Source organism: Crinia signifera, chromosome 4 (assembly GCF_055691185.1).
Source record: "Crinia signifera chromosome 4, ASM5569118v1, whole genome shotgun sequence".
Lineage (NCBI taxonomy): Eukaryota > Metazoa > Chordata > Amphibia > Anura > Myobatrachidae > Crinia > Crinia signifera.
The window spans coordinates 184,858,016-185,002,194 of record NC_139220.1 but is presented as its reverse complement, the minus strand read 5'-3'; the positions used below and the strand labels follow the sequence as shown (position 1 = coordinate 185,002,194).

The 144,179-nt window shown below is 43.5% G+C and overlaps 4 protein-coding genes across 8 annotated transcripts; 2 read left to right on the top strand and 2 right to left on the bottom strand.

The window, feature by feature from the left end:
- Positions 1-24,341: 24,341 nt before the first annotated feature.
- LOC146072474 (TRPM8 channel-associated factor homolog) lies at positions 24,342-55,807 on the top strand. The gene is made up of 7 exons (XM_083179701.1): positions 24,342-24,958; positions 28,821-29,776; positions 41,349-41,443; positions 47,091-47,304; positions 49,807-50,046; positions 53,358-53,695; positions 54,326-55,807. The coding sequence occupies exons 1-7, from the start codon at positions 24,342-24,344 to the stop codon at positions 54,581-54,583; spliced, it is 2,718 nt and encodes a 905-aa protein (XP_083035827.1). The 3' UTR covers positions 54,584-55,807.
- An 11,074-nt stretch (positions 55,808-66,881) lies between these two features.
- Positions 66,882-83,219, bottom strand: LOC146074734 (uncharacterized). 4 transcript variants are annotated; one of them, XM_083183172.1, is made up of 7 exons: positions 82,911-83,219; positions 80,598-81,287; positions 79,332-79,916; positions 75,038-75,640; positions 72,956-73,429; positions 71,982-72,242; positions 66,882-67,732 (listed from the first exon to the last, which is right to left on the bottom strand). In XM_083183172.1, exons 2-7 carry the CDS (start codon positions 81,205-81,207, stop codon positions 67,206-67,208), a joined length of 3,060 nt encoding a protein of 1,019 aa, XP_083039298.1. In that variant the 5' UTR covers positions 81,208-81,287; positions 82,911-83,219; the 3' UTR covers positions 66,882-67,205. The 4 variants fall into 4 exon arrangements, with proteins under 4 accessions (XP_083039298.1, XP_083039297.1, XP_083039299.1 ...); XM_083183171.1 differs by having other exon boundaries at positions 82,949-83,219; XM_083183173.1 differs by having other exon boundaries at positions 80,598-81,284; positions 82,949-83,219.
- HMGCL (3-hydroxy-3-methylglutaryl-CoA lyase) lies at positions 83,036-101,007 on the top strand. Of its 2 annotated transcripts, none has more exons than XM_083183176.1 (9): positions 83,036-83,186; positions 87,425-87,508; positions 89,994-90,101; positions 91,339-91,434; positions 92,431-92,579; positions 94,277-94,340; positions 95,372-95,560; positions 98,969-99,094; positions 99,887-101,007. In XM_083183176.1, the coding sequence occupies exons 1-9, from the start codon at positions 83,184-83,186 to the stop codon at positions 99,986-99,988; spliced, it is 921 nt and encodes a 306-aa protein (XP_083039302.1). In that variant the 5' UTR covers positions 83,036-83,183; the 3' UTR covers positions 99,989-101,007. The 2 variants fall into 2 exon arrangements, with proteins under 2 accessions (XP_083039302.1, XP_083039301.1); XM_083183175.1 differs by lacking the exon at positions 83,036-83,186 and adding an exon at positions 83,242-83,397.
- Positions 101,008-102,452: 1,445 nt separating this feature from the next.
- Positions 102,453-127,276, bottom strand: LOC146074736 (very-long-chain 3-oxoacyl-CoA reductase-like). Its single transcript, XM_083183177.1, has 11 exons — positions 126,991-127,276; positions 124,862-124,908; positions 124,552-124,627; positions 123,020-123,130; positions 117,063-117,130; positions 115,596-115,640; positions 113,190-113,224; positions 112,815-112,896; positions 108,382-108,447; positions 104,444-104,593; positions 102,453-102,647 (listed from the first exon to the last, which is right to left on the bottom strand). Exons 1-11 carry the CDS (start codon positions 127,157-127,159, stop codon positions 102,528-102,530), a joined length of 969 nt encoding a protein of 322 aa, XP_083039303.1. The 5' UTR covers positions 127,160-127,276; the 3' UTR covers positions 102,453-102,527.
- Between the last annotated feature and the right edge of the window lie 16,903 nt (positions 127,277-144,179).

The following is a 144,179-nucleotide window of genomic DNA, read 5'->3' as shown; positions in this document are numbered from 1 at the left end:
TCAGTGTAGATTTTGGATCTGAAAAATTGCACGGCTTAGTGCCAATAGAAAATGAAAAACACTGGTGACCTGAAAACTGTCTCACTTTATATTCTTTATATATTTAGCAAACCTTTGTCAAAGTCCCCAACTTTTGTTTTGCTACATTACGCAGTGTGTTTATATTATACACCATCTTGCATGTATGTTGCTTAGATTTTATCTATCTAAAGGGATGTACACACGCTTCGATTTTGACAGGTTTTCGATTCGATTTCGAATCGAAATCGAATGGTTTTTAAGATGCTTTCGATCTGCTTTCGATTCGATGCATGCTCCTGTTTTCTCTATATCGAAAAAAAATATATCTGTGCAGGCAAGGAAATATCGAATTCAATCCAGTAAATGGAATTTTTACACTGTGCCTTGAATGTAAATCAAATTCGATATCGAAATTGATATCGAATGCAAAAGGGCAGATAAAATGTGAAATCGAATGGAAAGCAAAGGCCAAATCGAAAGGGGGTGGAATTGGTGAAATCGAAAGCAAATCGAATCGAAAGTAAAATCGATGCGTGTGTACACACCTTATCATCTGTGTCTCTATCTATCTTAATATATATATAGAGAGAGAGAGACAGAGAGAGAGAGAGAGACAGACAGAGAGAGAGAGGGAGACATACAGCATGTAATAAATGTTTTATATTTAAAAAAAGTCTAGGTTGATAATTTTACAACAAGCGGAAAGACTGAATTTACTATATTGATAAATTGTACATGGGCGCTGTATAATGCTATTGGGTTGTGTATTGGATTGTGGATCCCTCTAGTAGGGGATCTAGTGTTATTAGCAACCACCCTTACCAAGCGCAAATACCTAGTGATATTGCATTGTTGTGATATATATATATATATATATATATATATATATATATTCCCTTTTCCCTTTAGGAGAAAAATGTACTGTATTGAACACATAGCAGCAGTACGGTCAATACGGTTATTAAGGTCGACATGCATTTGGTTGACCACTGAAAGTCAACACCTGAAATAGGTCAAAATAGTGAAGGTCGACAGGGTTGGAAGGTCAGCGCAAACATTAGGTTGACAATGGCAAGGTGAACAGTCAAAACGTCGACATGAGTTTTTCACCTTTATTTTTTTTGGTACTTGTTTCCTAGCACGGCCACAACGATCATGATCGTGGTCATCGGGTGTAAAATCGGGGGCATCGCGGCCATCGCATGCACTAAAAAATCGGGTGCGATGGGCCAGACGCGATGGCCGCGATTTCCCCATAGAGACCAATGTTAAATGCCTCAATTTACCCGCGATGACCACGATTTCCCATAGGAAACAATGTGAAATGGCTCAATTTAACCAAATTATCATAGGAACAATGGTAAATGGCCCAAAAACACCCCTGAACATTGAAATGTCCCCCCAAAAGTAGTTTACGCCACCCCGCGATAAACGTGAACCCGAAGCGTGGCGAGCGCAGCGGTACGCGTCCTCCGACCTTTTCATACCCCCACTATCCACGTCGGCGTGGAGTTGAGAATAGAATAGTGTGGCGAGCGCAGCGAGCCACCGAGCCCGAAGCGTGGCGAGCGCAGCGAGCCCCGCGAGGGGACGCGGATACCTGTGAAGCCCGCAAAGGGACGCGTTTACCTGTGAAGGTATCCGCGTCCCCTCGCTGCGCTCGCCACGCTTCGGGATCAGTGGCTCGCTGCGCTCGCCACACTATTCTATTCTCAACTCCACGCCGACGTGGATAGTGGGGGTATGAAAAGGTCGGAGGACGCGTACCGCCGCCCCTCGCGGGCTCGCTGCGCTCGCCACGCTTCGGGTTCACGTTGATCGCGGGGTGGCGTGAAATACTTTTGGGGGGACATGTCAATGTTCAGGGGTGTTTTTTGGGGTTTCTGCCCCATTTACCATTGTTCCCTATGATGATTTGGGTAAATTGACCCATTTAACATTGTTTCCTATGGGAAATCGCGGTCATCGGGGGTAAAGTTAGCCATTTCACATTGTTCCCTATGGGGAAATCGCGTGTGGACCATTTAAGCATTTTTGGCCGCATACGACCCGACTGACGCGATTTTCACTGTTTTCAATGCATTTCAATGGAAAAATCGTGGGCATCGTGCTGGTGGCCACTAAAAATTACACCCGATGGCCGCGATTGTGGCCGTGCTAGGAAACAAGTACCTTTTTTTTTTTTTTTACACCAACATATGCCGGTGGTATTTGCCCTACCGTCCACTAGGGCATAGAGGGAGAATAGAATATTGCCCAAAGTATGGTGATTGCAGTGAGCATGGTGTTCATGTTGACTATGTCAACATTCTGCGAAATACCATGAAAAACTCACGTCTCCCTTTTGACTGTCGACCTTGCCATTTTCAACCTAATGCTTGTGTCGAACTTCCAGCCATGTCGACCTATTTCAGGTGTCAACCAAAGACCAGTGTACAAACCAATGCATGTCGACCAAATTGGGTATACCCAATGACCCATACCCCCTACAGACTGCACACAGCTCTCCATTCTTCCTGTCCAGATTGCATTCATGAACTGCATACAGTACCTCTATATTGTACAGACAAACAAAATTGAGTTTCTTCCTTGCATTCACTTTCTTCTCTATGTCCACATAGTTTTCCTTCTTGCCCATGTCCCTGAAATGTCATCCCACTGCCTCCAGGCACTCCCATATATTTACACTGGAAGCTCCTCCTTGGAGTCATGTAGATTGACATAAACGCTTCTAAATATATAAAACCTGCGTTTGTTGGCATAGTAAGGGTAACCTCGCCTTCATCCTCTTGGCACGTCTCCTGCAGTGACTTGTATGTATCTGACAGCTCAGCATACTGTAACCTATTAACTCTGTTTTACTAGATATATATATATATATATATATATATATATATATATATATATATATATATATATTACATTTGTTAGTTTTTTTGTGAAATATGTAGGATCAGCATTGGATACTACAGTATGTAATAATGATTCTGTAATGCAGAATCACAGCTATACTACAATATGTGAATCTGATTTATATAGTGCAGTTTACTAATTACAGATGTCAGTGAAAAAATCCAGCAAGAGTGAAAGAACTTTTTCCTATAACTTATTAGTCTATGCTTGCCTACAGTAAACTATAAGCATATCGTAAGGTGCCCATACACTGTGCGATGAACTCTATGCTTTTACTACTACTGTAGATTGCATTGTATCTAGTACAAAACGCATACAATGTGCTACAGCACCGTGCTTTTTGTACTCGATACGATGCAATCTAGTACTAAAAGCACAGGCTGCTGTGCTGTGCAATGTGATGTGCGCAGGTGCACATATCGCACCCGAAAAATGCACCGTGTATGGGCACTTTTAGGTACAGTACTTTATTTATTAATTAACAGTTGATTATATAGCGCAGCAAGTTCCCTTGAAGTTTACAAGTGAAAACAGTGATAATACGGGTGTGGAATAGCTGTCCGACAATCGGGATAGCGCCGGTCTGTATCCCGACATCGGAATCCCAACTGCAGTGCTCTGACAGGGGGCGAGTGCAAAGAAGCCCCTTTCATGGACCCCCACAAGGGAGAATAGCCCCTGTCAGTCGGTATCCCGATTGTCGGGCTTTTAAACAGTCGGGATTCCGATGTCGGAGTACTGACCGTTGGAATCCCGACTGTCGGGCATTCATCCAGCACCCGATAAAACACCCTGGGTAGCTACAGACAGTGTAAATGGTAGGAAGGCCCTGCTCGCAAGCTTACAATCTACTTTGAAGCAAATGCCAGACCACATAACTATTATTAGGGGATGCAGTCAAAATACAGACGGTCAAAATCCTGAATGGGTCATAATACCGACAAGGATAAAATCCCGACATTTAAAATACTGACAAGGACATAATCCCAACTTTTAAAATCCCGACAAGGTCAAAATACCGACATATAGAATGTACTGTGAAACTGTCAACATGATTTTGGGTCCACAGGTCGCGAGGTCGACATGGCTTTTTTCACTGTTTTTTGACCCGACATGTGCCGACAGGCGGTATTTCATGCCCTACCACTAGGGCGTGGTGGGAGAATAAAATAGTGTGCCGAGCGCAGCGAGGCACCATGCCCGAAGCATTGCGAGCGAAGCGAGCAATGCGAGGGGCTGCTGTTCACCTCCAACTGTGTCCATGTCGACTGTGTTGAAAAAACCCATGTCGACCTCGCGACCTGTCGACCCAAAGTCATGTTGACAGTTTCACCTGCACATTTTATATGTCGGTATTTTGACCATGTCGGGATTTTAAATGTCGGGATTTTGTCCTTGTCGGCATTTTAAATGTCAGGATTTTGTCCTTATCGGGATTTTGTCCTTGTAGGTATTATGGCCCATTCAGGATTTTGACCCTGTCGGAATTTTGACCGTCGGGATTTCATACCGAGTCCATTATTAGTATTGTTCTTACTATATTCTTATTCTATATTCTTACTATATTGTGATCTAATATAGAATAAACAGAGGTGCGTCGTTATGGAGCCATGGAGATCAGGTAGATTTTCTATCGCTGCTTATTTCAGGTATAGATTTCGCAGCCTAGCAAACAAGTAAACGCTGCCCAGCCGCCACGCGAAAGCCCTGTATTTGCATGTAAGTGGATGTGTACGATTACGTTCCACTTGAATGCGGCCACACAGGCAAAAAAAAAAATTTCCCCTTCACTCATAAAAGTCAGTCTAAGGCGACTTTTATCCTGGCCGGCGATGGCCGACTTCGGGTAGGCGCTGATGTCATGTGATGTCAGCTGCCCGCCCCAAGCAGGCATAGACACGCCCAGCATTTTTATGGGCCGAAGCCGTTTGCTTCTGGGATTTGCACATGCGCATATTTGTGCATGCGCAAGCCCCGACCATCAGGGGCCAAATTGGGCCCGTTACGAATGGGTCTGAATCAGCCCCTTCATTTGTTATGATGAACCCAAATCTATTAATGGACTGGCCTTTTTAGAGTGGTCCATGTGTCTTTTAACAAACTCAGTAAAAGTGTCTATCCATTCCTCATAGTGGTGTTCCTTATGAAAATTAGAAAAACAATATACAGTAGCACACACTGTTGTAATGGTTACTAGTGCCAATGCGATTTTAACTTTTTGTATGTGATTTTCATGTGATTTTGACTATTCGATTTTGATTATGCTATAAATTTGAATAAAAGATTGTTCATACAAGGGAGAAGGGGCATAGGAGTTGCTTGATGATGCAGATCGCATCGGGGTCTAACGTAGCCGCTCATTAGATATTCATATAATCACTGCACCCGACCATTACATATGCATGATCGGGAGCAGTGAATATACCCAGTCCCCTGCTGGCTCTGGTGGCGGGGGGCAGCCTGTGCTGCCTGGGTCACGGGGAGCCCTCCTCCCCTCCACATACGTTCTGGGGCAGGCAGGGAGACTTCCATCTCCCTGCCTGCCACCGTCCCACGGCTCCCTGCAGCGGACACTCGTCCGCTGCAGGGGTTAAGATTCGCCGCGAGGGGCAACGAGCCCCTGCGACATTGAATAGTGTATAAAGACCCGTGACGGAGAATCTCCAAACATGGAGAATCTCCGTAAAAACACGGCGAGTGCATGGCGAGAGAAAAAAACCTCTCGCCATGCACAGAGAAAAATCTCATTGAATACTGCCCTATGTGATACCGATTTGATTTTGACTACATACAGTATTCAAAATCTAAGGGTAAATCTCACAGTGTGTACACACCATTAGGCATTTTCCAGGTAGTACCTGGTTCCCCTATCACATGTACAGTGCATTAATGTGGTATTCTGGTATTAATCTGCTGAATGCTCTCACTCGCTCTCTCGCTCTCTTTCTCTCTCTCTTTTTCTGTTTTATATATAAAACAGAAAAAATAAACAAGTGCAATAAGTCCAACTCCAATTGCAAAGCAAACAGAACAATTTGATAGCTTATATTTGAAATCTTTGAATGATCCACACAAAGGGAAGTATTCAATTAGGCCAATTCGCCATGTTTCATGGAGAATTTGTGCTATTTTCACTTTGGAAGGTGATTTTTTGTGTCAGAAAGTGAATCATCCTATTCAACGTGCACTTTTCGCCGTCTGCGAACAGACGGACAATTCACCGTCTCATAGTCTCCACAATTCGCTGTGGTTTTTCAATGGGTTTTTCAATGTGATTCGGCGTGAGTGTATTAAATGAGAAGATGGCGAATTGCTTTCTAAGTGATTTTCGCCGTGTGTCATCGTGTAGCAATCGCCATCTTTTCATGGTGAAGTGGAATGTGACCTTTTAAAATAATGGGGGTTTTTTGTTTGTTTTTTGGTGTAAAAAAATCAGGAATTTTATTATCTGAAGGGGCATGCTTTTTTATTCATGTGCTTACAGCACATGAATATATATTTAATTAATTTTATTATTATTTTTTTTTACACATAACAGCCAGCAGGGGGCCGGGAGCCGAGAGACGCTCATTACATATTCATATATTCATTGCTCCCGATCATTACATATGCACGAGCGGGAGCAGTTAACGGATCCTACCCGGTCCCCTGCTAGCTCTCCCGGGGAGCCCACCTCCCCCCCACATACATTCTGGGGCAGGCAGGGAGACTTCCATTTCCCTGCCTTCCGCCACCCCCGAGGTCCCTGCAGTTTCCGCCGCAGGGGTTAAGATTTGCCGTCAGTGGCAGCAAGCCCCTGCGGCATTGAATATGGGGACAGGGAGGGCTCCAGTCCTCCGGAACAGAGCCGGTCTTAGGCATAGGCAAACTAGGCAATTGCCTAGGGCATTTGGAATGCCTAGGGACATCAGCAGCTTCTGCTGATTAAAATGATATGCAGCATGCCTATATTCTGTGTGTGAGTGAGGCTGTATCTGCATATGAAATAGTGTATTCATGGAAATCACTGTAACATAGCATTCCGTATGCAGGTACAGCCACAGTCGCACACAGAATATAGGCATGCCACATATCATTTTAATCATTGGAAGCTCCTTGTGTGTGCTGGTCATAACAATGCAAATAAGACAAATTTTCAGCAAAAAAGGCACCCAACGTTAGCAGAACTAGCCAGGAGCTGCATGGCCTATTGAGACAAGATGTATGAGGAAACATCTGTATCCAAGCAGAGGCAGAGGTCACAGTGTTAGCGGCTGTGCGAGTGCTGTCTGCGGGTGGCTTGGTTGTGCAATAGTGTTCGGCATATGTGTAAGGGGCATTATGTGTGTCATGTATAAATGCATTAATAATGTGCGACATGTATAACAGGCATTATGTGTGTCATATGTATAAGGGCATTAATAATGTGCAACATATGTGTAAGGGGCATTATGTGTGTCATGTATAAATGCATTAATAATGTGCGACATATGTGTAACATGCATTATGTGTGTCATGTGTATAAGGGCATTAATAATTTGCAACATATGTGTATGGGGCATTATGTGTGTCATTGTGTGTATGAAGAGCATTAATAAAGGTTGGCATAATATGTAAGGGGCATTATGGTTATAAGGACATTAATAATGTGTGTCATGTGTAATGGGCATTACTGTGTGGTATTATCAGGGGTGCCGAGAGAAAGGGGTAGGTGGTATAAATTACCCAGGCCAAAGTCTGATGGAAGGGCCCAGTGGGGGCCCCGGGCCTCCTCCCCTTAAGTGACAGCAGCAGCTGCAGCTCTTCTCCTCTGCCCAGCACACACTGCTTTGTGCTGGGTTGCAGTGTGGCCATGGAGGTGCTTAAAATACAATATTTTCTCAGGATTTTTTTCTAAGGGTATAATGTGAATAATGTAAGGAGTAATGTACATAAGGTAAAGTGGTACTACTGTGTGATGTAACCTTAATAAGGGACACCATCACATGATATAATGTAAATAAAGTTGCATTACTGTGTGGCATAATTTGAATTGGGGGTACTATTGTGTGGCCATGCCCCTTCCCTTCAAGAACACACCCCTGTTTGGGCTGCGCCCCGAATGTGTGCACTGTTTCTATTTAAAATATTGCGGGTAGGAGCACCAAAATGATGACTGCTATGATGAGGGTTGATGGTGCTGGGAACGGGGAGAAGGGTCAGAGGCGGAACTAGTTATGGTGCTAGGGGGCACCAGCCGAAATCTTGCCTAGGGCATTATTTAGGCTAGGGCCGGCTCTGCTCCGGAACACGGCGACAGTGCAGCGAATCCTAAACAGGATTGGCTGCACATGCCGAATATGCTCATTGAATACTGCCCGAAGTCTACAAATACATGGAATTTTTCAAATGTTTTTAATATGCTTCCATTAATATATAAAATACATCAAAACTAACATAGTGTTACCCATGAGGAAGTCAGATGATTGAGACATGGGTCCTTATTCTGATTGACAAATTATTCGCCGGGCACTCGCACACAATGGTGCAGGCGGGGGCAGCAGGGCGGGGGATTGGTCCATGGGAATGCCCAGCATTTCATGGCATTCCAATGAAAATGCTGGGTGTTCTCATGGTAATTCCCAGATGACGTGGGTGTGAGGGGCAGGCAGCTGAAGTCAGCGGATGTCAGCTGCCTGTCCATTTCCCGCACAGGGTGCCCAAAGATCTGAGACACAACAGAGGTGTCTCAGATCTGCAAGCGCTGGAGAAATCATTCGATGGTCACCAACCATCAAATGATTTCTCCCCCGCACCCAAGGCTGCAAATGGATGTTTATGCTAAACATAATTTGCAGGCTGCGAGGGGGGATGGCCATGCGGGTAGCGTCTGGTGGACTCGCAAGGCTGCGAAATTTGAAGCCTTGCCAGTCATCCAGAATAACCTCCATGGTCCTCCCTAGATGAAATGCATTGAGTACTTTGGCTGCATGCTGATATTCTGTTAAGTTTTCTTCTTTTTGAAAAAAATGTATGGCCATATGTCCCTTTGTGGTATGTTTTAACTGTATTACACTGTTTTATTTTATGCATTTTATATATTAATTACCTGTAAGTGGTTGTATAGTGTAAAAGTTTTTGTTTTTTTTTTTTGAGAAATTAATAGCCACTGGGCCAGATGTATCAAGATTCAAAAAGTGATAAAGTGGAGACAGCCAGACAATCAGCTCCTATCTTTCATTTTTCAAACCCAGCCTGTAACATAGCAGTTAGGAGTTAATTGGCTGGTTTTTTTTATCACTCTCCATTTCAGCACTTTTTTGAAGCTTGACACTTCTGGCTCACTATTTCTAAAGCTCTTGCTCTGTTTCTGCTGTATTTCTGTAAATATAGTTAAGGGCTAAAGGTGCAGACACCCATGGCCTCTGATGATCCTCCTGGCAAAGATTCCAATATATGTAATGGGCATTATTGTTTGTGGCATAATATGTATTGGGCATTACAGTGTGTGATATAATGTATAATGGGAATTGCGGTGTGTGTGTGTGTGTGTGGCATAATTTGTAATGGCATTGTGGCGTGTGGCATAATGTGTAAGGGGCATTGCGGTGTGTCGCATAATGTGTAAAGGGCATTACTATAAGGTGGAATTATGACAGATAATATGAGGATATGAATCAGAAATTAAAATATAGTGCTATGTATTGTTTGAGGGAGGGGGGGCCCCAAACCAGTTTCTTGCCTAGGGTACCATGAGTTCTGGCTCTGGTGGGGTGTGCACAATGTGCTGCTGCCTGACTGTATAGAGGGCTGCCAGCCACTAAGAAAACACAGAAGTCTAGACAAAAACAGTAGCACTGCTAGTGCAGAAGGATCCACATAAAGGTAAAAATACAACCATTTAAAAAGTAAGTAGCATTATACAGTGTTGCTCTTACTTTGTATCACAAAAGACATACTGTACATAAAACTTATATAGAAGTTTTATGGTTATAATATAAAACGCTATATAATTAAGTGTGAATAAGAACTGCTATAGCATAACAGCTCTTATCAAACAAGAGCAAGAATTTTTGACCATTGTCGCTTTTATTTAATCTAGTATTATGTATTATACACCTTTAATATAGGGTCTGATTCAGGATCGCTCATAGCGATCCAAATTCGTCCCCGTCTCTGAAGGACAGGGTTGCCCAAGCACATTTCTGCACATGTGCAAATCCCAGCAGCGAAGGGCTTCGGCGAGTTACACACTCACCGGGCTGTTCGCTGTGGGGAGGGAGGGCCAGGGGCGGACACTGAACCAGACCAAGGGAACACCCAGTGTTTTATGGGCAGCCAAGTGCCAGAGAGCCTGCCCCTAATAGTCCAGATAACCCTTTTTAGTATGCTGGACGGTACTTGTGTATTTTGGCGGCGCCCGTCGTGGGCATCGTGTGCCTTAACTTTAAGGCACAGGACGCGACGCGATGGACGCGATTTCTCCATAGGCTTCAATGTTAAAATATTTTTAACATTGAACCCGATGGAGAAATCGGGTCCATCGCGTTGCGTCGTGTGCCTTAAAGTTAAGGCACACGACGCGACCGACGCGACCGACACGATTTCTCCATAGGCTTCAATGTTAAAATATTTTTAACATTGAAATACTGTCGGTCGCGTCGGACTTGTGCCATTATAATGGCACAAGATCAAATGTAGTTGATAAAGTCCATCTAACATAGAAAACAATGGGAAATGGGCCAATATGGCCCATTTCTCATTGTATATGGTCCCGTCATGTCCAAATAAAAATGCCCCCCATTGTTAGCGGCACCCCAGTATTGACGCCAACCCGAAGCGTGGCGAGCGTAGCGAGCCCGCGAGGGGCGGCGGTACGCGTCCTACGACCTTTTCATACCCCTACTATCCACGTCGGCGTGGAGTTGAGAATAGAATAGTGTGGTGAGCGCAGCGAGCCACCGAGCCCAAAGCGTGGCGAGCGCAGCGAGCCCCGCGAGGGGACGCGGATACCTTCACAGGTATCCGCGTCCCCACGCGGGCTTCACAGGTGTCCGCGTCCCCTCGCGGGGCACGCTGCGCTCGCCACGCTTCGGGCTCGGTGGCTCGCTGCGCTCGCCACACTATTCTATTCTCAACTCCACGCCGACGTGGATAGTAGGGGTATGAAAAGGACGGAGGACGCGCACCGCCGCCCCTCGCAGGCTCGCTGCGCTCGCCACGCTTCGGGTTGACGTCAATACTGGGGTGCCGCTCACAATGGGGGGTCAGTTATATTTGGACATGACGGGGACATATACAATGAAAAATGGGCCATATTGGCCCATTTCCCATTTTATTACATGTAAAATGGACTTTATCAAGTCCATCTTATCTTGTGCCATTATAATGGCACAAGACCGACGCGACCGACACGATTTCAATGTTAAAATATTTTAACATTGAAGCCTATGGAGAAATCGGGTCCATCGCGTCGGTCGCGTCGTGTGCCATGTTAATGCACACGACGCGACGCGATGGACGCGATGGACCCGATTTTTCACACACGATGGACGCGATCCTCATCGTGGGCGCCGCCAAAATACACAAGTACCTGCTGGACAATAATTATAGTTACCGTCCACTGTGTAGGGAACAATGTCTGACTCGGCTCTGTCTTGTGCACTCCGTTTGGGAATGTTTTTGAGAAGTAGATGTGAATTTACCCCAGGAGACTGCTGGGGAACGTCCCAGTGTATATAGCGGATGATGGTGCCAGTGTCCTCAGAATGACAAGTGTCCAGCTGAACAAGCCACGGACATTATTTGGGGGAAATTTACTAAGATGTGTATTCTACTTCACATGTGACATTGCTATGGGCAACCAATCAGATCCTATTTACTATCTTCTAGAGGGTGATAGATAAATAAGAAGTAGATTCTGATTGGTTGCCCATAGCAACATCACATGTGAAGTAGAATACACATCTTAGTAAATTTCCCCCTTTTGTCTTCTTCAGCTGGACTCTTGTCATTCCGAGGACACCGATACCATCATCTGCTATATACACTGACCAAGTTGGTCTCAACAACAAAAAACACGAAAAACTTGTGTTGACCATGTCAATGTCTACCTTAAGCTTGTGTCGACCTTCTGTCATTGTCGACCTAAGGCAGTGATAGCCAACCCTTGCCCTCGAGAGCTACCAACAGTTCACATTTTCCAGACAACCTAGCTGCTGCACAGCTGCACTCATTAATCACTGACACGTTTTAAAAGATACACAGATGGAGCTAATTAGCTCACTTGTGATTCTGTGAGGAGACCTGCAAAACATGCACTGTTGGTAGCTCTCGAAGACTAGGGTTGGCTACCCCAGACCTAAGGTATGTTGACCATTACTAGGTGTCTACCTAGTCACTGTCGACTAAGTTGGGGAAATTTACTAATGAAAACACGCATAAAATAGTCGTATTCGTATTTACGCCATTTACTATGACGAAAATACTGCAATTCGTATTTATAGCACATTCTTATTCTTATTTACGAATACAAATGTATACACCATCGAAAGAATACAAATAGGAATCACCATTCAAAAAAATGGTGATTCCTAATTTACTAAGCGGAAGCTAATTGCCGGTAAAATACGCCTGGAAAATACACTTCATTTTCCAGGCAAATTTGTCAGAAGACTGCATGGATCAGTCAGATCTGTGCAGGCTTCAGTGTTAAAAAAATTAAAAAGAAAATAAATGATTTAAAAAAACGGTGTGGGGTCCCCCCCCTCAAAGAGCCGGTCCTGGTTTTAAAACAGGAACATAACAAATAGGGGTTCCCCGTATTTCTTAAAACAGCACCAGGCCCAAGGGCCTGTCCTGGTTCAAAAATACAGGGGACGAAACGATCAGGGGTCCCCTGTATTTTGTGAACTAGTACCAGGCCCAACCAGCCAGCAGGGTAATGCCACCCACAGCCAGGGGGGAGACTTTTTATACAAGTCCCCCGGCCAAAGCATTAACCCCCTGACCGATCAGCCTGGGCAGGGGCCCTGGGGACTCCCCAATGAAGGGATCCAGCCCGCTCCAGAATTTACCTGCCAAGACCGTGGATGCCTACATGGAAAGAAGAGGACGCGATCTATGCCAGAGGACTACCGTAAAGGGCCCCATACATCAGCAATTAATTGTGACAATTTTCAGATATGGAGATGATTGCCACAATTAATTTTAGATGTGTGGGCTCCCCTTTTGGCAATCCCAATCACAATCGCCAATCGATTGCTTAATCAGGTTTTTAAACATGTTTAATAATCTGGTATTATCTGCAGATCTTTTTTAGATGTGTGGGCATTCCCAATTAGTTTTCTTCATCTATTTACATTATGAACAGCTGAAATGACAATCGATTGGGGCAATTTCCAGATATGAAGATGCAATCTTTAGATGGAAAAATCTGCCGATCACTGAAAAAAACTGTAATGTGTGGGCAAAGTCAGATAGATCTGAAAATCCATTTATCTGGCCAAAATATCCCAATATCTGAAAATCCATAAATTGTGATTGCTGATGTATGGGGCCCATAAGTTTGGTTTCTACCCCTATTTCAATTGTTCCCTGATTTTTTTTAAACCAGGACCACCTCTTTGAGCCTGGGGCTGGTTATGCCCATGGGGGGGGTCCCCGTGCCATTTTTTACAATTATTTATTTTCCCAATTTTGTTACACTGCAGTCTTCACGGATCTGACTGACCCATGCAGGCTGCCGACTCGTATTTATATTTAGCGGCTGTATTGACGGTTGCTAAATATGAATTTGTATCGGCCAGAATACCACTGGCTATGCCATCGGCCAAATACAAATTCAGAATTAGGGCAGCTCAGTAAATCTGTCCTATTTTCGAATCGTATTTCATTAAAAATACAGTCATAGCCAGTCATATTCATTCGTATTAAGAATACGAATATGACTCAGTCGTATTTGTATTCTTAGTAAATTTCCCCCACTGAATCATTAGTTTCACCTCCCTCTGCTTGCCATGCTACAGTTACATTGTATCTCCTATCCATGGCAGAATCGATGTTGCATACTGTAGACTGACTGAAAGCTCAGCTTTCAGTTTCACAAATAATTTTTCATACCAGGATGGTATAAGTAGATTTGTAAGGAGAGAAGAGCAGTAGAGACTTAAGTAATTCTGCATCTTCTCTGTTGCCCCATACTGTTCACCAATCAGGTGTAGTGTTAGCATAGTATAGTATAAAAGTCCCCCAATAGCGCCTACAGTCTGATTAGATGTCATGAAGTCTTTTTACTCACTGCAGACTGGTACTCCCTAGCATTATGATCATTGGTTGTACCTCTGGTTTCTCCAACCTAACATAAGATTGTACAATCATTTATTGGTTAAAAATATCAAGGGGTACAACCAACAATCATAACTGGTCCAAAATTAAATCAAAATACACAATTCATATATAGGGATATAACAATAAACCATCTAACCCAGTGGTTCCCAAACTGTGTGCCGCGGCTCCCTGGGGTGCCTCGGGACACTTGCAGGGGTGCCTCGGGTTGGTCGTCCAGGACCATTCAAATTATTTATGATCAATTATTTATGGACAAAACCAGTGCTGGTGGCTGCCAATCATATGTGTACAATCAGAAGCAAATCCTACCCTTTACCTCATAATTGAACCTAAGATTCACATATAAACACAATCTACTTCATTTTATATATATATATATTTTTGGGCCTAGGGGTGCCCTGGAAAAATTCTGGTACTCTAGGGTGCCGTGATTCTAAAAAGATTGGGAACCCCTGATCTAACCAAAGGTTGAACTTGATGGATGTATGTCTTTTTTCAGCCTAAACTACTATGTAACTATGTAATTGGCCAGACATTTAATGCTGACACAGTAAAGTCCCTTATGCACATTATGCCAGTAGTAATGCCTTCAAATGCTTTTTCAGTGTTCGCTTCTTTGTTTCCACCTCCTCTTCACTACCTTTGTGGGTTGGAGTTCTGCAAGGCTCAGTTTTAGGTCCTCTGCTTTTCTCAATCCATACCTCATCTCTTGGTAAATTGATCAACTCTTTCAGATTTCAGGATCACTTGTATGTGAACGATACTCAAATCTGTCTATCCACCCCAGAGATGTCAACAGTGGTTTTGGGCCATGTATCTTAATGCCTCACTGCTATGTCAACTTGGATGTCTTCTCGTCACCTCAAACTCAACATTCCCACACCTTACTGGTCTTCCCAAGTACAGACTATCGTCACTGCAATATATGGTACTTGTGTACTAGCACGGCACCCATCGCATACCATAAGGCATGCGATGGTATGCGATGTTATACAATTTTAAATTGTATACCATCGAATTGTATGGCATTGTATGCAATTCTATCGCATATACAATGGTGTGCGATTTAAAATTGTATAAGCACCCTAATGGGGCTTACAATGTTAAATGCACCCCCACGCCACCCCCACTATGAACCCGGAGCGTGGCGAGCGGCAGCGGTACGCGTCCTACGACCTTTTCATACCCCCACTATTCACGTCGGCGTGGAGTTGATTTTATATAGTGTGGCCAGCGCAAGTGATACGTGTCCCCTCGCGGGGCTCGCTGCGCTTGGCACGCTACGCTCGCCACACTATATAAAATCAACTCCACGCCAACGTGGATAGTGGGGGGTATGAAAAGGTCGTAGGACGCATACCGCCAGCGCTCGCCACGCTTCGGGTTCACGTTCATAGTGGGGGTGCCGTGGGGGTGCATTTAACATTGTAAGCCCCCATTAGGGTGCTTATACAATTAAACATCGTATAGGGAGCTTATACAATTTTAAATCACATAGCAGTGCATCGGGTGTATGCCATGTGATGCGATTATATGTTGTGCGAACAAATATCGTGGGCGCTGTGCTATTACACAAGTACCCAATATATTTTGAGTGCTGCTGTTAGCCTGATCTTCCTAGCAAGACATTTATCATCTTCTGATCCACTCGGCTAGACCCTCCATTTTTTGCCAATATTTTACCATATTTAATATAAAATACTTCTACTCACATATAAAGCTATTAACCATACTACACCAACATATATCTCTTTACTTATCTCAAAACCACCAAACGTTCAATTGTTCCCTGAAAACTCATCTCTTCAGGCAAGCTCTATCATATTTAGGTACCACACACACATAACCATTAGAGGAACTTATACATTATATAGCTTTCCTTCTGGACTTGAAACTTGGTGGAACAGCTATATTATGCTACTACTGCTGCCTGTCCTGTTTCCCTCCTATTTCCCTATAGACTGTAAGCTTGCAGCAGGGCCCTCCTACCTCCATGTCTGTCTGTTTCCCAGTTTGTTCTATCACTGTCTACTATTGTAAAGCGCTATGGAATTTGCTGTGCTATATAAGAAACTGTAAATAAATAAGTAATACAGTAGTAATAATTCCAATGTAAAATTGCAGATGGTCTAAGGAACACTCTGGGCGGTATTCAATGAGAATACTTGTGAGGTGCAGCGAATCCTTTTTAGGATTCGCTGCACATTCGCCACGTTCCGGAGCCTCGCCGGCTCTGGTATTCAACGTGTCAGGGGCTTGCTGCCCCTGACTGGTGAATATGAGCTCCTGCGGCGAATGCCGCAGGGAGCCTGAGGACGGTGGCAGGCAGAGAGATGGAAGTCTCTCTGCCTGCCCCAGAACGTTTGTGGGGGGGAGGTGGGCTCCCCGGGTGCCAGGCAGCACAGGCTGCCCCCCGGGGGTGCCAGCAGGGGACCGTATATTCACTATACCCTATCCTATTGCCATACATACAGTATAAGAGAATGAAATTTTCACCCCACTTATTCACGGAATTCGGCATGGCTTTAATAAAGATTTTCTACTTTTATAGCCTGATATAATATGGGCAGGTAGAGATACTTCCCAGTGCACTCCATATTATTATTCTCACTATTCCCTTCATTCAAAATCATATACACGTAATTATTGCTTTATATTTATATTTATATATTCATAATTTAGTCACATTTTAGGCAGTATGTAATGTTGCCTATCACGCATGCACCTCCACACATTTTGATTGTTTATTTTGGCTTTATTCACGGGTTTTTTTGTTTGTTCGATTCACTTCTTTTTATATAATTATTATACAATGTAAGCCCTATAGATCAGTATTGGTGACTATAGGTCTCTTATCACTAATAGACACACAATAAGGGGAGGACTCTTAAATTCGGCATTCCTCTATGAAATATATTCTAAAGAAACCTACAAAAAAAGTATAAACTAATGGGATACAAAAGCCAAAATATTAAAAAATTAATAAAATAAAAAAATAAAAAATTAAAAGATTAACCCCTTCCCGACATTTGACGTACATTTACGTCATGGTCGGGAAGTACTTCCCGACACATGGTGTAAATGTACGTCATGACTTCAAACTGTCACTGCGTCTAGAGACGCAGTGACAGAGGGACGATGTCTGCTGTCCCTGACAGCAGACATGTCCCTGCATGCCCAGGGGGGGCTGCGATGCCGCCCCCCCGTCGGCGATCGCTGTGATTGGCTGTTCAGTGTGAACAGCCATTCACAGCGTTTTCTGTGTCACCGGCGAATAACGTTCGCCGGTGACACGGGATCGGAGGTGATTGGTGCTGTAAAGTACAGCACCAATCACCGCGGGGTGTAAGGGTGACACTGGTGTCACCCCACCTCACCCCGCCCGCCCCCAAAGGCCGTGATTGGTTCGTCGGACCGACGGACCAATCACAGCCATGGAGGGGGGTTTAAACTAACGGTGACTGCACTGCAGACGCCATTCCGGTCTGGAATTGCGTGCAGTGCGGTCACCGTGCCCAGCTGCCGCCATATACTGACCAGAACCTTGCTAAATACTTACCTGATCACTGCCTGGATCTTGCTTCTTCTTGTGACATCCTGTGCTGTGTTGTGCTGTGTTGTGCTGCTGCGAGTTATTAGATAGAGAGATAGAGAGAGAGAGATAGAGAGAGATAGAGAGGCCTAGTGACAGAGAGTGCTATATTTTGTGCTGCTGCAGTGTAATAGAGTTATAGATAGAGAGATAGAGAGAGATAGAGAGAGATAGAGAGAGATAGAGAGATAGTGACAGATTGTGCTATATATTTTTTATATAACTGACTGCTGCCCCCCCTTTTGTGCTGATCAGTATAAATTAACTGATCAGCAACTTTTTGGGGGCGCAGGTTTTTTTTTATATATATATATACCTGTCAGTGCTGCTGCTGCAGTGTCATAGAGTGATAGATAGTGAGAGATAGAGAGATAGAGAGATAGAGAGAGATAGTGACAGAGAGTGATAGAGACTGCTATATTTTGTGTCTGCTGCCCCCCTTTTGTGCACCCCCAGCAACTTTTTGGGGGTGCAGGGGTTATTTTTCATATATATAACTGTCAGTGCTGCTGCTGCAGTGTCATAGAGTGATAGATAGTGAGAGATAGAGAGATAGAGAGAGATAGTGACAGAGAGTGATAGAGAGTGCTAAATTTTGTGTCTGCTGCCCCCGCCTTTTGTGCTGATCACTATATCTGAGGTGATCAGCAACTTTTTGGGGGTGCAGAGGTTTTTTTTTTTATATATACCTGTCAGTTGCTGCCAGTTGCACTGTCAGTTGCACCAAAGGTTGTGCACCTGCTGCCCCTCACTGGTAATCAGTGTCGCATCACTGATCACCTTTTTTTTTTTTGTGGGTGCTGTGGGGTCTTTTTTTAATTTTTTTTTTACACACACTGTGATTTTGTGGGTGTCCTGTGGCCACTGTGCGCTGATATTTTTCAAGAAAAATTAAAAAAATCTTTAAAAATAATAAAAACTGTATTTGTGTATATCCTTAATACATAATTAAAAAATTTAAAAAATTCATATAATAATAAAAAATATATTAAAAATTCTTCTTTCTCTTTTTTATTAAAAATATGAGTATATAAATATAGAAATTTTTTTTTTTGGTAAAATAGCATAATGGGAAAACCGGACATTCCAGGATCAAATCATGTACTATAGGTACTTAAACATAATATAAAATATATGTAAATATCTAAAAAGGGTAAGATTATGCATATAAATTTAACACCTAAATTTGATATAAACAGGGCAATAACATACAGCGTAACGAATAGTCACGCTGGAGTTACATTCAGCAAGAGAGCTAAATAGGGTTTTATTTCTGTATTCCAATTCTAGGACCATAAAAGAATTAATAATTCCCTTTTACTTTATAGGTTGTTTTGCATTATTATTCTACTTATACTCATTGTTTTATGAGTACTTAAGTGGTGATACACCTTTAAGAGGTAAAAGAAGTGCACTATAATGTGATAAACAAACTTGATGCACAATGCTGCTGGAGTGGTAGTAATTAGTCACAAATAGTTTCCATTGGCTGGACGCTAGCACAAATAGTCACAGCCAGACAGCCTAGGTACGCTGCCGGGTGAACAAGCACTTGCGAAACGTACGTCCCCCAGACTGACAGAGACGCGATCACGTGTGCACACGTGACCGCAGGAGCGGCTTCCAGGCGGGAGCTTCAAGACTAGACAAGCGCTCCTGGCGTCCCTGCATCGTAGAGATCCAGGGCTGGTAATAGAGACCTCTCCCTGCAAGGCAGCCATGCGCTGTCTGTGCCGGCATAGCCTCAGCTACGGGACTCTGGTCTCCCCCCCTTCTTACTTCTTTTTCCCTTCACTTATTTAAAATTGTAAATTGGGTAATTGACTGCTTTTATACTGTGATAGAGTTCTTGGTCGTTTCACGACACAATTGTATCCAATTTGTAGCATGTTCGTGCTGTAATATTTACTTGCCCAATCAGCCGCACTCAGATTGGTCCTGGTTACAATCTGGTACAGAGAGTTGTTTCACATTCATAATAGTGTAAACCTGTGTGGATATTTACAGGGTCTGGCTGCTCCACTGAGAGGCAGACACAGCCGGCATTTGTGTATATATAAAATCAATTAATTACACCCGTTCATTACAACAGAGTGCCTGGTATGGTGCCTTAGCAAAAATCAGGGAGGCATAATAAACTCACAGCTTTCCTAGGGCAATTTGCTTTTGTGGCTATGATTCTGGTCCAGCAATGATTGTTATGTGTGTGGATGCGCATGAACATATAAGCAACAACATTTGAGATATACTAATTGGTCTATTTATCTCTGAGTGAGGTTTTTTGCTGCAAAACTGTGACATTGGAGTCCTATTTTTTGCTACAACTGTGTCTGTGAATACTATCAGGCTAATTGGCTAAATCTATATGTGAATACCATCAGGCTATTTGATTAACCTATTCACAGTAATCAGTCAATTATGAAGGGAATTAATGCATAAATGTAAATAATGTGTATATACTTCATTTGAATTATTTTTTATTTTGCTGACTTATGATTATAATCCTTGTCTCATTCCAATTGAGAACAAAAATATAATGCCAAATGATATAGGCATTAAGGGTTTATGAAGGTCAGCCTTATACAGTATTGGTGCTTATGTGGATCACATATAGTGGTACACATGTGAGGATTATTGCACCAATTTCCTGATACCAGTCACATTATTATCATAGTGTTGGTGCTGATGTGAATCACATGTAGTGATACACATATGAGAATTCATTGCACCAATTTTTGATACCAGCCCCATTATTATTGTCTAAAAAATTGTTCGCAAATAAAGGCATATATTCTGTATACATATAAATTATTTACAGGAAAATAGTTTAAAAAATATTTACTAAATAACCACTCGGATACAAAATTCTTGTGCAGCATTAGATTTTATTAATACAATTTAAGAACATTAAAACGTAAATACATTTTTGAAAAAAACTTTTTCTAAAAAAACCTATTTTTTTATTCATTTTTTTCACTTGGCATTAAAAAATATAAAAAACATGTAAAACTTTTTTCGAGCAGCTTAGCCACTTAGATTGGGGATTAAGAGTGCACCCCACCCGAGTTTCTTTTCTCTTCTTGTTTACAATCATACATACTGTACAGTATGTAATACCTTTCTTTTTTTCTTTTCTTGTACATTGAATTCTGAATTGTTATTCATTGTCTTGCTTTACACAGTAAAATAAAAAAAACATTTACATTATGTCATTTTTGCAAGAGCCGTCACTAGGGTGGTGCGGACTGTACCACTGCTCAGGGCCCCAAAAGGTAGGGACACTGTTCAGCAGCACCTGCAAATTTTCTATTTCAATCAATCTTACTTGCAACTTTCTCCTCTTTTATCACTGGCATCACCTGGCAGCCTCATCTCCCCCTCTCATTCCTGAACTCCTTAGGCAGGGTTGCCTACCCTCCCAGAATGGCTGGGAGTCTTGCGAAAAGTCCCTCCCAAAAAGGTGGGCAACAATCCCGGATACCGGTGCCAAGCCACCCCCCGCGCGCATCTCCCCCGCGGCAGTGTTAATTTCCTGCTATTTGAGGCTTTTCTGGGGAGGGGATGGGGCTAAAGATGCAAAGTGCTTTATTTAGCCACACCCCCTCATATAAGATCCAGGAAGTGCTGTACTGGGGTGTGAGGCTTGATGATGTCTACATCAAGCCCTGCCCCTCGAAGTGCTGCTGACAGTCTCCTCTCCTAGCTTCTCCTGGAGAGGAGACTTTAAAAGTAGGCAACCTTGTCCTTATGGTTACATACTCCTTTATTTATGACAGCCAGGGTAAAATACTTTCTTAAGGCCCATACACACTATGCAGTTTTGATCTGACAGTAGCTCACATTTGGTGTTTTGAGCTACTTTCACCTCAAAATCTGCTAGTGTACAGTATATGGCCAGGCGATGAGCGGTGATCACTGGTGCATGCTCCTGCATTATAGAAGGCCACCGCCATCCGTCATGCTGAGTGAACCACTTTCACGGTCTACAACTATGGAAAGTGGTTCTACATTCCCTAGAAATAATACTTCCTCGTTTGTCTCATTCTTAGTATAATTTTATTGTGGAAAATGTTGTTCTCTGTTCCGAGCTCCAAGCATAAATTCTGGTAGTATAATCCAGAGAAGTAAAGGATAGTTTGACATTGGCATAATTTGTATACGAGTCAATACCCTGTGGGTAGGGTTGCCACCTCACTCATCATTGACTCCTGGAGATAATGCACGCGCCAAAGGGCGTGGCCTTGTAATATGGATGTGTCCTATTCAGAAAAGTGGGCATGGCCCCTGTTATACAGACAAGGCTAAGTGATCACAAATCCATATATATCCAAAGATATACTGTAAAGCTGGGGTAGCCAACTCCAGTCCTCAAGAGCTACCAACAGTTAACGTTTTCCAGGTCTCCTCACAGAATCACAAGTGAAGTATTTAGCTCCACCTGTGGATCTTTTAAAATGTGTTAGTCAGCAATGAGTTCACCTGCGTACATGTGAGGTGAGCTGGAAAACATGAACTTTTGGTAGCTCTCAAGGACTGGAGTTGCCTTGAGTTGGCTACCCCTTCTGTAAAGTGTTGTACAATCGGATATTTCTGAAAATACATAGTCTAATTTTTAACATTTACATAATATTGCCAAAAAATAGGAATTGACGTGATCAAGTGGCGCAAAATGAAATAACAGTGTACAGTGCACAAATTAATACAGTGAAATGTTGTTATGGCCGCTTATAATGGTATCTTTAGCCTTCCGTATAAGCTCACATGTGTGGGAACAAGGGGGTGCAAAGTGACTTAAATTGTGTACCCAACTCACAATGGAAGGATATCGCTTTACACATATAGCGGTTTCTTTAAAAGGGAGAATTTTTATTTCAAAGACCTAACATTTCACCTGAAGACAGTCAACAATACAGCTGATAAATGGTGCATACCATAACTTATTTGTGTGAGAGAAAAGTGGATACTTGTTTCCTAGCACGGCTCCCACGATTTCCATCCTATACCATCGCATCGCATGCAATATAGCGGCATGCGATGTAATGCGACCCGATTTTTAATTGTACAAGTACCCTGATGGGTGCTTACAATGTGAAATGCACCCCCATTCTCAACGCCACCCCCACTATGAATCGCAACCCGAAGCATGGCGAGCGCAGCGAGCCTGCGAGGGGCGGCGGCACGTGTCCTCTGACCTTTTCATACCCCCACTATCCACGTCGGCGTGGAGTTGATTTTAGATAGCCGAGCCCGAAGCGTGGCGCAAATTTCTTAACATGTATTCCATTCTTAACATGTATTCCACCTCGCTGCGCTCGCCACACTATCTAAAATCAACTCCATGCCAACGTGGATAGTGGGGGTATGAAAAGGTCGGAGGACGCATACCGCCGCAGCTCGCCACACTTCGGGTTGACGTTGATAGTGGGGGTGGCGTGGACAATGGGGGGTACATTTACCATTGTAAACACCCATCAGGGTTGTACAATTAAAAATCGCATCGCATGCCATTTGCTGGCATGCGATGCTATGCGATATTTAACTGTACAATCAGGGTCATTTTCCCAAATATTGCATCCCATACCTTCGCATACCTTATGGCATGGTATGCGATGGGCGCTGTGCTAGGAAACAAGTACCGGAAAGTGAATCACAATACATTTTTTTTAAAACATTTAAAATAAACTTTTTTTCCATTACATATACAGTATGTGTGTGTATATATATATATATATATATATATATGTCCTGGCCGGCAAGCGGGGTGGGGTGAGCGGCACTCGTAGGTCTTCAAACAGTAACAGAAAAAAACACCAATGGCAGGAAAATATGAAGGATCGTTTCGGTTTTAATAAAACTTTGTCAAGATCCCACACAGTATATATATATAAATAAATACATATATACATATATATGGGCTGGCTGTTTAAGTTGTTTTACCTAATGGCTGGCTGAGTGGCTGGGCAGGGCAGGTGCATGAGGACCAGAGAGTGTCAGATCGAGCCGCCGGGAGCAACACAGGACAGGAGGAGGCTGCGGAACCGCCATATACTCAGGGACAGTCATGTGGGCCGGCACCGGAAGCCTACAAGACCGCAGGCCGCGACCACAGCAACGGTGGGCAGGCGGCAGGCCTGCAGACAGAGACTCCAAGATGATGACATCATCATCTCGCAAGCGCATTTGTCCTACAAGGCAGCTCTGCAGCGGCGGCGTACTGTCGCACAGCACTGGGAGAGGCTATGTGGAGGGCTGGAGGCTTTTTTAGACACCTGGATTCTGGGAGAATCCCGGGAGACTGGAAAAGCCTCCTGGAGGGTTGCCAGTGCCACCAAAACCAGGAGAATCCCAGAAATCCAGGAGAGGTGGCAACCCTAGCTGTGGGCCTCTACCCCTGTATAACTTTTAATATTACAGTATATTAAATGTATCTGGCTCCAAAATATATTTTGACAAATGTATTTCTTCTGTTCACCGCCCATTTTATTTTGTTTTACAGTTCACAAAAAGTATGACAACAAGTGATGACTTCAACTCCCTGGTCCAGGGTCTCTCTAGTCTGGATTTCTCTGGGGATGATGCACCCTGCAAACTTCTCCTGTGCGGTGACACTGCATTCCCAGTGCTTGTGGGTTCGTCAAAAGAGGTCCTTATTGGTGCTGGTTACTATGGCACGGGAAGGATTGTTGCGCTGGGCCATGATTCATATTTCAAAAACCCACAATTCAAGGATTTCCTGAAAAATGCAATATCCTGGCTAAAACCATCCTCAAGAACTGTCATTGGTGTCAATAGCAGTGTCAGTTCCCTGGAAGAGACTATCTCTTCCTTTGGATACCAGGTTCAGAAGGATGCTGGCCCTAAAGAAGATCTGGCAGTGTTCTGCACATCAGGATATGATGACAGTGAAGCAAGAAAGATTGTTTCATTTGTGAAAAGTGGTGGGGGGTTGCTTATTGGAGCACAAGCTTACCATTGGGCTGTTGACCACAAAGAAGACAACATTTGGTGCAATTTTCCTGGAAACAAAATTACATCTGTAGCTGGGATCTATTTCACAGACATGTGTGGAGAGAAAGGAAATGTCAGCGTGAGCCAAAAGATGCAATGGTGCCCATTTTACAAAGAGTAAGTAAGCTGATATAGATACTTATGGCTGCATTATTCCGTTATCATAATAATATATAGGCATTACTGCCTATCAGCTAGATCAGGGGTCCTCAAACTATTTGGTACTTGTGTATTATCTGGGCGCCCGATGCATCGCATCGCATACCACTAATTAAGGTATGCGATGGCATGCGATGGGACCCGATTTCAGCCTTTCCCGAGCAGAGTATGCAATTTTAATATTGCGTCGCATCGCATGCCATTATAATGGCATGCGATGCGACGCAATTTCACATTGTACAGGCACCCTGATGCCTGATTCCTATGTTAAATGCCCCCCCAGACCCCATTTTTAATTGTACATGCACCCTGATGGGTGATTACTATGTGAAATGCCCCCACCCCCCCATTTTTAACGCCACCCCAGTATCAACGCCAACCCGAAGCGTGGCGAGCGCAGCGAGCCCGCGAGGGGCGGCAGTACGCGTCCTCCGACCTTTTCATACACCCACTATCCACGTCGGCGTGGAGTTGATCTTAGTTAGTGTGGCGAACACAGCGAGCCACCGATCCTGATGCGTGGCGAGTGCAGCGAGTCGAGCGAGGGGACGCGGAATAGAAGTAATCCACGTCCCCTCGCCACACTTCGGGCTCGGTGGCTTGCTGCGCTCGCCACACTATCTAAAATCAACTCCACGCCAATGTGGATAGTGGGGGTATGAAAAGGTCGGTCTACCACTACCTGGCCAGCAGCAGTTGCATGCGATGCAACCGATTTTTGGTTGTACAATGCCCTACGATGAAAATATCGGGCATCCAGATAATACACAAGTACCAACTATTTTGCTCTGGGACCCCATCAGACAATTAAAATAATTAAGGGACCCCAGCAAGTTATGTGGGGTACACACGAGGACTATATGGCCCAAAACGAGCCAATTTAGATACAATCTCAACCGATTGTATGTAAATCGGCAGTGTTTTGAGCCATTTCACTGCCCTTTTGATGCAATCCCGATCCAATGCGCTGCCCTGCGGGTCGGTCGGTCTTTTCTGAGATCCTACCTGCTGCAGGTAGCATCTCAGAAATGCCCATTGTAGTGGGTGGGGGTCACGATCGGATCGTGATCACATTAGGGGCATTTTCGCGGCGGATTAGCAGCGCCGTCAGCTCATGAGCAGGTCGTACGTTCCTCTGATGACCCACTCAAGAGCACCACCATCCTGGTGTGTACCGGGCATTACATCACATGTGTAGGCAGCAGACAGCACATACATGGCAGCATTGTGGAGGCACAATATGATGGGAGGAGTCTGAAGTAACAGATACTTCAACAGATTTTTCAGACTCCTTGAATCACTGACTGAGATTAAAAAAAGTCATCAGCCTGATGGTCAGCAACATGGAGTTGCGACCCTATACTGAGAAGGTCGGGACCCACTTTGGGGTCAGGACCCACAGTTTGAGAACCGTTGATCTAGACTCTATGAGGGAGATTTATAAAAGCTTGGAGAGAGATAAAGTGGACAGACATAAAGAACCAATCAATCCGGTTCTTCTATTTTTCAAACACAGCCTGTAAAATGGCAGCTAGATGTTGATTGGCTGGTATTTTGTCTCTCTTATTACATCTCCCCATGAATGTTGTAATAGTACAAAGTTCTTTTATAGATTTCTCTCAAACTCATACTAAAATGGTAATAAGAGAAGGGGTGCTGAACAAAACATGAACCAGTATGTTTTGCGCCGATGTCCTTTGGGTTTAGTGCTGGCTATATAGAGGATTCAGCATATTGCTCTAGTTTGGCTGCAGAACAACTAATATTTTCCTTTACTTTTTACCATAAACCTGCACCCCCTTTGAAAATCACCAATATTATCCAAAGATAGAATTACATTTTTACTAAGCCCGATGGATGTGAAATTCCATTTCTAGGAGAGTTTTTGTATAAGACCTACATTCCACTCCTGGCATTCTGTTCCTATGCCACAAGATATTCTTATATATGAGGGGACGTTCAAGTCAAAATTACGGCTCCCTGAATACGATGTATGACGAGCTGGATATGATGTATGACAAGATGGATATGACTTACGATGAGCTGAATATGGCTTATGATAAACTCCTCCTCCTTCTCAGGAGCACAGATAAATAGGAGAGCTGTGATTGGATAATACAGTCATGTGCTTTTCAGTATATGTTATAGTCATAAAAATCTAAGATATTCATAACCAGCTCTTCATACGTCATATCCAGCTCATCATACAATACATCATATCCAGCTCATCATACGTTATATCAAACTCGTACATTATATCCAGCTCGTCATATGTTATATCTCTCTTGCCAGCTGTCATATCCAGCTCACCAAACCTCATATCTAGCTCTTTATACATCATATCCAGCTTGTCATACGTCATATCTAGCTCATCATACATCATATTCAGGGAACCGTAATTTTATCTTATTAGTCCCCTCATACTCATACACAGTTATATAATTATATGCATATACTGACCATCATACAAATACTACTGTACAAGTATAAGATTAAATAGGTTAAAATACAATACACTGCAATAACTAAACAAGTAAACTTTCCTTTGAACGTTTTACAATCTTTTCTCATCTTTTGCCCAATAAATTGGTGAATGATATTGTGTCATCGTGGTCATATCCCCCGCTATACTGTATTATGCTCAGAGTAATGTCATTATGAAACAGGGGCATGGCTTAGATGATAAAGTTAAGTGCAAAACTTAGGCGGCTGGACGGTTGTGTCAGTAATCAGCTGGCACTAGTAGGAAAGTCTCCTTTACCAGGCGGACAGAGGATCTTATTCTAGTCCACACGCAGTGCTGCAAATTTTGCAGCGTTGCGTGTAGATTTAATGCCGCTCGCACATCTGCTCCCCCTCCCCACTAGAATGGATGTTTTGCATAATTTGCAGCCTTGGTTGCGGGGACAAATCATTCGATGGTCACCGACCACCAAATGATTTGGAAGGAGCGTGCTCCCAGTACAGGAAGAGGGCAGGCAACTGACAGCCGAATTCCTGGGGACGCCCAGAGATTTTATGTGAACACCCATGGAACGCTGGGAGTTCCCACAGGCGCAGCCTGTCACAATTCCCTACCCGACCACCGCCTGGACTGGAAGGTGTGAACAGGGCAGCGAACTAGCAGTTTATTGTGTCCGCTCTCACCATAAATGTGCATGCGCTGTAGTAAAACATTGGTCCCCTGTGCGATTGCGCATCGAATTAACTGGAATAAGGTCCAGAGTTGAACATGATTTTTGGAAGCCTCACTGCCGTTCCGGAGCTGTGTAAGCGAGAATGAGTCGATTTTAAACACATTATGGGTGAGATTTAATAGGATGAGAGATTCAGAAAGTGAGAGATTTGGGAAGAAATCTCCAGTTTTTTTAAAGCGGCAATCATTTACACTGCAAAATCAAACTGGTCTTGCAGTGTAAATGATTGCCGCTTTAAAAAAACTGGAGATTTCTTCCCAAATCTCTCACTTTCTGAATATCTCATCCTATTAAATCTCACCCTTGATGTTTTCTATTAGTACATGAAAAAAATATCATTAAGATAAAGTACAACATACTTCATTAATTATTATAACTATCATGCCATCTTATTATATTTTTAACTCGTGCTTGTTATGTTGGTTTTTGCTTGAGAATAGTCATTTCCTTAAATTGGATCAATGCTCACTCAGGTTTATTTGGCATATCTGTCCTCTTTTAATGTTGCTTCATGTTATGATGTAATGCTCCTGTCCTGATTGAAAGGTCACTATTTCTGTATCTGACATACTGTATGTTACACTGCTGATGGCTGCATGTGTATTTCATTGTGTTTTACACAGGTTGAACTTTTCAGCAGATTTAAAGCAACTTATGGAAGGTGTTAATAATGTGGATATCAGTGGGAGTGGTCTTTCCTCTGAACTTCTGCTTCATGGACCTCTAACATTCCCAGTAGGTCTGACCAATGATAATCAATGTATTTTTGGTGCTGGATACTATGGCAAAGGCCGAATTTTTGTGGGAACACATGAAGGTAATATTCTAAGTTCACAGCTCAGGACCATCGTTCTAAACTCCATGAAATGGCTGTTAAAGGGAGGAAAGGGAAGAGTTGGTGTTAGCTCAAGTTATAGAGGTCTTCTTCCTATATTACAGAATGGTGGCTTTACTTGTGAACTATCAAAACTGATTCCTGAAATGCACAGTGTATACTGCTGTACGTCTTACAGCGATAAAGATGCAAGCCAAATCCATCAGTTTGTGGCAGAAGGAGGAGGCCTGTTCATTGCTGGCCATTCCTGGTACTGGTCCTATTCTAATCCAAATGTGTGTTCTGAATACCCAGGAAACAAAATCCTTAATAAGTTTGGATTTACCATTCTGGAGAAGACAGTTAGATCTGCAGTATATCATCCTTTGGATCCTCAGCAAACTGCTACCACGTATCACTTCCCCAGAGCAATCAGCCAGTTTTTGTGTGACCTACAGTGTGGAGCAGAGCAGAAGCCTCCTCTGGATTGTTGGATGTCACAGCTCACACGGGATACCTCAAGTTTTATGAAGCTGCCAGAAAGCCCTCTAACCTCATTGCTGCAGCAGGAGCTGGTCCGCCTAGTGCTTGGCAAAAAACTACCTGATGTTAGCCAAGGTTTTAAAGTGAAAAAAGGCTCCACGAAGGCTTTCATGCTGTCTCTGGCCCAAGATCTCAGCTCCTTTATTAAACTAGATGACCAAGAATTGAAAAATTTGCTGGACACACCTCCCATCACTGTGCAGATTGATGCTACAAACACCGGTACAGTATCATTGTCTTAATGAAAAAAAAAAAAAAAATATATATATATATATATATATATATATGGTACTTGTTTCCTAGCACGGCCACAACGATTTAGATCGTTGTGGTCGTAAGATAAAAAATCGGATCGATCGCATCGCATGCGATTTGGTCGCATACGATGCGACCGATCCGACCGACCGATTTTTCACCCGATTTTTTTTTTTTTTTCACCAGATTTGTTTCAATTGCCCCCCCAAATGTTACTAAGTGGGCTAGACCCCACGATAGACGTCAACCCGAAGCGTGGCGAGCGCAGCGAGCCCGCGAGGGGCGGCGGTGCACGTCCTCCGACCTTTTCATTCCCCTACTATCCACTAGGGCGTGGAGTGAGAATAGAATAGTGTGGCGAGCGCAGCGAGCCACCGAGCCCGAAGCGTGGCGAGCGCAGCGAGCCCCGCGAGGGGACGCGTCTAACTTCACAGGTATACGCGTCCCCTCGCGGGGCTCGCTGCGCTCGCCACGCTTCGGGCTCGGTGGCTCGCTGCGCTCGCCACACTATTCTATTCTCACTCCACGCCCTAGTGGATAGTAGGGGAATGAAAAGGTCGGAGGACGCGCACCGCCGCCCCTCGCGGCCTCGCTGCGCTCGCCACGCTTCGGGTTGACGTCTATCGTGGGGTCATGGCGGGCACATAAAAAATGTGAAATGGGTCATATTGGGCCATTTCACCTTTTTTATCATTTTACCCTATGTGAGATGGACTTAATCAAGTCCATCTCATCTTGTGCCATTATAATGGCACAAGACCGACGCGATCCTCCCGATTTCAATGTTAAAAGTTTTTTTAACATTGAAGTCTATGGAAAAATCGGGTCAATCGGTCGGTCGCATCGCGGCCGATTTTAATTGGTCGCGACCGACCGATTGACCCGATTTCTGTCAATCAAAGTGAAAAAATTGTAAAAAATCGGCCACATCGTGAGGATCGTGTCCCTTAATTAAGAGCCACGATCACTCACGATTGTGGCCGTTCTAGGAAACAAGTACCATATATATATATATATACATATGGATTCAGTATTAAATCCCGGCGGTCAGGATCCCGGCGTTCAGAATCCCGACGCTGGAATCCCGATTGCCAAAATCCCAACAAGGGGGGGACGTGGATCGCCCCCCCTTGCGGGCTCGCTGCGCTCGCCACGCAGCGGGCCCGGTGCCTAATTTATTCTCCCTCCGGGGGTGTCGTGGACACCCCCGGAGGAAGAAAGTGTCGGGATTTCGGCGATCGGGATTCCAGCGTCGGGATTCTGAACGCCGGGATCCCGACCGCCGGGATTTACACTGTTTCCCTTATAATATATATATATATATATATATATATATATATATATATATATATATATATATATATATATATATATATATATATATATATATATATATATATATATATATATATATATATATATATATATATATATATGGTTGATCACGGCTGCTGGCGGCACTCCGATGAGGGACTTGGCAACATGCAGAAATGAAAACTGGAGCCGTGTACAGTTAGGTCTAACAGTTTCGGAAGATTTATTTCCTTCGTCAGAGAACAATTAAGTGAATGAAAAGCACTTACCTAAATAAGCTCCCACCACACACCCCGTGCTGCAAGCTCCGGCGGCCCGGCTCCGGTGACAGAGGCAGACGTCATCGTGGCTGCGCCCTGCATCAGCCAGAGCGGGTTGCCATGGAGACCTGCGTAAACAATAAAGTGAAAAGAAAAACGGGTAAATAGAGGAATACACATGAGGAAACAACAAGTTACTATATAGCAGTAAATGGTAACTGGACATGATAAGAGATCATGAAAAGGCAAAACTGTGCCGGTTCAAGGCAACCAAAATCAATAACTAAGCTAAACGAGGGGACATGAGCAAATGAGTAAAGAGGAGAGAGATAAGCGGGGAGAGATAAATGCAAAAACATGATTTTACAAAAAGCAATTCAGTGATAGGTATTCATTAAGTCCCATTGGCGATAGAGTGTTCAATTTGTAAATCCACGCTGATTCTCTTTGAAGCAACAGTTTATTGCGGTCACCTCCTCTTCTAAGCGGAGGAACTTGTTCAAGCATCCAGTATTTTAGTGACGGTAATGTGTGCCGATGTTCCTTGAAATGGCGTGCGACTGGTTGATCAGAAACAGCACCTTCAAGGGCCAGTTTGATGGACGAGCGGTGGGCGGCCATCCGCTCTTTAAATGTACGGGTGGTCTTTCCCACGTACAATAAGCCACAAGGGCACTGGATGGCATACACAACGAACCTACTGCTACAGGAGAAGGTCTGTCTGAGCATGATGGTAGCTCCTGTAGTCGGATGTTTGAATGCGTTCCCAGTGGTTAAGAAACGGCATGTAGTGCAGCTGGCACATCTGTAGTTGCCCGTTTTTTTTGTAAGAAAGTGTGCGCTGGGTTTGCGCATCCCAGTAACATCACTTTTGACAAGATAGTCCCGTAGGTTACGACCTCTTTTGTAGCAGGGAAGCAGTCTGGAAGACCGGAGTTGGGGAAGATCAGGATCCTGTGACACCAGGGGCCAGAAGGTTTTGGCTGTGTTGACAATCTCTGAACTGTAAGTCGTGAAGGTATTAATGAAGGGAATGCGTCCCTCAGGGATAGTTTTCTTGGCTCTAGGGAGCAATGTCTCGTTCCTAGAAGTGTTCAGTGCCCGCTCTTTAGCCAAACGTAGCTGTGCAAGGTCATATCCCCTGAGTATGAATTTTTTCATCATAGTTTCCATTTTGGCAGCCGCATCTGTGTCCGAGCTGCAAATGCGTCTGACGCGCAAGAATTGGGAGAAAGGAAGCCCTCTCTTGAGGGATGGAGGGTGATGACTCGATGCCTGGAGGAGATTGTTGCGGTCAGTGGGTTTCTGATACAGAGAGGTGGTAATCCCAGTGGGGGAAATGTTAATGCAAACGTCCAGATAGTGCACAGAAGTAGTGCTGCATTCAGTAGTAAATTTGATGTTATTATCAAGGTTATTGAGCTCAGTCAGGGTACTGGTAAGAAGTTCAGGGGGTCCTGTCCATACGAGTAGGACATCATCAATGTACCTTAGGTACAACGCTATATGTTCAGCAATCAATGGTTGGGACAGGATGAGGTCCCTCTCCACCTCGAACATGAATGCGTTGGCATAAGTAGGGGCCACACAACTGCCCATCGCGCAGCCCTTCAGCTGCAGGTAGAATGCCCCGTTAAAGATAAAATAATTGCGGGTCAGCGTGGTTTCTAGTAGTTCAAGGTAGAATTGGATGTCCGGTCCCTTGTATTTGCTGCTTCCAGTGATTAGTCGTCGGGTGGCCTGTATACCTCTATGATGGGGGATGTTGGTATACAAGCTCACCACATCCATTGTGCAGAGAGTGCTCTGCGGTGGTAAAGTCGGTAATGCTTGTAATTTTAAGATCAGGTTGGTGGTATCTTTAAGGTATGCTGTCTGCTCCTGGACCACTGGTTGGAGGAAGGCGTCCAAGTACTGGGAGATCGAATAATACATAGAGCCACGGGCGGATATGATCGGACGCCCGGGGGATGAGTAGGGTTTTTATGAAGTTTGGGAATGGTGTACAACAAAGGATCTGCCTTTGACCCCCCATCTACCAGCGCTTCTTTGAAAAGCAATAACAAAATCCTGGACAAAAAGGCTTGCTCTAAGGTTACTGACAGCACCATTGCACAGAAAAACATGACAAACGTTGAACTTAAAGCCCTTAACAGCCTCAGCAAATATGATGATATCATTATCAGACCTGCTGATAAGGGGGGAGCAGTAGTGGTCATGGACCTGGACTTCTATGTCGATGACATATATAAACAGCTGGCAGATGACACAGTGTACCGCAGACTTGAAAAAGACCCGACTACAGACTTCAAAAAAGAGCTTGATGGTATACTCACCTCGGCCGTTGAAAACAACATCATTTCCAAATACTGCAAAGAGGCCCTCAGTGTTGCCAACCCCACCATTCCTTTGTTGTACACCATTCCCAAACTTCATAAAAACCCTACTCATCCCCCCGGGCGTCCGATCATATCCGCCCGTGGCTCTATGTATTATTCGATCTCCCAGTACTTGGACGCCTTCCTCCAACCAGTGGTCCAGGAGCAGACAGCATACCTTAAAGATACCACCAACCTGATCTTAAAATTACAAGCATTACCGACTTTACCACCGCAGAGCACTCTCTGCACAATGGATGTGGTGAGCTTGTATACCAACATCCCCAATCATAGAGGTATACAGGCCACCCGACGACTAATCACTGGAAGCAGCAAATACAAGGGACCGGACATCCAATTCTACCTTGAACTACTAGAACTCACGCTGACCCGCAATTATTTTATCTTTAACGGGGCATTCTACCTGCAGCTGAAGGGCTGCGCGATGGGCAGTTGTGTGGCCCCTACTTATGCCAACGCATTCATGTTCGAGGTGGAGAGGGACCTCATCCTGTCCCAACCATTAATTGCTGAACATATAGCGTTGTACCTAAGGTACATTGATGATGTCCTACTCGTATGGACAGGACCCCCTGAACTTCTTACCAGTACCCTGACTGAGCTCAATAACCTTGATAATAACATCAAATTTACTACTGAATGCAGCACTACGTCTGTGCACTATCTGGACGTTTGCATTAACATTTCCCCCACTGGGATTACCACCTCTCTGTATCAGAAACCCACTGACCGCAACAATCTCCTCCAGGCATCGAGTCATCACCCTCCATCCCTCAAGAGAGGGCTTCCTTTCTCCCAATTCTTGCGCGTCAGACGCATTTGCAGCTCGGACACAGATGCGGCTGCCAAAATGGAAACTATGATGAAAAAATTCATACTCAGGGGATATGACCTTGCACAGCTACGTTTGGCTAAAGAGCGGGCACTGAACACTTATAGGAACGAGACATTGCTCCCTAGAGCCAAGAAAACTATCCCTGAGGGACACATTCCCTTCATTAATACCTTCACGACTTACAGTTCAGAGATTGTCAACACAGCCAAAACCTTCTGGCCCCTGGTGTCACAGGATCCTGATCTTCCCCAACTCCGGTCTTCCAGACTGCTTCCCTGCTACAAAAGAGGTCGTAACCTACGGGACTATCTTGTCAAAAGTGATGTTACTGGGATGCGCAAACCCAGCGCACACTTTCTTACAAAAAAAACGGGCAACTACAGATGTGCCAGCTGCACTACATGCCGTTTCTTAACCACTGGGAACGCATTCAAACATCCGACTACAGGAGCTACCATCATGCTCAGACAGACCTATTTCTGTAGCAGTAGGTTCGTTGTGTATGCCATCCAGTGCCCTTGTGGCTTATTGTACGTGGGAAAGACCACCCGTACATTTAAAGAGCGGATGGCCGCCCACCGCTCGTCCATCAAACTGGCCCTTGAAGGTGCTGTTTCTGATCAACCAGTCGCACGCCATTTCAAGGAACATCGGCACACATTACCGTCACTAAAATACTGGATGCTTGAACAAGTTCCTCCGCTTAGAAGAGGAGGTGACCGCAATAAACAGTTGCTTCAAAGAGAATCAGCGTGGATTTACAAATTGAACACTCTATCGCCAATGGGACTTAATGAATACCTATCACTGAATTGCTTTTTGTAAAATCATGTTTTTGCATTTATCTCTCCCCGCTTATCTCTCTCCTCTTTACTCATTTGCTCATGTCCCCTCGTTTAGCTTAGTTATTGATTTTGGTTACCTTGAACCGGCACAGTTTTGCCTTTTCATGATCTCTTATCATGTCCAGTTACCATTTACTGCTATATAGTAACTTGTTGTTTCCTCATGTGTATTCCTCTATTTACCCGTTTTTCTTTTCACTTTATTGTTTACGCAGGTCTCCATGGCAACCCGCTCTGGCTGATGCAGGGCGCAGCCACGATGACGTCTGCCTCTGTCACCAGAGCCGGGCCGCCGGAGCTTGCAGCACGGGGTGTGTGGTGGGAGCTTATTTAGGTAAGTGCTTTTCATTCACTTAATTGTTCTCTGACGAAGGAAATAAATCTTCCGAAACGGTTAGACCTAACTGTACACGGCTCCAGTTTTCATTTCTGCATGTTACCAAGTCCCTCATCGGAGTGCCGCCAGCAGCCGTGATCAACCCTATATACCCTGCTTTGGAAGGCACCGGGGGCAACTGTTGTTTGCTGTTTGGAGTGCCGGATACCAACATTTGCTATATATATATATATATATATATATATATATATATATATATATATATATATATATATATATATATATATATATATATAAAATTGTAGATGAAATGGGCACTCACCAAGGTCTTATTCAACAGCAAAATTTATTGTCGATACAAGGGTACATCCGACGTGACGTAACGTTTCGATCTAGATCGAAACGTTACGTCACGTCGGATATACCCTTGTATCGACAATAAATTTTGCTGTTGAATAAGACCTTGGTGAGTGCCCATTTCATCTACAATTGTACCCTTTGATGTTCATTCATCTGTTGGAGCACCCCACTTTGAAAGCATGAACAATTGAGTGCGGACTCTGTCAATTTATATATATATATATATTTTGCGGGAACTCGGCACTCCAAGTACTGAGGTGTAATTCTAGTATATAGCCGGGTGCCTTCCCCTGGTTTGGTAAGGATATTTGGGGTTGTGCGGATGACACTCTTGGACTTAATGCGGCGTAGGCTTTGATAAACTGAGCCAACTGCCAGATGGTGATACAACGTTTCGAATTTACCTGAAGACGATATTAAAATCGAAACGTTGTATCACCGTCTGGCAGTTGGCTCAGTTTATCAAAGCCTACGCCGCATTAAGTCCGAGAGTGCTACCCGCACAACCCCAAATATATGGCACACACAATCCTCAAATCCATCCACTGGGGTGCATTTCTTAGGCTATAGTCCCAGGGGTACAGCCAAAAATAGCAACTGTCCAAGCAAGAGCACTCACCAGATTTCCAAAAGTTTATGCAGTAAAAAGTTTAATACATCACCACTTGTTTATAGTACAGAGTCGACGTTTCGAGCCACACCGGGCCCTTTGTCAAGACCAAAACATAGATGATTCACACCATCAGATGATCTATCACAGTAATCAGCTGTACACCTTAAATACCATGGTGCCAGGAAGTGCCTCCAAATAACCAGTTAATACCAGAAATGTACATAAAACATGTTTTCTATCAAATAATTTTATACATTACATATCACCCCAGTTGGTAAGGATGGCATTTGAAGCATACCCACATTTTTAGCACCATCACTACTCCCCTGGTATAACAAAGTCAGTTCACATCAGCGTGTGTTCCACCCTGTTGGAACGCAGCACCGGAAGTCTGCAATCGCGTTTCCGGAAACAGACCTCAGTAGTGCATGCGCTCATAGCGCCTGGTTGGTTAACCGGAACATGTGACCTGGAAGACAAGTTATCAAGGCTACATGCGTTCCATTAATGCCTATTGGAACGCATCCCCATCAACTAAAGCCGGCTGTATGCTTTCCACTACTGCTCTGTGGAATGCACCACTCTAAGTATATACATATAATGCATGGCTATATGGGGCATTCATATTTATACACCACCTACAAATAGTGATATTTCATCACACTCAAAATTATTCCTCAATCAATATTCCTACGTCATTTATGGGGAAAAGTATAATTATTAAGATATGCAACCACAATTCTATTAATAGAATTGCAGTGGACATGTCAGATTTTTAAAGTGGCACTTACTGGTCATCATACTATCCAAGTTTCACAATAGGTAATACATATTAAACATAGACAAACAACATAAAGCACACTATTAAAAAAATTGACCGTCGGTATAAGGGGAGACATCGATCAGTAAAATCACTTTCTCGAAGGACCCCATTAGCCGAACTGGTCATATACTCAAGTCCTGGGTAGCTCGTCTAGAACTAGTCTGTTAGCGGGTCACAAAGTTAGTCAACTCGTTTATACTAGATCATAAGAAAATATTCATATGGGTTTTTTCATTTAAGCCTCTTGGGCACACAGTATCCAGTCGGCGGATCCACAAAGCTTCTCTTTTGAGGAGCATCAGCCCCCTATCACCACCTCTAGGGGGAGATGGGATCTAATCAATTGCCATGTAGCGCAGTGTAGCTAGCTGGTGTCCCTCTTTGACAAAATGATCTGCTACTGGTTTATGCGTATCACCAGTTGAATATGCCAGTCGAATTGACGACCTATGCTGGTTTATATGGTCTCTCAATGTCCTTATAGTCTTCCCCATGTACATTAAGCCACAGGGACATATAAGGTAATATATTATGTGGTCAAGCTGGCAATAGAGTCAATCATCGACTCTATTGCCAGCTTGACCATGTAATATACGACCTGCCAACAGACTAGTTATAGACGAGCTACCCAGGACTTGAGTATATGACCAGTACGGCTAATGGGACCCTTCGAGACAGTGATTTTACTGATCGATGTCTCCCCTTATACGACGGACATTTTTTTTTAATAGTTTGCTTTATGTTGTTTGTCCTACGTTTAATATGTATTACCTATTATGAACCTTGGATAGTATGATGACCAGTAAGTGCCACTTTAAAAATCTAATTGTTAATACAATTAGGGTTGCATATCTTAATAATTATACTTTTCCCCATAAATGACGTAGAAATATTGATTGAGGAATAATTTTGAGTGTGATGAAATATCACTATTTGTAGGTGGTGTATAAATATGAATGCCCCATATAGCCATGCATTATATGTATATACTTAGAGTGTAGTGGAACGCATACAGCCTGCTTTAGTTGATGACAAGTGGTGATGCGTTCCAATAGGCATTAATGGAACGCTTGTAGCCTTGATAACTTGCCTCCCGGGTCACATGTCCCGGCTAACCATCTATGTTTTGGTCTTGACAAAGGGCCCAGAGTGGCTCGAAACGTCGACTCTACTATAATCAAGTGGTGATGTATTAAACTTTTTACTGCATAACCTTTTGGAAATCTGGTGAGTGCTCTTGCATGGACAGTTGCTATATATATGCACATAGAAATATATTTACTTTTGCATATAACAGGGTCATTCATAAATATGTAAGGGGTATCCTCTTAATATAACAAGAACACTTTAAGAATTGTTCATTTTCAAATAAAGCCATTAATGTTTGATCACCTCAATGGTAACATACCAACATTTCCAGGGCCCTTTTAAAGGTTCCAAACAGCATCAGAAGATAAACCAAATGAGCATTGTCTTCTGATTTCATTGTCTTTGAAAAAGGTCTTGGGTGTGGACAAAAGTGTTGGAATGGCAACTCAGGGCCAGATTAATACATACATTGCTTGAGCTGAAAATGATCAAGGGCCTATTGTAAGAAGCTGAAGAGCTGTTGCCGGTACAGTGTGGTCATGGCCAGCGCCAAGTGTGTTTGGACACCCTCTACACAAGAAAAACACCAGAAGCATATTTTGTTTAATAACACTATGGTACAATTAAGCTGGTATTCAGCAATACTTACCTCTCTGGCAAGATCTGATGCTGCCCCCCCCCCCCTCTAGTTGCATCACCCACTCACCTGCTAACAGTCTAAAGGTGCATAAATTAGGTGCAATATGTATTTCTGAGTTTGACTATATAGTCCACATCAGAAGAAAATTTAGTACATATCACACATTGTCTAAACAGTTTGAGATGGCTATGCCTGTCCCCTGGTCAGTACTGCAAGTAAAAATAGACTTTGCAGATAGGTCAAATTTGATTATATGGTACTTGTTTCCTAGCACGGCCACAATCGTGAGTAATCGTGTCCCTTACTTAAGGGACACGATTACCCACGATGGACCCGATTTCTTTTGAAATCAGGTCCATTTTGCCGGCTAGGATAAAATATCGGGGGCATCGCGTCGGTCGGGACCATTAACATTGGTCCCGACGCGACCGACGCGATGCCCCCGATATTTCCATAGACTTCAATGTTAAAAAATATTTTAACATTGAAATCTTGTCGGGAAAGGTAAAATATCGGGGGCATCGCGTCGGTCGGGACCATTAACATTGGTCCCGACGCGATGCGACGCGATGCCCCCGATTTTTGCATAGGATTCAATGTTAAAAAAATTTTTAACATTGAAATGGTGTAAAAATGTAAAAAAATGTGAAATGGGTCCATATGACCCATTTCACATTATAGATGTCCCCGTCGTCGCCCCACGATAGACGCCAACCCGAAGCGTGGCGAGCGCAGCGAGCCCGCGAGGGGCGGCGGTACGCGTCCTCCGACCTTTTCATGCCCTACTATCCACTAGGGCGTGAAGTGAGAATAGAATAGTGTGGCGAGCGCAGCGAGCCACCGAGCCCGAAGCGTGGGGACGCGGATACCTTCACAGTTATACGCGTCCCCTTGCGGGCTTCACAGGTGTCCGTGGCGACGCGGACACCTGTGAAGCCCGCGAAGGGACGCGTTTACCTGTGAAGGTATCCGCGTCCGCTCGCCACGCTTCGGGCTCGGTGGCTCGCTGCGCTCGCCACACTATTCTATTCTCTATTCTCACTCCACGCCCTAGTGGATAGTAGGGCATGAAAAGGTCGGAGGACGCGTACCGCCGCCCCTCGCGGGCTCGCTGCGCTCGCCACGCTTCGGGTATGCGTCTATCGTGGGCTGCTGTTTACGCGCTTCAATTTGGGGGGGTTGGGAATTTTTTTCATTGAATACAATGTAAAATTGGGTCCCAGGGACCCAATTTACATTGGATTCAATGAAAAAAATCGGGTCAAAAATCGGTCGGTCGCGTCGATCGCATCGCATGCGACCAAATCGCATGCGATGCGATCGACCCGATTTTTTTCAGCACGACCACCCCGATCTTAATCGGTGTGGCCGTGCTAGGAAACAAGTACCGATTATATTGTATACAATCCAGAGTTCTGGTATAGTCAAAATTGTCCATTGTCAAATTTGCACAGAAATATAGTCAAAGTAGGAGTTTCTGTGCTTTGGGGAGTTCAAGGGAAATCGCATAGTCCAAATTAGCAATAGCCAAAATCACACTGTGTGTGTGCACCTTATCTCTGCCAGTGACCGGTTGCTGAGTCATGTGCATGCTCAATATACAGTCTGTGCATTTGCATGACTGCTTCATTGAGCAGGGACTCAGCGATGCCTGTAAGGCATTGCTGAAGCCAGAAAAGGCAGTGCTGGGTCCTCGTTGCGGGTAATGTGGGCTTTATCACTCTCATTGTTTATATTTAAAATATTTAATCTATGCATACGTCCAACTCTGGGTAACACGTAATTGCGTCAACGCGGCCTCATTGAACTGTGCCTACATGAGCACTTCCTGTTACAGCCCATTTCCACCTACTTAGCTGCAAATTTCGATGAAGGTAAAAGTGCACATGTCCGTGCATCAGTTACAGAAAATAGGTAATGAAGCAACACGCAAGATTTCCTCAAGGTAAATTCTGAATCATTGCCATTATGTGTGACAACGATTACTGAGATACATGTGTAGTGACACTGATACTGTGCCCCAGGTGGAGATGCGTGGAGAAGCACTGGACTCTACCTCCCTCCCAAGAAAGCAGCAGCACTTCTGTTTCCAGACTCAGTCTTGGGGAAAGGTCTCCAGGTAATCATGGGAATTGCTGAATTTTTACTTCATATTGATTAAGATAATTTGTTTTACAGTATTATTCATTTTTTTCATTTAAGATTTAGACCATGGACTGTGTTTTGCTGTTAGTTATATTGGGTACCCACTGAATGTCCCTTTAGTGGGACAGCTCTGAGTTACGGGCCTTAGTGGTTGTGTTTGTCATATTTAGAGACAGTATTAGGCTGGATCAGGGGTGGGATTTATTTTGACCAGATTGTGTATGTTTCAGTGTTTGGAGATATGGTAGTGTAAGCTAGCAGAATGTAAGATGATGGTGATGATGTGGTTCTATTTGATAGTTTCACATTGTGCCATAATTCAGTCCAAATAAACTACTTCTGCTCATCTGGGAAATATCATTTACATGACAGTCCATTAAATTAAATGTTTACCTGATGGAATATAGGGGGTTATTCTGGTTCACTTGTAAATGCACAATCACTCTCTAATGGACAAAACCATGTGTACTGCAGGTGGGGCTAATGTAACATGTGCAGAGAGAGTTACATTTGGGTGGACTTTGTACTTCAAACTGATATCTATATTGCAGTGTAAAAATAAAGCAGCCAGTATTTGCCCTGCACAGAAACATTAAAACACCCAAATCTAACTCTCTTTGCACATGTTATATCAGCCCCACCTGCAGTGCATATGGTTTTGTCCATTAGAGAGTGATTGTGCCTTTGCAAGTGAACCAGAAAAACCCACATAGGGTAAAGGCAGACATAAAATAACAAGACATAAGGGGAAGTTTACTAAGATGGGAGTTTTATTTCACATCAGCTGTTGCTATGGGCAACTAATGATAATCAAAATGTATTTATCACTTTCTAGAAGATAATAGTATCTTAATGGTTGCCAATGGCAACATCCCATCGGAAACAGAAGTCCCATTTTAGTAAATTTCATCCATAGTGTCACAATTGGATGGCTGATTCCACAGATTTGTCAATCTGAAAATCTACATCTGTTACTACTGGGTTATGCATGACATGGTCACTGCCACCAGCAACAGGAATCCAGACTCTAATTTTATGTAGCGTCTACCTGCACACAATTATTAATATTTTGCAAAGTATATAACATGGGCCACACAGGTCTTGGGTCTAAGAACACAGTAAGAACAACAAGACATTAGGGGCCTAATTCTGATTCATTCAAAACAGGGTGAATTCGGCCCTATTCCGATGTTTAGGGGTTTGCACATAAACTCGCCAGGCCATTCATTGTGGTAAAGGAGGGCTGGGGCAGCCGGAGGCAAGAATGGGGTACGTCCATGGGAACGCCCCCACCGTTTTATGAGCAGTTCCATGGGTATGCAACAGGCCAATGCCTGGCAGGGGCGGGTGGCTAACTTCACAGGACAGCATCCAGGCACACGCAAATAAGTTTTCACTGACTTCTTATTTTTGTGAAGGCAGGAGAGATCATTCAATTGATTTCTCCTGCAGAGGAGACATGCGAGGGAATGTGTTTTCTTTACACAATGGTGGCGGGGGAAAGGGGGGGGGGGGCGGCATTCGGAGAGATGGCATCTCAAGCGCTTGGTAATTTGTGATTTTTGCAGTTTACCAAGCCAACCTGAGTCGGGCCCTAAGTCTTCATTTTCAAAAACAGTTACAACAATTTTAATAGGAATACTTTAAAAGATACACACAGATTATGGTGCAATCTTTGAGAAAATAAACAGGATAAAAACATAGTTTGGGCATCACCTTTGAGTGAACAATGGTGGAGCCAGACTGCTCTGGAAATAGTCGCATCATTCAAGCTGTGTGGCTACCTTGTGCGAATGACCATTGAGTCTCTAGAGCAGGCATTCCCAGCCCTGGTCCTCAAGTACGCCCTAAACATACATCGCCAAGCCTGCATTCGCAGGGGAATGACCAGCGTTTTTATGGGGACGCCCCACTGGGGATGGGGCTGAATTCAGATCGCTACGAGTGATCCTGAATCGGCCCATTTTTAAAACCTAACTGAGAGGAGACAGCTTAATTAATGATCAGGATGTTAAAAGCAAAAAAAAAAACATTATTAGTAGTTTATCTTTTGTACAATTGAAAGTAATTATGCATATTTGCCATAGAAGCTGGAAATCCTTGTACCACAGCGGCAATATTCATTTCTCAGTTCTGAAACAGCTTATTATGTAACAGAGTGGTAGATGTATTATAGTGGCGCTGCTATACCACTTCCTGCTTCGCCTCATTAATGAGGCAAAACATAAAGAGACATCAGCAAGATGTATTAACATCTTGTCTGCCGAAGCATAAACTCCTGCCTCTGTCGATGTCCCCTAGAGCAGACAGAACATAAGCTCATGCTGACTCGCTGTCTCCTTCATCCTTGGCCGTCTGTACTTGGCATGCACGAGATCTCGATACTCATATGAGATCTCCAGAGCAGAACAGAGCTTGTAAAGATGTCAAGTCAAAGAATACATAATGAATAATCTTTAAACATTGTGCAAAGGTAATACATAAATATAACATTACTCAAAAGAGATTGGCGGGTCATTGAGCAAGATACGTTCTTCATATGTTCTACAAAAGCAATGGTATATGGCTAGTCTGGTGGACAGGGATCTCCATATAGCTGCTCCAGGTTTCAAAAAGGTTTTTGGTGCAAGTTTCTTTTTGAAGAGAGGCTTCAAGTCAGTCCATATGAAAGATAAAAAATAACTTATCTTTAAAGATTTTCAAGGTTGGAGGGGTCTCTTGAATCCACACCTGAAATATAGCTTTGCAAGCCAATAACAATTTTTAACTGCTCTAGGGATTCTGTTTCCCTCAGGTAGGAGGCCAAATATAGTCCATTCAGGGGAATATGGAGTATAATTGACTAAATGTTCCGTAGAAAAACATCTACTCTGCATCCAAAACTTTTTAATAACAGGACAAGACCAAAAACAATGGTATAGGTCTGCTTGTTTAGATTTACATTTAGGACACATTGGAGTATCTAGGATACCCATATGAAATCCCCTCAACGGAGAAATATAAGAGCGGTGAAAAATATTATTATACATTGCGCCATTGGAAAAGTAGTTAAAGAGTATTGTAGCAATTTGAGTAGGTCATTCACAGTTAAAGAAGGAAAATGTGGAATGATGTAGAGGTGATCTAAGAAATTTATAATAAAGCGATATCGCTCCTTTAGATAAATGAGGTGCTATCAATACATTATCAAGATCATTGTCCCAGTCGTCCATTGGAATTAGGTTAGATATTTTATTGGCATAATGTTGAGTTTACAAAAAATGAAGGTTTAACAAAGAAAAAGAAAACTCCTTTGTGGAGGCACGCTAAAGACGTATATACGTATTATTCAAAGAGTGTGGTGAAAAAGTGTCATGTCCTTAATAAAACTTAACTTTTAATAAGTATATTATAAATGTTAACAAATACACACAACAACAACAACACAAAAGATTAAAAAGCTAAAAAAGCACCCCTTTGTAAAAGGCAAAGGTATATTTAAATCCTGAATATGCCTGAAAATAAATATTTAATTTAATAACTGGTACAACAAATAAATACTCCGCTCAGCAATTATCAGACTGCAACTGGTAATTAATTAATAGCAGGCGCATGTAGGATACAACTTCAAATTGGCTTATTAGTTAATAAACCGACTGAGTAACAAAGTCTAAGTGCTAAAGTTGCACTACTAATTGGTTGAGGAACTGGGGACATGAACATGATATTTAGTAACATTGCATAGAAATCTCAATGATCATGTATTCCCCAATGAATTGCGCAAACACAGTAGAGATGTGACAGTATATTTTTTTAATACAGTTAGTATCAAGCGGCTGTAAATGAATCTATCTGAATGATAAATGTTAATTCATTAAAGTCATGAAGAAATGCAAAAGAGAAGGTAAGGGCTGCAAATGTCTTGGGTCTCAAGGGTGTTTCATTTAGCAACATAGGAGATAATTAGGCCACACATCATGGATTTTGAAGCCTCCCAGAACAAGACAGGTGTTACCCAATGCACTATATTGTTGTCGACATATTCAAGCCAATGATGTTTGAGATTTTGTCGAAAATTGTCGGATTGAAATAGATATGAGGGGAACCTCCAGGAGTGATGCGAGGACCCGGTAGACGATAGTTGAAAGGAGAATTCAACTGATATTGGAGACATTTTAATCTGGGGCCATGCACCTATTGAACGTATAGGGATTAGGTGATCCGCCACAAAAATATAATCTATGAGTGAGAATGAGTGATGAACTCCTGAATTAAACGTGTAAGTTTTATCGGTGGGGTGAAAGAGTCTCCAGACATCAGGTGTGTTTGTGATAAAAAGACATTTAGTGCAGTCCATAATCTAGAAGTATGTAAGCTTGGGGGAGGGACTTTATCTAAAACGGGATTCCTGACAATAATAAAATATCCACCCACAATTAAAGAGGTGATATAACGTTGGGCCAATAATTGCGAGATTTAAAGAAGGAAATATAGTACTTGAATATTTTGGGCATAAATATTTAAGATAGTATATGAGGAATCTCTTATTTTAACATCCAGTAACAGATATCTGCCTTCTGGATCAGGGACCGAAGGATAGGCCACTCCTCTGGCCTGTTTAACATAAGGTGCAGAAATACAGTCAGCCAACCAAGGCACCCTAAGGGATGAGTCATCTCCAGCCACATCCCTGTAATTTAAACAGCATCTCCATCTTACATGGGGGGGGGGGGGGGGGGGGGTAGCAATATCAGTGCACAAAACGTGTGCTGATAATCCCTTCTCCCCCATAACGCATCTTCCCTGGTGTTTCTCAACCCAGCAAATGTTTAACTCACATATGGGCACCAACATTTACTTGCCAGCTATTAGTGCATTTTAGCCTAATCTGTAATTACATCTGTAGTTACTGTATGTCTGTTTTTCTGGTGCTGCTTGCCCCAACAAGCTTAATGCATTTCTCCACCTGTATGTATCATCAGAGGCTTCCTCAGACGTAATGGTGCATGCTTATTTCACCTCAGTTAGTGTTGTGCTCCTTGCACATCCAAGCCTTGCTCTGGAATAGAGTGCCCGCGTCTGCGCAGATATGCCCAATACATCAAGATATTACTCTACTGTATGCGTTCCATTCATCCGGGGGTTCTAGTGAATAGTCATTATGCGGCAATATACAACAATTAACATTATTTTTACATAGCAGCAATTACATCTTTAACCATTTCACATGTTCACAAATTAAAACCAATGAAATCATATAAACATTTTATCACTTACATATAAGCATTTATGTCATCACTAAAATGCACTCTTTACAGTATATAACAGACCTTAATTAATAAATGGTTCAATAAAATAATACATAAACTGCTAGGATTATAAACCTTTAAAAACATCATATCAAATTATTGGTGTGACGGCACACTACAGACCGAATCAAACACAGACAAAACCCACATGACAATCTAATCACTATACAGAACCTAAACTCCACCAATATCAAATACTGTTCCACTACTCTGAGGGAGACTCAACTCAACTGCAATCATGTGTAAAGTGAATGACTGTAAGTTTCTTTGCATAAAGAAATGACCCCTTCGGTGTAGTTTCCATTTACCATATCCTTTTGGTATGTATTACAGGTTCAGGTTGGCTGTCATACAGATGACCTGAGTGATCAAACTGAGCTGAGCCGTGCTCCTGTGGTGGTCTACAAGAAGAGTGTTACTGATCAGAGGGTTGTGATTTCCTGTGTCTGGGGAGGCTTGCTGTATATTATTGTGAAGGGAAACAGCAATCTGGGGATGATTTCCGTATCAGTGCATGGAGCAGATCTGGCTCCAACCTATATAAAAGGTAAGCATGGACAGCAGTAAAACCTTATTAATATTTTCGGACATAATGCTGCAAACCAATGCTAACACATACAAGGAGTGTACAATTTTCGAAGTATTCGCCAGAGGAGTCTATGCAAAGTTGCATGTCTTCAAATCACTTGAAGAAGCAGGACCAGTACGCATGTAGGTCATCTACATGCTAGATGAAGGTCTTTCATGCAGCTCCCAGTGACTCAAAATGCATCCCATGCATCTTGCTCTTGATTAGTGGGAGCACAAAGAAGTCACAGTGGGCCAGGTCTGGACTGTATAGTGCATGACCAAAATAATGGGTTCATGGGCCAGAAAATAGCACTTTTCTTGACTGAGTAGGTAATGAAGAAGGGTGCCATAGTGGTGATTTCTTGGATGGCGCTTGGAAATGGCTTCCAGCAGGCTTAGGTTGGTGTACCAGTCCCCAGTGACTGTGCGCTGCTGCTTAAATGGTATAGTAGCAACATTAACAGTTTTTGCCACAAAAGCAGTCACCATATGCTTGGCCATGCTGCCATGTTTGTTTTTGAGGGTTTAAAATGTAGATGCAGGATTCATCCCCACTAATGTTTTTGAATGACCACCATCAAACCTGGCCAGCATGTTGCGGCACCAAGTCACCTGAGCTTCCTTCTGCTCTCAAGTCAGCTGATCGGACACACAGCAGACCTTTTTCAGGCCAACCTATTTGTGGAGTATCAAGCTAATGTATCCAAATGAGATACCTATCTCCTTCTCTAACTGGGTCATGGCAACCCTTAAGTCCACCTCAAGTGTGGCCTGCATAGCAGCAACATTATTCTCAATGATGGCAGACACAGGTCAGCTGCAGTGCTCCTCTTGTAGTCATAGAAGATCGGTATACGGTCCTTTTATCGACACCGTTGGGTCGACAGGGTTCTAGGTCAACAGGTGTCTAGGTCGACATGGGTTTAGGTCAACATATGTGTTAGGTTGACATGGGTTAGGTCGACAGGTCGTTAGGTCGACATGGGTTTTTTCACTGGTTTTTTTGAGCCAACATGTGCCGACAGGTGGTATTTCATGCCCTACCATCCACTAGGGCGTGGTGGGAGAATAAAATAGCGTGCCGAGCACAGCGAGGCTTGACTTCCAACTGTGGCCACGTCGACTGTGTCGACATTCGGTCCAAAAAGTGAAGAATCCATGTCGACCGAATGACCTGTTGCCCAAACCTATGTCGACCTATACCTGTGTCGACCTAGACACCTGTCGACCTTGACACATATCAACCTAGACCCCTGTCGACACAACGGTGTCGACCTAACTGTGGTCGATAAAATGATCCACACCCAGAAGATCATGGGAGACATGTAATAGGGTGCGATTTTTAGAAATGTAATTCTGTCAAAGACAGCCAAATTCACAGTTTCCAAAAATCACACGTGTAGTAGCATGGGGTTAGCTGTAAAAATTGCCCATTTTGCCGCCCCCCCCCCCCCCCCAAAAAAAAAAAATCACAGTTTAAAAATTACAACCAGATGTTTTTTCAAAACATTTCAGCTCAAAAACCACCCAGTGTGCACGGGGCAGTGATGAGCAGTGGCCGCTGATGTGCGCTCCTGCATCATCGTTGGACTGGCAGCTCATCTGCTGGTATTACCAGCAGATGAGCTTATTACCAGCAGATGAGCGATGGGGTGCACTAAGCGTTTTACAGCCCATCGATTATCCCCATAATCGGTCAGCATACAATATGCGAAAAATTTGCATAGTGTGTATTGACATTTATGATAATGAAAGACTTTCAAATTGCTAATGATGCAGCATGGACCTCAATATTTATGTGGTTTTAAAAAGATGCAAATGTTAATTGATATATAAAGAAACAAAAATATAGCTCATTTTGCAGCAAGTGATAACATCTGTTGGGTGATAAAACGTGTTGTTAAATCGGATTCAGTATTGAATCCCGGCGGTCGGGATCCCGGCGTTCAGAATCCCGACGCCGGAATCCCGACAGCCGAAATGCCGACAAGGGGGGGACGTGGATCGCCCCCCCTTGCGGGCTCGCTGCGCTCGCCACACAGCGGGCCCGGTGCCTCGCTACGCTCGGCACACTAATTTATTCTCCCTCCAGGGGTGTCGTGGACACCCCAGGAGGGAGAATATGTCAGCATTTCGGCGGTCAGCATTTCGGCGGTCAGGATTCCGGCGTCGGGATTCTGAACGCCGGGATCCCGACCGCCGGGATTTTAACTGCATCCCGTTAAATCAGCTTATCATGTGCTTGACAGTTAGGCAATTTATCATATAGAATGAGTTGTATTAGTCATTGATAAATGGGGCTCATAATTTGTTTGTGACCAGAATGAGGCTGGTTAGGCAAATTCCAACTGTAATTTATATACATCTTTATTTACTGGATTGTTATGGACCAGTATAACAATGTTCTAACATTGATGTGCAAAATGTGCAGCTTATTTGTTATTCTGGAATCAATAATTTCTTCTGACTTTTCCCCCAGGCCAAACTAACAACTCATCCTGGGTGCAAACCATTCGCAACTATCCAGCTCCTTGGGCTGAGATCATTACAGAGAACATAATCCTTACTGTCCCCTCTGAGGTTATCCGCTCACTAGATGATCCTGAAGAATTAACTTCTGTGTGGGAAAATGTCATGGTGGCAGTAGCCGATCTTGCTGCAATTCCAAGGAAATTTGCACGTCCTGAAAGAATCGTGGCAGATGTGCAGCTCTCACTAGGTTGGTAAACCGCAAAGTCACATTATTTAAGGTTTTTATTTTAATTATTATCGGGTAGAAAATCTATTTATAAAAAAATGACCCATTCATTTAATTTCACTGTATAAAATAATTCCTCATATAAGTAAAACACATATAAAATTACGTTACACACTGCTTCCCAGTTTTTGTAACCCCACATCACGAGTTACATAAGGAGCAGAGACATGCACTGTACAATTCCCACATGACACAGACATCATTTTGCAATTACGTTGTACAAGGTGAGGCAAAAACAACTGCCAGATCTTAAAGGTTTCCAAAAAGGTTATAAGGGGGGAGGTATTCAAGCTGTGTAGGTATTTCATATGGGAAATATCGGCACTCGCCTATTCAATGCTGCCCTTAATGCTAGCATTGAAGGGTGTCCGATCTGACTTTTCTAAAATCTCAGATCTGTTTTGTCAGAAATGGCCATGGATTGTCAAAGTCACCGTTATGTTTCAACAATCTGCAGCCATTTTCACCGATCCGCGCACTTTTTGATGGTAGACAGCCGGAACATTAAATTCCAGCTGTCGGGTTGCAGTCGGAAGAAATTAAAACGGCCCGGGATTCCGACTGTTGGGATGTTCCAACGGTCATAATCCCAGATTGAATACCCCCTTGGACTACAAGCTAGGAACATTAATGAACGGAGGGCTGCTATATGCCAAAAAAACTAAGATAATATAGTCAACACTGTTAGATTATGTACTAAAATCTCAGAACCTCAGATTCTCCTGCAGCAAAGCAAGGTATTCACACAGACACAGACTGCCTATAGGCTATGCCCCCTGAGTGAATCAGGATCCTACTGGGTATTATTCCAGGACCTTTACAAATACATACAGCCTTGATTGATAAGGGACTAAAATCATCTCCCTGCTTCAATTCTGGTAACTATAACATTTTGGTGCAGTGAACTGTTGCTCATTCCCATCTAATGGAGTTAATACGCTAGCAAGATCTAGAATCCAAATTGGATTGATTACCAGCATATTTGTGATTACCATTTGCACTATTTAAATAGTTTTTTTCTTATCATGAGAGTTCTCTAATATACAATTTTTATGCTTATCCTGTATGTATGTTTATTAATTAATAAATGTGTATTATTTTTTTCATGTGGTAGTGTACAACATTCACTCAAACCCAAGCGCTGTATATACTTTCTTTTTGTCTATTTATATTTTGGGAGACTCACACACCCCCCATACTGCAGCTATAGCTACACTTGTGGTTCTTTGCTGGTCTTGTATCCTTCCTTTTTTTGACTCAAGGGCCCCATACATCAGCAATTAATTGTGACAATTTTCAGATATGGAGATGATTGCCACAATTAATTTTAGATGTGTGGGCTCCCCCTTTTGGCAATCCCAATCACAATCGCCAATCGATTGCTTAATCAGGTTTTTAAACATGTTTAATAATCTGGTATTATCTGCAGATCTTTTTTAGATGTGTGGGCATTCCCAATTCGTTTTCTTCATCTATTTACATTATGAACAGCTGAAATGACAATCGATTGGGGCAATTTCCAGATATGAAGATGCAATCTTTAGATGGAAAAATCTGCCGATCACTGAAAAAAACTGTAATGTGTGGGCAAAGTCGGATAGATCTGAAAATCCATTTATCTGGCCAAAATATCCCAATATCTGAAAATCCATAAATTGTGATTGCTGATGTATGGGGCCCATTACCCTGTATATCCAAAAAGAAACACAGCTAAATTAAAATGTAATCATAGATCAGTCTCAAGATACCATTGCTTAATCCTTCGCTATGGTGCACTGGTGAGGTGACCAAAATATACTCTGACTATACAAAAAGCAGGACTTGGATTTATGACCATCATCTGGATAACAGGGGAACAGACTTAAATATACATTCTGGTAGCATAAATATATGGCTATAAAACACTACTACCATCCTTGAAAAACAATACACATTGAAAGTGCAGTAGTTACAAATATTAATTTACTGTATGAGAATAAAGCCTTCGAAGTGTGCATATAAGCAGCAAACATTGTTTTGTAATTAGGGGCAAGTGTATGAAGCTTGGAAAAGTGGTATCAATCCCCATAAATAATGTTATGTGCAAGGTTATAATGCTCTAGCCAATCAGCTCCTAACTGTCAATTTACATATTGGAGCTGATTGGCTGGTGCATTATCACCTTGCACATAACGTTCTTCATGGGGATAGATAACACTTCTCCAAGCTGCACATATTTACCTCTTAGTGATGTTTCTGTTTTCTTATAGCAACTGCTTGGTAGCATGCATGTGCATATCTCCAGTGCATGTTATCATTATCACTACTACATATATTTACTGTGATAAAGAGATGTGTCCAGTTCAATAACATTTAACTTATCTGCTATTCTGCTACTGCTATTGTAAAGCGCAACGGAATATGCTGCGCTATATAAGAAACTGTTAATAAATAAATAAATAAATAAATAAATAAATATAAAAGATCTTCAAAATGAAGCTATCCAGGCTAGTTCCCCATCTAAGTCCACATTAAAAAGCATTGACAATGAACTTGTTTTTTTAATTATTTTAGGGTTAATACTTTCAAACACCAGCCCAGAACAGGATATTTTGTTCCCAAAAACAATCACCGAACCGGTTCCCTTTCTTTCAGAACAGGATCTTCCTTCCCATACACCAACCCAGAACAGGATCTCCACTTTCCAAACACCATCCCAGAACAGGAACTTTTCTTGCCAAACACCAAGCCCAGAACAGTACCTTCCCTTCCCAAACACTGGCCCAGAACAGGACCTACCCTTACCAAACACTAGGTCAAAACAGGGCCTTCCCTTCCCAGACAACAGCCCAGAACAGGACCTTTCCTTCCCAAACAGTAGATGTAAACAGGATCTATCCTTCCCAAACAACAGCCCACGGGATATTTCCTCCCAAACACCAGCCCAGAACAGGACCTATCCTTCCCAACCACTAGTCCAGAACAGGAATATTTTTCCCAGTATATATCATTCTCAAACACTGAATTTGAAGAGGACTTCATTTGGAAGGAACCTATTTCTTCTCAAACATCAAACATAAGAGATCAGGGTTGATGTTTGGGAAGGATACATCCTTCCAAAGCACCAATTAAAAGCAGGACAGGAAATCTTCCCCAGGATTTATGCTTCCCAAACACCAGCCCGGTTTATGTATTCACTCTCGTTGCTAATTGCATTAATTACAAGATTATAATAGTGTCAAGATACATTAGTCAATTACTTATATGGCTTTTTACATATTACTATTTTGTAGGTTGGATGCATTCTGGATACCCAATAATGTGTCATCTGCCAGTAGCAAACCTTATGGTAGACCTTACGAAAATAAGGAAAAGTGGAATGTGGGGATTTGCCCATGAACTTGGTCATAATCAACAACAATCTCACTGGGAATTTCCCCCTCATACCACAGAAGCCACAAATAACCTCTGGTCTGTATATGTACATGAGACAGTGCTGAATATTACTCGGGATTTAGCACATCCGGATCTAAAGCCAGAAGACAGGACTGCTCGAATTACAAACTACATAAAGGATGGCACCAAACTGAAAGATTGGAATGTGTGGACTTGTCTTGAGACATATCTTCTGGTTTGTACAAATACAGTAAATCTATGTATAGTTTTAATTCACAATGAGCACAAAAAAAAAAAGAGCATACAGTACGTGCACCTTGGTGGAACTACATTATGTTGCACAGCAGTTCATATTTGCCAACTTTAATTCTTCTTCTCAAAACTTCTCAAAGAAGAGCTGGAGGAGGTCACTATAGCTAGGCATTTTTACCTACTGGGCACATGAGTGCATTGTAGCTCGCAAATTAATTACTGCAATCTTGTTAAGCGGTTTCATGATACTGCATTGCAATTAAGATGCACATCCGCATGAGAAAGAAATGTCTGGTGTGACTTCAACAATAGTGTATGGGATGCAGCTGAATAGTAAATATCCAAAGGAGGCTTCTGGACACACAATATTTGGTCAAACTCATTTGACTTATTAATGTGTATCCAGAGAGCCACCATTGGAAATGTATATTGCTGGCCCTTCCCATATCCTTCTGCCATGTGCTATATTTTGTCATGCCGTATAAAAAGTGCGCTAATCATGTTGTAAAGAATGCAAACCATATTGTGAAGTACCTATTTATTATTTATAGATAACAATTCACAAATGTATTTATAGATCACTAATTCACCTTATGTATTGTATATCCTTCAGTTACAAGAGGCCTTTGGCTGGGATCCCTTCAAACGCCTGTTCTCTGATTATCAAAGATTATCAAATGTCAGCAATGAGAAAAAGGTTAAGATGAATCTTTGGGCAGAGAAGTTCTCTCAAGCTGTCCATAAGAACCTGGCCCCATTCTTCAAGGCCTGGGGGTGGCCCATTGATGAGAAAACCGAAACCAATATATCTACTTTACCTGAATGGGAGGAAGATCCTATGAAGAAATACGTCACTTCCCCATCAACCTAATGCTGAAAACAACATGAGCAGAATTCGGTACTTATGTATTATCTGGGCTCCCATGTTAAATGCACCCCATTTTTTCATACCCCTACTATCCAACTACGCATGGAGTTGATTTTATATAGTGTGGCGAGCGCAGCGAGCCACCGTGCCCGAAGCGTGGCGAGCGGACGCGGTCTCATAAGAAAAACGGGAGCCCAGATATTACATAAGTACCCAGAATTCTACTGTTACGCACAATGTGGCCTATTCAGACCAATACATTAAAGTCCGAATTCGCCCCTGTCCCTGATGTTTATCCCCGTCCTCCAGTCCCCACATGTCCAAAACCCGGGAGTGAACGGCTTTGGCAAATTCCACACTCGCTGGGCCGTTCGCTCCAGGAAGGGAGGGCCAGGAGCGGGCAGTAGGGGTTACGCCAAGGATTTCATGAGCATGCCCACAAAAACGGTGGGTGTGCCCATGAAGATGCTGGGCATACCCCAAGCCTGTTTGGGGCAGGCTGCTGACGTCGCATGACGTCAACGCTCGCCCCCAATTCGGTATTCTTTGGCCAAAATAAAAGTCAGTCTTGACCGACTTTTATTATTGAACGGAAGAGAAAATAATTCGATGAGTGACCATCGATTAATTTCTATTCCTTTCGGCCACATGCAGAACTACAGGCAGCGGGGGGACGGGGGACATTTACCCATTTGCTAGGCTGCAAGTATACACAGACTAGCGAACAAATCTGAATCAGGCCCATTGTGGTAAAAGAGATTTCTTTTTTGCAGCTTAGTATACTCCCATTTTTTTCCAATCTCAGTAATCAAATGTGTTATCTCATGCCAAGCCTATCTGTGCACTACCGGCTATGCAATTGTATCTGATTTATATATGTGGCTGATTAATGCTTTGGGAATAGCAAAGTTTTCACCTGGTAGCATCTGCACATTTACAGACTCATTATGGTCCTCATTTACATAGCTAAAAACTGTAATCCGCAGTGCAGTTCATTTTGTGAGTGCAATTACTTCTGTGCCTCATCCGCACACACGTATACCAGAACATGCCAACGTTCTGTGATTCAGAAAGGCCCCAGTAAGGCAATGATAATGCTGCCGGCTTGACTCAAAATATAGAGAATGGAAAAATAAAGAATTTAGCTTCAAAGTAGATTGCCTTTAACTCCAATTTTTTTTTTTTTATTGATTGATGTCTTAAATTAATAAAGCGTTTGGGAGGACATGTGGTTTGTCGTAATTAGAATTTACTTTGCCTTATAAAGTGCTCCTTGTTGACAAATGCATATCACCAAAGGTATAGATCAAGATCTCATCTTCACCACCTTCAAGGATTTTTGATACTATAGATTAATTCATGTTATATACATGTGAGTAAGGTATGCCTGAACGACAACTTAGAAGATCTGTAAAAAACAAAACCCAGATAACCTTATCCTTACTACATTGATATGTACATGAGGTATGAAAATAATCACCTCTGGGACAGAATCCTTTTTAAATAGTTCCTAACTAACGACCCGGGACTAGTGCTGTTGTAAAAGGGCCCCAGGCCGAAATCCTGGGATCAATTGCCCAGGATTTCAACCCTGCTAGCCAGCAGGGTTGCTCCCAGGACTTTCCCATGATACGGGCCAGTGTGAAAGCTACTCACTTGACTTCTCTGGGCTGGAAGAGAGTGCCGCCGCTGGGGAAGCCGTCAGGGTGAAGCTGTTGCCTAGGGACCCCCTCCCACCACAGCCCGCCACTGGGGGAAGCTGTAGAGTCACTGCCCGGGCACAGAGCTGCTGTGTGCAGTATGCCCACCTCCTCCTGCCACTGGGGTAAGCTGCCGGGTCACCGCCTGGGGAAGGAACTGCCATGTGCCTCCCCTTCCCGCATCTGCCTTAAGGTAATGTGACATGGAGTGGAGTGGATTGTCCCCCCCTCCTCCCCCCAGAAAATGCAGGGACTAGGCTGAGAAGGCCAACCCAGGAATGTCTCTGCATGATCTTAATCAGGATAAGTATTCTAAGATTGACACCAACAGCCTAGCACCCTTTTGTCTGTGTATGTTGAACTTTTGCCTGAGCCAACCTATTGTGTGTCAACCTTTTCGTCTCGACCTATTGACTGTCTACCATACACTGTAGTCCATTTAACCAACACCCATTCAGAGACCAGTCCTTTGTGATATTTTTCAAGCATACTGAGTTAATAAATGCCATTATCAGTGGCAGCTGAGCACCATCTGCCTATAGCTGGTGGTGCACCTCTAAACACATATAAACATATGTGAAGATGTATGTAATATACGTGCTGGCACCGTGCACAACCCGAGACTCGGCCTTAGGCTTTGCTCTCTTAAACCTGACATCACTCTGTTAAACTAGCCAATGAGAGCCTGTGGTTGTCTTAAAAGAAGAGTAAATTCTATTGCTCCCAGGACCTTAGCGTGTTGCTACCGAACCTGGACACACTGCTAGCATATATATATTACATACATTTTAAAATGTTTATATGTACTAGGTAGTCCCTGCAAAATACCCTTCGAATAAGATGTATGCTATTCATGTGTATATCCCACTAATTTTTGGGGGAGAGGAAGACTACCAGCCAATCAGCTACTACAGGCTGCTGTTTGAAAAATGACAGGAGCTGATAAATTGGTACGTCAAGATAGCGTTATCTCTCTCCATGCCTTAGTACAGTGGGGTTTATTTAATAATGGGACCTACACACATAGCGATTCGCTGGTCTTTTCTAAGCGATCTCACAAATTAGAAAATGCCCCTACATTGCTCCATGAGTAGGGGCCATTGCCTCTGCAATTAATATCCATCACGCTGGATAAATCTATAATCCCCAGTGTCAGGGCCAGTGTTCTCTACAAGAACACTGGCTGTGGCAGATCATTCAACGGTACATCACTGTGTAGCCCTGTGTGCTCAGCTCCCCATGTGAAGGCCCCTTAAACCTTGCAGAGAGTCAAAGTGGAGATAAAGAACCAGCTAATCAGCTCCTAACTGACAAAATGCCCAGCAGTCCTTTAGCCTCCTACAGCCAAAGACTTTGCCTATAGCAGCCGCCTTTCCAGGGCAGATTAGGGCCGCCGCCCATACTCAGATCCCCCCAGGTCTTGCTATAGACAAAGTGGATATTGGAGGCTGTGCAGAAGAAATTGTACACAGTGAGCTAAGGTACGGCAATGCAACCAGGCACAGGATGGTACTGTATATGCAATAATACCAAAGAATGTATTTGGGAATAAATGCAACAATGCATAAGATGTTATAAGCAATAAGCATGTTTGACCAGCCTGAATGAAATCTCTACACCGAGATCCGGGCAACGGCAGACTGAGTCAAATCAGGAACAATGGCAAGGTCTCCGATATACAGACACTCCACAACTGACACGTTCAGAACAAAGCGGGAACTATCACTAGCAGTTTGGGGAGTGCCCAGCCAGAGACTAAAAAGGGGCTGTAGCCAATGAGTGACTAATTCTAAATAGAGTGCAGCTGCGCATACTGTTTTCTCTCTGGCCAACGGGGAGCGCCGCCTGATTCTAGCATCCCCGTTGCCAGGCAACCGGCGGCACCCAGACGGGGAGCAAGAAAGCATTACACCTGTTGTTCAAATGTTACTAGGTGCCGGGTGGTGGGAAGGAGGCGCTACGCCTGGTGTCCGCCTGTTGCTAGGCAAAGGGTGGGGAGAAGAAGGCGCAACATCCTAGCTCCGGGAAGTGCGCCTAACAGGTACTTTATCTCTCTCCAAGGCTTAGTAAATAGGGAAAAATATTAAAAGGGAATGATTTAGGGTAAAAAAAGTACAAAAGCAGATGCTTTGAACAGTTATTTTGTACAGGATAAGTGGCAATACTAATGATGGCAAATAAAAAAAGCAGTAGGAAGTGCGATGTATATGTATGAAGACTGTCAAATGTTTGCACCAACATTCATATTAGTATAAGTTAGTAAATCTGGAAGCCTGGGAGGTCCACATATTGGCCCTTATTCTGATCGGTGCGGATATTCCCGCATTCTTACGGAGCGGTCCGCACGCCACGGTGTTCTGCCGCGTGCGGCCATCGTCCGTAGAAACGCCCACGTGTCCTCCGCATTCGGACGGACTCACTCTTTAAGAACAGGGCGTGTTTACGGACGACATACAAACCATGCGTGTGCGGGAGAAACACTCAGATTCTGCACGGTATTACAGAGTATTACAGAGTATGCTCGGGAATACCGCATCCGAACGGGAGCCAAGCGGTGCTACCGCCCGTAAGCGGAGTATTTATGCCAAACAACCCACTATTATGTATCTTCTGCAATACATCACATGACCCACTTATTCAATTACCTATCCTCATAAAAAACTGCATACACATGTGTATTGCTAGTATTAATATTCAGTCATGTCCATTGTTAGCAGGTTTAAAGTGTGTCAGAAGTACAGCATATGTGGGTGATTATTAAGGTTTCCTTGAAGCAGCAATGGTTTCAATTAAAGCACTGACAAGCGTCCTATTAGTGAGTAATGAGTAAAGGAGTCGATTCTATTGGGTTCAGGTGTTAATGCTTGTAGTCATTAGGCGGTCCGTTCGCCTCCCGCAGGAACGAGTGGTGTCCGCAAAGCAATAGTGGCCTTTTGGACACCGCACATTTCTTCCCTTTTTGTTCGCGTGCATTCGGAGTGCTATCCGAATGTACGCCCCCCAACATAAGTGTACTCCCCCGTGTCCGCCCATGTTTCCGCCCCGTTTTGCCCACTTTGAAACTACGCCCATGTGTCATTCCGCATGACGCCCATAATACGCCCATATTTCCCGACTGATTGCGGTGAACAGTTTTGTACGGGATTTGGCCGAACAGGTACGGAGTCAATGCGTGGCACATGCGCGTGGCGTTCGCCACGCATGCGCAGACGCCGTAAAGACGCGATCCGAAAGTATGCGGTAAAGTACGCGTCAATCAGAATAAGGGCCATTGTATTAATAAGACTCTTAGCCAATCAATGTCCGGCCAGTCATTTCAAAATATTCAGCAGCTGCATCCTGCCACCTGGCAGAATGCCGCTACAAGCTCCAGCTGCTGCTTGGATGGACTCCACTACGCGTCACCCCCACCAGCTGCTAATACCCCGCTGCACGGCAGCAGGTCCGATCAATGGCTTGGGTCCGATGCACACAGGACCACGCATCAGACCCGAGGGGACATCAAACTGAGTTGATTTGGCATGATATTACAGCCCAAATCGGTAGAATCGGACAAAATCTTATCAAATCGGCTCAGTGTATGGGCACCTTTAGCCCTGGTCTGAAACAGGAAGCGGTGAATTGGGTGGCACAGTACCAAGATGTGTTTCTGCCATTCTGGGAAAGACACAGATCATCCAGCATGATGCTGTGACTCCACGCAGGGTGGTCATTAAACAAAGACCGTATCCCGAGGCAAAGCGGGCAGCGGTAAAGTAAGAGGTGGAAGAGATGCTACACCTAGTGGGGATGGTGGGAGATAACAAGTTATCACAGAGTGGGGGGCGCAGGGAATGAGCCGCTTTATCAAGAGCTGCTGTGTACTAAGTATAGTAACATATACTTACCAGAGCCTACGAAGAAGTTATTACTCTTAATAGAGATCAATTGTTACTCCCTGTATCCAAGAAAACTACACAAAAAGCAAAATGGGATACACAATCCACATATATCTCTAAATACAACAGCCACTCCTCTTCTATTAAGAAGATAATTACTAAGAATTATAACATCTTGAAATCGGACTATCTACTGAAAGATACCATCCCTCCCAAACCCTCTTTTGTCTTTAAAAAGAATAGGACCCTAAAAAGCCAATTAGCTCCCAGTATGCTCAGAGAAATTGAGAGCACTAAAGAACCCCTAACTCCCATATGGCTAGGCCCTAAACCAAAGGTTTTTTTCTGTTGCGGTATGAGCAGATGTATTACTTGCAGCCACATCCAAACCCGATCTATAAACAGCATTATGGACAGAGAAGGGAAAAGGATACCTTTTAATGAATTTATGAATTGCAATATGGAATGCATAATCTATCTGTTGGTGTGCCCGTGCAACCTAAAATATGTTGGGCGGACAAGAAAAATCAAAACACGCTTCTTTGAGCATCGCCGCAACATTGCCAAAAAATTGATAAACCACAGTGTCCCCCGACATTTCCTTGAGGTGCATGAAGGCAAACCTGAGGGTCTGACCCTTTTTGGCCTCAAACATATTCCTGTAACCTCTAGAGGAGAGGATCGCTTCGCTAGACTGTGCAAGCAGGAGGTGTACTGGATGTACAGACTCAGGACCATCTACCCTGAAGGGTTGAATGAGGCAGTCGAACTAAACGCCATCATAGACTGAGCCTGTGCATCAAGTGCACCTATAGGTTCCAACCAACCCCCCCCCCCCCCTCTATTTCATAAGAGGGCCTGTGAAAATACGCCCTTCTTTTGTATAGTGTTAAACCAATTAATTAATTTCACTAATCTGTACATTGTATTCATTGCAAAATTATCCATACCACCTGGTACCACTTGCTAATTTTATTTATGAACACCACCTTTTTTTGTGCATTTATTGTTCTTGAAACATTTAATAATGATTACTATTATTATTATATTATTAATTTTTTTAATGCAGTATTTACCATTCATTTATGTATTTATTATTTTCTGTGTCTGTCAAATATTTTGCATATGGAGAAACCTCTTTCCAAAAACAAAGATGGCCGCCAGGGCCTCCCTGACATCATCATTTATATCTCTCAGTCCATGTGTTGTATTATAATGTATATACCTTTGTTTAGATTATGCTCCTTGTCTAAAGACAGCCAAGTGTATATATATTTTTATATCCTTTTTTTTCTAATGTCCCACTGGTTATCTGTCCAAGCGACACAGACTAATAGCAGCCCCGGTGGAACGCATACCCGGAAACACTGTGCGTTCCAACTCGTAAATCAGTCCCGCAGCCGGAAACGCGGTGCGTTCCACCACGTAAATCAGTCCCGCTGCTGGACATGCTAGTGGCTGGAAACCACGCCAGGGGCGAGACCATGGGGCGCACACAGACTCTGGACGCACCCGGAAACGGTGTGCGGTCCAGAGCTAATTAAACACATGTAAATCCAGGAAGTGTAATGCGTTCCATAGCCCCAGAACAGGATATCCGGTGCTCATGCAATTGTTTGATTATGTTTTGACTGTATTTATATACTTTTTAATACTCGTTTTTGATGCCCATTATTACATATAAATGTATTTTCGTTACTTGTTTCCTAGAACGGCCACCATCGGGGGTAATCGTGTACCTTAACTTAAGGTACACGATTACCCCCGATGGACCCAATTTCCTTTTAAATCAGGTCCATTTTGCCGGCAAAGGCAAAATCGGGTCCATCGCGACGGTCGGGTGCATTAACATGGCACGCGACGCGACCGACGCGATGCACCCGATTTTGCCATAGGGTTCAATGTTAAAATATTTTTAACATTGTAATCGGGAAAAAAATGGGAAATGGGCCAATATGGCCCATTTCTCATTGTATATGCCCGCCCCCATTGTGAACGTCACCCCAAGATTGACGCCAACCCGAAGCGTGGCGAGCCCGCGAGGGGCGGCGGTACGTGTCCTCCGACCTTTTCATACCCCTACTATCCACGTCGGCGTGGAGTTGAGAATATAAAGTGTGGCGAGCGCAGCGAGCCACTGAGCCCGAAGCGTGGCGAGCGCAGCAAGCCCAACGAGGGGACGCGTATACCTGTGAAGTTATACGTGTGCGCTCGCCACACTTTATATTCTCAACTCCACGCCGACGTGGATAGTAGGGGTATGAAAAGGTCGGAGGACGCGTACCGCCGCCGCTTGCCACGCTTCGGGTTGGCGTCAATCGTGGGGTGCCGTTGAGGGGGTTAAAATTGGGGTCTGGGGAGACTTTTACATTGAATCCAATGTAAAATAGGGTCCCATGGACCCTATTCACATTTCAATCAATGTAAAAATCGGGAACATCGCGTCGGTCGCATCGCATGCGATCGATGCGATGCGACCGACCCGATCAACATCGGTGTGGCCGTTCTAGGAAACAAGTACCGTATTTTCTTTCTGCTCATGCGATCCATCTTTTTATTGCATATTTTAAAGTTTTTTATTGCTTATCATGTTTCAAACAGGTGCCAATTAGGTAGATCATTTACATAGCAATACAGGTATTTAAACCCTGCAGCCACAATGCCCATACACACCTTGAAAAAGCCTTCTTTATAGGCGAAACGCGTTGGTGGAGGAGAGGGAACCCACAGCCCCATACCACCTACTACAAATATTTTGGAGATACACCTTTGAGACCGAACCAGCCTACCTGGAACTACCTTATTACCTTTCCCTAAGTTTTGGAGGATTGGTCCCAGTCCAGTCAACGGACTTCCTACCATCTGGCCGGGGTACGTTACCCCACAAATATAAACGCCACCACTATCAGGAACAGGACCCCCCACTAAACGGGAATACATAAAGGACATCTCGGAAGGCATCCTCAGGAACGGATCTCACCCCTTTCTCCATAAAATACGGTACCGTATGGACTGACCCACTTATTTCTCCATTCCCTCCAAGAAGCTTCCAATTCACCGTTTGCCATTCATTGTGGTTATCTTTGATTACCTAATTTTTATTGCTTTTTAAAAATCTTGTCTATTGTCTATTGATAAATTGTAATTATTTGAATACCATTGGCACCCACTTATTATATTAACTTAACTGTACCATATATATTTAATTAGTAGCGCAGTGTACACCTCCCATCCATTTATGCTACACCTAGTGGCTATAGAGGAGTTAACCAGTGAGTGGAATAATCCCATTGTCTTAGTACCTAAGCCTAGGGATGCTTTAAGATTCTGAAATTACTTCCATGAATTGAATCAAGTTTCATGCGTTAATTCATACCCTATTCCTTGGGTTGATGTGGCGGTAGAAAATTTGGCCAAGAGTCAGTATCTTACCACTCATGATTTGACAAAAAGATATTGGCAGATTCCTTTGACAGAAGCTGCGAAGGCCAAAACAGCCTTCTCTACCCCAGAGGGCTTATTTTAGTACAAAGTGCTGACAACTGGTTTACATGGTGCCCCAGCAACCTTCCAGAGAGCTATGAATAAGTTGCTGCGCCCCACAGGGAATATGCAGCTGCATATTTAGCTCTAACTGGGAATCACACCTACCAAAGGTAGAGGCCGTATTAAAGTATCTAGGGGCACAAGGGTTTACCGCCAACCCTGAGAAATGTGCCAGGGTTGGCGTTGATAGTGCTGGTGGCCCTCGGATGAGGGCATGGTTTCCTTGCTAGGTGAGACTTGGTATGATGGAAGCCAAGTATTTGGGGTACATTGTGGGCATAGGACAGGTTAACCAACAGCAGGCCTCACTTGGTCTAAACCCAAATGTAAGTCACAACTTAAGACATTTCGCGGTCTGGTGGGATATTATCTCAGGTTCATTCGAGATGTTGCCACTCGAGTGGCTCATCTAACAGAATGTCTAAAACAACAGTCCCCAGACAAGATAATGTGGTCTAGACCAGTGGAAACTGCTTAGCAGGATTTAAGATGACCTTTGTGTACAGAGCTGGTCTTGCAAGCTTCTTACTTTGAAAAAACGATTTGAGTTCCAGATGGCTACCTCTGGGTAGCCCCCAAGCTTCACCCGTCCAGGGCTGAAGCCAGGGGCTGTCACCGGCGTCCGTGGTCAGTGGACGCCAGCCTGATAGTGTTAAATCTCACATACGTAGCATTGCTTTATGCAGGAGAACTACAAGTGCCAGCATGCGGGGCATTAATGGGCCCGCTGGGACTTGTAGACCACCTGTAAAAAGAATGTTAAATGAAAAAACACACACACAGAAAAGTACAAGTTTATTTCACACAGAAACACACACCTCACTTTTACACCAACATACTTACCATTCCAGGATCCAGCACTGGTCTCCCTGCTCCACAGCCAGCTCACCCTGCACTGACAGTGGGGTGAGTCGGCTTTCTCCGGCGCAGCTATCACCTTTTGTAGCGCTGTCCCAGCGCTGCAGAGGCTGAGAGCGTCTTCGGCTTATGCGTCTCCATGGAGACGCATCGGCCAATCAAGCTCTCAGCCTCTGCAGCGCTGGGACAGCGTTACAGAAGGTGATAGCTGTGCAAGTCCCAACGGGCCCATTAATGCCCTGCATGCTGGGACTTGTGGTTCTCCAAGACCCAGCATGCGGGGGAGGACTGTTGGCACTTGTAGTTCTCCTGCATAAAGCAATGTTACGTATGTGAGATTTAACACCATCAGGCCGGCGTCCACTGGCTATGAGGCAATGAGCCCGGGGCTGGTTATGCTCAGGAGGGGGAACCCTACGCCATTTTTTTCCCTCTAAACACAAAACCGCACATTTACTCAAATTCGCATTTTGATGCCTAAATATCGCACTTTATTGCCGCAAATTTGCATCTCATAAAATTTGCGAACTCACTGCAAAAATGCGATTTCTAAAAAATGCGATAGTGAGATTTTGCTCAAAATCGCACATTTGAAAAAAAATAATAATAATAATCGCACTTCACTAAATCTCGCCCTCTACCTCTCTCACCTGTTTCTCTCAATCCCTCCTTCTTTCTTGCCCTCCCAACACCTTATTTGAATTACTCAACTCATTCTTTCTTCTGAGCCTCCAAAAGGCATTGTAGTGGGGAAGGGAGTAGCTCAAAGTATTATATGTGATGAAACATAAACAGTGGAGTAGGACCCCAAGTTTATAAGGTGGGGGGTCACTGCTACACTATGGGGATATTTAATTATTTGCAAGGTTTACCCAGCGACTAATTGCCATGACAGACATATTCAGTTACCAAGGATTACCTTGCATGTGAGTCCCCACATTCGGACTGAACCTTGTAGCTCACGGAGCTATGAGGTAAAACCCATGAATTTTTTATTTTTTTTAGATCACCGTTGTGCACAGCAATCACGCCTCAATAGGATTTTTTCACTAGGGAAAAAGGCTATTTAATTGAATAGCCTGTACTTGCAATCCAATCCAATGTTTTTCAATCTGCAATGGCAATTGTGATCACTTTTTGATTGCAATCTGCAATTGGGGAAGCCCATACAAATCAGCAATGGTTTAGGGCAGGCATGTCCAAACTATGGCCCTCCAGCTGTTGTGAGACTACACGTCCCATCATGTTTTGCACCAGTTTTGCTATTAGAGAATGCTAAAACGATGGCAAGGCATGCTGGGATGTGTAGTTTCAAAACAGCTGGAGGGCCATAATTTGGACATGCCTGGTTTAGGGCAATCATCACAAAATTGTCAAATTGCCACAATACATCCCTGATGTATGGGCCAGCTTAAAAGCAGGCTATACATCAGCAATGGATTGGAGACATTTAATAATGTTGTGATGATTTAACCCTGTGGTCTCCAACCTTAATCGTGAGCAAACCGAGACAGATTTAACTTCCTGAATAACCGAAAAATGGCCCTTGCACATGTCACACAGCAATGCCTTGACACAATATGCCACATCACAATATACCACATCACAATATACCCCACACGCAATACCCTGACACAATATGCCCCACACTGCAATGCCCCAGACACAATATGCCACACACCACAATGCCCCAACAATATGCCACACACTTAACAATGCCCCAACATATAATTCCCCACAGTAAAGCTTCTGATTCATTTTAAATTACCTGCTTGTGCTCAGGGTATAAGATACAGCTTTGCTGAAAGCTGCATCTTCTGGTGGTGTCACTGACAGCACTAAGCGCTCCAGAGTCCCAGCACTTCCGGGTAACGCTGTGCACCATCAGAGGCTAGAGGTCAAAATGCCCCCTAGTGTCTGCCTCCTCCGAGCGGTACAGGCTTGCGTGGGAATGAGCTGTACAGTCGGGCAGATGCAGGAGCGGTACGAGCGGAGTTGCAGGGTTGGCGGAGAAGCAATCCTCAGGGGTCAAGCTACCCGGATTGCAGTGGCAAACTACCAGTAGCTCGCGAGTGACGGGTTGGCGACCCCTGATTTAACCCATTATAAAAACACATTTAATACTTTTAATGTAATAGATGTTTGCAGTTTAATTTTGCTGTAATAGGGTTGTTCATCTTTCACACGGCACTCTGTGTGTACGCGCGCGCACACACACACACACACACACACACACACACACCACCATCCAACCAGCAAGCAATGCGACAGGCACTAACCGCACTGCTCAGACATATCACAGTGCACACTGAGCGGAAATAAGGGCAGGCAATAATGTCAAGATACTAACTTGTCACAACATTTCCAATCTGGATGTTGTATTACAACAGTTCATTTTTTTTATAAAATTGTTCACAGTATAAAAATGGAGTAAGGAATCAAACAAGAACATTCGAAGAAGGCAAAAGAGGCACTACAGTATATGTGCACAACTTGTTATATAAGACAAACAAGCAGTCAGTAACAGAAAACACACAGCCAAAGACGGCAACAATTCATTGAGAGCATCCCAAACTTTAATTGTATTATTGTCCCAAAATGTTTTGGTCTAGAAAATTCTAGTGTATATATTTAAAGTGGGATCTAATGGACTGTTAGCTGGGGATCTGAGTAGGGCCAATCTGCAGTGTGACTTGTCTGATGTTGTAAGAGCTTGGAATGGTCCCGGAAGCTTTTCCCACATTCAGTGCACGTGAAGCATTCTACAGAATGAGTTCTGGTGTGTCTGACCAGAGAGGACTTGAGGCCAAACCTCTTCCCACACTCTGTGCACATGAAGAGCTTCTCCCCGGTGTGTATTCTCTGGTGCACAATGAGGGAGGACTTCCGGGTAAAGCGCTTCCCACACTCAGTACATAGAAAGCGCTTTTCTTCACTCGGAGTTCTCTTCATTTTATCAGACGCTTCCCAAAAGCTTATTCCTATGGTGCCATTATTCATCGCATTTAACACAGTTTGCTCTAAATGACTTTCACTTTCACCTGTTCTCTCCATTTTCCCGGTAGTTTCTTCAATTAAAGATTTCGTAAAATCAAATTCGGCTCCCCAGTCAAGTGAATAAGGGTATGTGATCATTTCTCCATTCTTAGGGCGTTCAAGGTGTTCACCAGCTGCAACATAAGACATTGACAACAGTTCACATCTTAGGAAATGAGCACTGGGTTGAAACTAGTGTAGTGGTTTATGCATTACACAAAGTTTTACTACTGTATAGTACATCCAAATAATTGTATGTATTTCTGGTAAAACATATGCCGCCCATTCTTTGTCAAATGTACTGTAGGGGTGCACCTAAACATCAAATAAAGTATACGCTGCCCAGAGTTTTTGAACTAGATTGCAATGCATCCAATTCAAAACGCACTGTGCTTTAGCACATCGCATGCCTTTTAAACTAGATGCAATGCAATCTATTTTAAAATGCACGGTGCGATGGATAGCATAACAACATTTTTTGTTTTGATTTTATTTAAAAAGGAAGGAAGGATCTAAATTTGAATTATGGGAGTGTAGCATATGAAAATATTGATTGACATTTTGCTGCTTGAATGAGTGATTTACAGGAAAAAAAAAAAGTGACACTACAATGAATACAGAATGATGATTAAAATAAAGGCAGAATTGAGGCGAAAAGTTGAAAAGAGTTATCCAATCATATTTTTACAAAGTAAACATTCTTTTAAGATCATTATGGCAAAATTATCAGCTTATAATAAAAGGGCTGTTCCCAAAAAGAATACCTAAATTCTTAGTAGAAAATATAAGAATAATTGAGAGCGCGCACTGTATTGTGCTCATATTAAATTTTATTTCAAATTTGTATCATTTAATCAACAATAAATTAAAAAGAAAACCAATTGGTCAATTAATCAATATTGCACAATTTGTCCATACAATTGATATAACTCCCTGGATATCTTTTAACCTAGTCCATGGTTGAACTAAAAGGTCAGAGGGGAAATTTATGAATTATTCCTTTGTGCTCTTACCCGCTTAGTTGGTAGATGGTACGTCCAAAGAACCTACAGGGAGCCAATTATGAAGAAGAGGTAGCTATGATAAATTGGTTTATAAAGTGGTAATGATAAATAGAAAGTATGTCCATTTAGATATAAACTGTTTCTGTGCCAGATGATTTAGAATGAGGTAAGATGAAATACCCATCTGTTACTCAAACCAGTTAACTCCAGCTGCACCACGCCGGTTTGATTAACTGACGGGTATTTCATCTTAACGCATTACCTGTCATCTTGGCCCAGCTGCTTATCCAGATTCCGTCACATTTACCATAGTGAAATCATCAGTATTAAATCATCTGGCACGGAAACAGTTTATATCTATATGGACATACTTTCTATTTATCAAGAGCACAAAGGAATAATTCATAAATTTCCCCTCTGACTTTTTAGTTCAACCATGGACTAGGTTAATAGATATCCAGGGAGTTATATCAGTTGTATGGACAAATTGTGCAATATTAATTAATTGACCAATTGGTTTTATTTTTATTTTGAATTTATGGTATTTATTGTTGATTAAATGACACTAATTTTTAAGATCATTAGCTGAACACAAGGTAGCAGTCTAGCTTTCGAAGCATTTGCTTTGAGTGGGCCTCCTTTCCTCAGAGGTGAAGTACCACCAGTGACCACTAGAGGCCATTCGGTGGACAAAATTGCTCCTTAATAGAAAGTGAAACCAAAATGATCTGTTTCAAACTTGCTGCATATGGAGAGAGGGAGCTGTGAAGACAGATTGGAGGAGGTAGCAGATCAAAGATCAAATTAGAAAGTTCTTTTTGAGGAATCAAAAGTAACATGTACAGTACCGTGAAGTCGTTTTAGGAAGGTGTGGAAAAATGCTGCTTTTAAAAATAGAAGTGTTAATAGTTTATTTATATAAATGAATAAGCAGAAGAGAAATCTAAATCAAATCAATATTTAACACTTGACCACCCTTTGCCTTCAGAACATCATCGATTCTTCTGAGTACACTTAAACAAAGTCTGGGATTTTATAGGATTATAGTCAGGTGTATAATTAACCAATCATACCAAACAGGTGATAATGATCATTATTTTCATATGTAGGTTGAAACACAGTCATTAACTGAAACAGCTGTGTAAAAGGATTAAAGCTTGGTGAGGAACAACCAAACTCTGCTACAAAGGTAAGGTTGTGGATGATAGTTTCAGGTCACAAATAATGCTGAGCACAGCAACAAGACTACAGGGTAGCTATACTGCATCAGCAAGGTATCTCCAAGGTAAAGATTTAAAAGCAGACAATGGTTTCCACATGTGCTGTTCAAACAAAGAAACAGGGAGCAAGGAGCTTAGATGCAGTGGTCAGCCAAGGAAACAGATGAAGTCAAGAGAATAAGATAAGACACTGAGTGGTATTCAATTGTTAAATTGCTCCCGATCTCCTGTCTAAATTGACAGGAAATCGTGGTGCGATATTAAATATATCTATGTTTTTGCTCATATTGCGTGCATTGTGGTCAGGTTAAGCCACGCATTTGCAGATTTCGGCTCGCCAACCCCGGGGACAGCGAGTTGAAATGCTGGTGAAAAACAATTGAATACCGCCCATTGAAATCTGAAGATGTACTATCAGCTCAGAATTGGCAGAAACTAGTAGGATCCAGGTACACCCATCTACTGCTTAGGGAACTATGGCCAGAAGTGGTCTTCATGAAAGAATTGCAGCCAAAAAGTCATACCTTCAATGTGTAAACATGGTTAAGCGAAGCAGCTACTGTATGCATGAAAACATAAGAACTGGGGTGCAGAAAAATGGCAGCAAGTGCTCTGAGCTGATGAGTCAAAATCTGAACTATTTGGCTGTAACAGACGTCAGTTTGTTCCTCGAAGGGCTGGAGAATGCTCCTTTCAGACCGCACTTAAAAACCGGCATATTGCCGTTTTTTTTACCGTTTTAAAACGGTAATCTGTGCGGTCTGAAAGGTGCAGGACCACTTTACCGTTTTACAAAAGCCGTTTTTGTAAAACGGTTAAAATGGAGGGTCCAACACGTTTCAGACCCAGTATTTTGGCATCAAAATCGGCCAATGAGCTGGGTCCTAAATTCAGTGCAGTGAATATTTAATGAGCGCTCATTAAATATTCATAGCACTGGAGCCGCCCTCCGCGTGCGGGTTAACATCCCACGATGTGCTCCTGTGCCCATGCTTCCCAGCTTCATACATCTCCCCCTCAGAGCATCAGCTCCTGTGCCCACACTTCCCTGCTTCATACATCTCCCTCCCCATAGAGCGTCAGCTCCTGTGCCCACATTTCCCTGCTCATACATCAGCCTGAGGTGGGAACACATGATACCTCCCTAGCAACGCTCCCTAGCAACGTTCAGCATCCGGCGGCTGCTGGGATACGGACACAGCGTCGGGTGCAGGTAATGTACCATCACTGCTCCCCCTATACCGTCCCGGGGCTCCCTGTCCGGTACCGGGCGCTAGGGATACGGACACAGCGGCGGGGATACGGACACAGCGGCAGCGGCGGGTGCAGGTAATGTACCATCACTGCTCCCCCTATATCGTCCCGGGGCTCCCTGTCTGGTACCAGGCGCTAGGTATACGGACACAGCGGCGGGGTTACGGACACAGCGGCGGCAGGTGCAGGTAATGTACCATCACTGCTCCCCCTATACCATCCTGGGGCTCCCTATCCGGTACCGGGCGCTAGGGATACCCCCCATACCGTCCCGGGGCTCCCTGTCCGGTACCTTGTCCAGGGGGGGGGGGGGGGGGGGGGGGGCGCCGAAGACTGGCTTTGACCCTGTATTTGGAAATTTGCATTTGTAAAAAAAAAAATGCACTTAAACTTTATTAGCACATTAATATCCTGAAATAATTGGTGACCCTGTGTAAGCAGTCAGTTTATTGGACTATAGATCTTTTTTTTTTTTTTTAAATCACCATTGCTTAAATTAAGTGAAAACAAAAACATGTGGACAGACAAACAGGAAAAATAGAAAATGGAAACATGGTTTGCTGTAGAAGGAAGACCTGTTGCGGATATTTATAAGAATAGTGCCCAAAGGGAAGAGTTAAGGTGCCCATACACGGAACAATTGCTGGGCGCAATGTGATGCGTGCTTCCATCACACAGCTCAAAGAGTATTTGCTGCACATACTTTTTGTACCAGATCTCATCTCATTGCAAAACCTATCCAATGCGATGCGATCTAGTCCAAATTGTATAAAATAATTGTACTGTGTATGGGCACCTTTACTGTATCACAGCATGCCCTAGCAACCAACCAGGCCCCAACTATTTATCTCATAGTTTTGCTAAATGTTTCTTTCTGTGATGTGCTTGGCATAGTTATTACTCACATGTACAGATGTTTTCAGGAGACTCCTGCTTTATATTCACAGAATTGTTCTGTATATTCTCTTCTGTGTCAATATACTGTGTGTCCAGACAGTCATTTATAGGTACAGAAGCAAGTGGCCATTCATTACCACAATCCTTGTCCAGCAGACTAGACACCTGTTCTTTCTCAAAAGGCACTTTCGCCACAACCTCTGTGTTCAGAGATGGTTCTTCTCCAGGTTCAGTCTTTGATACAACATTTTGGTTTACCTGCAGTTGACCTAATGAAATGAAAAGGAGTATCAATGTGAAAATCACTATAAACACTGCATAACTACGAGAACCAATATGAGCTACCCAACTACGAGAACCAATATGAGCTAACCAACTAGGAGAACCAATATGAGCTACCCAACTACGAGAACCAATATGAGCTACCCAACTACGAGAACCAATATGAGCTAACCAACTAGGAGGACCGAGTTGGAAGTAAATTAAGCTTTTGAATCTTACCGATATTCCAGAATATGAAGTTTACAGAAACTTAAATTAAGAAAATGTTGTTATGAATTCAGCTTAAGTATAACATTAGTGGTATAACCTACTAGTGTGTGTCTGGACAGGGGAGGAAGAGACTGGCTTCAGGAGATGACAAAGATGTCTAATCCTGGATGCTTTAGGGGTATGGGTCATAGGGTTAAAAGCACTACGGTCGACATGCATTGGGTCGACATGCATCAATGTCGACACACCTGAAGAAGGACAGGGGGTTAGGTCGACAGTCAAAAGGTCGACATGGGTTTTTTCAAGTTTGTTTGTGCCATGTTGACCTTTTGACTGTCGACCTAGCCCACATCGACCTAACCTCATGTCCTCCTTCAGGTGTGTCGACATTGATGCATGTCGACCTAGTAACTGTATACCCTGTTTTAGGAACATGCAATAGCCCACATTATATATACACACGAAAAAAAATGATATATCTATCACTCACCCTTATGATTTTCTAAGTGTAACATCAGATCGCCATATTGACTGAAATATATGCCGCATTCAGAGCAGATATTAAGGGTTTCACCAGAATGTGTCCTCAGGTGTCTGACTAGAGAGGACTTAAAAGCGAATCTCTTCCCACACTCGGTGCACATAAAGAGCTTCTCCCCTGTGTGGACTCTCTGATGGACAATAAGGGACGACTTGCGGGTGAAGTCTTTCCCACACTGGATACAGTGGTAGAGTTTCTTGCTGCTGGAAGTTCTTCCTTTGGGAATGACTTTAGTATCACTTGTGCATTTACGTTTTCTCACTTGTTTACAATCAAAATCCTCCGCCACAGTTTTAAGGATAATGTTTTCTGTGTTCTGACTTCTTAGAAGTCTAACGTTATCATCAGAGCCAATAGATTTACAGTGCTTTTTTATTTGTGCATTGCTAACTGGATTATTCCTAACACCGGTCTCACGCTTACCTGGAAAACAAGTACATGACAACGTTTTTAAGGATGACAAAATGAACCATATCTAGGTGGTCAGTAGAAATTTAAAAACATACACAATTTAATGAGCAGAATACTACTGATCCATTCACAGGTTAAAGTTTTGCCTCTGGTGCTGTAAATCTTTACACTGACCCTTTGTACAAGATACACTGTGCATGCATCCCGATGGTTCCTGACAGGGGACACATTTTGGTAGTGATCAGTGTTCCCTCTAAGCTGTGCGCACGTGCGCGCGCACACACAACTCGACGAGCATGCGCACAGACATTACAACAGAGCGCACAAAGCAGCAGTGGTCCCTTTTTGCAGTTGTGGACTCAATTATTGTGTGTTTCACCCATTAACTACATTGTGTGCTGTGTTTTGAATGTTTAAATGTTTAATATAATTTTGAAGTAAAGTTAACACAAATGCTGAGCGTGATTTTCCAGTTATATAGAAGTGACGCACAAAAATTAAAAATTTCCTTCCAAAGTTGCACAGCCAAAATCTTTTGCCGCACACAGCCTTCATAAAATTAGAGGGAACATTGGTAGTGATCCCATTTACAATTGTTCCACTTTGTATTTGGCAAATTTGAATCACAGCCAGTGGGCACCTTAATATAATGCCCATCTTGCCCAAGGCATAAGCATAAAGACGCAGTGACAGCTGCTATTGCACATGCACCCACCCATAAATCACCTCATCAGTTTTGTACATGGAACTGCAGTTAATAGGGAATTCTTAAGCCAATGCTGTTTTGGGAGGATTCTAAACATGTTCTGCGTATAAAAACCCAGGCCACCTTTATGTCTTAGAATTTAATGCAATACATTATTTTAACTGCAGGTAAAATATAATACAGGTGGAGTATCCCTTATCCGAATACCTATTATCCAAATTATTCAGAATTCTGGAACACTCTTTTTTGCTAAAACACTCACTTACCTGCCCGCCCTGCGCTACAGCTGGCCATACATCAGGACCAGGTCGTATGCAGGTCGTACAGCGGTGGAACGAGCGATCGTATGTGCTTAAAAGAAGAGTATGAATCTGTAAAAATATTCTGAAATACTTAATTATTTATTCAAAATGCTCCTGGTCCCGAGCATCCTGTACTATATATATATATATATATATATATATATATATATATATATATATATATATATATATATATATATATATATATATATATATATATATATGTGTATGTATATGTATATATGTGCACAATATATTTTCTGAAATCTACATATTTATTTGAATAGTGTTTATTTAATAAACCACACTATTAAGCTTCATATGCACGGGGCGATATATCGCTCAGCAAGCATATAGCCCAATGTCCAGTTTTCATCAGCGACCATCGATGGTCACGGATGAAAACGAGACACTGCCAGGGGGAAGCCGCTGCGGCTAGCGATCAATTCAGGGCTGGACGCGAGAGCACATTCCCGGCAACCGTTTCCCCATACACACTGGGATATGGTCGCTTAGCGACTATATCCCGGGCGATATTGGCTAGAATCACCCAGTGTGTACGGGGCTTTAGATCTTAGATGTTGACTAGATAATAGCAGTTGTTAATTTCACCTTGATAATCACAAGCTTCAGTATGTTCTGATTTTGGCCGCAACTCCTCTGCTTTGTGGGTCTTCTGATGAAGTAGAAGCTGTGATACCCGAGAGAAGGACTTCTGGCAGTGCGGACACTTATAGCGCTGTTTCCTGTGGACTTTCTGGTGCTGGAAAAGGCTGGAGTAGCGACTAAAGCACTTGCCACAGTCAGGGCAGATATTGAGGAGCTTTGGAGAATGAGTTCTCGTGTGTCTGACAAGAGAGGACTTGAGGCTGAACCTTTTCCCACACTCTGCGCACATGAAGAGTTTCTCCCCAGTGTGTATGCGATTATGTACAATAAGGGAAGACTTCCGTGTGAAGCTTTTCCCACAATCGATACACAGAAAGCGCTTTGCTCCACTGTTGACTTTCTTGACTGCATTATTCCCAAGCATTACTGCAATATAACTGTTTTCATCCTCATCAGAGTTGGATTTCTCAAAGTCATCAGACAGCTCCTTCTGTGGTTCTATATATCCTTCACCTATGCAAACAGGTTCAGAAATGCTAGAATATGTTCTGACATCAATGTCTGTGCGCAACAGTTGGTTCTGGCTTCTAAGTGAATAACCATTGCCTGAAAGACAAAAACAGATTAATTAAAACAGATCACAGGATTTTACAATAAGGGCAACAATTACATATTTTAAGGCCAAACATATATGCCGAAATCACAACCAATACCCTGAAGGTGAAGACACAATATATACAGTAATATGCTCCATGAGCAATATCGTTAACGATTTCTGCGGGAACTTCTGTGCAAAGATATAGTACTTCCACACGGAACATTATCGCTAATGATATAATTCAGTGACGTTGCCTGTCCACAAACCAAGAACATGCAGATGATGTTGTCTGTACAAAATAAAAGTTTGACAACAGGAGAAAGGGGGGGGGGGGCATAACCCTCAGAAGCACACATTAACGATATACTGTGTACACTGTAGACGATATGTACTATAATGTCGTTAACTATACCTTTATCGTATATAGAACACCAGTCAACACAAATTTGAGTATGGCTTCTGCATGCCTGACTTATTTTTTTCCACATTACTTATTAAAGAAAAAAAATAGTTTTACCCAAAAAAAGTTTGTTTTTGTAGCGATCAAAATGAAATTACGGATTTTAAGAAAAATGTCTCTATTTTCATACCTTTATTGTATGTAAAAATAAACTTTTATGTACAAAAAAAATAAAAAACAAGTACAGTAAAAAAAAAAAAAAATTATATATACATATATATATATATATATATATATAATCAATCCAAATCCTCACGGACATATATATATATATATATATATATATATATATATATATATATATATATATATTTGCAGAGGGGGTATGGAGGTGCGCTAGCTTAACTGCCTGGGTTCTTTTTCTTAAAAAGTCCAGTAATGGATACTCATACAAATGCAGTTCGTCAGACACTGTTGTCCTTCAATTTCCAATTAGCACTAGATCACTGATTTGGCTGACCGCTGCTTCCAACCTGGATGGGTCCTGGGATCCAAACAGAACCAATTGTATCTGGAGAAAAGGGGGATGGAAGGAAGCGCTCGATAGTGCAATATTATTTTGATAAAAAGAATTTATTTTATGCACATAAAAACGGACTATCGGTACACTGCTCGTACCACTGACGAAGCTACAGGCGAAACGCGTCTGGTTGTGTCCTACCTGACGCAAACCAACATACCGTGTCTGAAGTCCTGCTGCAAGGAGGCTAAGGGGTACGCGCTGATTCTTTGCCGGGAAGTGCTGTGAGCGCTAAAGGTGACAGAGCGGTCCCTGCCAGGAGGCAGCAACAAGGACAGACGGTGACCGGGTTTTTATTATCTTGTACATCATGTGGTATTAATAGCCCACACTGAGGAATCTAATGGTACGAGCAGTGTACCGATAGTCCGTTTTTATGTGCATAAAATAAATTCTTTTTATCAAAATAATATTGCACTATATATATATATATATATATATATATATATATATATATATATATATATATATATATATATATATATATATATATATATATATATATATATATATATATATATATATATATATATATATATATATATTATGGAAAAAGCGGAAAGAGAGTGCGCCACTAGTATGAATCTACACCACCACAATCACTGTAATATTACAGAGTCATATTATTAAATGGTAGTTTTAATACAAAATCACATAAAAACAATTGATAAAAGATTTTGTCTTGTAGTTCATCGATTTCATATGACAGAAGTATCTTGTATTGATTTTCACAAAAGACAGAAAACATCCAACGCGTTTCGTCAACAAGTGACTTCCTCAGGGGTAACAGTTCACCCCTGAGGAAGTCACTTGTTGACGAAACGCGTTGGGTGTTTTCTGTCTTTTGTGAAAATCAACACAAGATACTTCTGTCATATGAAATCGATGAACTACAAGACAAAATCTTTTATCAATTGTTTTTATGTGATTTTGTATTAAAACTACCATTTAATAATATGACTCTGTAATATTACAGTGATTGTGGTGGTGTAGATTCATACTAGTGGCGCACTCTCTTTCCGCTTTTTCCATTTCTCTTCCTTTCCTCCACTAACAGGGGGGACGAATTGAGTTGCTGCCTCAATATATCGGTATTAGCGCATTAAAGGGGTACCCCATTTATATATATATATAAGTTTGGAAATTAATATTTTTTGGTATTTCTTCAGTGACTGTATTGACTTTCTCGTATTAGCCCCCAAATATAATATCCCATTATACTCTCATTGTATTGCCCCTGATAACGACCTTCAAAGTCCATCACACCTTGCTTCCCCCCATCCCCTCCCTTACTTACTAATTCACGCTTCTCCTTATATGGTCCTTCAAATTTTTTTATATTTAATGATCATTGTAAAAGGGACAAAAGCAAAGTTCTTAAAAAAAAAAAAAAAAAAAAAAAACTTTGGTTTTGGTTATTTTTCATTATAGAGAAATCAGAAATAAAATTTTTAAAATGAAGACTCAAAAAATGTTTTTGTTGATGTTGATTGGTGTAATTAACAATTTTTGTATAGTGTGTACATAACCATATCATGATGTGCCCTTTGTGAAAAACACTGAAACCCCAAAAAATATTTTGTGGTTTCAATATTTCAGAAACTGATGATATAGCCCAGTATCCTACAGAGTGCAACCCAACACATTGGGCTTTTCCTTTAAATAAAGAGCTGCTCTAAATCATCCACATTTTCATGGTGTGCATTCATCTAGTGATGACCAGAGAGATCTCAAACTCATGTTCCCTCCTAAGATGGAAGTTCTACTTCACATGGGATGTTGCTATGGGCAACCAATCAAATCCTATGTTAGAGGGTGCTAAATAAATAAGTAGATTCTGATTAGTTGCTATGGGGAACTAAACAGAATCTACTTCCTTATTTAACACCCTCTAGAAGATAATATGATCTGATTGGTTGCCCATAGCAACATCCAATAAGAATTAGAACTCCCATCTTTGTAAATTTTCCCCTTAGTGTCCTATATCCTTACATTAAAATGTGTTCTTCAAAGCTAGAATGCTCACAAAACCCCTCAACCAAATAGGGGAGAGAATATGCTCTAATGCACCTGGAAAATGTGTTTTATGGCAATACACACAACTGGTAAGTAACATATAGCTAAACCCAAGGAGGAAATCTTTTTTCTGTTACACTTTCCTCCTCTTGTGATTTATCTCCATCTAAAACTAGATCTGCAATGCTTTAGTTTGTAAAATTCAAGTAGCCACACATAGGGCCTGATTCAGACCTGTTTTCTAGGCTGCATAAATTCACAGCCTAGCGAGCAGGTAAACGCAGCCCTGCCGAACACCTTTGATGTCATCAGCAGAAGAGAACATGTGCCGATATTGGTCAACTTTTGACCTAATAACTGTTATCAGGTATCTCTTGTTCATTCTAGCACCCTGTACCTTTCAAAACCGGTGCAGTTCCTCCTTCCTGCCTGGAGTGTCGCTGTCTGCTTTGGTGTCTGTCATATTGTATCTCAATACAGACCAGATTATACTAGAAGGACCAAACCAGAGAGAAATAGCCCAGGGAGGAGAGAGGAACTGCAGAATACATTTTAATTTGGGGTGATTAAATGCTGTATTTTGTCATTATGGGTGTATCTTAATGCTAGAGTTTAATTCATCAATAAATCCATCATAGCATCTCCTTTACTGCAAACTCCGCAGAATATATTTTGGTTACCATTAAGGGAAGCGGACACTTACCTAAGTGTATCTTCTGGTGTCTTATAAATGCACTTTGCCTCCTGAAGCACTTCCCACATTGCAGACATACATGGGACCCTGTACTGCTGGATTTGAGGTCAGTGTCTTCTGCTTGTTCTGATTTTGGACACACCTTCTCTGCTTTGTGGGTCTTCTGATGAAGTAGAAGCTGTGATACCCGAGAGAAGGACTTTTGGCAGTGCGGACACTTATAGCGCTTCTGTTTCCTGTGGACTTTCTGGTGCTGGAAAAGGCTGGAGTAGCGACTAAAGCACTTGCCACAGTCAGGGCAGATATTGAGGAGCTTTGGGGAATGAGTCCTCGTGTGTCTGACAAGAGAGGACTTGAGGCTGAACCTTTTTCCACACTCTGCACACATGAAGAGTTTCTCACCAGTGTGTATGCGATTGTGTACAATAAGGGAAGACTTCCGGGTGAAGCTTTTCCCACAGTCAATACATATAAAGCATTTGTCCGCACTGTGATTTAGCCTTTCTGCATGAGCGGACTCATTTCTTCTTTGACGTACATTCTTTTTTTTCTTATGTAAGGATCCGGATACATTACAATCTGCTTTTTCATCAGCTGAGCGAGAGAGAAAACCGGTTAAAATTTCTGAACAACCAAAAAGAAACACATGTCAGAAGTTTTAGAAAGAACGTAAACACTGCAAGGAAAGGTTAGCGATACCCAAATCTACGCAATGACATGGGGCGAAAACACAAGTATACTGTAGCAAGTTATGGAAATGGAGTCAACTGATTAGAATAGTAAGCAATTACGCTCAGATCATTAGGTTTATTAGACCAAACATTTGACAACTATTATAGATTAGCATCTCAAACATAAGGTGGAATGTAATAATGTATGAGTTTGTATAAGTTTAGATTTATTGGGAATTCTGCTTCTGAATTTTAGATAGGGATAGGTTTAAAGCAGGGTTCGACAAACCCTGGGGACCATGTCGCCATGGCGACCAGACTCTGTTTCCTTTCTTTTGCAGGGAGGAAGCAGATCCTGCTCATGGCCGGGCAGAGTGGTGCACTTGCGGTAACTGCAGAAGCCAGGCAGAGAGAGGTGGACAATCCACCCGGCTGTATCAGAGCAGGTCCACGGCTATTTAAAAACTCTAGGCAGCTCGCAAGTTATTCAGAGCTTGCGGTTTGGCAGCCAATCAGGAGGGGCTGTAGTAGCTCCTGGTTGGCTGGCAGACTGCGAGCTTGGTATTAAGTTATCAGCCAATAAATATATTGTTCATCTTCTCACCTTGGTGCACTCTCTGGTGTCGCACAAGAGAGCTACGCACTCTAAACACTTTTCCACACTGCAGACACACACTGGCCTGCTGTGCTCTCTTCTGACTGCTGAGCTTGTCCACGTTACTGCAGCTTTCCGCGCACTCTGACTTCACAGGAAGCAAATTGCCCTTATGGATCCTTTGATGAACTACAAGTTGTGATGCCCGAGAAAAGGTCTTCTCACAGTGAGAACATTTATAGGGTCTTTCTTTCCTATGGACTTTCTGATGCTGGAAAAGGCTGGAATAACGGGTAAAGCATTTGCCACAATCGGGACAGATATTAAGGGTCTTTGGTGTGTGGGTTCTCATATGTCGGACCATAGAGGACTTGAGGCCAAACCTTTTCCCACACTCTGTGCAGATGAAGAGCTTTTCCCCGGTGTGTATTCGCTGGTGTACAATAAGGGAGGATTTCCTAGTGAAACTTTTCCCACAATCAATACAATGACATCGCATTTGTCCACTTTTTTGGCCATTTTCATCTACTTGGCCCAAAAGGTCTTTTGTACAGTCATTATTTGTCGTTCCTTCTGCTCTGGATTTCTTTCTGTTATGTGCCTTATCAACTTCATCCATTCCTTTGTGTGTGGAAAGAGTTTATAATACAAGTAATGTTTCCTTTCAACTTTAATTCAAATTATATGGAGACATTTCTTCTGTTGAAAAAGCATAATATCAAATTATTACATCAATACAGCACTTAAGTCATGGGTTTCATTACCACTATGGCCCTAAGCTGCAGGATGTATATTCTCCCTATGCTTGCCTGGGTTTCCTCCGGGTACTCCGGTTTCCTCCCACAATCCAAAAAATATACTGGTAAGTTAATTGGCAGCTAACAAAATTAACCCTAGACTGTGCGCATGTGTACATGTGGTAGGGAATATAGATTGTAAGTTCCTCTGGAGAAATGAATGTTCAAATATTCTCTGAAAAGAACTGCGGAATACATGTGCGATATATAAATAACTATTAATAATAAATCACAGCAACTAAAATTAATTATTGTATTCTCTGTAATGTGCATTGAAAAAAAAAATGATTTCATTACTGCCTATGAAAATGAACAGTAAAAACCTACACACGGCAGAGAACACAACACCCAATACTAAAAAATTTACCATAGTGCATTAAGAAAGCATGCTCAGAGTTCCAGGAAACCATTGTTTGCTGGAGGATTCATTAGCAGTGATTGGCAATGTGGCTAGATTTGCAGATGTTATGTTATAGTATCCAAGGAAACAGAACTGCTTATCAGCTGACTTGTTCCATATTATGACACATCTATAACAAAAGTGGCTTGTTCGCTATCTTTCCTCAGTCTGCATGTGTAAATTCACATCCGTGTGAATATGCTCTTTTGCTAGAATTGATCTAAGTGAAAATGCATTCAATTGTTTTTGTTTGCTTACAAGTAATGGGTGCCCAACGAACAATATACAATTGGTTATTTCAGGGCTGCAAATGCTGTGCGTGCACATTGCTTAACACACCCAAATTCAAAGTCTGGAAGCTTTGGCGAGTGGCAAAACCAAGTGGCCAAAGTATTTGACGCACTGCTGAAATGAAACTTTGGACACCCAAACGCTTGGGTTGATTTCTGCTCGAAACCTCCGCAGAGTGTGAGCAGAAATAATTTGCACCCATTGGCACAGACAACGGATTAGCTAGATATCTTTAGATGTAGGCTTAGCATAGTATCTCTTTAAACAGGAACACTAATCAGTTTTATAAGGCAGCTGTGTGCACCCCCTAAAAATGTAATTCCCTCCAATAGGTCTACAAGCATGCACAAAGGTTTCTTCTCTTTCTTGGGATGAGCAGTACGAATTCATGTCAGATATGCTACGCCAACTGGTTTAGTACCCACTTGCATCGCAATCCCCCCCCCCCCCCTATTTTTATATCACATATCTACTGCATTCTGCCTACTATATTGTTTTCATAAGATACTGTACTATATGAATGATTAAATTCGCAGCATATAATATAAAGTAACAATATAGTGTTAGTAGCTCTGTTTTTCTACTTTATGTAGCATATATGAAATGGAAGCAAATGTATGTGTGCCATGTATGCTGCTCAGACTATGATAAAATTGTTAGACCTGAAACACAAATGTAAACAATGTACAGTTAAAAAGTATATAAACATAATAGTTCACAGTAATACATAAAAATAATCAGATGGTCTGCCCAGACAAAGTTTAAATATTGTGACCGTATGTATACACAAAAGAAACCGCTCATATATTCCATAGTAGTGCAATCACTACAAACCATTACTCTCCATGCACCAGCCTGTGACCCCGAGTTACCTGATCTGTCACTTCCGGTTGCTACGGGGCAGCAGTGGCTGCTGGGAACTGTAGTTCAGTCTCACATTGGCGTTGGGAAAGGATGCACAGAGAGCAGGGGGAGAATGCTAACTGCACTACAATCAGTAACCGGGGACTAATGTGCTGTTGTACTGCCAGGTAGCCGACAGGGGGCAGAGTTATTGCAGGAAGAAGCACGTTCGTTTCTAAGGCAACGGCTGAGTTTCAAGACATTATGGTAGGACACTTCCGGTACTGCGCCCGCCCCCTGCCCAATCACAGCGTAAAGTGCGTGTTATTATAACGCCTTGGCCCTTTTGGACAGGAAGTGAAGTAGGAATACGGAAGATTGGCTGCAGTCTCGCGTCATGTTAGCGATGGTTGCCAGGATAGCTGTTCCCAGGGGGGGCATTGCTGCAGGATGGACCTCTGGGGCTATGCTGCGGCAGGTCAGAGACACTGCGAGTCTCAAGTGTTTATCAGCGCCATCGTTTTCTGTGTTACGACCCTTTTGGTGTTTGCTCTTGTTGCCTATAAGTTATTGGTATTGCTGATTCCATTGGTGTTCTAAAACGACACTTTGTAATTGGCACTGAGCACGCAGCATGTCCCACAGTACCCTTGCAGGGAGCACGGGCCCAGCATGTTGTGCAATCGTGCCTGGGAATTGGCTGTGGCATGTCTACAAAGCCTTTTCTCAATGTACATTTGTGCGTCCCAATGTGCAAGCACTGAGTTGCCAACTTTTGGCATATCCGGCATTGATTGCAGCATTGACACTTGTACATAACCAGTTGCAGATGTGAGTGATCACTCAGACTGAATATGTTCTATTGCAAGCAAATGTACAGTTCTATGGGGTCACTCAGGTGTGGTTGGATTTGCTATGACTGCAATTACCATACACCATGATAATGTATGTTTTGTTGCAGGATGAGCCTATTACAAGCAGACACCTTGCTGCTGCTGCTAAAGTAGCAGTCGTCCTAGGACGCAGCATTGGATCAAACCACCCACCATGAGCTGGGTTATGGTGCCGCTCGTCACAGAGGCCAGGAATTTTCCATCCTCTGAACGAGTCCCTGAACTCTTCCCTCCCCTAAACAGCATTGACACAGCTCCATTTTTCCAAACTGAGACCATTGCCACCACTGAAATGGAAAAAATAAAGAAAACCTAGATCCCTCAAAAGCTGATGTGTCCAACAGTTTTGAAGTTCTTTGCCTTTAAAGCTTCAAAAAAAAAATGAAAATTGCGTTTCTAGGTTACCTAAGTAAACTGGAGAGTATTGTGGGGTACACACCAGGACAATATGGCCCAAAATGAGCCAATTAAGATACAATCTCGACCTATTGTATGTAAATCGGTCGTGTTTTGGGCCATTTCGCTGCCCTTTTGATGCGATCCCTTTCCGATGCGCGGCCCCGTGGGTCATTAGGTCTTTTCTAAGGTCCTACCTGCTGCAGGTAGGATCTCAGAAAAGAACATTGTAGTGGGTGCGGGTCGCGATCACATCAGGGGCTTTTTCTGTACTGGTAGGCTGCTCAGTCAGCTCGTGAGCGGGTCGTACGTTCCTTTGATGACCCGCTCACGAGCATGATCATCCTGGTGTGTACCCGGCATTAATCAAGGTCTTGCTCTTTTTATGGGCCTTCATGACTTATAACACAACTATTTTTAAAAATCAAAGTTTTGACTTTCTCAAAAAGCCAATATTTAAAAATGAGGAAAATAGTGTAATTCAGAAGCTAGTGTGATATAGCTCTGTTGGTTTCCCAATACTGGTATTATTAAAAGTATCAACCTAGTTTAAACAGCGCTCACTGATAGGGTACTGGTGAGGTGACCTGCCTCGTACACCATTTACACCAGCCTTTTTCCCGAGTTGGCCCGGGAACAACCCAGGTGTAGTGCTAGTGTGAAAGGGTCCCTGGCCAAAATCCTCGGAGCTATAACTTTGCTAGCTACCAGGATTGCTCCCTGGACCTTCCCGGCATACTGGCCAGTATGTTTCGGTGTGAATGGTTGACCCGGGTCCCTTTCAAAGTACGGAGGAGGCAGCACTGGTTCCTTCCCTGCCCCTCGACGATGTGCCGTTTCTCCGCCCCACCCCCGTGTGACATCACCTCCCCGCTAATGAGCTTTTATCCTGCAAATGTGTAACCGATAGGGATGAATAGAATCCACAAGGGGGTGAGACCTGCGCTAAGGAAGTAGGGATACGGTGTAACTTACTGGTGGTAGGTAAGGTTAACCAATGTAAATAAACATAGATGATACGTTTGTATCAGGTAATAAAAGCTCATTATTAAAAGTATATTTTAAAATAGTTTAAAAATAGTGTTCATACTGTTGTTCATACACCTCCAAAGTTTTATTTTGGGACCATGATGGGATCATCTTCTACAAGTTACTTCTAAGTATTTTGGATAAAGGATTTTTCTGTCTTTTGCAATATTTGCGTATACATAATAAGTCATATTGGGATGGGACCAAAGCCTAAACACAAAATGCACATGTTTCATATACCTTACATACATAACCTGAATGTAACTTTAAATAATATGTCATTTGTGCATAAAACTAGGTTTATACACATTGAATCATTAGGGAGAAATAGTCATTTTATACGTGGAGTTAATCCTCTCCCAACGGTGCAATTAAACTTTTCGAGGAGGCCATTAATTATCACACTTATTACGCCCAAGTGTCTGTGTATAAACTCCTGTTAGCACACCCAAACAGCCACTTAAAGTCCCCAAACTAGCTTTGCATGCTAGAAGCAGCAATGTGTAAATAATATGTGCTACATTTTGGGTAGGTTCTGCTTCTGTTATCATGGCATTCCGCTTTATCATACAGAAAACATGGCTCCGGTGTCTAGGTTCCGTGGAGATTCTGAGTTGCCATAGGGTTACACAGATGGTTGATTATCAAAGGATCTGTGACTGATGCTGCGTCTTTGTACGCAACCACTTAGATTTGCGATCTCCAGGAAGCTACAGCATTCGCACGTTTTTGCACAATGGTCCTGATTCAGCTTGTAAGCAAAGCACAGAAATGGGCTAAACCATGTGCACTGCAAAGAAAGGTAGGTTTCGTTGGGATGTGTTCAGACTGGAGTCTGAATTCAGTCTAAAAAAGTTGTCTAGCATCTGTGGGCTACATGCAAAATAAGCCAGTATGTACCCTGCAGAGAAACAGTTGCATAGCAACATGGTTTGTTGGAGATAATTTTAGCTGTGTAGAAAATTGCGACTGAATCCATTTCTGAATCAGGCCCATTACGGCTCATGTGAGGAACGCTGTAAAAATCAACCTCTTTATTTACTTTTGGTTTGTGCACTTGATGCCTTCTCACACGTTATGCTTAAACACCATGGAACTCATTCAGGTCCAGTTTTAACAGCACCCATCAACACAAGTACCTAATTGTTTTCTGTACATTGTCAAAAGTTACTTATTGCTCTTGTCTCACCCAAATGTATTAGGTTAGGATGCAAAATAGCAGTTTAGGTATGCAGACGTCAGACCTTTCATTGATTTCTGCTTGCCACCTCAGAAATGTGTAAGCAATAATAATGGGTCGCATCCGTCAGCACAGTCCATTGAATAGCTCCTGTCTCTTTAGACTGGAGCTACGGATGCCCAACAGTTTAACTCCCCCTAGTTGTTAATGCCTATATACTGTATATACAATGGGCTGAATTCACCAAATCTCCAATGTCCACATTAATTCTGCTGGATGATTTGAGTTTTAATCCTTTGTGTGCCAACTGAATTGGTCAAAATTGGTGTGAAAGTAGCCAAGCAAACAATTGTATTTATCATAGTGACTTGTAATATTTACTTTATATAGGAAATATAATCTCTTATTACACAACATTTTTACTTGAATTTCTATTATGGCATTTTTAGCCAATATTTTGCTTATCTCTCACATAGAGGGGTATTCAATTTGCCGCTGCTATTCCCAACGTGGGGAATAGCGGCGGGTCCCTATTCAATGTTGTCTTTAGTGACAGCATTGAAGAGGGAACACGGCAGAACAAGCCTGACTTTAGAAGCTTTGGGGCCTGTTCTACCGATAAGGGCTGCGGGTTGTCACGATCCCGGCCGCAGATCGACAATCCACAGCCGTTTTCATGGCCATGCCCCCTTTGCGCTGATCGGCAGGTGGGACATTGAATCCCAGCTGTTGTTCAGCTGTCGATCAAAACGCAAACGGGACAGGATCACGGCTGTTGGAAGGACAGCCGTGATCCTGGATTGAATACCTCTCCGTAGATGGTTAATAGGATTTTTTTGTTTTTACATTTGAAAGTTCAGCATGCATCTCCCTTTCCTAATGTGATTTTTTTTTCTAGAACGCATAAAGTTTGTATGGAAATGACATGTGTGCACTATACACGTTTTTGCATTTGTTTGTGTAGTAACATGTACAAATAAAACTAGTGATAATCTTGTGTTTGGCAGGTCAGCTCCTTACCCAATTATGTATTCCCTAAAGAGGTCAAGATAGTTGAAGTTGGACCTAGGGATGGACTGCAAAATGAGAAGGTAGGCAGACCATCATATCAGGTGTAATATTATATCTTATTACCCTTGGGCCAAAACCCTCTTTCAAATATTCTTCTTTTATTCACCTTATTCTGTGTATTTATAAATTCTTCTAATCTTCTACCTATTTTCTTCTACAAAGGACCTGATGGTTTTCTGTACTCTATTCATTGTTGAGTCTCAAGGTGCCCAAACACTAGAAAGATCTGCGATCTTAAGATGTGCGCATAAGATTTCAGGCAAGCGCACATATTTACCAAAGATTTTTCTTAAGATCCCGTGTGCGTTCCTATGGGTCTTTTGTTAAATCTTCTGATCTTTCGTGCAGCACGTAATGGTGCCCATACACTAGTAAGATTTATCTTCAGATCTGGCTGGTTGGAACAAAAACATTGTTATGGATGAGTAACAGTTTGTCTGTTTTCCAGCATTTCCAAGCAAATGGTCAACTGTCATTTGCTCTCATCCATAACCATGTTTTTGTTCCAACCAGACAGATCTGCAGATAAATCTGCGTGTGTATGGCCACCTTAAGATCAGAAGATTCAGCTAAAGATCCACGGGAGCGTGCATCGGACGATATCGGACGATTATCGGTAAACATCGGATGATATATCGGCCGATTTATCTAAAATCGGCCCAAAAATCGTTCTAGTGTGTGGGCACCTTCACAGTTAATTCACTGTTTGTTATTATTTTTTGGTAGTATTTATTAAGTGAACAATTGCAATATAAACAGTGTTTACAGTGTCCAATATAGACTTGAGGGCAGTGTATGGCACAGAGTTGAGAAGAGGGCACGCTTCCAAAAGCGGGGTGTGGTTAACCAGGGAGGGGGCATACTTTTTCTTTAGCGGGGTGCCACAATAATGGCACAGCAAAATAAGATGCAACGCCGCACTACGCTAAAACAGCCTAGTGGGAACACTAGGTCAATTAACATGACAATAACCAGAGACCATAATGTGGTAAATGGAACATATGGCAAGCAGATTGTATATAACTAGGGGCCTTATTCTGATCGGTGTGGCCGGATCCGAATATGCGGCCAGGACCGTGCGTGCGAAACCCCGCCTTCCATACGGATCGCCAACTCCGTCCGTACGCGGTAAGAAGCTGGCCGAACGGACCGCACGTGTATTTTTCATGGAATACGCCTCCTCCATCTCAGGGAACCTCCCCCATCATCCCGCAACCTCAGACCACACGGACATTTTTCCGTGCAAAAGCAGGGATCTGGGCGGGCAGCTGACATCCGGCGATGTCCTATGTCCGCCCCCTACACGTGCATCACGACTGCATTACCATACGTACGCCCAGCGTTTGCATGGGAACGCCCATGAAACGCGGGGCGTATGCATATGGTAATGAGCCCAAATAGCCCTTCACGCCCCTCTCCACCCCCTGATCGTAGTGTTCACATTTCATGCGGAATTTGGCCGTACGCCCCGCTCGCACATGCGCAGAGACGCCTCTGCACATGCGCAGACACAAAACATCGGCGGCACGAACGCACGCGGATATTACCGCACCAACCAGAATAAGGGCCTAGGAGAGAAGTCCGATTACACCAGCAGGACTCACCGTGTTGTCTGAGGTTACCAGATCTGCTAGGTATTCAATGTTTCATCCTCAAATGGTGGACTGGTAATCATAACACTCCTGTGAGCTTATTCCTTCCAGTGAAAAGCTTTTTCAGAGACAGCCTTTGTGGACACTATGAAGCCCCGTACACACGGGGGGAGATTTATTGCCCAGCAATATATTGCTAGCAATATATTCCTGAGCAATATATTGCCCAGTGTCTCCTTTGCATCAGCGACCAGAGATGGTCGCTGATGAAAAGGACCTCTGCTGGGGGAGCCGCAGAGGTAATTAGCTGGTCGCAGGAGCGATTACAATGGGGCAGAAAACGGGAGCGCGCACCCGGCGATTTATCGCTGGTGCGCACTCCAATCACTGGCAATATGGTCGCCTGCGACCATATTTCCAGCGATTTATAGCCCCTTTCGCCCCCGTGTGTACACAGCATAAGAACAGACTGACACTGTCCATAATATATTCTCATTTAAACATTAAGAGCTTTATGAGGTTCTTCATCATATTCATTTTATTATAATGTTTTATCAATATGAATATAAATATTTCTTAATATGGGATTATTTTAAAATTGTATATAGTGTGGCAGGGACAGCGTACTTCCACATGAGGGTAATGTGGAAGATCCAGTCCAGGATTTAAAGCAGCAGCAGGGCTAGGGAGACACACAATCGTCTGGAAAAACTCCTGCAAATTTGACTATAATTATGTCCCTTCTTCTGTACAGATCAGGGCACGGATTCATATCTTCAGTACTCAAATTGTACTTAAAACAATGTACCTATATTAACCCTTTCTTGTATTCATGTTTTCAGGGAAGTTATGTGTATGTTAATATTTTCCATGTGGTGTGGTTTTAAACAGGTTTATTTTCCATATCTTACAGAACATTGTTCCAACTGAAGTAAAAATTCATCTCATTAACATGTTATCTGAGTCTGGATTGCAAGCAATAGAGGCCACCAGCTTTGTGTCTCCAAAATGGGTTCCACAGGTACTTTATGATATTTGATTGAAGAAAGTTATCTTTTTAAGACCTTTACTTTGCAATCTTGTAAGGGCCTACACTATAGCCCCGTACACACGGGGAGATATATTGCTCAGCAATATATTGCTAGCAATACATTGCTGAGCAATATATTGCTCAGTATCTCCTTTTCATCAGCGACCAGAGATGGTCGCTGATGAAAGGGAACCTCTGCCAGCGGTGCCGCAGAGGTAGTTAGCTGGTCGCAGGAGCAAGCTCCTGCGACCAGCGATTACAATGGGGCTGAAAACGGGAGCGCGCACCCGGCGATTTATCGCCGGGGCACACTTCCATCACTGGCAATATGGTCGCCTGCGACCATATTCCCAGCGATTATAGCCCCTATCGCCCCCGTGTGTACACAGCTTATTTGTGAGTGTTGCTAATTTAAATTGTTTGTTCTATAGGGCTCTACTGTATGTATTTGCAGTTGGATTTCATGTGCATGACTTCAATAGGTAAACAGTAATACCATAATATACAGAAGTGAAATAGGAAGGGTACAATGTCTTTATAAAGATAAAGAATAAAATTGATCGTATGTGGCTCAGACACTGGTCACAAATAATGTGTGTTCTGATTCTCAGATTTGACCTTTAGGACAGAAACGTATTTATTATTTTGGCAACTGACTTGTAATTAACAGATTATTATGGGGGTTATTCTGGTTCACTCCTTATGGCAAATTCCTTCTCAAATGGACAAAACCATGTGCACTGCAGGTGGGGTAGATGTTATTTGTGCAGAGAGAGTTAGATTTGGGTGGGGTTTTACTTTAAAGTGAGATCTATATTGCAGTGTAAAAATAAAGCAGTCAGTATTTTCCCTGCACAGAAACAAAATAACTCACCCTAATTCTCTCTGCACATTTTACATCTCCCCCCCCCCCCCCTTAATGCACATGGTTTTGTCCATTTGAGAAGTGATCTCCTAAAAACCTGCATTTATTGGCACCTGGTGATGAGTATTGCATACCAAATGTATAATATTACAACTGATAATTAATGGGTTTTTTTTTTCAGAGGTTAGCTGCTGAATATTGTAATTCATTGTTCTCATATGTGTTAAACACAGATTATTGTGTGGCATTTATTATTATTATTTATTAGTCAATAGACTAAGAGAATTGTGTTTTCTGCTCAGAGGTGTCAGACATGCCAGAAATGCCATTGCATTCAATGAATATGTTTTCTATTCTAATTAGATGGCAGATCATATCACGGTCATGCAGGGAATAAAGAAATTCCCCAGTGTCAGCTATCCTGTACTGACTCCGAACCTAACTGGATTCCAGGCAGCAGTAAGTACTGCATCACTTTTCAGAAAGGAATGAGCATTACTGTAGTAAGTGTTTGATCATGATATCGTTGGGGGATTAACACAAAACAATTTCCAGAAATGATTTTAGCTGCTACCTAATTTCCCTTTTACTGTATATGACTTTGCATCTACACACGGCTATTCCTGTAGACTACTGCTTTTTCAGATACTTTCTTGAATTGTTATGTATATTGCAGAAAAATAGGCTTCTTTGCATTTCACATGTATAGTTGATTACTCATAAAGTTAACAACTGCCATAGGGGAAAACCAATGTGTGCATAGACAAAACAGTATAATATGTAATATTGTCATCTAGCGGTATGTGGATACAATACTATAGTCTGCATTGTTGGATTTCTCTGTGTGCCTGTTAATGAAGTATACGTTTCTTATGGATTCTGTCTTATACTGAATACCTTCTTGCTATTGGATGTTGTTCCCTATTACTGTAACATTATGCATGATTACAAAGCCATTTACTGTGTCTATGTACACCCTTGATGGCTAACCTTGACACTCCAGAGGTTTTTAAACTACACATCCCAGCATGCTCTGCTTCAGTTTTGCTATTTTAGCCATGTTAAATCTGATGCAGAGCATGCTGGGATGTGTAGTTCAACAACAGCTGGAGTGTCAAGGTTAGCCATCAAGGATCTACACAGTGGTCATCACATCTAGCCATTATCCAATGCTGACCACACACAAGGTGACATACCTGTTGCACATGAGCACACAAGGAAGGCCAAATAACACAGGTCTGTTAGCTTGGTGTTAAAGTGACCTTTCTTTTCTTGCTAGCTGATGACCCCTGACATACTTCGTGCTGTTGTGGGTGATCAGCTGCTGTAGCTGATAGAATTCCTGATTGGCACAAACCTAATATACACTTGAATTGGCATACACATCTGTGGACAGAAAATGTTGTTTTTTTTTTGCATAGATCTATAGCTTATTGTTCTGTGTGTCCTTGTCAGGTTGAATGTGGTGCCAAAGAAGTGGCAATATTTGGTGCAGCTTCAGAGCTCTTCAGCAAGAAGAATATTAACTGCAGCATAGAGGAGAGCCTGCAGAGATTCAAGGCAGTAACCGCAGCAGCTAAAGAAGCCAGCATTCCTGTACGAGGGTGAGGGCAATAAAACTTTTCATTTTACATTCATGGAATTTTCCATCTTCACTTTACTATACTACCCTGATATTTTTTTGGGAGAAATCTAAAGCCTTACCTTAGCCCAAACTTGTAAAAGTGATATAAAGCAGTGGCTCTCCACCTCGACCCTCAAGTACCCCCAACAGTTCAGGTTTTCCATGTCTCCGCACAGAATCACAAGGGAAATAATTACTTCACCTGAGAATCTTTTAAAATGTGTCAGTGAGTAATGAGTGCACCTGCTTAGTGACCTAGAAAACATGAACTGTTAGTGGTCACTGAGAACTAAGGTTGAGAACCACTGATATAAAGTATGTTCTCTGAGCCATGCAGCTATGGATAGGCCAGAGACACCACCATGCCTCTAGTGCACAATTACTCTGCTGGTATAATGTTGTAAAGGAAGATATCTGATGTATGGACTCGCCATAACTTAGTTTACACTAACATTTATGTCCTTTAAACGTAATGGGTGAGTGTATTTTCTAAACATCATATCATTGTAAGAATAATGAGCCAGATGTACTAATATTCAATAGTGATAAAATGGAGAGTGATAAACAACCAACCAATCAGCTCCTGTCTGACATTTTTCAAACACAGCCTGTAACATGACAGGTAGGAGCTGATTGGCTAGTTGTTTATCACTCTCTGTTTTATCACACTTTAAGCTTCGTGCATCTGTCCCAATATCTGTTAAAGTACAATAGCCTGTCCCATTTCTAACATGCATGAGCAGTGGGACCCTGGAGGTGCGCCTCCTCACTATCCCCCACTGTAGTGAACCGCTGGATAGACCTGGACTGATTACAACCCTGCACTGGGCAGGGGTAAGTATATACAATGGGGATTTGGCAGAATGGGGCCTAGCAGTGGGTAGAACACTGACAGTATATGCCCCAGCCCAATATAGTAATTTTAATAACTCACATTGATCGTTTGAAAAGTAACAAAAAAAAAGAAAAAGATTTTATTCCCACCAAGTTTGCAGTCTCCCATGAATCACATTAATTTGATATATGTGAATCTCATTCACCACAATATTTCTCATGGACCCAATGTAGTTACTTAGGCTGAAGTTAGAGTAATTCAGTGGATTGTTGAATAGACAAATGCACTGAAAGCAGCAATAATTCACCATCTGAGACCGATTTGTACACTTTTGCACATGAAACTGCGATCACATCAAATCGCAGTTCCAGTGCTGGCCAGGAATGGCAACGCAGCATTTTGTGTGTACGATCCGGACACTGTAAGCATGTCTGGACTGCTCGTGGGGAGGGCCACAGTGGCTGCATGATGTCACACTCAGGCACTATGACCCAAAACATGGCTAGCCTGCACCTGGCTTCACAGCTTTGGTGCCGGGAGGCCTTGCCTTATTCTGGGCGCTTTCTCCCCTACAAATCTGCTTTCTTTTACAACCATTTGAATTGCTTATTCTGCCTTTTACCTTCCAGAGCTTACAGGGCTCAATATTTAACATGCAAAATTAACCATGCTTTTTGTCTTGTTGCAGAGCAGATTTAGTATGATCTAATGTTGTTTTCGTCAATGTCTTTAATAGAATATCGCTAATACTAAAATGCTTTTACCTTCTGCTTTTGAATTAAATAAAACTGGTTGCACAGATGTAGGATCCTGAAATATATATATATATGGTGCCATTTCAGATATGTGTCTTGTGTTCTGGGGTGTCCCTATCAGGGAAAAGTATCTCCAAGTAAAGTAGCTGAGGTAAGTTCCCTTATTGTACTTTATATAAAGTTGATGTGTTGCAGTATACTTTTCATGACTAAAGGAAATGGTGGAGATGTTTCAAGCAGTGGAAAGGGTGGAGAAGTAGACGGGTGCAAATGTTTCCTTCTGCAACCTTTCATCTTTGAGGTAGCATTTATCAAATACACTGTATAAAATCATAGGTAGAAGCTGATTGGTTGTTGTGGGCAATGTCTCCACCTGTCCAAGTCTCGACTCTTCACTGCTTGATACATCATCTGTGTCCAGGAAACCGTTCTTGTGCATTTCTTGGTGATAATGAGCTAGAGAATGCATTTGTGGATGAGGAGCCTAATTCAGCATGGATCGCTTATTAGGGAATTCCCACTTGAGTGATTATCTAACAATTCCACATGCATACTGTTTTTCAATTGGACATGCGCAAGCAACTGAAAATGCGTATGGATTGTAAATGCAATGTAGCTGCAGTGTGACTGACAGGAAGCCGACATTTGGGGGCGGAAACCTGACATTTTTTGATTGTATTTGAAAAGACACAGACGTGCCCGTGCACTCTACCAAACTGATCATGCTGTACTTAATTACGTCAATAAATAGTTTCCTTTGTGGTATTATACAATTGTCGTATAGTTTCAGGTTGGCATTAAAAAATTGTATAAAATTGCTAGCACTGTAATACAGTTAGTACATATAAAGAAAAGTGAAATGAGTGACAACATAACGAAATTAACTCCACATGTATAATGTTTAGCTCCTGTGCTGTATTACTATTGTTACTCTAGGTTCCATTTACAGTACACATGATTAGAATACATTGGATAACACAGGTGACCGTATCTTCACAACTAACAATTATTTCAATAGTGCATGAGGCTTACCAAGAAACAGCACAGCATACTTTGGGCATGCAATACATACTTTTACCAAGTGTGTCAGAATCATTCCATTTCATGTCAGCGATGCCTATTGTCACCTTATGTACATAATATACATCATGTGAATGATCTCACTTTCTCCTTTATCATCAGGTGGCACACAAGATGTTCTCCATGGGTTGCTATGAGATATCGCTGGGAGATACTATTGGCGTTGGGACACCAGGCAGTATGCGCGACATGTTGACTGCTGTGCTGGATGTTATTCCTGCCAAAGCCCTCGCTGTTCACTGTCATGATACATATGGGCAGGCTTTGGCAAACATACTTGTAGCCTTGCAGGTAATAGATGTAGTAGTTGTACTGTAAAGAAAATAGATACAATCCTACTCTTTTCCTTTGTCCTATTTTGTAAATATATATTATATATAATATTTATTTTTAATAGCCCATTATGCAAATATTATCCAAAGAATAAAGGACCTATGTTTAATTTGAATTTCCCAAAATTCATTTCTCTTTTTGCATATCATTCTTGGAATGTAGCCAGGAAATTTCTGTAATTTCTACTAATTAATTTCTCAATTTAACAAATTCATATGCTAGCATCTTTCTATTAACAAACCTGTTATTTTCTTTATGTTCTGACACTTGTATAAAAATACAGTTTTTATATAAATTTAAATATTATGCAATAATCAACTTTAAACTGTGAAAAAAATGTACCTTACTAATGAGTTGGAGGCCTGGTAACCTCTTGTTGTACAGATTGTGTAGCTGCTCGCACAGTTGTAGTAAGGTACAAACAAATAGCCTAATTTCTAAGTACAAATGTACCTGGTAGAGCAGTTGTTCCCAAGCTGTGTGCTGTAGCAACCTGGGGGTGCCTTGTGTTGGTGGCCCAGGACCTATGGCAATTCTTTATAGTCAATAGGATAGGCAAGCAAGTGATTGTGGCTTCCAATTAAAAAATGTGGACAAAAACTTAAGCAGTACGGATGGTGTAATGGTTAGCATTACTGCCTCACAGCCCTGAGGTCATGGTTTCCATTCCCACCATGGCCCTAACTGTGCGGAGTTTGTATATCCTCCCCGTACTTGTGTGGGTTTCCTCTGGGTACTCCGGTTTCCTCCCACAATCCCAAAATATACTGGTAGGCTAATTGGCTCCCTATAAATTAAACCTAGAGTGTGTGTGTTTACGTGTGTTAACATGTGGTAGGGAATATAGATTGTAAGCTCCACTGGGGCATGGACTGATGTGAATATTCAAATATTTTCTCTATAAAGTGCTGTGGAATGTGTGAGCTATATAAGAAATTGTTAATAAATAAATAAAACTAAACAAATCCTGTCCCTCACCACATAGTTAAACAAAAGGTTGACTTATGACCCCATTTCACTTAATGTATTATTGTTTTTTAAATTAATCTACAGTATAAGAAACTTTTGACCTAGGGGCATAGTGAAAATAGCGATGCTCTACGGCACCCTGATTCAAAAAAGTTTGAGAACCACTGTCCTAGAGTGACTGTGGGTCCACTTTAAAAACACACTGTTGGTTCAACTTTAAAGGCTTCGTATGCTTGATGTTGGTAATATAGGTCCATAGTCCATGTGAAGCAATCTACAAATTTTTATCCGGTGATCTGAATTGCTGACTTAGGGGGTGATTCAGTAAGGATTGGAATGGTCGAGGTTCGCCACAATTGCAGCGAGGCCGCTGTATATAGTGGTGAGCATTGATGGTCGCACTCGCTGTTTCCACCTCTCTGAGAAGATCCTGTGAGGTCGAAACGGTTTGTGAGGGGGGGGGGGGGGGGGGGGGCAGTTGAATAATGTTCGCAAGCTATCGGCACTGCTTGCTGTCATAGCTCATTTAAACAGCATTGACTATACCCCATAGTCTAATGTGTCCCCAGCTTTAGATCAGTAGTAGGCAAAGTAATGAAAACACTATTAAAGAGAGGGTAGTGGAATATCTTAAATTCAAACAACTTTCCTCTGTGACTAAAATAATAGATCAAGGAGGGGTCATGGTTGGATAATATCTAGACTTTAATAAGGCTTTTGACACTGTCCCACATTGCAGACTGCTAAATAAACTCGAAAGCGTGGGATTGGATTATAAAATCGTTATATCTATTAGAATCTGGTTACAGGATAGGAAACAGTTGTAGTAAATGGAATGCCGTGTGGGGAGGGAAATGTTACCAGTGGAGTACACCATGGATCTGTACCACAGTTCTTTACAAATGTATTATGTACTGGACCACAGTTCTTTACAAATGTATTATGTATTGAATGGAAAGTTTGACTTTTTTGCAGATAACACACATGCAAAAGGTTGAGTAACAGGGAAGGGGGGAGAATGGAAAAAACTGTGCACCTGCTTTTACTGTAGGTACAATGCATAAATAGATACCACAATAATAGTTGTCCAAGCTTAAGAGTGTTAGTGGACACTGACTCACGTGGAGGTGCTCCCCTGAGAGTCTATATATGTAGAAAGAAAGAATTGCACTCTGTTTTTCTGGGGGCACTCTTTAGTATATAAAATTTAACTTTTATTTGATATGCGTTAAAGCTGGAAAGCTGTTCCAGACAAATATCATTGAAAGCCTGCAAAAATATGAGTATACAGTAAGCATGTCAATAAATCAAATACAGGATTTCCTAAGGATATGAATCCAATACTGTATCTCCTGATATTTGACATGCAGTGAATCACCCTCTATAAATTTTCTAGAATCAATTTCTAGAAAAACCTGTTTTACATTGACTGCTTGGAAACTTTGTCACATATTAAAGAATTGTATTAAGTAAACAATTAAGTACCAGTATATGGTCAGCTGATATGATTATACGGCTAGCTGGTGTGTACTGGTATGTATAATGTACAGGTACCACCAAGGGGTTTAACGAAGTATAGCAGGGAAACATTCTTCACAGGAAGAGAAGTATTGGAGGGATGCAGGTTCATGGGGAAATTAAAGGAAAAGTTACTTCATAGAAAGGGTAGTGTATAAGTGGAATAGCCTCCCATCAGAGGTGGTAGAGGCCAGGACAGTATAGCAATTTAAACATGCCTGGGATGGACCTATGGATAGCCTTACAAAGATCTAAGGTTCATAAAGGTTTGAGATTGTGTAAAGGATAAAAAAAGGGCAGACTAGATGGGCCAAGTGGTTCTTATCTGCCATTAAATTCTATGTTTCTCTGTTATGTTTTTAAGGGGAAGAGTGGTGGTGTAGCTCATAGTCATCAATTAGATTCTAGATCTTATTTTATAGTTTGTATTCGAAAAATCATAGTAAGAATCTGTATGGTTGCTATGGGAAACACCTCCACTTGTTCTCTTTAAGCTGGTCATACATCTAAAGATTTATTGTCAGATTGGGCTGGTTGGAACAAAAACCATGAATGACAGTTTCAGTTTTCCAACATTTCCAAACAAATGGTCAACTGTCATTTGTGCTCATCTATTACCAGGTTTTTGTTCCAACCAGTGAGATTGGACAATAAATCTGGTAGCGGTATGGCCAAATCTTTAAATATATGTAACCTCTGGGGTCCAAGTATAGACTACACACAACAAGTTCAGAATTGCCAAGTGCCTATTATAGTACGTTTATTTTATTTTTGTATATTCTGTATTTTAATTATTTAAACCACTTCTATAATGTTTTAAGTTTATATTTCTCATGTTTGTTGTTGCTCTAATGGTCAATTTTGCTCCATCCCTGCCAGATGGGAGTGCAGGTGGTGGATTCCTCTATTGCAGGCTTAGGTGGATGTCCTTATGCACAAGGAGCTTCTGGGAATGTGGCTACTGAAGATGTTGCTTACATGCTAGAAGGCCTTGGCATTCATACAGTATGTACCAGTTGCCTTTTATTATGTGATAGCTTAATGCTCACTGTATTCATTGTACTGTAGCTACACTTAAGTAGTCATTTTCTTAAACAAGGACATTTAATTTGTTGTCTCTAATACAAGATGAGTAGATATACAGTCAGATGGACAATGACCCGAAGCATACGGCAAGAGCAACCAACAAGTTTTTTTAAGGCAAATAAGTAGAATGTTATGCAATAGCCAAGTCAATCACCTGACCTAAAGACATTTGCAGTAGAGGCCTGGTAGAGCATCACCCAGGATGCAACTCAGCATCTGGTGATGTCTATGCATTCCAGACTTCAGGATGTAATTGACTGCAAAAGATTTGCAACAAAGTATTAAAGGGTTAAAGTTTGATTTAGGATTGTTTAGTTTGTCTCATTCCTTTTTGGTCCCTTTAAAAAGTGGGAGGCACATATAGAAACCATTGTAATTCCTACACCCTTTACCTGATTTGGATGTAAATACCCTTAAGTTAAAGCACATCTTGTTTGGTTCACTTCGAACACTTTGTGGTGGTGTATATAGGCCAAAATAAGAGAATTGTGTCGCTGTCCCAATATTTATGGACCTGACTAACTAAGGAATGTAGTTCAGCAATTAACATATATGGACTGAACATGGTATACTGTATATCTGGCAAAACTGTGGCAAGGCATGATGGGACTTTTAGTTTCACAACAGCTGGAGGGCCATAGTTTGGACATGCCTGCTGTATATGATAACTGTAATGTTGTTAATGTTTTCTTTTTCTTTTTTATGTTACAGGGTGTTGACTTAAAGAAGCTAACTGAAGCTGGTGCTTTTATCTGCAAAGCTCTGGGAAGGAGAAGCAACTCTAAAGTGGCACAAGCAATGTGCAAACTATGATTAGCAGGACACCCATAAGGTGCATAGAACCAAGACGGTAATCTCCTCTGCATTGCAGATCTGGGTGTAGAGTGGATCAGCTGCCATCTCGGAGGAAGGGACAGATGTTTAATTATAAGAAAAGTGCCTGTCTTTTTTTTTTTACAAGCTTGTTTATTTTCAAGATCTAACTCGACAGGATAATGTCTACATGACAATAATTAGACTGTAATTGTTCCTGAATGTGCAAATAAGAAATGTTCCCACTGGACGTCCTATCTGTGGTCCTATCATGGAGTGAAGTATGCTTGGACAAGTATAGCTAATGTTCAGAAGTGTTTGCAATAGGCAAGATAAGGTTTTTATGTTTTAGTAGATTATTGAATTACAGTCAAACTAAATGTGTCTTGCATAGGTTAGTATATGTGAAATTATCATTGCTTTGCATTGTTTATTGAAAAATGTGTTGAACCAAAATGATTCTCTACTGTCAGTTAGGGTTTGGCCAAGCCAACTCTTCCGCTTGTCTTCCATCTGTAATTGTATGATCTGCATGCAAATAGAAGAAGCATTTTTAAAAACACAGGACATCCCGAATATTTTTGGAATATGTATAAGTCATTTTTTTCATTCTATTACAGAAATAATGGTTTATAGAAAGTGAGGTCAGAGATGCATTGTGCTTGTGTTTAAAGCCAAGTGGATGCAAATACCGTTCAAATGATCACTGTCATAGGACAATTTTTTTAAATAAAAAAAATCAATCCGCTGTCTTCCTAGTAATGCTGTATAGATGAGACCAATGTTATAAATGCTGTAACAGTGTGTATCGTGTACAATAAATGTACAACATAACTATTTTCCCTTTGTTGCAACAATGTGCAGGAAGAATTTCATTTATAAATCATTAGAAGTTGTAGGCATTTCCCTAGACCAAAACAAACACACTGGCTACTACTTATGGAAGTCAATTTTAATTGAACATCTTTTCCATATTGTCATTTCAGTTCTTAAATGAGCATTACAAAAAGTAACTTGAATCAATGTTTTTGTTTTATTATATTTGATCTATATGAAGTATTTGTTTCAGCCAATATCTACAAGGTACCTCACTCTGTTACCAGCACTTATAGTTTCCTGACGGTCAGGAACTGCCCATGCATAGGACAGGCCGTTCGATTGTATAGTAAAAATGACATCACCTCTGCCTGATTGACAGGCAGAGGCCTGCATGGGGAGGGGCGGCGGCAGCTGGCGTTTATGGAAGTGACCAGGCCAATGACTGCGAGGTGCAATTTACTTGGTCTTTAGCAACTTTAACTGGAGACACCGCAAATAACAAATTCATATGTCTATGAAGAGTATTGCTCATCTGCTACATCCATTCACTTAAGGTGCCCCATACACGGTGTGTCCTTGCCTTGAGATGTGATGTGATGCGCTGCGTGCTCCTGAGCACATCACATTGCAAAGTACAAAAAGTATGGGCAGCATGTACTTTTTGAACTAGATTGCATTGTATCTAGTTCAAATTGGATGCTGTTGTAGCGTATCGCATGCGTTTTGAACTAGATGCGATGCTATCTAATTAAAAACACACGGAGCACATTGTAGTATCAAGGCCACTCTTCCTAACTGCTGCCTCATGTCCTGGCCATACCTGCAATGCTTGCTTTGTGCCCAGACAGCATGTCTGTCTCCCTGCTGCCCGCCCCCTGACTAAACACCCCCACCCCCCCAGTGGTGGGTAGCGAGGTCGCATGCAATCCCCAGTAGTGCTATTATAGATGTCCCCAGTAGTGCCGGTTACATATCATGTCCCCAGTAGTGCCGGTTACATATCATGTCCCCAGTAGTGCCGGTTACATATCATGTCCCCAGTAGTGCTGTTACAGATGTCCCCAGTAGTGCCAGTTACATATCATGTCCTCAGTAATGCATTTACAGATGGAAGCGGTACATCTGTCAGAACAGACTTAGGTCTACAGTCATTAGGTCGACCCCGGAAGGTCGACTGACCCCAAGGTCGACATGACTTGAGGTCAACATGGGCCAAGGTCGACATGGGTTTAGGTCGACAGTCATTAGGTCGACATGAGGTTTCCACTTTTTTTTAGCCGAATGTCGACACAGTCGTCATGGACACAGTTGGAGTTGCATCGCTCGCTATGCTTCGGGCACACTATTTTATTCTCCCACCACGCCCTAGTGGATGGTAGGGCATGAAATACCGCCTGTCGGCACATGCCGGCTCAAAAAAAAGTGAAAAACTCATCCGGGGTCGACCTAAGTCTGATCTGACAGATGACCGCTTCCCTTACAGATGTACCCAGTTGTGCTTTTAGCAAGAAAAAAAAATTTTTGTTCACTTTCAACAAATGTATGGTTTTCAGAATAATTTGGATAAGGGATACTCAACTTGTATTATAAAGTATATATATCTTAGTTACAGTATTTTAAGAGAATACAATGTATAACAAAAACATAGAAATCAATGATGCCATTTATTAAACACTTAAAGACAATTCACTCCTTAAAGATGTGCGATCCAAGAACATGCTCATTTCTTTTTCTTGTATTTGTTGTATCTATCCATTGCTTTCTTGAAATTACTTTCGACTAAACTCCTTGACATAAATGCGTTTAAAAGTGCGTCTGGCACAAGGCTAGTAACATAACTCTAAACAGAAAAACAAAATAATACTAAACAAGTTAATAAGGAGTGACTACTAAGATATCATAGCTAAAAATCATCATGAATATACAGTATCCAAGGATAACTACTATAAAAATGATAATAAAAACTTTACATCTGGAAGTCAGGAAAGCAGTGATAAGGGAGAAGTTATAAAGTGCTTGATACTTTATCACCGGCCAATCAGCTCCTGACTGTCCCCTTTTAAACCCAGAATATAACTTAACATTTAGGAGCTGATTGGCCATTGGTAAATTACCAGGCACTTTATCACTTCTCCCTTAACACGGCTTCATACATCTACCCTCTGTCTGCAGTTAATGAGACTAAGGGGGGTATTCAATGTCAGGGGTACGGCTGTCGAGCAAGCTTGACAGCCGCGGCCCTGTCCCGTTCTCGCTTTGCTTGACTTGAGCTCGGCGGTCGGGATTCAATGTCCCGGCCGCCGAGCGGCGAGAAAGGGGCGTGGCCGCGAGCTGAGGACGGAAATAGACGAGCTTCGGCCGGGAGCTCGACTATTTCCAGCTTTTCTCGGCAGAACGAGCCCTACAGTTTGTGATGTCGGGCTCATTCTGCGGAGAACCCCTGTTCAATGCTGTCAGGGAAGACCGCATTGAATAGGGCCCCGCAGCCATCTCCCCCGTCGGGAGATGGCTGCGGGAGCACGACACTCATTGAATACCCCCTAAAGGCGGCAATCCACTAGTGCGAGGTATGACATGCGGTACACCACGTTCTCACCCGGCAGCTGCCAGGAGGCTGGATCGCATAAGATTCATTGTATACGGTCCTTTTGCATACAATGTATCTTAGGTGATCCTAGCAGGGCTATGTTGTATTCTTAAAGTCATAAGCTTTCCAATGACCGATCACAATGCATGAAAACAACAGAAATAACACGGGCCCTTATTGACAGCACCCTTAACCCTTTGAGTGCCAAAGGAATTTGTCAAAATAGGTGTGAAAATTGGCAAGCAAACATTTTAATTCATCACAATGACCTGTAATGTTTACCTTTATATATAGGAAATATAATCTTTTTTTACACAATTTTTTTTAATTTAAATTTAAATGTGTGCGACTCTGGCATATTTAACGGATATATAGCACATCTCAGACATGTTGGCACTCAAAGGGTTAAGGGCTCATCGAATTAAACCCATATTCAAACTTAAGCTGGCCATACATCAGAAAGATCGATCTTAAGATCGATTGCGCTCATTCTTGTGTACAATTTCCCTTGAAATCCCCGGCAGTCCTTGGTGCTTTTTGGACACACAATCTACTCACAATCCATCATACAATCAGTCATACAATCCATCTGCTGCATGACTGTGCACACAATCTGCATACAATCCATCATACAATCATCCATACAATCCATCTGCTGATGGATTGTATGATTGTGCACATAAGATGTGCACACAATCTGCATACAATCCATCTTACAATCGATTGAGATTGTATGATTGGGTACAATATCTTTCTGATGTATGGCCACCTATAGATTATCCCTTAAGATGATAAGGTAGTGTGCAAAGTTTAAAGCATTTGACAGTCATCATGAAACATCCATACACACACACACACACAAACATTGTTCAATAATACTTATATAGATGATGCTTGGTTGAAATACAAGATTTCTGTAAGAGATTACTATTGCAGTCTATGCTTTGAAAAAACAGCATCACCTGAATCCATAATCCACGTCCTATAAATTTATGTATATTATTTGTGTGTTATGTTAGCTCTTTATCCAAGTACAATGGTGGTGTTACCTGTAGATCGTGAGAGAGACATCCACTTGTTCTTTGTGTGTAACCAACAGCATTCAAAGCTTCACAAGCATATGCCCGAGATGTTTTTATAAAAATGTTTGGTTTCAAAAGAAAGGTCATGTCTGTTGAGACAAATAATGGCATCACACTCTGCAAAAGGAACAACATTAGTTAGAAATAAATAGGCATTGTACTTAAAATGGAAAATATACATTTACACAAACTCATCTATGTATTATCTAGTACAATGGTTCTCAACCTGGGGTACTCTGCAGACCAGTTGGGGGTACTTGAAAAGGATTTGGTATGAAATCCCAACGGTCAAAATCCCGACATTTAAAATCCCGACAAGGACAAAATACAGACATATAGAATGTACAGGTGAAACAGTCAACATGACTTTGTATCCACAGGTCGTGAGGTCGACATGGGTTTCATCACAGTTTTTTTACCCGAATGTCGACATGGACACAGTTGGAAGTGAACCGCAGCCAGTGGCGTAACTAGAGAGGGTGCAGGGGATGCAATTGCTATGGGGCCCGGGGCCCCAGCAGGCATTCCCCTGCACCCTTTTCATTTTGTCAGTTTTTTTTATATAATGGCCTGCGGGCAGTGGTTAAGCCATCCCGTCCCCTTCAGCGGCGGTAGTAGCAGCCAGCTTGCAGAGGAGACATGGCTCAGCATCCAGGACACCCGGCGCCAGCGGTGCGCTGCCTTGAAGCAGGACGCTTGAGTCTGATGCTGCATGAGGAGACCCGGTGCGGCGTCCAGGAGAGTACACCCGGCGGTGCGCTGCCTTGAAGCAGCTGTGCAGAGGAATGGAAGCAGGAGGCCCGGGGCTGACTTCGGTGGTAAGTGAAATACACAATGCGGTACGCAGTGCCGCTTGAACTGGGGGGGAATTACACATACTCAGCCCCTCTTCCTTCAACTGCTCTCATTCACTCACTCTCCTCCTTTCCCCTCAGCCCCACCTCTTTTACTCTATCTCTCTAGCTCCCCCTCTCTTGCTACCCCTCCCCCCTCTCTTATTTACCCTTTGATTTTCGTTTGCCGGGTTTATTTTTAAATAGTGCTGCAGTGCACGTACAGAGGCTATGTCCCCTTTAGTGGTGGTGGGAGCAGGAGCCCAGATGCAACCAGAAGCAAGAGGAGTGGCCGGCGGCAGTGAAAATGAGGCAGGCATCGGTGATTGAGGTACACAGCACCATTTGTATTGTGGGGGGGATTACACAATGCCTTCTCTCCCCCCCCCCCCCTCCTCCCTATCCCTCTCTTACCCCTCTTCCCCTTTACTCTTTTCACCCCCTCCTCTCACTCTCTGTCTCCCCCTCCCCTCTCTTTCCCCTCCACCTCATCTCTTTTCTATATTTAACTCTCTCCATATCCTCTATTTCCCCCCTAACTCTCGCTCTCTCTCTTTCTTTCTCCCTCTCTCATTCTCTCCCTGACCACACCTCTATCCCTCCTCTTTCTTTTTCTCTCTATTTTCCTGACATCTTCTTTGTTGCTCACTCCCCTCACTCTTTCTTCCATTCCCCCCAAAGGGCATTTGTAGTGGCTCTGGCAGGAGGGGGGCCCCTTTCAATATTTTGCTATGGGGCCCTCAAAACTTTAGTTACGCCTCTGACCGCAGCTGCTCGCTTCACTCGCAATGCTTCGGGCACGGTGCCTCGCTGCACTCGGCACAATATTTTATTCTCCCACCACGCCCTAGTGGATGGTAGGACATGAAATACCACCTGTCGGCACATGTCGGCTCAAAAAACTGTGAAAAAAAACATGTTGACTGTTTCACCTGTACATTCTATATGTCGGTATTTTGACCTTGTCGGGATTTTGTTCTTGTCGGTATTTTGACTGCATCCCCTTGAAAATAATATTGGTAATGGTGGAAGAAGTCCCCTATTGCCATGGAGATGCGCCACGTTGCGTCCCTTCCAGTTCTGACTGCAGTGTAATTAGGTTCTCATGCTTTTGCCTGACCAGCAATCCAACCATTTACGGTATTCCTTTTTCATTACAGCTTAAATACATCAGAAACAATCCCTGCTCCATGTCTACTCTGTCACTCTGCGAGTCTCCACACCCTGTATCCTCCAGAATCTAATTTAAACTACCCTACCAAATAAAGGTAGGAACCCAAGTGGTATTTACCCAAGGCCCAAAATCAGGAGAACTCCGGAGCTGCTGTCTAGGAAATTTTCTGCCCTTTCCATGCTCAATGTGCACTCTCCGACCATCTACTTCACTACTCCTTAACAACCCTTACAATAGATGAAATCTTTTCTAAGGTGGATAGACAATTCTCTAAAAAAATATACCCCCAGAATCGTATATAATTCAGCTCTTCCTCTTCACTTATGTATCCACTTAGAAATAAAAAAAAAACTCTCACATGTATGTGAGGTGTTTGTGTACGTCGGTGTATGTCCATCTCACTCAATATATTGTTTTTATATCATAACTGTGCTGTAAACACACACACTAAATATTCACCTCTTTAGTCCTGTTCACAATGGGGGATATGCTCGCTGAGCAATGTTTCGCTCAGCGAGCATATAGCCCAGTGTCCCATTTTCAGCAGTGAAAAGCAATGTTCACTGATGACAATGAGACACTCTGCTGTGGGAAGCCGCTGGTCACAGGACCATGCTCCTACGACCAGCGACAACTACAAGGCTGGTCGCGGGAGCTCGTTCCCGAAGACCGTCACTCAGCAACCACATCTCTGGTGTTTGTGGCTAGAATCGCCCTGTGTGTACAGGGCATTAGAGGGAAATTTACTAAAATCGTCAGCTTTTGCTGATAAGCAACTCGGCTGGTTACCAATGGGATCAGGTCTGTTTTGTGTCAGAGAATGCCACTTATTTACTTAGTTTTCAGGATTAGTATTTTCTGATGGTAAATTTATTTGTATCTGCAACCATTCAGGGATGACCAATAAACATTACACAATCAGTCAGATCTGTGGGATGCTTCTATGTGTAAAAGTAAAAGAGTTAAAAAAAAAACATGTACAAAATGGCATGTGGGATGCCCCCTCCTAAGCATTACCAGCCCTGGGCTCTTTGAGCTGGTGCTGCTTAAAAAAAATTCAAGGTCCCTCTGAATGTAATGAACCAGCACTGGGCTCTTAGACCGGTCCTGGTTCCAAAAATACAGGGGGGAGGGGGGGGGGGGGAATGGGTGAAGTGTAATATGGTGTGATTTTTTTAGACAAAGTCGGAATTCACATGTGATTTAGTGGGATCTTTAGATGTGCGGTTTTTAGTAATGATAATGTGCGGTTTTTTTAGACATGGAAGTGTGCAGTATTTAGTGAAAAGAAAACAAAAAAACGGTGTGGCATCTCCCCCCAGCATAACCAGCCCCGGGCTCATTGAGCCAGTCCTGGTTCCCCAAATACAGGGGGCGGGAAAATCATAGTCTAAGGGGGTCCATTTATGCAACGCATGCTGGGACTTGTGGTTTGGCGCACTTGTTTAAGAGAAAGTTTGTTTAATAAAAAGTAACTTTTAATTTTTATATCTTAAAATAGCGACATATAAAACACATAACATACATGGGTAGATGACAAGGTAAGGATAAAAAAAGGAAAGAATCCTTTTTTTATCCTTAGCTTGTCATCTACCCATGTATGTTATGTGTTTTATATGTCGCCATTTTAAGATATAAAAATTAAAAGTTACTTTTTATTAAACAAACTTTCTCTTCCACCCTCATGACAGCCTTTTTCTTTCCTTAAAAATTGTATCCATTTTCTGTCTCAGTGGCAGCACAGCCCAACATAAAAACTCAGTGAGTTCCAAAACAAAATAAGGGGTTATTCAACATATATAGCTATTTCTTTACCTGTGTGATTGAAAAATTTTTTTTTTGAGAAACACAAAATATAAATTTATAGAAATACCAACAATGGACCCTATGGTTTTTACCTGCACAGTAATTCCTGCATTCTTGTATTCTGCATGCAGACCCCGGGAGAAGAAATCCACAAAGACCTGCAAGAGAAGAAGTTAAAATACATAAAAAAAGTGTTTTTTCATAATTAAAAGTGCATTGGTAAATAACAAAATATTAGAGAGAAGCTTCTTGCGTTGCTTGAATGTGTAATAAGGAGATACAGTCAGGTCCATAAATATTGGGACATCAAAACAATTCTCATATTTTGAGCCCTATACACCACCACAATGGATTTGAAATAAACCAAACACTATTGCTGTGTACACACGGGGGAGATATATTGCTCAGCCATATATGGCTGAGCAATATATTGCTCAGTTTCTACTTTACATCAGCGACCAGAGATGGTCGCTGATGAAAAAGAAACTGCCGGGGGAGCCCGGTAGTGGTAATCAGCTGGACGCAGGAGCATGTTCCTGCGACCAGCGATCACCACAGGAGCAAAAACGGGAGCGCGCATCCGGCGATATATCGCCGGTGCACACTCCCATTGCGGGCAATATGGTCGCTCAGCGACCATATTTCCCGTGATTTTGCACTAAATCACCCCCGTGTGTACGCACCTTTAGTGCTGTAACTGCAGACTTTGAGCTTTAATTTGAGGGAATTTACATTCAAATCAGGTGAACAGTGTACGGATTACAATGGTTTCTATATGTGCCTCCCACTTTTTAAGGGGACAAAAGTAATGGGACAATCGACTCACACCTATTTCATGGACAGGTGTGGGCTTTTCCCTCATTATTTCATCATCAGTTAAGCAGGTAAAAGGCCTGGAGTTGATTCCAGGTGTGACATTTGCATTTGGAAGCTGTTTGACTCTCAATTTTAGATCCAAAGAACTGTCACTATCAGTGAAGCAAGCCATCATTAGGCTAAAAAATCAAAACAAACACATCAGAGAGATAGCAAACACATTAGGTGTGGCCAAATCAACTGTTTGGAACATTCTTAAAAAGAAAGAACACATCGGAGAGCTCAGCAAAACCAAAAGACCCGGAAGACCATGGAAAACTGTCGTGGATTAGAGAAGAATTATTTCCCTGGTGAAGAATAACCCCTCCACAACAGTTGGCCAGATCAAGAACACTCTCCAGGGAGGTAGGTATATATGTGTCAGAGTCAACAATCAAGAGAAGACTTCACAAGAGTGAATATAGAGGGTTCGTAAACCATTGGTGAGCCTCAAAAACAGGAAGACTAGATTAGAGTTTGCCAAACAACATCTAAAAAAGCCTTTACAGTTCTGGATGAACATCCTATGGAAAGATGAGACAAAGATCAACTTGTACCAAAGTGATGGGAAGAGAGTAGTATGGAGAAGGAAAGGAACTGCTCAGGATCCAAAACATACCACCTTATATTGTCATGGCGTGGGCATGTATGGCTGCCAATGAAACTGGTTCTCTTGTATTTATTGACAATGCGACTGCTGACAAAAGCAGCAGGATGAATTCTGAAGGGTTTCGGGCAATATTATCTGCTCATATTCAGTCAGATGCTTCAGAACGCATTGGACGGAGCTTCACAATGCAGATGGACAATGCCCCGAAGCAAACTGCAAAAGCAACTAAGTGTTTTAAGGCAAATAAGTGGAATATTACGCAATGCCCAGTTCAGTCACCTGACCTGAATCCAACTGAGCATGCATTTCACTTGATGAAGACAAAACTGAAGGAAAAATGCCCCAAGAACAAGCAGGAACTGAAGACATTTGCAGTAGAGGCCTGGCAGAGCATCACCAGAGATTAAACCCAGCGTCAGGTGATGTCTATGTGTTCCAGACTTCAGGCTGTAATTGACTGCAAAGGATTTGCAACAAAGTAGTGAAAGCTTGATTTAGGATTGTTTAGTTTGTCCCATTACTTCCCTTAAAAAGTAGGAGGAACATATAGAAACCATTGTAATTCCTACACCTGATTTGGATGCAAATACCCTCAAATTAAAGCCGAAAGTCTGCAGTTAAAGCACATCTTGTTTGGTCCATCTCAACTCCATTGTGGTGGTTTACACAGTCCAAAATATGAGAATTGTGTCAATGTCCCAATATTTATGGACCTGACTGTATGTATTAGGAGGAAAAGCCCAGTTTTTCATAAGATAAACCCCTTAAAAAGCTCTTATCAGGTTCCCTTATTTAAGAAACCTTCCCTTTAGGTAATTTGAAGGACTTAGGGGAAGACAATATCCTTATTTATCACTGATGTGTGTCACCTTACATAAAACCCATTTTCAACATAGATATAAAAAGAAAACAAATAATATAGGGGTTAATTGTGTTAGCTGGGAGGTTCTTATCTGTGAGAAAGTGTGGTTTATATGTAGCCAGATTTGCAGATATTTTTATCTTTGTACCCTTATAGGGCGACTTACAAAATGTATGCATAAGGGGCATTTGTATGCTGTTGTGAGGGCAAGTTGCCCCCCTCCCTCCCCCAATGAAGGGGTGAGTTAATTGAATGTATTCGATAATGTAGTCTGTACACAGTATTGTTTATAGACCACCTTTTATTGTAGTCCCATTAGCCTTTCAAGGGAATAGGGAAACCACCAATACCCCTTTCACACTTGCAAAAATATCCCGGGTTTTTGCACATGAACGCACATCAACCTGGGATTTAGCTCAGTGTGAAAGGGTCTGGAAAGAATATCCCGGGATGAGCATTCTGGGATTTCTACCCAGGTCCTGACCTGGGTAGATTCCGGAATCGACACGGGATGCGGTCAGTATGAATGGTCCTGTACCTGGGATCGGGTACACAGGACTTCAAAAAAGCTGCTGATTGGAGCTTTCTTGGGCTCACAAATGCTGATGTCATCTTTCAGAGCCCTAGAGTCCATTTCTAATGACATGCATATGTATTTGCAGGGATTTCCCGGGATCAGTGTAAATGGGGCTGTCCCGGGTCGATCCTAGGTCTGAATGCAGTGTGAAAGGGTACATTCCCAGGTAGCATCTGGGAACATATTCCAGGGTATGACTCGGCTCTGTGAGTGTGAAAGGGGTACAACACTGTTTATGATAACATGCTTTCCATAAATGTGCTTCTATGAAACATGTTACATTTGAACCAATGGATCTCTCATTCCGTCTTCGTATTGGATGTCTCATGGTTAGTAAAGAGTATAGGTGGAATGGGATTTCCTCTCAAATTTCTAGATTTTCTGCTTTATGCTGTTTTATTACAAAATCTATTTGCTTTTTTTCCCCACATAAAAAGGAAAATAAAAAGGACAAATCCCATTCCAGCCTTTATTTTCACTATGCACAACATGCCAATCAAATAAAATGGCTGCTCACTTCTTTGTAATGAACACAGCTCACTCTGTATGAATATGACCAGATTAGCCCATTACATATACAGGGTTTGTATAAAAAGTAATGAGACCTATTTGTTTCTGACGCAAATGTACGGCAAACAAAAACAGGTGGTTCGATGGAGGGGGGCGTCAGCTTAAACATGCACTGAGCGTCAGTCACGTACGAGCTTCCGTGCGGTTCATATCATGGTTTTAGTGGACCCCTGTTCCAAGGCTCGGTTAAAGCTTAAAAATGCAACGTTCTATTGAACAGCACTACACCATTAAAATTCTGTGTTGAACTTCGAAAATCAGCTATGGAGACCATTAGCCATGATCCAGAAAGTGTTCGGGATCATTGCCGCCAATTGGACGCTGCATCATGACAATGCACCAAGCCGCACTACCTTCATAGTCCACAACTGCCTGGCCCGGAACGCAGCGGCGTAAGTTCGTCCCAGTTACCCGGAGGGGAGATAAATATTGGTGCATGCATGCATGAATATTATGTTTAAAATAAAGATTCTGTAAAATCTATGGTCCTCCCAGGAGGGGGAATTAGCCAAAGAAGTGATATCAGCGGCTTTCAATTAACTGATTCAAACTTGCAGGGAAGGGGAGGTACCCCCTTGGGAGCAGGAGCCCGGCAGCAGATGACTCTATTGCCTCCCAGAGTTACTCCTCGGCCGAAATGGCATCGCAATGCTTCTCCAGCCCCTCTACAGTCCCGATCTGGCCCCGGCTGACTTTTTCCTGAAGACAGCCCTCAAAGGACCGTAGCAGAGGTCAAAGTGGTTTTGACACGCTGCTTGGAGGGTGTTCCGGAAAAGGACTTCCAGGATGCCTTCCAAGCATAAATATTTTTTCCTGAATTTGGTCTCATTTCTTTTAATACTAACCCTGTAAAGGAAACCCTCCATGCAGATTATTAAATGTGCTAGGATTCCAATAACATGCAATCTTCAAAAAAAGGCAATTCACTGTAACAGATGTCTTGTCTTGTATTCTGACAAATTTGGATAAAACACATATGAACGTTATAAAAGTAGGTAAATTAATTTGTCAGTCTACTAAAAGGATTCATTGTAAAGGTCCTCATCCATACCTTGGTAGCGCTATATATGATTCCCTTTAGTAAAGGCCTATTTCCAGCTTCTGAGGAAAGATTAATAATTAGGCCCTTCTTCCTAAGGGGAAAAAATAGTATCATAAAAAGTTAAAGCCTCGGACGCAATGAAAATGATTGTTATCCAACCTGCACACATGCAAATGTGTTATTTATAGTTCTGCCTGCTTAGGGGCAGATTTTATAAGCCTGGTGAAGTGATAAAGTGGCCGGTGATAATGCACCAGCCAATTTGCTCCCAATTGCCATTTCCACGCCCAGGCTGTAACTTTAGAGTGAGGAGCTGATTGGCTGGTGCATTATCACTTCTCCAGACTTAATAAATCTGCCCCTTAGTCACTATCACAGTTTTACCTTTGCACCATTTGAGGAAGAATAATCCGCGTCATCTGAAACAATGATAAAGAATTACATGTTTCTGTCAAAAACTCAGCAGATGACACAGGAAACAAACTGACAGACTTTGTAATGTGTCATAAAAAGAGGAAGGGCTCATTTTGAGCAAACACCATATTTATGTGACTGACAATAGCTCCACTATTACATTTCTATCTTAGGTTGGTCACAAGTGGCTCCGAAGGATTCAAATAGGGGAGCCACAGCAACTGCCATTCCAAACTGACTCACTGGCTATTTGACTTTTGATCTGTGCTGCAGTCCCTCCTCTGGAGCCACCACTGGTCACAAGCCTTTAAGCTTGCTTGGATCAGGGGTATGGTTCCGAGTCAGCTGACTATAATCACTGCTGGTCAAACGAGAGAGTGTATACACACTTAATAATATCAGTTATCAGTGACGTCAATGGTTTCATGGCTGTGTATGCAGTGGCTGAAAATATAAGGGGTTGTTCAGACCTGATTGCTAGTCTGGTCGACAAGCATTAGGTTGACACCATTAGGTCGACATGCATTAAGGTTGAGATGCACAAAGGTTGCCATGACTGTAGGTGTACATGGGTTAGGTCGACAGGGTCATTAGGTCGACACAAGCGTTAGGTCGACATGGGGAAGGTCGACAGTCAAAAAGTCAACATGGGGTTTTTCACATTTTTTTGTCCAGAATTTCTACACCAGAGATGGGGAACCTTCAGCTGTTGTTGAACTACATATCCCAGCATGTCCTGCTACAGTTTTGCTATGTGGCCATGCTAAAATTGTTGCAGGTCACGCTGGGATATGTAGTTCAACAACAGCTGGAGAGCCAAAGGTTCCCTATCCCTGTTTTACACAGTCGACATAACCACTGAAACATAGCACCGCGTCCCCTCGCATGGCTTGCCACGCTCGGGACACTATTTTATTCTCCCATCACGCCCTAGTGGATGGTAGGTTATAAAATACTGCCTGTCGGCACATGTCGGCTCAAAAAACAGTGAAAAACCCACGTCGACCTATTGACTGTCAACCATGCCTATGTCAACCTAATGTTTGTGTCGACCTAATGACCGCTCGACCTAGACCCATGTCAACCTAGACCCATGTTAACCTTTCTGCATGTCGACCTAATGGTGTCAACCCAATGCTTGTCGACCCAATGCTTGTCGACCTAATGACCGTATCCCGATTTCCAGCCAGTAATACCTTTCTTTAGTTTTGCTGGTGAACGCTTGTCTATTTCTTTGCAAAAGTTAGTGTTAATAGTACAAAAACACTATAGAACAAATAACTTCATTATTACAATAAATACTATGGCAGCTCTGTGCTGGGTTAAGTGGCAATTTAGAACAGTTTTATTTATTGCCACAATGGGAAGAGTAGTAATAAATAATTCCCCATGATTAAAAATAATTGCTGTGTAACGTTGTTACTGTACGCGTGGAATGTATTTAATATCTATCCCCAGAGTAACATTCCACAATCTGCTAATCTGATTTAGAGGTGATTAGAAGTGCAAGAACAATCATTAGATCTGCAAATCTCTAGTGTGCACTCTGGGGGAAATTCAAACCAGTGTATATTCGCCTCCTAGAAAGCAGGAAACCACTGCCCCCCTGAACGCACACCCAATCCGCCGACCGAATCCCCGCGACATACATGCAGCTACACAGAGGAAAAATCATTTGATTGTCACTCACCATCGATTGATTTTTCCTCTGTTTGTAGGTAAAAGTAAGCCTGGACTTCTGATGCAAACTTGGGTATGGGCGTGTGTTGTCATTTGCCCGTCCAAGCAGGCAGAGGACTACCTGCATACGCAGGTGCATCATTTAACTCTGTCCCAATACAATGGAGACACAATTCTCAGTGATCTCTCCACATCCTGCACACCTCGTTATGGCCACTCTTCTGGGGGTGTGGGGGACTACCTATTATTGGTAACACTTGAGCATAACTGTACATATCTAGGGGGGAGATGTACTAAAGGAAAATGCGGTAAAAAACCTGTTATCAGGATTTACTGTATACCGCATTTTCCCATACACTAAAACCCAAACACTGGGTTTTTGCAATATAGGGTAACACCAGAAAAGCTGGCGTTACTCTATAGAAGCCTATGGGTTTCTCTCCACCATGGTTTATGAGAGATCCCTTAGGAATATCTCCCAGCATGCCCCACGACCGGCGCCATCACTCCCGGGTCTCAAATCAAGAAGTCCAGTTCCAGAGCTGCTTAGCAAAGGACAGCTCTTATCGTTCTTATTGGAAGAGCTGTCCTTTGCGCATATAAATGCGTATGTTAGTGCATATGCGATAATTAACAATGGGGTAGCCGGGCGAATGCTACTCATACAACACAAATCGTACCGATAGAAAAAGTTACCTGTATTACCGACTGTACATTGCAGTTTATTATATTGTCCAGCATCTAATGAGAATGGAAATGAATGTGATCAATGTATATTATAGATACAATTATGACTACTCACCATTAATAGTCGGAATCAAGATAAATGGATTATCTAATTATTTAAAGAAATCCACAAATACAGAAGGGTGTTGGGGAGAATGATTTAAAGAACAGGGGTGGGGTCCTGGGGTGCACACCAATTGAGAGGTGCGACCATGCAGAGACCTTTCAGTAGAACTGCGCACAAAGTCAAAGTTGCCGGTGCACAAATCAAACTCCCAATTTAATGAAAATTGCAATAAAATTTAGCATTTTTAGCGAGGTTCTTCGCTTATTTATGGCCATAAGTAACGGCATCATAATGATGAAAATAATAAAAAGAAGATATTTATATATCTTCTTTTATTATTTTCATCATTTCTACCTCTCCGGCTGCCTCCCACTGCTGCATGTGAGGGTGGGAGGCAGCGGGAGAGGTGCCTCCCGCTGTTAACATTAAAACTCCGGGCAGCGGGGGGCGGGTAGGGGTGGGCAGGGGGCAGGGTGCAGCAATGGGCTGTAAAAGCCCATTGAAAATGAATGGGGAAGCGGCACTTATACTGATGCCGCAATGACAGGGGCACCAGTATAAACGCATGCCCCCAGATGTGATTGGGCCAGCAGATCCAGTGCTGGATCCGCTGTCCAATCACATACATGTAGGGCCCTGGAGAGGAGATGCAGCAGCGCGGAGTTCGGCGCCTGCAGGTAGAAAGCAGATGTCACTCACCCGTCTCACCGCCGAGAGGACTGGCCGCCGCCACCGCCGAGGACAGGTGAGTCCGCCGGGTGGTGGGAGGGGATGGGGGGGGGGCGCATGTACCGGCGGCCACTGCATATGACATCCTTGCTGCAATGCAGAGGACACATGGGCCAGTGAACCTTCATTCAAGGTTACAGCCACTAGTGTCCGCAACCAGGCAGTTCTTTGTCACTGGCAGGCAGGGGCGGATTGGGCCACCGGGAAACCGGGCCATTTCCCAGTGGGCCGGACCACATGTGGCTGCTATATCCTGGCCGGGCCGCCGCCTCCCCCCCTGGGCTGCCGTCTGGCTGATCTGCCCACAGAAAATATGTCCGCGGCCGGTCGCTTATTGTTGACGTCATCACGTCACCTGCGACTGCTTCAGGTCGGAAATAGTGCTGGCGAGCGCAGCACCGAAGCTGGGTATGCAGTGCCCAGGTCAGTAGCGCTATCACTACCCCTCCCCGGGTCATTAGCACTGCTGCTACCAGACACACCCCCCCCCCCCCACGTGGTCACTGGCACTGGAACACCCCCCCCCACCCCCACCCCGGTCACTAGTAATAGCACCCCTCACAAACGATAAACACACAGGTGCATGCTCAAGGCCCAATCATGCACAAAATGTAATAGGAATGGAATGGGATAGAATTTACCTTGTCAAGATTAGGGGTGTCCAGAAATTTAACAGGAATGTCAGATAGCTTCATGCCTACATTGTTTACTGTTAAAATAAACAAAACCATATTCCAATAAGTTTACCATAATAATAATAATAATAATAATAATAATAATAATAATAATAATAATAATAATAAGCATTAATAATCATGCATATGATCTATGATTTTAAACTCTTGTGCTTTTAGGAAATGTAAGAAGGAACACAGTGTCATGTATGTACTAATTATAAAAATAGTTGTCGGGATTCTGATATATCAGCTTGTATATTTTATATCCACACAACCCAGACCAATTGGATGTGTACGGAGGAGCAACAGTAGCACTAATAAGGTAATGCACCAGGAAGCGTCACACCTCCTGCGTGCATTACTGTTCCAAGCTGTATCCTAAAGCTGGCCATACTTCAGGATGCCCTGCATACAACATGATCATATGCAGGTCATAGAGTGGTTGAACTAGCGATCGTATGTGCTTAAAAAGCACATACGATCTGCTTACGACCGCAATGAAAGCCGATGGATCAGACGTGCAGCATGAGGACCAACCTCTCGATCAATGTGGCCACGCATCATAATGACATTACGCACAATGATATGATCTGTCGCATGGCCCATTGAGATTGTGTGTTGGGGCCCAATATCATTAAGGTGTATGGGTGCCTTAAGACCCAGCCCCCGTGTGTCCATGGGAACGCCCAACATTTTTTAATGGGGGGCCCATAAAATGCTCCCATGTGTGACCCCCGTCCCCGCCACCATCCACAACCGGACAGACCTGCACCTTGCGAACAACTCATCAACTATACAAGACGCAGAAGCCATTCACAAAGGGGAGCGGCATTTGCGCATAACAGACCATGCACATGCGCAGTCCCACAAACATTGGGATAGGGCCGAACCCGCAGAAATGAGAGTCAATCAGAATTACCCCCTTTCTCTGTGTTCACTTTACTTATTGACCTTGACTCTCCTTTTTTGCTAGTGATCACATCTTGTTTTAACTGTATTGCTGTCTCTCTTATCCTTATGCAACCTTGGACTATTTACTGACTGTAGAACGTCTTTACTCATTCTGTATACTGTAGTTATCTTTCTTCTACTGAGACTAGTTCTAAGGGCAAAGTCAATCTCTCCCTATCAGTAACACCTATAAGATAATGTTGCTAATATAATAGACTGCAAGTAGTAGGAACAAATGCAAATCCATACTTGCTAAATATAGAGAAAGACGACTTTCTGTGTGTCTTCCTATGCCGAGTGTGTGGGGTCCCGTCTCCCCCCCCCCCCCCCCCTTCAGTTTCTTCTTTCCTCTCCTTTCACGCCCACCCTCTTCCCTCTCTTTAGACAGGCACTACTTGTATGGCGGCAGGCCCATAGGATTGGCGGTTGGGCTGGGGTAGATGGGGAGACTCCCCTATGGTACAACAAGGCGTACCCTGAGTTTAAGCAGCTCTCCTCTGATGGTTTTTGGTTAAAGACGGGACTCATATCCGTCTCCCAGCTATTCCTTGGGGGTACAATAAAAACATTTCAGCAACTATCTGGGGAATTTCAAATACCCAACAGATCCTTCTATCACTACTTACAGCTTAGACATGCAGCCCAAGCTCAGTTTAAAGAATCCCCCCCCCTCTACCTCTGACTCCCCTATCAGGACCCTACTTTAAAACTTGGCCTCCACGAAACAAGTCTCCACCATATATAGGGGTATTGTTAGTCGGATAGACACCGACAGCCTCGACCCCCTCAAGTCCAAATGGGAGCTCAGCATTGGGCCATTAGATGGAGAGCAGTGGGCCGAGATCCTTAATTCAGTCAGATATGCCACCCCCTGTCTGAAATACCAGCAAATTTCATTCTATGTAATGCACAGGGCCTATTGCTCTCCAGTCTAGGTGTGCCTCGCCCGGCACGGACATCTGGCACATGCTGTGGTCCTGCCCGCCGGTCCTGGCCTTCTGGGAGGCGGTCTGGGCTGACATAATTATCACTGAACCATCTCTTCCCCCCATGGACCCCAGATATTGTATGTTTGCTCTTGACCTCAAAGAGTCCCACTCGCCCCCCTATATACAAGTATGTTCTCTGCCTGACTGCCCTGGCGAAGGTCCCGATTGCAAGGAAATGGTTTGATGTCTCACACATATACAGCTGGAGATCCCTTGTCAATGAGGTCACGGGCCACGAGAGATTCACCTACAGATCAAGGGGCTCACTAGTCCCCTATATAGCTAAGTGGAGTAGATGGACCTCCTCTAGATTTGCCCTGTCCGTTGATCCCCAGCAGAATCTGTCTACGCATTAATACCCACTATAAGCATTCTCATTGCTCACCTATCCTCTCCCCAGCATGGTCTAAACAGAACCACATCTTACTTCACCTACTGTACATGTTGGAAATAATAACCTGATAAGTGTGCAGTGCCCCTCTTTATATTGTATTTTATGGTAATTTTATTGCAATTCTTTCTTTTTCTTTTCTAGCTGTCTCTTTCAATTTCTCTTCCTTTGTTACTTGTTCGGGGGGTGGCGGGATAGTACTCTATGTTATGGGTACTGTGTTATGTTCATTGGGAAGAAAATTTAACATGTAACCGATCCATATGCATACTCTGTATCGTTCCTAATCCCATAAGAGAGAGTGGTAGTGATGGACAAGAACAAACTATAACATGGTTACCACTGAAAGGTTTACATTTGTTTATTGTCGACTGATATATCTTATTGTTCCTTTTTTTTGTTTGCCCTGTTTCTTCACACTTGCTCAATACTCTATGTATGTCAAAAGTACAGATGTGCACTGTTCTCATTTCTGTCAATAAAAAATTACTCAATTTAAAAAAAAAAGAAAGACGACTTTCTGTAATAGCTTGCAGGTTGCATGAATTGTTGTGTCTCCAGCAATTTAAAGCAGCAATAACTTAAAAGGCTAAACCAACTTGGCAACTTAGGGGTAACTTTAATAAGATGGGAGTTCTATTTAGGATGGGATATTGACCATAGCAACCACTCCCTGCCCCTAACCAACCATCCACCCCGCCCCCATCCCAGTAATGCAGCCGGGGAAGGCAATGTGCGTTTTCCCCATATGCCCTAGTGCTGCACTGTCACTCCCATCACCCCTGCATTAACCAAGTATTTGCAGCCTGTGTCTGTGTGCTGCTGGCTGTGTCCTTCAGATGTGTGTGCCACCGCCGGGTCTCTCTCTCTCCTGCCGCTGTGTCACTCAGTGACTTCGCTCATCCCGGACCACAAACCACCGCTCCCAGCACAGTGAGCATACAGGGACATTAGGGATGACCATTGACCATCAATGGTTTTTGGCTGATGTCGAATAGTTTTGACATCGATGGGGGAGAGCCAGATGGTTTCCCACCATCGATGGCAAGCTTAAACAAATAGTTTTTCTTTTTCCTGAGACACGGAGCATAGCTCCGCCCAGGATGCATGTGAAGCCTCGTCCCCGTATTCTGATTGGCCCACAGGCCAATAAGTCAAAATCAATGGATTTATTTAATTATTTATTTGGATGACCATCAATCTGTAAAAACATTGATGGTCATCCATTGCATAGTTTAACACCATCGATGGAATGTTGTACTTTGCTCATCGACCATCAATGCTTCGAAATCATCGATGGTTCATGACCGATGTCAAATACTTTTGCCATCGATGGAGGAGAACCAGATGGTTTCCCTCCATCGATGGGACAGCACACCAATGTTTTGCTGGGGCTTTTTTTTGTTTAAAGTGCCGGGACACGGAGCATAGCCCCGCCCCCCGACACCCACAAAACAACCCGCTCCCGTGATTTGATTGCCACACAGGCCAATCAAACACAATGGATGACCATCAATATGTAAAAATATCGAGGGTCATCCATTACATAGTTTAGCACTATCGATGGCCAGTTGCAGAATTGCCATCGATGGCAATGGCAACGATGGCCGAGTAAGTACCAAGGGAGCATGCACACTACACCCCCCCACCCGGCCCACCTCCACCTCCACCACAACACCCCCCTGCACCCACCCACGGCAACAACGCATCTCCCTCACCCGCAGTACTAACGCACCCAACCCACCCAAGCCTCCATATAATAGTCACCATATTTCCCTCAAACGCGTTCACAGGTTAAGGGTGTGAAGAGCGCCTGTAGGGCACAATGAATCACTATATATATATATATATATATATATATATATATATATATATATATATATATATATATATATATATATATATATATATATATATATATATATATATATATATATATATATATATACACATACTTCTTAATTAGAGTTTGAACACTGCTGATTGGCATTCTCAATTGCTTGGATATCTTTTTATATCCCTGTCCAGTTTTATACAATTCAATTACCTTTTCCCACAGATCCTTTGACAATTGTTTTGCTTTCCCCATGATTCAGAATCCAGACACGTCAGTGCAGCAGTGGATGAAATATGCAAGGGTCTTTCAGGAGACCAGAAAATCACTGACCTTTTATACACACACACTGATAACAAGCAAACAGATCACAGGTGAGGATGGTTACCTTTAGTAGCCATTCAAACCCGTTTGTGTCAACTTGTGTGCATGTTATCAGGCCCAAATCTCCAGGGTATGTAAACTTTTGATCAGGGTCATTTGGGTAGTTTCTGTTGTCATTATGATTTAAAAAGAGTAAACACAGTTGTTTGACAATAAATGGCTTCACCCAACCACTAACCACAAGTGAAAGAAAAGTTTGTGAGTTATCATTCATATTCTCTGACAAATGGCCAGAAAATCACAAATTCTGCTAGGGTATGTAAATTTATGAGCACAACTGTATATGTTTATACTTATACAGTATTTAAATACAGAATAACGTAATGTCTGCAATAGGCATGGAGTGGGTTAAACATCCAAGACTGTTGTGTGACCTAGGGAAGCATGTGCCTCGGTGGTCCAATAAGGACTTAGGGAAGGGCAGTGTTAGCTGGGATATCAGGGCAGAAAAGGGAGGAGTATTTCTCTCTTTCCTGAAAGTTTTCCCGCCCTCCCTCCCTTGTGTTATTATGGTTGGGTGGGTGTTAATCGCGTTGGCTGATAGGCAGGAAAGAACGGCAGGAAAGAACGGCAGGTGAATAGAATTAGTTCTTATTCAAATGATGATGCTACGTATATGTTTGCTTTTCGGTGCGCTCGCCTCTCATTGGCTTAGGCCTTCGCTCGATCTCCCGCTCAGGGGGCAGCGAACCCATCAGATGGGTGGGTAGTATTATGCAGTAGGTCGAGCGGATACCGCTTGTTAGGGTAGGCTTGATTATGTATGCAGATTGTGTGGGTGGAGCTTAGTTAATTAGCCATTCTTTCTGGGCCACCATTAATTAATTAATTATTAATAAATTAATCTAGCTTAAAAGTGCTAAAATAAATCAGCTAACAATTTCTGCCAAACCTAAGTCTCCGAGTCTTTATTTCAGGTTTAGTTTGTAAGTTTTGAAATGTGATGTATATACATGCTAGAGGTCACACACATCAGATGCTATGATGTTTAACAAATAACAGTGCGCAAAATCTCAGGAGTATAAAGACCAGTGTCCAATATGACTGCATGTACCACACAGTGTTCTTCCACTTATGGATCCTTTTGTAAGCACTCAGGTTCCAATATACCCGGCAGCTCAAACTCTCTACCTCACCGAGGCTATCCCGAATCCAACAGGTGCTTGTCTAAAACAATAATGAGAGGGAGCGCTCCACAGTGCATGAATCAGTTTTAAAAAGTTTTATTGAAGGTACAAACATGCTGACAGTACTTTGTTGTTTTTACCTTCAATAAAACTTTTTTTAAACTGATTCATGCACTATGGAGCGCTTCCTCTCATTATTGTTTTAGACTTATACAGTATTATAGAACAATTAACATTGTTATTACCCAGGATTCCAATCTCCAGTCCTTTCAGTTTCTCTTGAAGTGCCTGGTAGATATGTGTTTCATTTGTAAAATCCATTTGAATAATCCTAGTCTTGCGCCCAAACTCTTTCTCTGTAATAAACAGTAAGTATTGCATAACAATGATACCCCACCAATAGCATCCAGTATTCACAACCAATCATGCTATTGATTCCTTACATATTTTTTTATACCTATACATATGATGATAGCCTGAAACAGGTGAAGATAAGGCCCAAAAGGGAAAGCATTACTCCTTTTTATTTCCCCAGTCTATACAACACTGCAATTTGTGTTGCCACTTTATGTGAATGATTCAGTCACGAATAAGACCCCCCATTTACACTAACCCTTTGGTATAACCAACAGCGCACAATTGTTATCTTTCCCTTGATATTCTGTGTTACCTTAACAGTTATGGGCCCTGCACACATAGCGACCCTGCTGGGGTGCCGGACGGCTCCCCGACAGTCGGGATTCCGACAGTTAATCCTCCAACGTTGGAATCCCGACTGCTCCCTCGTGCGGGTTCACGCCCCCCATAGAGGGAGAATAAAATAGGTGGCAAGCTCGCCACCGTGCCTGCAGCGTGGCGCGCAGCAAGCCCGCAAGGGGCTTCATTGCGCTCCCCACGCTGTGCAGTCGGGGAAATATACCACCCCCCCCTGCTGAGCATTCTGAGACATGGTTGATCGCTCAGAACTCTCAGCATGATCACTCAGCACACAGTGATGTGCCAGCGATGTGTGCTATATGATGTCAGTGCCAGTGTTTTCCGCTGAGAACACTGGCCTTGTCCCCGACTATTAACTAGATGTATCAAGCATGCTGGATATTAATCGCCAAGGCGATAGCGACGTGAGGGGCCGCTCACCGCTATCGCAGTGACCCTAAACTCAGAACAATGTAAGGCAATCTTCTAAGTGATCTAATGAGATCGCTAAGAAAATGCCCGGGGATCGCTACGTGTGCAGGACCATTACTTTGAAGAGGTGTAACTATGGATACGAAAGTGCTGCCGTTGTAGTGGGAACATCAGCTCCTTAAATCAGGATACACAATTTCAATTACAGCCACTTTGCATCCAACTCAGAATCAGCACAATATCTGTTTTTTGCATAATGTCATATTTGTTAGCGACTGGACAGAGAGTTAACAAGAAACAATGGTAAGAGCTTCCCTCTTACTGGTGCTAAGAGAACTGGTCAGGATTGTGAAAACATTATACAGTATGTGCGAGGAGCATTAGGGGAGAATTACATCTGAGCTGTGAGAGGGTATCAGCATATAGTACACCCCAGTGATATGACATGCTCCCATCTCCCTATGCTGGTGGGAATAAATAATCACTTTTAGAATGTACGTAGCATACAGGGCAATATGGAAAACATGCTTTCACTATCCCTATAGGTCCTGATAAATATCATTTCAAGCTAAGGAAACTTTTTCTTGCAGATCCATTCATTGTAAAGCCCCGTACTGTATGTCTGATTTCACAGGATGAATTCCTTTACCTATTTCTGTAGCCACCTTCTGCAGCTTGTCCAAGGTTCGACTTATCAGCACAATGTCCAGACCCCGCTTGGCAAGCTGCAAAATCAGCCAATAGTATTTGTTAAAATGACGAAGCGTCAGTTTATCTTCCAGAAACATACAGTAGGTATTATATATAATTCTTCATTTTCTGTTATTCATATGGGTAGAGTGGAGTGTGATTTTACTTGAAATGTTAATGTCTTGTTCTTGTATCTCATTTGTACCCACCCTTTTAACTCACCCAGTGATCATTGACATCCTAGATAGCTGTAATAACAACATGCTTACCTCCTGAGCATATGCTTTACCTATGCCATCTGTAGCACCTGTGACCACTGCAAAACAATACGGAAGCATGAGATACAGTATGCATTGAGCACAGCCTAATATGCACAAAAGTAAATTAAAGTAAAATTGGCGGTCTATGTATTCAAGCATTTAACATTGTCCATAGGCCCTGATTCAGCTTTGTTAACAAAGCAAAAAAAGCACACAAATGGGCAAAACCATATTGTACTGTAGGTGGGGGTTTATGTAACATGTGCAGAGATATTTAGATTTATAGGGACCACAAGAGAAGGCGATGCAATCACTTTCTTGTCTGGTTGCTGGCTGTGCTACTGTGCACCCCTCTCTCAGTAACTTTTGCTGTAGACAGCCCATAGGCTACAATGGCTAATGCCATCTAAAGATGGTGTTAGCTACTGTGGCCCAGCTCCGGAATGCTTTGTCTTCCATAGATTGGTACATCTCAGGAATAGCAGCCGCACAGAAACCTATTGTGATAAAAAATGTGAGTCTCTGAAATCTGCTACTGTTCCCCTACTTACATTCAGAGAGAACTACAAATTAGCGTATGCTGCTCTGCCAAGCAGAGCAGGGAGTGACAGGGAGATTCCCAACATCCCCACCACCACCACGGGACACTGCTGCCCGCAGGTGGGACAGCTGAAAAAAAAGTTGGGACAGTATGGGAAGTATGGGCAAACACCCTACTCATTGAGCTATTTCATTCTGCATAAAAACTATGAGATTTATAACTATATGATGCTACAGTACTTGTACTTTGCAAAAGGAAAATATCTTGCAATTGAGCAGATCTATGTAGTGTGCAGCCTCCTCCAAACCCAAGCAGTCACACATTACATAGATCTACTCAACTGCAATGCTGATAATTTTTCCCCACAAAGCATTGTACAAACTGTGCTACAGATAGTTTGAATTCTTTAGTTCCCAAGGAATGAATAGGGAATAGAGTGTCTGACTGCAATGCCACAGGCAACGAGTTCATAATCCTGGGTATATCAGCATTTTCAAAAGTAATAAAAAAAGTGGGGCAGATTAATTAAGCCTGGTAACTGATTAAAGTGGTGTTAAAGTGGAAGGTGATTTTTTATTTTATTTTCTGTCAATAAACCCTGTTGCCTGCTTGAATTTATGGAGAGTGTCCATGTTAAGGTGTCCGGGTCCAGGTATAAAGAAACCATTACATGCACTTGGGGCAGAATGATTATGTAAGTGATTACCTCTACTTATATATCAAGCATTATTTTTAGATGAATTCGTCTTTGAGAAAAAAGATACCTTTACGTGTACTCGAGTATGAAATGTTATGTAAGTGTATTATATATGATGCTTGAAGTGTGTAACCTTTGAAGTCAGTCACCTATTTAGAAGATCTAAAGAAACCTTATTGTGCAAGAGTGCAAGAAAAAGAATGTTAGGGCCTTATTCTAGTTCACTCTTAGAGGCAAATTTGGGTAAGTTATTTTGTTTCTGTGCAGGGAAAATACTGGCTGCTTTATTTCTACACTGCAATATAGATCTCACTTTAAAGAAAACCCCACCCAAATCTAACTCTCTCTGCGCATGTTATATCTGCCCCACCTGCAGTGCACATGGTTCTGCCCATCTAAGAAGGATTTTGTCAGAAAGAGTGAACTAGAATAAGGCCCTTAGTTCATATGATCAGTCTCACTCCAAAGGACTCACATAGAAATTGGGATTCTGCTTCTAAAGTGTATTCCAGCGCTAGTTTCTTCACTATCCTTTATGTGTCCTATTTTTATATATTTTATCATAAGATCCCTCTTTGAGATTGCCTCCATAGGCTTAAAGTCATTAAATCCGAAAAGCTTTGTTTTTTGGAGTTTGGTACTGTACATAGGGCCCAGACTATAGTCCCCATTGATAATAATGGGGACTGCAATCTGCATCATTAATTTGCCATATGCAGGAGTTTTCTCCTGCATAGGACTGTTAGTACATAGTGGGGATACACAAAATTATTCTGGATACATAAAATTGAGGAATGGGGATACTGTATGCTGCAGATCTCTAACGCCACATAATTACTTCTTATGACCAGCCAGTACTTCACTAACAGAGTACTGTGTGAGACAGAATTGTTACATTACCTGCCCAGCGTCCATACTGTCTGAGATCTGTCTTCCACCATTGGGACAGGATGTGCACCTTCAGCCCGCACATCACTTTCCATGTTTGCTTTATTACTATATAACTTGCCACCAATATCCCAAACAGGGAAAATCCCTGTGTCCATGTGCAAAGCTCCTCTCCCCTCATGCTCTCAGCAGAATGAATCAGGAAGTGTAATGTGCGAGGTAGTGGCCTCCCATCTGTAGTATTACACAAAGCTGACACAGTAGACTTTGAACTGCATACCTCCCAACTTCCGTCCGGAGGAAATAGCGCCCGAAAAGGGGGCGGGGCGTATGCAAATGAGGGCGCGGCTTATGCTAATTAGCCGCGACCTCATTTTCATACGAGAATAGACGCTGTGCGCATGCGCACAGCGTCTATTCTACTAGATTGTGGGGTCTCCCAACTGCCACCCCCCGCAGCGGGACAATGCCTGCCGCGGGTGGGACGTCGGGACAGGACCCGAAAATCGGGACTGTCCCGACGGAATCGTGACAGTTGGGAGGTATGTCAGTATGAAAGTAAACATTGTAAAGCAACAGATTTTGGACAGCTTATGAAAAGACATTTATGCCCCTTTCTCACTGCAGGTCTTAAACGGTATATTGCCGTTTTTTTTCGCTTTCTAAACGTTTAAGGCTGCAATTGGAAAGCGCCAGAGTTGATTTACCGGTTAAAGTTAACCGGTATTTCAACCCGTCTCCAAAGCAGAGTCCTACACGTTTCAGAGCCGTTTTTCATGCAGTGAGAATGGCTCTGAAACGGTATTTAAGATCCTACACTAGTCTTCCCCCTCCCCTTGTACCTGTCCTGGCCCCCTCCTGCCCCCCCCTCCCCCCTGGTATCTTGCAGCTGGTACCTTGCATCCGGGCAGCGGGGCAGCATGGTAGGCAGGGTAGGGGACGGGCATTCAAGGGCTCCTAGTCGCCCCCCTGGTACCTTGCATCCGGGCAGCGCGGTCCGTGCTCAGGAGGAGGAAGCGGAGGAAGGTCCATTAGGAGATTGTCATTTCATCGGCGGGGGTTCCTGCCGCGAATGGGAAATAGCGGAGCCATTCATTAAATATGCGCATATTTAATTTGCAGCTCATTAGATATGCACATATGTAATTTCCGGGCCCGCTATTTCCCATTCGCGGCAGGGACCCCCGCCGATGAAATGACAATCTCCTAATGGACCTTCCTCCTCCTGAGCACGGACCGCGCTGCCCGGATCCCCAGTGCCCCCGCTGTCTGTGCACCAGCCTCCTCCTGCATGATGCTTTCAGCAATCAGTCTGGGACCTGCCGACTAGGAGCGCTTGAATGCCCGCTGCCTACCCTGCCTACCATGCTGCCCCACTGCCCGGATGCAAGGTACCAGCTGCAAGGTACCAGGGGAGGGGGGGGAGCAAGGTACCAGGGCAGGGGGGGTACCAGGGCAGGGGGGGGGGAGCGAGGGTACCAGCTGGCAGGTACGGGGGGAGGGGGGCAGGACAAGTACCAGGGGACTCGTGGGGATTAAACAGTTTACTGCGATGTTAATGGTACTTAAACAGTATTTAAAACGGTAATCTACTGCAATGTGAAAGCTAATACCGTTTTAAATACCGTTTAAAAATACCGGTTCTTTAAACGGCTTGGCAGTGGAAAAGCAGCATTAGCTGCACCTCACAAAACAATATTTATATTGTTAAAAATATACACATTTTCCAGCCAATGGAAATGCCACAGCAAGGTGCATTTTTAAAATGTAGAAACAGTATGAAACTCCATCCTAAACATTTATTTACTTCAAAGCCCCATTAAGACGTTAACATACCTCCCAACTTTTAGAAATATTGAATCGGAACTCCCGAAATGGGGATGTGGCCTCAACAAAAAGGGGGCGTGACTTTGCAGACATGCTGCCATCACAAGCTAAGTTCCCATTTGCCATCACTGTGAGGGTATGGACAACGCTCTGTGAGCTATGGTCAATACCCTCAGTCACTCTGTCTGCAGTGAATAGTCGCTGTCACATGCACACAGCATCTATTTACTGCTGAGCGACAGGGGGACTCCCAACTGCCCCCCCCCCACCCACACACACACACACACACACCATGAGACACTGTGGTCTGCAGGTGGGGCAGCAGGACAGTCGCAAAATAGGGGACAGTATACCACTTCACTAAATAAATATTTGGGCACTGTAGATACTGTATACTCCAAATTGTCCCATAATTATTTGTAGGTCATTGTGATTATTTAAAAAAAAAATACGGCCAATAATCTAAATCAGGGCTGACTCTCCCGGAATGGCCGGGAGTCTCCCGAAAATCGGGACCCCCTCCCGCCCCCCGGAAGGGTGGGCAACCCTACCGGATTCAGGGGGGACCCCCCCTGCGCCCCGTATCGCGGCATTAAAATGCCGCAATCCTCGGGTCTCAGAGGAGGGGGCAGAGCAAAAATGACACAATCGCGGCATTTTAGCCCCTCCACGGAGATCATTGAATTCGGCAGTTTGTCTTCATGGGGGCGGGGCTTAGTGATGTCACACTTAAGCCCCACACCCTGAGCGGCTGCTGGAACTCTGCTCTCCGGGCTTCTCCCAGAGAGGAGAATTATAAAGTCGGCAGCCCTGATCTAAATACAACAATATAAAGTTCATTATAATAAATTATATAATACAGGGGCATGTTATAAATATTATAAAAATATGTAGGACTGTATAAATATTGTAAAATGATTGGCACTCATTTTAATTTGAGAGAAACAGAAGGTATACTTGTCTACCTTCCTGGAATGTCCAGGACAGTGGCATAACTATAGAGACAGGGAGTGCATCTGCTATGGATACTGGGGGCTTGGGGGGTTACTAATGCTGTGTACACACGGTCCGATTTCCTTTCCGATGTTGACGATATCATCAACATCGGATCGGCATCGGATCAACATCGGATGCAGATCGCAAGGGTTTTAACCCTTGCGATCCCGATCCGATCCCGATGCGCGTTCACGTATCGGAAGCCAGAAAGTCTTGGCTGCCTTGTCTATATAGTGCAGATCTGCACTATATAGTCAAGATCCTATCTGACCAGATCGTGGATAGGATCTTAAGGCACATCTACCGTGTGTACACACCATAAGCCCCAGCAGACAATCCTCTGTACCTGCTTGAAGGTTTTTTTCTTTTAAAGTGTGGCCCCCGTTAGCAGATATAGGGCAAGATTTTCTAAGCGTCAAAATGGTAAAATGGAGAGTGATAAACAGCCAGCCAATCAGTTTCTGCCTGACATTTTTCAAACACAGCCTGTGACATGGCAGGTAGGAGCTGATTGGCTGGCTGTTTATCACTCTGGATTTGATCACTTTTGAAGTTTAGAGAATCTGGCCCAATGAGCTGCAGCATCACAAACACACATATAAAGTACAACTAATATGACCCTGGCTCACTGATATTTTTTTTATATATTCTTTATTTTGGTTTTTCAAGAGATTTAATGACAGTACATGTCATTTTGACATAGTGAAACATACAGTTAACAAAAATTAATATCAGAAATTCAAACAATGTAACAGAGTATAAGAGTGATGTAGTATTTCTTTAACAATCAGTCAATTAAATTGAATTGGCAATGGGAAAAAAAACTTCCCCGAATTCTTCTATCTAATAAAAAAAAATTGTGTTGGAAATCAGGAAGTTCCTTGTGTTGTATCTTCAGGAGTGTTGGTACATGAATGACAGAGGGGGGGAGAGGTAGGAAGTAGAGGGGAGACTGGGGAGGGGGGGGACGCAAGGAGGGGTGTAGTCTTGCAGGTAAGCAAGTGAGTTAATTATGTCTGGGGTACTCAGCTACTTAGGACTGTGCGGCCGGGTAGTGTATACTGCTAGGGCGTTGCTGGGTCACAGGGTACATAGCTTCTATATGTGTCTGAGGATTTAAAGGTAATCCAGGCTAACCAGGTGTCTTGATAGTCGGAATGTTTTTCCAGCGTTGAATAGTATATGTCTTCCATGGCCCTATAGAATTCTATCCTCTGAAACCATTCCCAAATCCCCGGAGGGTCTATTGATCTCCAGTGAACTGGTACTATTGCTCTAGCTGCATTGTTGAGATGTTTAAGCAAGGATTGTTTGTATTGTGTTATAGGGATGGTGATGTGGGAGAGCAACCAGAAGTCGATATTGTCGGGGGCCGGGAACCCTAGTATTTCTGAGGAAAGCTGTATGACCTTATTCCAAAAGACCACGATCCGAGGGCAATCCCACCATATGTGTACCAGCGTACCCCTGTCGCTTTCGCAGCGCCAGCAAAGAGGGGAGACTGAAGGGAAGATCTTATGTATTAAAGGCGGGCAGCGGTACCACCTGGTGAACAGCTTGTATTGCGTTTCCACAACCTCTAAACTCGTAGAGCAGCGGGCCATGGTCTCACAGTGTTTAGACCCATTTATTTTTATCCCTCGAGGGGAGAGATCGGAGTCCCATGCCGCATAAAATGATGGGGCTTCACTGGTATGACTGTGAAGGACAATCTTATAGATTGCTGAGATAACATGGACGGGTTCCGAGGTGTGGGAGCACAGTACTTCAAATGGCGTAAGTTCCTTTGCTAGCTGGGCGGGAGTCCTTTTTGAGTTGGTAAAGTGTCGTATCTGCAGGTAAAACCAGTGGTCTGATGTGGGTAGTTTGTATGCTGTTCTAAGGTCACTGAAGGGTGTGATATGACCCTTTGATATTAAATTCGCTATTCTGGTCAGTCCGACTGTTCGCCATCTATAGGCCATATCCCCCGCTCTTCCTGGTGTAAATTCTGGGTTATTGAGAAAGGGGAGTAATAGGGAGTCTGTCACGACTGAAGGGCTGGATGAAGTCGTGTGGTGTGTAGCGACTGGAGACGGACCAGAGGATGAAGGATTAAATCGTGCAGGTTTAATAATAGAATTCATAAATGGAAACAATACACACTTGAATACTTTCTTAAAGTGGCAGTTAGTGATAAACAATACTTGAGCCAGTAAGGCACTTTAGAAGAAGAAAGTTCATTTGAATAATGACAGTTCAAATAGCATAGGACGGCAGGCTGGGGTCTTGAAGAATAAGAGGATCCGGAAAGAGAATGTACTTGATGGTAAATGAAGGATCCTTGAAGACTGGAAGAAGATGAATGATGAATGAAGATTGAAGAATTGCTTGGAAGCAGGAGACTTGAAGGGCTAGGCCAGGAAGCTCAGGGATACAGGCAGAGACCAGACTGTGGAGAGAACTGGCAGCGATGGGGTTAAGCAGCAACCTAGACCAACACAGAGCACGAGCAAGGCACCAAGGTCAGGAGAGGTGAGTCAGAGAGCCGGAGTCAGCTGGGAGCTGTGAACGCCTCTGGAGACTCTTTGCACTGACACTGAACAGCCCTAGGCAGATCCCCTATATCCCAAGAGGGCGGCTGCCATTGGCTGTCAGGTCAGTATGGGAGGAAACCTCAGACCTGGGCCAATCTGCTATTTGCCCTTAACCAAGATGGCGGCGCCGGCCTCCCGGCACCATTACAGCACACACTGCTACACCTGTCGACGTCCCACGCTGCCTGCTGCCCACCAGACTGCCGCTGCCCGCTGCCGCTGACCCGGAGACCACTACACGCTAGCCGACGGCGGGCGCGGACGGGTGAGTAATATGCCCGCCGCGCACCGCCGCGGCTGAGTGTGACAGTACCCCCCCTTTTCTGGGTGACCCCAGGGCACCTACGCACCTTATGTGGGTTCCTTTGAAAGAATTGCCTCACTAGACGGGGAGCATGGAGATCTGCAGCATCAACCCAGGAGTTCTCCTCAGGACCGAATCCAAGCCACTCCACCAGATACTGCAGATGGGCATTGCGACAACGTGAGTCGATGATGCGTCTCACTTCAAACTCAATCTCTCTTTCAGAACCAATCTTGGGCGGTTTGGGCACCTTCTTTTGATATAAGTTCAATCTCAAGGGCTTTAGAAGAGACACATGAAAAGAATTTGAGATCTTCAGGGAAGAAGGAAGCTGTAGTCTGTATGCAACAGGATTAATAACTTGCGTGATTGGGAACGGTCCGATGAATCGGGGAGCCAGCTTCATGGATGGTAACCGAAGGCGTATGTGGCGGGTAGACAGCCACACTCGATCTCCAACCTTCAATTTGGGAGCCGCTCTTCTTTTCCTGTCCGCCATCCTTTTGTATCGAGCGGATGCTTTGAGGAGAGCGGTATGAACATCTGACCAGATTTTCGCAAACCGTTGTAAAGAAGCAGCAGCTGCAGGAACATCGGATGAAGATAAGTCTGAGAAATCTGGAGATCGGGGATGTTTGCCAAAAACAGTAAAAAAGGGAGTGGTGCCGGAGGATGAATGATAAGAATTATTGTGCGCATATTCCGCCCAAGGCAGAAGATCGACCCAGTCGTCTTGAGAAGAAGAGATGAATAAACGAATGAAGGCTTCCAAGTCTTGGTTGACCCGTTCCGTCTGCCCATTGGTTTGTGGGTGGAATGCAGTGGAGAACTTGAGTTTGACTTGTACAGCGGAACAGAGAGCCCTCCAAAACTTTGCAACGAATTGCACTCCACGGTCAGATATAATCTCTTTGGGCAACCCATGAAGTTTGAAGATTGTGGAGATGAAGAGCTGAGCCAGAACTGGAGCGGATGGAAGACCTTTCAATGGGAAGAAGTGCGCCATTTTTGAGAACCGGTCAACCACCACCCAGATTACCGTATGCCCTTTGGAGGGAGGAAGTTCACAGATAAAGTCCATAGACAAGTGGGACCATGGTTCTGTAGGAATGGCTAGAGGTAGAAGAGGACCGGCAGGAGATGTTCTGGGGGACTTATGCTGGGCGCACTTTACACAGGAAGCGACAAAGCTGGTTACATCTTGACGAATGGTGGGCCACCAATATGAACGTAACAGGAACATTAGGGTCTTCTGTGCACCAGTATGTCCTGCAAAACGGGAAGCGTGTGCCCAGGACAGCACTCTTTTGCGAAGATTGAGGGGAACAAAGGTTTTGCCCGGAGGAGGTGAAGGTTGGACCGTAACTTGAGCAAAAACCAGAGGGTCGAGGATTGGTCGAGGAGGAGTCTCTAGGTCGGCCGGAGTCTCGAAGGAGCGTGAAAGGGCATCGGCCTTGGCATTCATCGACCCGGGTCTGAATCTGATCTGGAAATCAAATCGTTCGAAGAACATGGCCCAGCGGGCTTGACGAGCAGTAAGACATTGGGCATGCTTGAGAAATGAGAGATTCTTATGGTCAGAGTATACCGTGATCTTATGTCGTGCCCCCTCCAGGAGGTACCGCCACTCCTCCAACGCTAACTTGACTGCTAGTAACTCTTGCTCCCCAATGGGGTAATTTTTCTCTGCTGGAAGAAACTTCTTAGAGTAGAAAGCACAGGGGTGAAGTTCCTGGTCCTCTCCTTTCTGTGACAAGATTGCCCCGACTCCCTCTGAGGATGCGTCCACCTCGATAATGAAGGGTTTGTCGAGGTTCGGCTGAAGAAGAATTGGAGCAGAGACGAATGCATTCTTTAGTTGTTGGAAAGCTAGCGAGGCTTCGGGTGGCCACTGACTAGGATCTACTCCCTTGCGGGTTAGAGCTGTAAGGGGTGCAGCAAGGGTGGAGAAGTCCCGGATGAAGCGACGATAATAATTTGAAAAACCCAGGAACCTCTGGATACCTTTGAGCGTGGTAGGCGCTGTCCAGTCTTGGATGGCTCTTACTTTCTCTGGATCCATCTCTATCCCAGTGCTGGTGAGGATGTGGCCAAGAAATGGAATGGAAGTGACCTCGAAGACGCATTTGTCTAGCTTGCAGAACAATTGATTTTGGCGTAGACGGCGCAGGACTTCAGATACAGTTTGACGATGGAGATGAAGGTTAGGAGAGAATATGAGGATATCATCGAGATACACCACGACAGAATGATACAGTAAGTCCCGAAATATGTCGTTTACAAACTGTTGGAAGACGGCCAGGCATTGCAAAGGCCAAATGGCATCACCAGGTATTCGTAGTGGCCATCCCGGGTGTTGAAAGCCGTCTTCCACTCGTCACCGGAACGGATTCGGATCAAGTTGTACGCCCCTCTCAGATCCAGTTTGGTAAAAATAGACGCCCCTCTGATCTTATCGAAGAGTTCGGTGATGAGGGGTAATGGGTTCTTGATTGTGATATCGTTGAGACCCCTATAGTCGATACATGGCCGGAGAGTCCCATCTTTTTTTTTAACGAAGAAAAACCCCGCTCCGGCTGGCGAGGTGGATGGACGAATGAAGCCTTTATTCAAGTTTTCACGAATGTAGTCAGACATAGCCTTGGTCTCGGGTAGAGATAAGGGGTAGATACGACCCCGCGGTGGAAATTTCCCGGGTACCAACTCTATCGGACAGTCCCAAGGACGATGAGGGGGCAGAGAATCGGCACCTCCCTTGCTGAAGACATCAGAAAAAGAATGGTATGGTGTGGGTATAGACAAGGGTGAAGCTGGTGAAGACGGAAGACTGGAACCTCCCTCTTCTTGAGGATTCATTTGATTGAGTGGAATGATACGAGTCATGCAAGTGGTTAAACAGTTCGTACCCCAGGCCTTGATCTCCATGCTGGTCCAATCAATATGAGGATTGTGTTTAGCGAGCCATGGTAGACCCAGGACCACCTGGTGTGATGACTGAGGAAGAACTAAGAACTCTAGAGTCTCTTGATGTAGAGCACCCACTAGCACTGTCACTGGATTGGTTTGAAGGGTGATTTGCCCACTACAGATACGACTCCCATCCACTGCAGTGAGAACCAGGGGATGGGTCAAGGGTTGTACTGCCAGGGAGTGTTGAAAGACGAAAGATGAAGAAAGAAAGTTTCCTGCCGCTCCGGAATCCAATAGGGCCTGGACTTTATTTTCCCCTTGAGGGCACACAATGGTAATTGGAATGGTGGAAACAGTTGAGGAGGGAGATGAAAGCAAGACTCCTAACCGGGCCTCCCTCGGGGAGGTTAGGAGCGGCCGTTTCCCGGACGCAATGGACAGGAGGACAGCAAATGGGCAGCACACCCGCAGTACATGCAGAGATTCTCCCGTCGTCTACGGGACTTTTCTTCCTGTGAGAGCCGAGAACGATTGATCTGCATAGGTTCATCAGGTGGTGTAGTTGTGGAAGGACTTGGTCTAGGAACGGGAACAGCATTTGGGGTGAAGCGAGGGCGAAGACGATCAGAGCGATTTCTCTCTAGTTGGCGTTCCTGCATCCGTAGATCTACTTTGTTGCACAGAGAGATGAGCTCGATCAAGGTAGCCGGGAAGTCACGAGTAGCTAATTCATCCTTGATACGACCTGCCAGCCCATTCCAGAAGGCGGAGAGGAGAGCCTCTTCGTTCCATTTTAATTCTGAGGCCAGGGTCTGGAACTGCACAACATACTGTCCCACCGATCGGCTACCCTGGCGAATCCTCAGGATTTCAGTGGCGGCAGAGGACACTCTGCTAGGGTCATCGAAGATGCGACGAAAAGAGGTAATAAAAGCTTCATAGTCATTGAGCAGGGGGTCAGAGCGTTCCCAGAGAGGGGACACCCAGTCCAGAGCTGACCCTGCCAGGAGAGACACAATATAGGCCACCTTTGCCTTGGAGGTTGGGAAGTGAGATGACTGCAAGGTGAAGTGGACATCACATTGGTTCAGGAACCCACGGCATGCCCTTGGCGAACCATCATACTTGCTGGGAGTAGGGAGTTGCATGTGATGAGGAACTACGGATCCTGGTGTGGAAACAGGAACTGGAATCTCTGGTGCTGGAGCAACCGACACTGAGGGAGCCGCCTGGGGCGGGGACAAGGCCTGAAGAAATTGAGCCACTTGGCGTTGGGTAGTTTCCACTTGTTCAAGACGAGTCACGATACCTTGAAAGACGTCCGCCATGGAAGCCTGTACTTCACCCGACTCCATCGGGTCAGTGCAAACTGTCACGACTGAAGGGCTGGATGAAGTCGTGTGGTGTGTAGCGACTGGAGACGGACCAGAGGATGAAGGATTAAATCGTGCAGGTTTAATAATAGAATTCATAAATGGAAACAATACACACTTGAATACTTTCTTAAAGTGGCAGTTAGTGATAAACAATACTTGAGCCAGTAAGGCACTTTAGAAGAAGAAAGTTCATTTGAATAATGACAGTTCAAATAGCATAGGACGGCAGGCTGGGGTCTTGAAGAATAAGAGGATCCGGAAAGAGAATGTACTTGATGGTAAATGAAGGATCCTTGAAGACTGGAAGAAGATGAATGATGAATGAAGATTGAAGAATTGCTTGGAAGCAGGAGACTTGAAGGGCTAGGCCAGGAAGCTCAGGGATACAGGCAGAGACCAGACTGTGGAGAGAACTGGCAGCGATGGGGTTAAGCAGCAACCTAGACCAACACAGAGCACGAGCAAGGCACCAAGGTCAGGAGAGGTGAGTCAGAGAGCCGGAGTCAGCTGGGAGCTGTGAACGCCTCTGGAGACTCTTTGCACTGACACTGAACAGCCCTAGGCAGATCCCCTATATCCCAAGAGGGCGGCTGCCATTGGCTGTCAGGTCAGTATGGGAGGAAACCTCAGACCTGGGCCAATCTGCTATTTGCCCTTAACCAAGATGGCGGCGCCGGCCTCCCGGCACCATTACAGCACACACTGCTACACCTGTCGACGTCCCACGCTGCCTGCTGCCCACCAGACTGCCGCTGCCCGCTGCCGCTGACCCGGAGACCACTACACGCTAGCCGACGGCGGGCGCGGACGGGTGAGTAATATGCCCGCCGCGCACCGCCGCGGCTGAGTGTGACAGAGTCTTTCGAGGAGAGACCTAGTTTATATCTCATGGCTCTCCACATCGTCAGTGTGGGTCCGACCGTTAGATGTGAGGAACGTACAATGTTCGAAAGCCATGGGGCGGTTTGTAGGCATATACCCGAGGAGCGGCCTTCCAGGTCAACCCATTGTTTCCCAGACGTTTCCGCCCGTGTCCAGTCTAGAATCCTGTGAAGGGTCGTGGCTTGGTGGTATGCTGATATCATAGGAAGTTGTTGGCCTCCTTGAGATCTCCTACGAAACAGGTAGCAATGTTTAAATCTGGGTTTCTTGCCCCCCCATACAAAGTTGCTAATCGCTCTTTGGGCTTCCACTAGGAACTGAGGAGGGAGTTTTAAAGGGATTGTCTGGAATAAATATAGGAGCCTGGGTAATATATTCATTTTAACAATATTTACTCGGCCTAGCCAGGAGAACTTCTGCGTCGACCACTGTGCCATTTCTCTCCGTAAGTTTTGTAGTAAAGGGATATGGTTAAGGGTTACGGTAGTTTGCAATGAGGAGGGGATGGAGATGCCTAGATACTTGATATGTGTCGGATGCCATGAGAAGGGGAACGCAGATTTTAGTGAGGAGGCTAGGTTGACGGGAAGGGAGACATTTAAGGCCATAGACTTGGTATAATTTATTTTGAAGTTTGAAAGTGTGCCAAAGCGTGAGAATTCCTTCATAAGGTTGGGCAGGGATACTGTGGGGTTTGTGATCACCGCTAGAAGATCGTCAGCGAACAATGCTAGTCTATGATTGGTATTGCCCACTGTTAGTCCATCGATATCAGGGTTTGACCTAATGGCTCTAGCCAGAGCTTCCATACAGAGTACGAATATCAATGGGGACAGCGGGCATCCCTGTCTGGTGCCATTTAATATAGTTATCGGGCCAGATAGCAGGCCATTGACTCTCACCTGGGCGGAGGGGGATCGGTAGAGTGCTAGTATCTTTTGTAAAAACATGTCACCTATGCCTATGTGTCGCAGAGTCGCCTCCATAAATACCCAGTCTACTCGATCAAACGCTTTTTCTGCGTCCGTGGAAAGGAGCATGGTAGGGGTCTTGGTTAATTGTGCGTGTGCAATTAGGTCGATAACTCTGATAGTGTTGTCCCTTGCTTCTCTCCCACGGACAAAGCCCACCTGGTCTGGGTGTATCACCATTGGCATCAAGGGGGCCAAACGATTGGATATTAGCTTTGCATATAGTTTGACGTCTACATTTAGCAATGATATGGGTCGATAGCTGGATGGCAAGGCTGGGTCCTTGCCATCTTTTGGTAGGACTGTTATATGGGCACCTAGGGATTGGGGGGAAAATGGGGAGGCTTGGGAGACTGCATTGCAGGCGTGTAACAGGAGAGGGATGAGTTTATCCTGGAACGCCTTGTAGTACGTTACCGTGAAACCATCCGGCCCCGGGCTTTTGCCGGATGGGGTGGTCTTCAATACAGCTAGTAGTTCTGGCTCTGTGAAGGGGTCGTTCAGTGCGGATATAATATCCATTGGGAGAGTGGGGAAATTTATCTCCTCCAAGTATTTCTTCACCTCGCGCTCATGAACTAAGTGGTCACAGGGGGGGTTACCAGATTTCAAGTTATAGAGAGTCGTGTAGTAACCATGGAAGATCTCTGCCATTTTAGTATCCGAGGCATGTAGGACACCGGCCGGGTCCTTCATCTCTTTAATATAGGTCAGAGATCTTTGGGCCCTTAGGGCTCTGGCAAGTAGCTTACCAGGCTTATTCCCCCATCTATGATATTTATGGCGACAGCAGCGGAACGCTCTGCGGGTGCCTTCGTTCAGTAAGCTATTTAGAGCAGACCTTGCTTCCTGTAGTTCCACTAAGATTTCCGGAGTCAGGGAGGATTTGTGGATCAGTTCTAAGTTCTTAATTTTATCAAGTAGGGCCTCCCTGCATTCTGTCTTTTTCTTTTTCATACGGGAACCTAGTTGGATGCATTTTCCCCTAATAACGCACTTGTGTGCTTCCCAAACTGTTACCGGTGGCATATCTTCTATGTTATTGTGGGCTATGTAATCATCAATGGTTTCCGCTATCTGGACCCGACAGTCATCGTCTCTCAAGAACTGTTCGTTGAATCGCCATCTCCATTGGTGGATGGGTGGGTGGCTAAGGGACAGGGTAAGAACCACAGGGGCATGGTCTGAGCTCGCTATCTGTCCTATGGAGGCCTCAACTACTAGGTCAAGGGATTTATGATCTACGCAAAGATAATCAATACGGGAGTATGAATTATGTGGGTGTGAATAAAAAGTGTAGTCCTTATCTGTGGGGTGGGCTAAGCGCCAAGTATCTATCAGTTGGAAATCATGTAACAGGGCTTTGAATCTTCTAGTGTCCCTCAGTGAGGCTCTATTAGGTGCGCTTGTGGTGTCTACTCCTCGTTCCAAGGCCCAATTAAAGTCGCCCCCCACCACTAATACCCCTTCCAGGTCATCTTCTATCTGTTCCATGGCTTCTCTGAAGAAGCGTATTTGGCCCTTATTGGGAAGGTATAGGTTAACGAATGTAAAAATCTGATGGGCAATAGTCGCCTTGACCATCAAACCTCTACCGTCACCTATCGGGGTCTCTTTCACCTCCGATAAGCGTACATTTTTATCAAATAATATTGCTACGCCCTTGGATTTGGTCTCAGTGAAATCATTAAAATAGCCCACTGGGAAATGTTTAGAGGACAATCTCGGAGCTGTGCCCTTTCTAAAATGGGTCTCCTGTAGGAAGATTACATCAGCCCTGTCTGTGTGCATCATGTGAAGGATTTTAGATCTCTTCTCTGGAATATTAAGGCCTTTCACGTTAAGGGAGATCACTTTTAGGTTAGCCATTCATTAATAGTAGTGTCAGTAGCATCTTATAGTGTCGCTTCCTGCTGATTAGGTACAGGTGGGGGGGGAGAGAAGGGTAGACACATGAGGGAAGTGGGGGGAGGAAGGGGGTACATATCACATAGTGTTGAAAATAAACTTTGTTAACGGAACAAATAGTCTCTGCGTCTATAGACCAGGGGAACCTAAAAAGGCCCATAGTCTACAAATTTACAGCAGAGCAGGGGGGTAGAGGGGAACTAGAGTAAGCCACCTTTCAAATATATAAATAGGCAGTATTAGAGTGGTGCTAACATGCACCTGCCCGAGGGATTAAGAGTTCGAGCACTATATAATGGTATTTTTCTAATAAACATATTTCGTGACCATTGAATTTTAACTTTAACTGAGGTCGTCTTAGGAGAGGCGACCTTCTTCTATCGTAGTAAAACAGTGTATTACATTTGGCTACTGTATCATAGAAGAAAAGTATCTGATATTCACGTGACAGGAGTAGCAGTAATTGGTCGCTTCGGCTGCTGGTGTCGATTTTGGTCTTCCCTTCCAGAGGTTGGACCGCCAGAGGTGGCTGCCCGTTGCCTCTTGTCAGATCCTGGAACAATCTGCCATCGCTCCCTGCGGGGCAGGGGTGGAACAGAAAGTTCAGATGGGTCTAGCCAGTTAGGTAGGGTCGGGGGAGGTATTCCCAGTGCGCTGCAGAAGCCTTCAACGTCCGCCGGGTCATGAAGGGTTAGTAGCGATCCTTTGAGGTTCACCTGGATACTTAGTGGGAAGCCCCAGCGGAATTTGATCTCACGTTTCTTAAGTTCGTCTGTGAGAGGCCGAAGCAGGCGTCTTTGTTGCAAGGTGGACCATGATAGGTCTTGGAAGATTTGGAGCTTATGCCCCTCAAAGTCCACATCCGGATTGCGCCTTGCCGCTCTAAGAATCTCCTCTTTTTCCTGAAAGTAATGTAACCTGCAGATCACGTCCCGTGGTTTTTCTGTCGGGGTCCCTTTGGGTCGTAGGGCCCGGTGCGCTCTATCAAATAGTATCTGGTAGTTAGGATCGGATCCTAGGAGTCCGTTGAACACTTTGGTGAGAGCAGGTTCTATGGAGTGGGGTGCAATATCTTCAGGGAGGCCCCTTATTCTCAGATTGTTCCTTCTCCCCCGATTGTCCATATCATCAAGCCGGCGGCTCATTTCTACCAGCGAGCGGGATTGGCGGGAGACAAGATCATGGAGGTCGGAGAATTTTGAGTCCGCCTCTTCACTTTGTTCTTCTAACATGACCACCCTATTCGCAATCTGTTTGACATCGGATTTAATAGCGGATATGTGGGTTTGCATGGATTCCTCTAGCCTCTTTTCCGTGGTCAGTAGATCTTGCTGCATCTCCTGGCGAGTCGGCAGCGATTGCAATTTGGTAAGAATGGCCGTCATATCTGGTACCCCTCCATTGGCTTTTGGGAAGGAGAATTCGCCGCCATGGGTTCTTCTATGGTGTCGACAGTTTGGGAGGGAGATGACGGAGCGGATGAGGCTGATTCAGATGCAGGAGTGCCGAACAAGGAGCGGAATGCGGCCACTTGGGATGATTTAGCAGAGGTGTTCACCAGAGATCTAGAGCGGCGGCGTTTAGTCATGTAGTCTTGAATGTGGAATGGTCATTGGTAGCGGGTCTCGGGCAATGCAGTCTGGCGTGGGCGGCTTAGCACATAGTCCCCTCAGCGCGGCCTGGTCAGGGCATTATATGTCAGAATGTGGCTATGTCACATCTGGGTGGATGAGGGTGCTTGGTGTTTTAGGCTCTTTTCCCCTAGTGGCTCATAGCATACTTCAGGGTATCTGCCCCCTATAATTGGGTCCTCAGAGTCCCCCCCCCCCCCCAGACCTATGTAGCTGGGGAAAGAGGCTATGTGCTGCAGACAGCGGGGATATGTAGCTATGCAGCAATGGGTGGGATGCTCAACCCCTCTTGTATTATGGATGTGGGGTGTATTGGGCAGCGTACTCCGACCTGCAGGTCTTTGTGTTTGCTGTGGTACAGTTCACAGCCCCCTTTTTGATATACACTGCTGGCTGATCTGGGGTATTGTGGGTGTTGGTGGGGCCTGGGCACCTAGTTATTGTTTGACTGGGGCAGTATGGCGCTAGTGGTGACCATCTCCCACTTCAAAGAGGTGAGTGAGGCTTTCCGGGCGTCCCCTGAGGGTACTTACAGCAGGCGGAGATGTCCCTGTTTGTGTGTGTGGCGGATGCCGAGCGAGCAGTTGGCTCTCTTCTCCCCGCCGCCGGCACCAGCTCCGTCAGCGCCTGAGGCCTGTCACGTCGCGGTCGGGTGGTGGGGGACTCCTCCGGGCTCCCTCACGGTCCAGGTTGGGAGAGCGTCCGCAGGTGGGGGCACAGCTCGCCGCTGTAGCTCCCGTTATGCCGATTCGCGGCACCCTGGGAGTCCGCGGCGCACCTCCGTCCGAAATCGAGGTCCCGGCTCCGGCCTACAGACCAGGCCGCAACCTGCAGGAGCGCTGAGAAGCACTCCCCGGCTCCGCAGCGACGGTCTGCAACGGTCGGTGCTCGGGGGGACTCTGTTGCTGCAAGAGTGGGGGGTATGAGTGGGGTGATGGGCACGAAAAAGGGCAAATTTAGGCTGTAATAGGCAGGAGCTCTTGGTCAGCACATCTGCCCTGTTAGCTCGTCAGGCCACGCCCCCGGCTCACTGATTTTTATGAACCACCCTATGAGGCTGCGATCAAGGATCTGTGAGTCCAGCAGTACCGCAAATGTAGCATACAGTCGCACTTACTTGCCCAATGAATGAACTGACTTCTCATTGGATTGAGAACATTGACCCTTATTCAGATCTGATCGCAGTACTAATTTGTTCTCTGAATGGGTAAAACCATATGCACTGCAGGTGGGGCAGATGTAACATGTATAGAGAGAGCTAGATTTGGGTGATTTATTTTGTTTCTCTGCAGGGTAAATACTGGTTGCTTTATTTTTACACTGCAATATAGATATCAGTTTGAAGCACAAACCGCACCCAAATCTAATTCTCTCTGCAAATGTTACATCAGCCCCACCTGCAGTGCATATGGTTTTGTCCACAAGAGAGTGATTGTGCCTTTGTGAGTGAACTAGAATAACCCCCATTGTGTCAAAAGGTCAACTGCCCTGCCTGCTCTGCATCCCCACATTGCCCATTCTCACATCACCATTCGAGATTTCACTAATTTACTAAGCCGAAAATACATGTGTGTTCTCTGTTTTACGACTGGTATATTTATTCATATTTTTTTAAATGAATAAATAGACCATCCAAAGAACACAAACCTTATTTCACCATTCACGCCTCCCCCATTTACCTTCATCCTCTACCAGCAATGCCTGGGGGTCTCTCGTTGCTCAGCTCTGAGAGGGCTCTTGGAGACCTGGTCGTACATGGCAGGGCTGGGGGCCTTGGACCTGAAGATGGTGCTGGCCAGAAGTTAAAGTGAGGAGGAACG

Excerpts from the sequence above, each read along its gene's own strand:
- LOC146072474 (XM_083179701.1), top strand. The coding sequence starts at position 24,342 with ATGACAACAAGTGATGACTTCAACTCCCTGGTCCAGGGTCTCTCTAGT. Across the intron at positions 29,777-41,348 it reads GATTGATGCTACAAACACCG|GTGGAGATGCGTGGAGAAGC; the intron begins GTACAGTATCAT and ends ACTGTGCCCCAG. Across the intron at positions 53,696-54,325 it reads GTCTTGAGACATATCTTCTG|TTACAAGAGGCCTTTGGCTG; the intron begins GTTTGTACAAAT and ends TATATCCTTCAG.
- HMGCL (XM_083183175.1), top strand. The coding sequence starts at position 83,317 with ATGTTAGCGATGGTTGCCAGGATAGCTGTTCCCAGGGGGGGCATTGCT. Across the intron at positions 87,509-89,993 it reads ATGGACTGCAAAATGAGAAG|AACATTGTTCCAACTGAAGT; the intron begins GTAGGCAGACCA and ends CATATCTTACAG. Across the intron at positions 95,561-98,968 it reads ACATACTTGTAGCCTTGCAG|ATGGGAGTGCAGGTGGTGGA; the intron begins GTAATAGATGTA and ends CATCCCTGCCAG.
- LOC146074736 (XM_083183177.1), bottom strand. The coding sequence starts at position 127,159 with ATGAGGGGAGAGGAGCTTTGCACATGGACACAGGGATTTTCCCTGTTT. Across the intron at positions 123,131-124,551 it reads GAAGGTGGCTACAGAAATAG|AGAAAGAGTTTGGGCGCAAG; the intron begins GTAAAGGAATTC and ends TGTTTATTACAG. Across the intron at positions 115,641-117,062 it reads ACACCCCTAATCTTGACAAG|ATGCTGGACAATATAATAAA; the intron begins GTAAATTCTATC and ends CATTCTCATTAG.
- LOC146074734 (XM_083183172.1), bottom strand. The coding sequence starts at position 81,207 with ATGGATGAAGTTGATAAGGCACATAACAGAAAGAAATCCAGAGCAGAA. Across the intron at positions 79,917-80,597 it reads ACACCAGAGAGTGCACCAAG|CTGATGAAAAAGCAGATTGT; the intron begins GTGAGAAGATGA and ends TCTCTCGCTCAG. Across the intron at positions 67,733-71,981 it reads TCCTGAAAACATCTGTACAT|CTGGTGAACACCTTGAACGC; the intron begins GTGAGTAATAAC and ends CTTATGTTGCAG.